The 144,179-nt window shown below is 33.6% G+C and overlaps 7 protein-coding genes and 2 pseudogenes across 10 annotated transcripts; all 9 read right to left on the bottom strand.

Annotated features, from left to right (window-relative positions):
• Positions 1-11,138: 11,138 nt before the first annotated feature.
• On the bottom strand, positions 11,139-14,185 carry LOC133702890 (cysteine-rich receptor-like protein kinase 44). Its single transcript, XM_062127219.1, has 7 exons — positions 13,286-14,185; positions 13,061-13,183; positions 12,794-12,915; positions 12,460-12,670; positions 12,067-12,304; positions 11,824-11,971; positions 11,139-11,738 (listed from the first exon to the last, which is right to left on the bottom strand). The coding sequence occupies exons 1-7, from the start codon at positions 14,085-14,087 to the stop codon at positions 11,400-11,402; spliced, it is 1,983 nt and encodes a 660-aa protein (XP_061983203.1). The 5' UTR covers positions 14,088-14,185; the 3' UTR covers positions 11,139-11,399.
• Positions 14,186-19,758: 5,573 nt separating this feature from the next.
• LOC133703630 (cysteine-rich receptor-like protein kinase 44) lies at positions 19,759-23,412 on the bottom strand. The gene is made up of 7 exons (XM_062128247.1): positions 22,584-23,412; positions 21,649-21,777; positions 21,305-21,426; positions 21,008-21,218; positions 20,636-20,873; positions 20,320-20,467; positions 19,759-20,216 (listed from the first exon to the last, which is right to left on the bottom strand). Exons 1-7 carry the CDS (start codon positions 23,410-23,412, stop codon positions 19,866-19,868), a joined length of 2,028 nt encoding a protein of 675 aa, XP_061984231.1. The 3' UTR covers positions 19,759-19,865.
• A 27,939-nt stretch (positions 23,413-51,351) lies between these two features.
• LOC133703629 (cysteine-rich receptor-like protein kinase 8) lies at positions 51,352-57,925 on the bottom strand (annotated as a pseudogene).
• A 10,497-nt stretch (positions 57,926-68,422) lies between these two features.
• On the bottom strand, positions 68,423-71,525 carry LOC133703012 (cysteine-rich receptor-like protein kinase 14). The gene is made up of 7 exons (XM_062127393.1): positions 70,581-71,525; positions 70,356-70,478; positions 70,089-70,210; positions 69,755-69,965; positions 69,363-69,600; positions 69,119-69,266; positions 68,423-69,033 (listed from the first exon to the last, which is right to left on the bottom strand). Exons 1-7 carry the CDS (start codon positions 71,431-71,433, stop codon positions 68,692-68,694), a joined length of 2,037 nt encoding a protein of 678 aa, XP_061983377.1. The 5' UTR covers positions 71,434-71,525; the 3' UTR covers positions 68,423-68,691.
• A 4,258-nt stretch (positions 71,526-75,783) lies between these two features.
• LOC133703011 (cysteine-rich receptor-like protein kinase 10) lies at positions 75,784-79,445 on the bottom strand. Its single transcript, XM_062127392.1, has 7 exons — positions 78,574-79,445; positions 77,691-77,819; positions 77,343-77,464; positions 77,046-77,256; positions 76,674-76,911; positions 76,358-76,505; positions 75,784-76,254 (listed from the first exon to the last, which is right to left on the bottom strand). Exons 1-7 carry the CDS (start codon positions 79,421-79,423, stop codon positions 75,904-75,906), a joined length of 2,049 nt encoding a protein of 682 aa, XP_061983376.1. The 5' UTR covers positions 79,424-79,445; the 3' UTR covers positions 75,784-75,903.
• A 5,051-nt stretch (positions 79,446-84,496) lies between these two features.
• On the bottom strand, positions 84,497-93,557 carry LOC133703627 (cysteine-rich receptor-like protein kinase 26; annotated as a pseudogene).
• Positions 93,558-99,092: 5,535 nt separating this feature from the next.
• LOC133703014 (cysteine-rich receptor-like protein kinase 7) lies at positions 99,093-129,874 on the bottom strand. 4 transcript variants are annotated; one of them, XM_062127395.1, is made up of 7 exons: positions 123,581-124,588; positions 123,208-123,342; positions 100,625-100,746; positions 100,306-100,516; positions 99,977-100,214; positions 99,689-99,839; positions 99,093-99,614 (listed from the first exon to the last, which is right to left on the bottom strand). In XM_062127395.1, exons 1-7 carry the CDS (start codon positions 124,374-124,376, stop codon positions 99,276-99,278), a joined length of 1,992 nt encoding a protein of 663 aa, XP_061983379.1. In that variant the 5' UTR covers positions 124,377-124,588; the 3' UTR covers positions 99,093-99,275. The 4 variants fall into 4 exon arrangements, with proteins under 4 accessions (XP_061983379.1, XP_061983380.1, XP_061983381.1 ...); XM_062127397.1 differs by lacking the exons at positions 99,093-99,614; positions 99,689-99,839; positions 99,977-100,214; ... (1 more) ...; positions 100,625-100,746; positions 123,581-124,588 and adding exons at positions 121,327-121,797; positions 121,901-122,048; positions 122,217-122,454; ... (1 more) ...; positions 122,886-123,007; positions 128,804-129,874; XM_062127394.1 differs by lacking the exons at positions 99,093-99,614; positions 99,689-99,839; positions 99,977-100,214; positions 100,306-100,516; positions 100,625-100,746 and adding exons at positions 121,327-121,797; positions 121,901-122,048; positions 122,217-122,454; positions 122,589-122,799; positions 122,886-123,007 and having other exon boundaries at positions 123,581-124,580.
• Positions 104,187-111,231, bottom strand: LOC133703015 (cysteine-rich repeat secretory protein 38-like). The gene is made up of 3 exons (XM_062127399.1): positions 110,528-111,231; positions 104,706-104,978; positions 104,187-104,580 (listed from the first exon to the last, which is right to left on the bottom strand). The coding sequence occupies exons 1-3, from the start codon at positions 111,105-111,107 to the stop codon at positions 104,498-104,500; spliced, it is 936 nt and encodes a 311-aa protein (XP_061983383.1). The 5' UTR covers positions 111,108-111,231; the 3' UTR covers positions 104,187-104,497.
• Positions 129,875-137,676: 7,802 nt separating the features above from the next.
• Positions 137,677-143,579, bottom strand: LOC133703915 (cysteine-rich receptor-like protein kinase 10). The gene is made up of 7 exons (XM_062128656.1): positions 142,521-143,579; positions 139,752-139,892; positions 139,528-139,649; positions 139,201-139,411; positions 138,806-139,043; positions 138,556-138,706; positions 137,677-138,437 (listed from the first exon to the last, which is right to left on the bottom strand). The coding sequence occupies exons 1-7, from the start codon at positions 143,347-143,349 to the stop codon at positions 138,102-138,104; spliced, it is 2,028 nt and encodes a 675-aa protein (XP_061984640.1). The 5' UTR covers positions 143,350-143,579; the 3' UTR covers positions 137,677-138,101.
• Positions 143,580-144,179: the final 600 nt, after the last annotated feature.

The following is a 144,179-nucleotide window of genomic DNA, read 5'->3' as shown; positions in this document are numbered from 1 at the left end:
TTTCCTTCTCCTCCCGAAATCAGTTCTTCCCTCTCAACACAGGACAGTCTTTCCCCCAATAACAACCAACACTCTCTCTATCCTCTCCTCTCACAGCCGGTTTGTTCTCTTTCTTCTTCATTAACAGAAGTCAGCCGCCGCTGCACCTCAGCACTGCCACCGGTCTCCACCATAAGCGACCCAGACCAGCCCGAACACAGTGGCGCTCATATACCCAAATCGGTCCGCTTTCTTTCACCAGCAGCTCCACAGAACCGGCCACCAACAGCAGCCAGCACACGGCTGTGCCCGCAGCAGCTCCCTGCCGAGACCCTCAAGCACTGGCAGATCCGTCCACCGCCACGACCGCCGCCACCGAGACACAATCGACTGATCTGCCACCTAAGGAAGAGAGAAGATAGAAAAAAATCAGACCGGGAGGAAGAGAACAGAAGGAGAGCAGATCTAAAAAGGGGGAGGAAGAACCGAAGCTTTGCTTGCAGGTGACGGTGGTTGTCACCGCCGACAGGTAAAGGAAGAGGAGAAGAAGCTGCTCCAGACGCCCCTGCTGCCTGGAATTTCTTGTGGCTGCGCGTGGGTCCACGCGCCGCCAGCGACGGTGCCGCGTGGAAGGACGCGCCGCCACTGTTCCTGCGCCCAGAAAACTTCCTTGATGTTGTTCCGGCTTGCAGAAGTTGTTCCCTGTAATTTTAGATTGTTTTGGGGCTAATTTTTGTAATGTAAAAATTGTTTAATGTCTTTTTTTTTGTTTAGTTGACTTTTGTATAATTTTTAATGTTGATGTAACAAAAAAAAAGAAGGAAAAAGAAAAAGAAAAGAAAAAAAATACATTGAAGGTGTATGTGTGTTTGTATTTTTTTTTTTTATGTATGTTATTGAATCAAAAAATGAATTTAATATTTTAATTTATAGGCACAAATATCTAAAGGACAGATAAAAATCATGTTGTATTTCCCGTGAAAATGTAGAGCATGTATCTACATATATTTTGGGAACTAATAACTGATTTATCAAAGCCTTAGAGTTGGGCTAAAATTTTATTTTTAAAAAACACATCAAGTCTACGAAGCAGCTTACCTCAGGTAGGGTGTGTTAGTGGTGCTAAAACTTTCCCTAACCACAACCAGTCCCTTACCCGCGAATCTCTGACAAGATCAGTACATCAGGTTTCCTAGTAGCCCTCAATAAATTACTAGGTGGCGACTCCAACGAACCAATCAAAGCAAAATCAACTTAACGAAAAATCGCCAAGCCGACGCCGCGCGGATTTTTTGACGTGCGACAATTCCTAGAAAAATATTTTGGATATTAACCACTTGGTTTTTTTATCCAAACATTAACAGTGAATAATAATAACAAGTTATTCCCAATAATATTTTAGATATTCACCCATTTGGGATTTTTTTATCCAAATATTAACAGTGAATAATCCAAACATGTTGTAAAATTCAAAATGCAAGAAAATAATTTTTGTGTTTAAGAAATACTTGCTAAAACACAGTTTCTTTTAAACTTTGAATATTTGTTTTTTGCTTAACAAAAAAGGAACGTTCAAAACAATGTTAGGGTATTGGTCGTATGCACGAAAACAAAGCGTTATTATTTTTGTTTTGATAACGGGTATTTTAATACTAGATTTTTATTTTTACAAACAAAAAATAAAATAAAAGAACTACACGAAAAAAATAATCTCACCCTTTTTGGGGGAGGGTCCAACTCGGCCCATGTGACTGGGTTGGACCCTGCTAACCTAACCGGGTCACTTGCCCAAACCAGTGACCTGGCTGGGTAAACAAGAGGCACGCATAGGCTCCCCCCCCCCCCCCACCACGCGTTCCTACTTGGTTGCTGTTGAAGAGAATTATAATTCACTTGAACAATAACAATGCAAAAGGAATAAACATGCATGCATAGAGACGAAGAGAACAAACCTGGGCACAGAACCGATAGGATGAAGGCGATGTGAAGGCTTGCTGGTTGATCTTATGAGTGCTTTCGTCTGTTTAGCCCTCCCTTTTATTGCTTGGTTGTCGTCTGTCTCCTAAGTTTATTTCTGTGTTTTCTCTCTCTAATAGTTCTCTCCTTTCTCCCTCTATCTCTCTCAACTGGTTTTTCTCCTTTCTCCATATGTCCCCTGTTCTCTCCTTTCTTTTTAGGTAAGCCCACGAGGCTTATATAGCCTCTAGCAGCTTTATTTAGGAAACAAAACACACTAATCTAGGATACAATCTCAGGTGACTTGCAATCAAATAAAGCAAATTAGGAAAACAAAATATTCTGATTGATTCTTTGATCTCAGTAATTATTCTCCACATGTAGAATCCTAGCCATTAAATGATGGTGCGGCTCCCCTCTGCATTCTTCCACAGCTAGCATAGAGGTGTTCAAAGTCGTTGCCTTTGGACCAAAGATGAAAAACTAACGAGAATGGTTTGCAGGGTTCGTTGCGTGCAGAACATTGGTTTGTTCTACATGCGACGTTATTAATTACCTAGGTTTGGGTTACCCTTGACCCGTTTCATATAGGGGTGGGTCGCGACCCAGCTCTTATGGGGTGAGTCGCGATCCATTTAACTTTGGGGTCAGTCTTGACCCATTTTCTCATAGGTCATAACTTGGTCCTTCTCTTCCCAGCTATCGACGATTTATGTTTAACTAAAGACCCCCAAATTGCCTTTGGGGTCAACCGAGACCCACTTCTTTGAGGCTGGCAGGACCCATTTCTCCTTGGGTCTAACATTGGCCCAAATGCCTTTAGGGCTGGCCGAGACCCACTTCTTTGGGGGTGGCAGGACCTATTTCTCCTTGGGTCTACCCTCGGCCCAATTGCCTTTGGGGCCGACCGAGACCCACTCCTTTTAGGGTGGTAGGACACAGTTCTTCTTAGGTCGTCCTTTAACCCAATTGCCTTTAGGGTCGGCTAGGACCCCATTTCTTTTGAGTCCGGCCATAGCTTGGCCCCTTTTAGGGCCGGCTAGGACCCCTCTTCTCTTTGGGTCTGGCCACGGCTTGGCCCCTCTTCTTTGGGTTAGACCCAAAAATGGATAACAACATATGCCCCCTCTTTACAAAACTTGCAAAGCCCGGACTTGTCAAGTGCTTTGCATAACAAGTTTTGTAAAGATAAATTGGCTGATAACACATCAAAAATCTATGCTTTCCTAAAGATGTATCTAAAAAAAAATTTTCACTGCTTTTTCTAAACAATGGTCCCCATATCGAGTGAACTCCACGTCTTTTTAAACCAATGATCACAATATCGGGTGACTTGCCCATCTTAAAAATTCTTAGAAAATCTCCATGCTTTTCTAAAAAAGATTTCAATATCGGGTGACCTGCCCATCTAAAAAAGATTCTTAGAAAAACTCCACACTTTTCTAAAAATAATCTCAGTATTGGGTGACCTACCTATCTTAAGAATTTTTAGAAAAACTCCACTCTTTTTCTAAAACCAATGGTCACAATATCAGGTGACCTACCCATCTAAAAACATTCGTAGAAAAACTCCACGCTTTTCTAAAAATAGTCTCAATATCGGGTGACCTGCCCATCTTAAGATTTTTTAGAAAAACTCCATGTTTTTTCTAAAACCAATGGTCTTAATATCGGGTGACCTACCCATCTAAAAAAAATTCTTAGAAAAACTCCACATTTTTTTAAAAATAGTCTCAATATCGGGTGACCTGCCCATATTAAGAATTTTTAGAAAAACTCCACACTTTTCCTAAAAATTGTCTCAATATCGGGTGACCTGCCCATCTCAAAAATTCTTAGATAACTCCACGCTTTTCTACAAAATAGTCTCAATATCGAGTGACCTACCCATCTTATTTATTTATTTATTATTATTATTATTTTAGAAAAACTTCATGTTTTTTTCTAAAAAAATGGTCTCAATATCGGGTAACCTGCCCATCTTAAGATTTTTAGAAAAACCCTACGCTTTTTCTAAAAAATGGTCTCAATATCGGGTGACCTGCCCATCTTAAGATTTTTAGAAAAACTCCACACTTTTTCTAAAAAATAGTCTCAATATCGGGTGACCTGCCTGTTTTGAACATTTTAAAAAAATCATCTTGGCTTGAGGAATGAAGCAGTGCTGGTTCACAATTCATATTTTTTTCCGTAGTTTTGTTGACCTGAGATTCTGCATCTCAGCGGTTCCCAAAAACTTGGAATTATTTTGGCTTTCATCACACCTTTCCTGCCATATTAGTGTTATGACAATATAACATGCATGTTTTTGTTACCTATTTTGGAAACATAGGTCCCTCTTTTCGTTGTAGACTTCTTCGAGCTCCTGTTTCCATTTGTTTGCCCAACCTGTCCTCTTGAACTGGAACATGCTCCATGCGCTATATTTCCTATCCTTTTTATGCTTGGTGAATAGATCTCTGGTTCCTTATGGGGCCCTTTCTTGCTCCATTGAGTATTGTCTTTTATTATTATTTTAAGAGGAAAACTCAAAAGATTTGGTTTTGTTCATGAAAACTAAAACTTTCAATACAATCATCATACTTTGTTTTACGCAATTCTCATAAAGGTGTTTCAGAGGTTTTTATGATGATACCCGTTAATGTTGGGCTTTGGTTCACTTCGTATCCCTATGTGCACTTCATGCCCTCAGTGTGGTGTTCAATAAATGTCAAGTTTAGAATTGGTTTGGTTCTCTCTAATTTGGGAATTGATGAAGTCATCTTGAGCATATTATGATTCCTTAGTCATACGTAAAAAAAAGTTCTTTAAAGTAAAAAATTTCAAATGCTATGAGATCATGAGCTTTATGAAGAAAAGGTTCTTTATAGAGAGAATTCATGGCCAAACTTTATTTTATTGATTAGTAAATTACAGAATCATCAAGCATAGTATTTCTTTATAGAGTTAGGATTCACAGGTCTAACTAGATCTTCTCCATCCATTCTAGATAATTGTAAAGCTCCTCCCGAGAACGCTTTCTTTAACACGTAAAGGCCCTCATAGTTTGGCACCCATTTACTCTGATCTTCTCCTGGTAAACATAATATTTTCTTCAGTATAAGATCTCCTTCATGGAATCCTCGAGGTCAAACCTTCTTGTCATATGATTTAGTCGTCCTTCTTTGGTATAATTGATGATGACAGATTGCAGCTATCCTCTTTTCACTGATCAAATTCAGCTGTTCATATCTAACTTTTTTCCATTCTACCTCTTCTAGCTCAGATTCTATCAATACTCTTAATAAAGGGATTTCCACTTTTAAAGGCATCACCGCCTCCATTCCATATACCAAAGTGTATGGGATGGCTCCTATTGAGGTTCAGACTACGGTGCGTGAAGGGCAAATGGCAACATCTCATGCCAATCCTTTTCTAATGTCATCCAAAACTAACCAGCCCTTTGTATTTTTCTAGCCATCATGTGTCTGCTAGCATGGGTTGAGCAAATCCCTTCATGGACTTTCCGTAACGTGTTTTTTGCCTCAACTTCATCCAAAAATCTCAACAAAGTCTCGTCAGATGATTTCTTATACAAAATCTCCCCGTTAAGATAACAATCCATTGCCAACCTCCTCAAGGTCTTCTTGTCGATTTTGGATGCCCACATGGGATATGCCCTGGTTTTGGACGAAATTATTGATATCATAGTAACAAGGGTTTCCATCTATTTCTCTTTTGACTGAGGAATAATGAACTAGGTTATTTCTGATATCAATGTGTATCGATTGTACCTTGTGCCCAAATTCTATTCTAGCCAAAGAAGCTAGTGTGGCCAAAGCATCAGCAAACTAGTTTCCTTCCCTTCCTAGATGGGTGAATTCTATTTCCTCGAATTTTCCAGCCAGTTTAGACAGGTATTCTTGGTAAGGCCTTAACTTCTTTTCCTTGGTTTGCCATTCTCCTTTTACTTCGCAAATGATCAGCATTGAGTCTTCATACATATTTATCTTTCTGATATTTAGCTCTAATGTAGCCTCTAAACCGAGAATGCAAATTAACTGAAACCGGATACTGTTTCTTATCAGTAGAGATTATCACTGCACTTGCTCCGTTACCACATATATTTATAGTACCATCAAAGTATATAATCCACCAATCTGATTTCCCTTCCTCGACTGAAAGCACATCTTCATCAGGAAAGTCAAAGTTTAATGGCTCATAATATTCCATAGCATGGTCAGCCAGGCGATCAGCAATATCACCCCCTTTCACAGTTTTCCTTGTTATATATATTATCTCATTCTCAGCCAATAGAACCTGCCATCTAGTAATTCGGCTTGATATATAGGGCTTTTCACAGATGTACCTCAATGGGGTCTAATTTGAAAATTAACCACGTAGTATGATACAATATATATTGACGCAATCTCTTCGCAACCCATGCTAGTGCGCAACATAATTTCTCAATCATGCGGTTGATCGAGTCAACTTAAATTCCAGAATTTGATAGTTTGAACCCGGTGAATCGTCAATTAATATCAATCCTATATACATATAGAGTGAAGTGTATGAGTTCATTTTAATTATACTATCAATATAAGATATAAATATTTACATAAGCAGTAAAAATAAACACTTAATTCTAAGTCTTCACTTTACTTTCTTCTTGAACTTCTTTCCATTATGTTTGTCGATATGTTTTTTAAATAAACCTGTTTGATTCTTATTCTCAATAATGAAAATATTAGTTCAATTTTCATTTAATTTTTATCATTAAAATATAAAGGAATATTAATATGTGACTTAAAGGTCAACAATCATCCTCTTTTTTATGATGACAATTAATATATAAACTTAGATGTAAAAATGAGTCTCCCCTATATTTTTCAATATATTATCCTGGAGACATTAACAAAGAGAATCAATATAAACTTGTACTTTTCCCCCTTTGTATAATAGTTATATCCTCTCCCTCTTATTCATATTGCTTATATCTATATTATCTCCCCCTTTGTCATCCGCAAGTTTTCTCGTGTTAAGTATAACATATATATATATATATATATATATGATCAATGGATACCACTTAAATTCCTTCCCACCTAGAAACAATTGGTGGTTTCTTGGCATTTTGATGAGGGGTGAAAATGCCTTAAGATGGCTATTTATTTGATTCACTTAGAAACGTATGGATATTTATTAATATATTATATTATTATAATATATACTAAAAGTAAATGAAACGCTGAGTTTTTTTTAATTTTTTTTGTTTTTATCTTTTAATGAGTTTTTTTTAAAAAATTTTGTTAATGTTAAATTTTTTTTATTTAGTTATCGGACTTTCATGACACGAATTTCAAGTTTGATAGGTTAACCTGATTTGACGAGTTAACCCGGAATTGTTTTTCTTTTTAATTTATTTTTTTCGTTTAGTTTAGTTTGTTAATATTAAATTTCTTTCTATTTAATTATCAAACTTTCATAACACGTATCCCGGACTTGGCGGGTTAACTTGGTTTGACGGGTTAACCTAGTTAATTCTGGGTAAACCTGTCAATTTTTTTTCTATTTAATTATCAAACTTTCATGACGCGAATCCCAGGTTTGACGGATTAACCTGGTTTGAAGGGCTAACCCAGTTAATTCAGATTTTTTTTCTTTTTCTTCATTAATTTTTTTCTTCCTATTGGTTTTTTTTCTTTTTAATTAATCTATTTAATTATCATACTTTTATGACATGACCTTATAACTAGACCCACATCCAATACTCTTAGATTCGGTGTTGCAACCAGACTCACTTAAACTTAAGCCTTAAACTTAAGCCATGTAAGTTTAATATTATTATTAATATTATAAATATTACTCTTGGGTCAAGCGTTGCAGCTAGACCCAAGGCTTTTGAGTATATCTCTGCAGAAAGACCTAACACTCTTAGATCTTAGTCTTTTTTGATATTTTTTATGCAAGAAAAAAAAATAACCTGTGGCTTATGCCTTTGTTTTTTTTCCTTTTTCTTTTCCTTTTTAAGCCTTTTACCGTGGACTGCACGGTGCAGTTCACAATGAAAAATCTTATGTCTTTAGTTTATTTTTTTTTATCTATAGTCTCTTAATATTAAATTTTTTCTGTTTAATTATCAAGTTTTCATGACACGAACCCCATGTTTGATGGTTTAACCCAGTTGATTCGATTTTTTTTTCTTTTTCTTCATTAGTTTTTTTCTTCCTGTAGGTTTTTTTCTCTTTGCTTTCTCCTTTTTAATTAATCATTTTTTTTTTAATTTAGTTCATTAATATTAAATCTTTTTTCTATTTAGTTATCACACTTTCATGACACGAATCCCAGGTTTGACAGGTTAACCTAGTTGATTCAGATTTTTTTTCTTTTTTTTATTTTTTTCTTCTAAATTCATCTTTTAATATAGTATTCAATCCACAGTAAAAAAGACTGATGCCTTTAATTTTTTTTTCTTTTTTTTTTCTTTTTATGTCTTTCACTATGGATTGCACAGTGCAGTCTACGGTGAAAAGGCTGATGCCTTCTTTTTTTTTATTTAGTTTGTTGATATTAAATATTTTTCTATTTAGTTATCAAACTTTCATGACACGGATCTTAGGTTTGACGGGTTAACCCAGTTAATTTATATTTTTTTTCTTTTTCTTCTTATAAGTTTTTTTTCTGTTTTTTTTTCTTTTGAATTAATATTTTTTTTTATTTTATTTAGTTCATTAATATGAAATTATTTTCTATTTAGTTATTGGTTGATACCTTTTTTTTCTATTTTAGTTATCTTAGGTTTGGCTAATTAGAGAAATGTTTTTTTTCTTTTTGCTTTTTCGTTGTTTTTATGCTTATGACACTATTTTGCAGCTAAACCCACATCCAAGGCTATTAGGTCTGGTATTGCAGTCAAACTCACTTAAACTTGGGTCATGCAAGTTTAATGTTGTTATTAATATTATAAATATTACTCTTAGGTTAGGCGTTGCAGCCAAACCCAAGATTCTTGGAAATGGCTTTGTAGAAAGACCTAAAACTTTTAGATTCTAGCTTTTTTATATTTTATGCAAACAAAATTGACCTGCGGCATCGCGCGGGTCATGTAACTAGTATATATTTATATGTTGTTGTAATTTTATTTTACAGTTTAATGGATGGATTTTTAGTTTCAATTATAAATTTAAATTTTAGACCTTATTTTATTATTTTAAATATTTTGTTTGAAGTGTAACATGTATTTTCTATAAAATAAAATTTAAATTGAAGAATATTAGTTCTTGTAATCTTATTATGGTATTTAATTAGTCATTCAAGAATAGCTAGTTTAAAATCATGCACAATGCGTAAAAAATGAAGATAGTTTTACTATTTATAAACCTCTTGTTGACTGTCAGGCTTATAAATTTATCAATGACAAAGGATGTGATATTTAGTGTATTTATATTTATATTTAAAATCAAAATCAAAATGCATTTTCCTTCCCTTAACCAGCAGCAGTGAAGAGCACTCAAGCAATCAATTCGGTCATAAATATAATAAGAAAACCAAACTTCGAAAGGGACAAATAAAAATAACTATTAAATAAAAGATCAAAATTAATTAATTAAAATTTTCCAAGCCATAGCCCTACCCCGAGCTTTCGGTTTTGGTTTTCGTGGTGCATGATTTAATTTGTTTATAATAATAATATTACCGATAAAATTAATTCAAGAATTAATGTGGTAATTTTATTGGAATTTTATATTTTGTCAGTAATTCTATTAATATTATATATAATTATTTTTTAAAAAATAAAACAAACAATGCAATTAAAACAAAAAAATTAAATTAAATTAAAACAAAAAAATTGTATTCTTAATTTTTAAAAAATATTATTAAATATAATTTAAGTAAACAAAATATAAAGAATGAGACAAAAATGAATCTTTACCAAAAATAAAAGAACAAGGTGGAATATAGATACTAGTAAGATATGCCAACAACCGCTCGAGGACATTCAATTTATTCCTCAGATTGGCTTCCTCAACCCTAAGTTGGATTGTCTTAGCTTGAATTTGTTCTTATACAATTATATGGATAACTGATGATTATCTAGGTTATAAGGTCATGAAGACACTTCAACCCACTTGTATATCATTGTTCATAGTGTTAGAAATGCTGTAAACTTGATTTATATACTAATAGTAGATACAACATCCAACCATAAATTCAGATTGAGTTTTAGATGAGCTGAAAAATTATCTTCGTATCTCTTATGCAATCAAATATTATATATTTCTTGAAAAGAAACTAAATTTCATCAAATGACAAACAAATATAATTTTTTAAAATCTCAAACAAACCATAACAAGTACAAAATTATATTTTTATACCATAATTTGTTTAAGAAAAAAGCTATAAAACAAGTAAATAAACAAACAAACTACATATACTACACAAAAATACCAAAATATTAACATAAAAAAATGGGTTATAATAAAAAATAAATAGATTTACTTACTTGATGTGAGGAGTCTTCAAAAGGATAGAAATACTAACATAATGAATGCTAGAGTGACTGAATTTGTGATAATAAAAGTTAAATTTATGATAAAATGGATTACAACATATGAAACATTTTTTATTGGTTATTTTCCTTGATTATTACTTAACATTCCCTATCAAACCAATGATAATTTAATTTTCATGAGCATATATTAACATCACCTGTATTGTCATGGTAGCTTATTAAAGTGACCATTATCAATAAACAATCATTATTAATCAATAATTAGGTTGAGCTTATTGTATGCTTGCAACCTAAAAATATTACGGGAACAACCGTAAATCAAATTCAAAGTCAAAATTTCATGTTTTCTTCTCGGATATAACAATAAACAAGAAGTAAATACTCCAAATAGAAAAGTTATGCCACAAAAGGCACAATTATGGTTTTCATAACAATAAATGATAGAGTATTTGACCTATTTGAATATTTAAATAATAGAGACTTTAAGGAAGATGAATCAATAATTCAAGATTTGATGAATCATTGAAATAAAATAGTAAATAAAATAGAATGCAGACAATAAAAAAAATTAAAAACATAGTGTTTTAAAGTGATTGAATAGACGGTATAAAGTCACTTGCCAAAAAAAAAAGTTAATATTTAAAGTAAGATATAATTAACTTGCTCTAATACAATGTAGAAGTTTAGAATATAAAAAAATTTTACAATTCCATAATTTAATTATATATTTTTTATTCAACTCATGTAGAAATTATATTGTCATACAACAAAATATATAATGAAATAGAATAGAACAAATTATACAAGATGTTTCATCATCCTCTTTAAGATGACCGAAATAATCTTGTGATTGTCTTGAATTGTTCTCTCCCTTGATTTCTTCCTTTTGTTAATTAGGAAATAGTCAAGAATATTTACTGGATTATTTTCTTAATAATGACAAACCCCATTCTTTCGCTATATGATGAGGAAATTATTGAGGATCTAACTCAGTAATTGAAATCTCATTCTTCGATGGTGGGACAGTCTTAAGGTGGGATTGCGTCATCCTTGAAGTATAGCTGGTCGATGAAGAAGCTGGTCGATATGTTCTTCTGCTAATAAAAAATGCTGGTTTAGAAGGTATTTGTAAAGTAAAAGAAGAGTTGCTTAGCATCAGAACAACTGAAGCCATTGTCGGCCTGTCAGCTACATTTTCTTGAACGCAGAGTAACCCGATGTGGATGCATCTCATCATTGCAGCTGTTGAGTCGTTCCTCAAAATGGGATCTATAAGATCTAAAGCAGTCCCTTCCCTCCAACGTCTCCATGCCTACAAAATTTATCCGAAGTGAATTCACAATATTGAAGGGTAAATCTTTCAATGATGTGTTTGATTTGTAGATAGTTGTACTTACATGGCTCGTAAGGTGCTCTATGTCATCTCCATCGCGGAAACTAGGTTTTTGACCGCTCACAATCTCCAAGACTAGCACTCCAAAACTAAACACATCTGACTTGACCGAGAACTGTCTTTGCCTTGCATACTCTGGAGCAATATAGCCACTGAAATGGTACATTAACAGATCTTAGTTGCAATGGTGCGAATCATAAGCATTCAGTATTCACACCTCTTTCATTATTGCTATAATTAGACTTACAAGGTTCCAGCGATCCTCGATGCAGCATCATGAGTTTGATCAGTTTTCATTAACTTTGCCATTCCAAAATCCGAAATTTTAGCATTCATCTTTCCATCTAACAGAATGTTGCTAGGCTTGAGATCACGATGAATAATCCGGAGCTGAGAATCTTGATGCAGGTACAGAATCCCTCTAGCTATGCCTTCTATGATTTTGTAGCGCTTCTCCCAATCCAGGATGAATCGTTTGTTTGGATCTAAGCGTTCATAAAATGAGAGCTTCAGAAACTTCGGAAAACTTGTCTATAGAATTTGACACTAGTTATAATTCTCTTACAAACATGAATTGATCTTGATAAAAAAAAATGATGAGGAAAAAAAAATTATAAGATAATATGGAATTCAGGATTACCATGTATAAATTGATCGAGGCTTGAATTAGGCACAAACTCGTAGATTAGAAGCTTTTCTGTTCCTTCCAAGCAGAACCCCAGTAACCTTACAAGATTCCGGTGATCAAGTTTGGCTAGTAGCCGTACCTCATTCTTAAATTCAACTTCTCCTTGCCCAGAACTACTTGATAATCTCTTTACAGCTATAGCTTGTCCGTCTGCAAGTATACCCTGAAGCATATATCCATTGAGAAAAAGAAACAGAGAAAATTAAGTGCATCAATTTGAAATATGAATTACCGTGAAATAAGAAAAATCGATACCGTTTATTTTCTACTAGTTATAATAAAGTACCTTGTAAACAGCACCAAAACCACCTTGTCCAAGCTTATTATCATCAGAGAAGTCGTTTGTTGCAAGTTTGATGGTGGCGAATTTGAATTCCCAGCATTTTGTGCTACTAATTTCATCGAAATCTTCACAAAATGCAAGTTGTTAATGTTTTGTTTCCAAAGTTAATTTGTAGGATGTTTGGAAGAAAAACAAATTATCTAGTGGATTTGATTCGTATTAATGAACCCAAGCTGTTTATTATGTAAGAACCAATAAGCAATAACTTACTTTTGACCTCTTGCTTTGGCTTCCTAAAACAGAAAATGGTGAGAATGAGGATAACAAGTGCAAAGAAGATAGCTGTAGGGACGATGGTAACAATAACTGTCCGAGAAGCAGTATTCTCCTTCCCTGCCAAGCACAGCCATGTTTAAGATAGAAATTACAGAAGCTGAAACTGGAAACCGTGAAACAAGTGAAATAATTTCAGTATAGAAAAAGAAGTTAGCCTACCTTTCCTGATTGTGGTACTGGTTGGTGGAGGAGAACTAATAACAAATGGAGGTGATGGAGATGTTACTTGAGGAAATAAGTTGTAGTAGGGATACAAATCCCACCGAAAAACACAGTTTGGTTTCTGGGCAAAACCTCCTTGATACCCGTTGCAACAACTTTTATAGTAGTCCACGCATTTTTGTAGGCATTCTCTGCAAATACTCGGTGATACATCTGGAGTGCACTGCATAAATACATACATTTTTTGAGTGGATGATAGATCTGCTGTCTCGGCTTCTGGCTTAAGCCTGGATGAGCTCGTGGAAGCTCTTGTTACTGTCTCCCCCAAACCACTCCAAATTTGATCAAACTGTCTAAAAGATGGGTCAAGGATACCCGTATTATATCCAGCATCAGTAGGAGATAGCTCAAGTGATCCAAAAAAATAACGATTCGCATAACGTACAATACATGGAACTGGATTCCCTCCCCATGAAAGTGCTTCTTTTTGGTTTGGACATGCTGCCATGAGAGTTTGAATAGCAGAATTGACGCAGCTGGAACAAATTTCAGCTGATGCTGAAGCCATACAGCACACAAGACCATAAACTGTGTCATTGCCTAAACCTATTGTAGTATTATAGAAACCCCCATTGGCTGTGACATTGGAAGCTAGTGAACGGAGAACAAGGTCTCGGTTTTTTGCATAGGTGCTATTAGCTGTAAAGTTTCCTGTGGTATAACAGAATTGAGCATCGGTAAGAGTGATGCTTACGATAATAACATGGAAAAGAAGAGAGACGATAGTTTTAGAGCCCATTTCATCAAAGGAAATATTAACTTCTGTTCACAATTCCATTCTTCGTGAAAGAAATCCCTTAATTATGGCAATGAGGCTATTGGCCACATATTCGCATGGCCACTTTGTTAACGAATTTAAGACAAAAAAAGGGGTAGCAATTTCGATGGTGCCATCTATTGCTTTTAGACTTTACTTGTGGTCCCAATTTCTGACTGCTTAATTGCCTTTAGACTGTCTATTGACAAAACAAAGTCAATAGACTCAATCACATACAGCTGTTCTTGTTTTTTTTTTCCTTGTCCCATACTAACTTTTAGAATTATTTGTCGACTTCAAAATTGGACCTACCGGATGTCCCACACTAGCGTTGCCGTGTTAGAATTTCCTAGACTTGGATGTTGGAATAGCAAAACAATGTCATTAATTAATCACTATAAGCAACATGGTAGCGAATACCGGAATCACTAGCATAAATACGCATGCATCGTCGTAGTTAACATTATAAAATTAGTTTTTTTAACTTGTTCCATTTCTAGCGCTTTGTTGTGGGTACCGAATTGCGGTGTCGCTAATCTTCTTGCAACTCTTTTTTTATTAGTGAACATTAGTTACAATATCATAACGTACAAAGAAAACCTGAGTACAAAGTTTTCTCAAACGTAAAAAAAAATGAGAAGGACATGGATAACACTTTTCCATTGTTATTAATCTGTCATAGCAGCAGGTTAATATTAAAATCTCTCTCGAACTGATTATTTGTACAAGTCAAGTATTAAATTGTCTAAATAAAAGTTAACTTAACATGGTTAAATTAATTTAACAAATCTAAAGATATCTTGAATAACAATAAAAACATAAATAGACTTAATTAAAAAAAATCAGCATGTCATAGTTTCTTGTTTTATTTTTAGACGAAGACCAGGCAAATTATCCCTCGACCAACCAACATGGATTCAAAGGAAAAGTCACGACCCAGGTAAAGGGCACGGTCAAGATGTGTTAACCTAAGTGGTTAGTTGTCATTTTTCTTCCTCCTATCCTTATTCTCTTCCTGGCTAGCCCTCCACGAGGCCTGGGTTGGGTTGTATTAGAGTCTAAATAAGAGTTAGATAAATTAGGGACTAAATTGAAAGGAAAGGGCTTAGACTAAGGTAGGAAGCAATTTTATGTTTTTCTAGGAATAAGGCAAAAATACACCTAGGGGAGGTTAGGTGTAGTACTAATAATAATAAATATTGTAATTAATTAAAATAAAAACAATTAACTAACAATATAATTAAAGTGCTTCAAGTAACTAGTATAGGTAAAGAAATTGCAAAATCATTTTTAATGTGGTTTTATCCTAACTCTCAAAAGATTACAATGATGATTTTGTTTACAGCAAAAAAAAAAAAAAACTCTCTCGAAGAGTGGATAAAACAATTGAAGCTTGTATCTTTATAACTCATTTAATAACACTTAGAATATTTGAAACAAAATCATCCTAACTGATATCAATGTAACGGTGTTGCATGATTAGTCCTGAATTGATATTAATCCTATATCACACCCAACATTGTGGCACCCTTAAAAAAATTAAATGTGAGGGAAAGAATAGAATTTCTAGCATCTTATTCTTAAGAAAAATATTTCATTTAAAGAGTTATCACCTAATATTATGGTCATCACGAATCTTAACTAGTTAACAGAGATTTTATGGTATTGGACTGGTTACCCAAAATGAAAGATATTATCACCCTTTAAGCATCTTACCTGAGGTAAGCTGAATTGTTGATTTTGTATTGAATTGTTAAGGGTTTGTTATATTATGCTATTGATGATAATATTCCTAACTCTAGCATCAGTGAATATTCAACTACGGATACTTCCAACTTTAGCGTTGATAAATATTATGTAACAAAAAAAACATATGGTATTCTTACCACTAGTGTGAATGAATAAACTAGTAAAATAAATTTAAAACAATGCATACATGTTTTTAATTTTATTTTTTTAAAAAAAGAAAAAAAATATATCGTATATCGGAGTTGCATTTCACAGTAAAAATCTATAGATGAAATATGCAGTGAAATATCTAAAACAAAACAACCTGAAAAAAAGTGCAAGAAACCCATAAATAAATCAACGAAGATCTTCAATTTTTTCTTGAATTTTCTGATATAAAAAAAAGCTTGTTTGACCAGATCATATCAAAACAAAAGGGAATGAAATCAAAGAGATAAGACAATAAGATGTGTTTTGCCAAACACAACCTTAACCAAAAACAGATAGGGCCGACTGGGCTTGAGACCCAATTTAGCCTCAGCTTTTTTTGAGGTGGGTACAACCCAGCCTGTATGAGCTACACTAGACCCAGTTGGGCCAAGCCAGTGACCCGCTGACCATTGCTTTTTTACCCGCAGGCTTGCGTGAACTGCTCACAAGAACATAGTAATTAAGGTCATGTTTGTTTCCTGGAAAGTGCTTTCTGGGAAATCATTTTCTAAACTTTCCTATTTTTGTTTTCCATTAGAAAAGTTGGTAAATGGAAAACACTTTCCGGTAAACGAAAAATACTTTTCAGTCAAAGGAAAATTTGGCTTGGTTTCCAGGAAAATGTTTTCCCTTTTGGCTGTGTTTGTTTTTCGGAAAGTGGTTTCTGGAAAATTACTTTCCAAACTTTCCTGTGTTTGTTTGCCATTAGAAAAGTTGGTCAACGAAAAACACTTTTCAGTCAAAGAAAAATTTGGCTTGGTTTTCAGGAAAGTGTTTTCCTGAAAAATTTGGGTGGAAAACACTTTTCGGAAATTGTAAAAATTTTAGAAATGTCATTATTTGCTGATTATATCAAATTTGATCTTAAAACTTTTGATTGCTATATATATTTTGTTTTGAATGTTTATTTTTCAATCTCATCTCTTAAAATTTAATTTTTATATTAACTTTGATCATTATTTTTATAATTGCTATTTGTTTTTTCCTTATCATTTTTTTATTGAAATTTTTTATCTATCAAATTTGGTCCTCATTTTTTTTATTGTTACTTATTTTATTTGAAATAATTTATGAAATGTTGATTGTTATTATTTTAATTTCTTCATTTTTTATTTTTTTAATTTTTAAGATTTGATCTCTAATTTTTTGATTATTATTTATTTTATTTGAGATAATTTATGAAATTAATTTTTTTCAATTTCATTCTCATTCAAATTTTAATTTGTAAGATTTGTTCATCATTATTTTAATAAATTTGAGAAAAATAAAATATTAATAAGTTATTTTTCAGCTTATTTTTCATGACATAACCAAACACTGAAAAATATTTTACAATTTATTTTTCATTACACTACTAAATATCAGAAAATATTTTTTTAGAAGTCACTTTTCTAAAATTTATTTTCTAAAAAAATACTTTCCAATGATCAAACGGAGCCAAATGCGAAGGGGAGGGAAAACGCAGGGAGGGCTGGCCGGCTGATGCTATTTTCTCCTCCTCTGTTTTCCTCTTGTTCTTCCTCTAGTCTGCTTTCTCTCTGCCCTCTTTTTTTACTTTATGGGTTCCTTCCTCTTCTCTGATCTCTCTCTCTCTCTCTCTCTACTGTGTTTGCTCTGTTTTTTTTTTGTGTCACCTGTGTTTGTTCCTTTTTTCCTCTGGTTTCTTGGTTCTCTCTCTGTGTTTTCTATCCTCCTTTGTTCTATTGGTGTTTCCTCCTCCCTGATCTTCATTTTTCTTTTTCTGTGTTTGCTCCCTGGTTCTCTGTTTTTTTTTACTTGTCCGTCTTCTCCCCTGTGTTATGTCCTCCTGTTCGTTCTCTGTTTTTTGTTCCTTTTCGTTCCCCTATCCTCTGGTTTTCTCCCTGTTCTTCCCCTCTGTTTCTTGGAATTTCCTCTGTTTGCGTCTTCCCCCAGCGTTTTCTCTTCTATCCCCTCGGTTCTATCCCCCACCCCTTGTGGCTTTTCTTTAGCTTATATCAAGCCATAGAATGCCATGCGTTGGTAAGGCAAATGAAACGGACTCACAAGACCGTTACATTGATGATGGAGACGCATCGTGGGGCGCGGGGCGGCTTTTCCTCTTCCAGTTTGGTCTACTAGATGAACAGTGTCCATTGAAGCGGGCCATTTTGGTTTGGGAATAGCCATTTTCAATTTGGTAACTGACGTTTTGCAATTTTGTAATCAAGCCCCCTGCTAAATTATAATTAAGCCCTTTAATTTTATCACTATGTACACAATGGTCCTTTACTTTAATTTCTTGCCATTTTAACCCGAATCAGCCCCAAACTTTGGTATTTCTTCAATTAAGCTCCTGATTTCATTAATTAAACTAATTTCAAATTCAATTAAGTCCCCCTATTTATCAATTATTCAATTAAGCTTTTGATTTGATTAATTAAACTAATAAAAAGTTTAATTGAGTCTTCAAACTTCCAATTTATATTGTTTTAACTTAAATTTCAATTTATTCTTCATTCCTTTCATTTTGTTTTTCTTTTTTCATCATCCTTTTTTTCTATTTTTTTCATCATCACTTTTTTCATTTTTTTCCATCATCTTTTTTTATTATTATCATTTCTATTATTTTTTAAAATAAAATAAAAATAAAAAAGTTAAAAATTAGGATATGAAAATAAACAAGTAATTAACCAGTTCACTTAGTATCACCATACGATCGATCGAATCAAGTTAAATTCGAGGATTTTATAGTTTGAACCTAGTGAATCTTGAATTGATATCAATCCTATATGCATACATAATAAAGTGTATGAGTTCATTTTAATTGTGTTATCAATATAAGATATAAATATTTAAATAAGCAGTAAAAATAAACACTTAATTCTAAATCTTCACTTTGAAAATATCTTCTAAAAAACAAAAATAATATTTATCTATTGTATTATTTTTTTTTAAAATAGAAAACATTTCAAAATACTAACCTATTAATTATTATTTCAGATTATAGTTTTATAATTACTATTAAACTAATGTTTTATTTGAATTAAATATTCAAGTGATCATTTAAAAAATGATTTCAACTTGGTGCATATTACTGGCTATATATATGTATATATATAATATTGGAATCATTTATATAAGAGAAAAAATATAATGAAACCATGTTCTCTTTGTCTCTAATAACTTTATTTTTGCTATTTAAAAATGGTAACAAAATGCTATCTTTTTTTATAACAATAATACAGACTATTAAAAAAGAAAAATATTTCATCACATAGTTATGTATGAATAATATAAATGTTGTCAAAAAATTGATGTACGAAACGCACAATCGCCCACTGGGATCAACTTGTAATTCAGCAATATTATTCAAACATATGTGTGGAATCTCGATGTTCAATGTTTGTGACTGTCTCCACCCTTTCCCTTTTTTTCCACATGTTTCTAGGAGAATTGAATAAATTGGCTGGATTGATAGATGTTGGATCGGGGACAGCTGGGATCCGGGCACCAAGACTCAAGAAAGCATATTTTTTATTCTTCTTGTTTCTATCGAGATTCCAGCCATACGCCAATATGCTATCATGTTTCTATCGAGATTCCTTTACTTTAATGTTGTCAAAAATGATATGAATCGGAAAATGTACAAAAAAGAATATCATTCTCAATTAAAACATTCAAAGGTCATTAATTAAATTTTATGTTTAATTTTATTAATCTAATTAGAAAAAATAAAAGTAATTGAAACCTCAAAAAAATAAAACATTGATACGATATCAAATATTTATCCCAATCCAAACATTCAAATGATTGACTGAAACCACAAAACTGGTTTTATATTAAATCTCTGCATCTAAACCATTATCTAGGATACAACTCAGTAATTGAAACCTCATTTTTGGACAAAGGGATAGCTACAGATTCAGATAGCGAGGACTCAGTCACCCTTGAATTATGCTCCATTGAGGATGACAGATCTGATTGATATGTGCTGCTGTTCATAAAAAATGCAGGTTGAGAAGGTATTTGCAATGTGAGGGAAGAGCTGCTTAGCATGAGAACTACTGAAGCCATTGTCGGCCTTTCAGCTACATTTTCTTGAACGCAGAGTAACCCAATGTGGATGCATCTAATCATTTCTGTTGCTGAGCCACTACTCAAAACGGGATCTATCATATCTTGAGCAGTCCCTTCCCTCCAGTTTCTCCATGCCTACAAAATTTATCCAAAGTGAATTCACAATATTGAAGGGCTTGCAGATATCCCTATAAAGCCTTAAATAACGTGTTTGTTTTGTGGATTGTTCTATACTTACATGGCTCAAAAGGTGCTCTATGTCATTTCCATTGCGAAAACTATTTTTTTTACCAGTCACAATCTCCAAAACTAGCACGCCGAAACTAAATACGTCTGACTTGACCGAGAAGTGTCCTTGCATTGCATATTCTGGAGCCATATAGCCACTGTTTATCATCAACGAAAAGTTTAATATTATAAGATTCGACAATGTTAACAATGTTTAACATCATTTATATTGTTGGGACTTTTCATTTCTTCTTCTTTGATACAATGCAATAAAGGATGAGCTTACTAAATGGTAATTATGCTGTTCATCATGTTCAGATACTTACTAGGTTCCCACAATTCTACTTGTATTGCCTTGAGTTTGATCCACTACGAACAACCTCGCCATGCCAAAATCTGAAATTTTCGGATTCATCTCTTCATCTAACAAAATGTTGCTGGCTTTGAGATCACGATGAATGATTCGAAGTCGAGAATCCTCGTGAAGGTAAAGGAGCCCTCGAGCAATTCCTCCAATAATCTTGTAACGTCTTTCCCAGTTCATATGCACACGCTTGATTGGATCTACATTTCAAGGAATCGCATGGCTCAATTTACTCAAGTGAAAGAGTACGAGAAATATTCATTTGAGCTTCTTATTTCGAAGGAGACTCAATTGCTTATAATACAATTGTAAATTAGCTGGTTCCTAGCTTTACCAAATATGAAGTGATCAAGGCTCGCATTAGGCACAAACTCATAGATAAGAAGCCTTTCAATTCCTTGCAAGCAGAAACCTAGAAGCCTGACTAAATTCCGGTGCTGGAGTCTTGCCACCAATAAGACTTCATTTTTGAATTCCAAATCTCCTTGCCCAGAGTCCTTAGAAAGTCTTTTCACAGCAATCTCTTGTCCGCTAGGAAGTGCTCCCTGAAATCATATCAATCCATTACTACCTGTATCATCTTGAGCATTGCGATTTAACTATGTGTAAGTAGCAGTATATCCTTTACTACCTTGTAAACAGCACCAAATCCACCCTGTCCCAGCTTATTTTTCTCCGAAAAGTCCTCTGTTGCATCTCGAATGGTGCTGAATGCGAATTGCAATGATTCTGCACTTTCTATTTCGTCTACAGCTTCAAAAGTTGAACAAGTTAGCATGCACGGAAACGTAATAGCATTGGAAATTAAGGAAGAAACGTAAACTGTATTTAGTTAGTATAACTAAATATAAATACACACACACACATAAAAAATTTATGTGTTTTTAAAATAAAAAATAAGAGCCCCTCTCATCGTTTATTTCAATACAATTCAACAACCAAATACTATCTTCATGCAACCAAATTAATACTTACTTTCAACTCTTTCCTTTTCCCTTTGCTTTCGTGTTCTTATGAATAGGCAGATGCAGATGACGAGTATCATACCACCGACAGCTGGGACAACAGTAATGACAATGATCCGTGCTGTGTTGCTCTTCTTTCCTGCATAAACCTAAAATTTTTAAGAACTTGAGTCGAGACTTGTGAGTTCTGAATGTGGACAGTCTCAATGATTAAGGCCTTAATTATGACCCAAAGCAAAGTTGCCCCCATGACTCGCAAAAGCTTAACCATCAATTAATTTTTGGTTCTTTTAAAAGAATAGATCCAAATCCTATTATGTTCCATAATCTAAAACATAAAAAATAATAGCAGATTTTTAAGGCTAAACTACAATAACTCCTATTATAAAATTATAGAAAACATTTAAAGTTTTGAAGATTTGACAAAATTTCTTGACTATATCCAAAATATCTTTAATTACTGTTTTTAAAAAATAGTTAAATAAAAAAAATTCCAAAAGTGGATAAAAATGTACAAATAATAAATAAGAAATGACTTAAATTAATATTGCTGATGTACTAATAAAATAACCAAGTCCCATTTTTATGTTCTTTCTATAATTTGTTTAATTTTTCAATTTAAATATCTTCTCAAATGAACTTTGGATGAAGCTTCTGTAATATGGTTTTATATATGAAATTAAAAGGCTTTTTTAAAGCTTCAATTTTTTTTAATGATATGTCAAGAAGGTTATTGTAATTTACTCTACTTTTAATATTAATTAATCTTTACTTCTTTTAATATTAATTAATTAAACATGGTAAAAACACACCAAGTTTTCTTCTTTTTTTTTCCTTACCTAATTCAAATTGAATGATTTAAGGATATCATTAAACTATTAAATTACTAAATCAAAACATCAAAATAAAAGTTCGGGAGGGAGTTAATAACAATCCAAGGCCTACCTTGTGCTGGTGCAGGAAGAGATGTAGGTGATGATATTTGTGGTGGTGGAGGTGATGGTAATATCTCAAGTGTACCGTTAAAAAACTTTCCAATCTCCCACCTCAAATTGCAGCTTGGTTTTATGAGTCTAACTCCAATCTTCCCTTGTACGTTCCCATCACAACAGTTTGGAATCATCCGAAAAACATCAAGCAGGCAACTGGAGCACTGCCCCTCAGATAAGTCAGGCGTGCATTGAACAATAGCATATACTGTTTCAACTCCAGCACTTTGGTTTCCAGTTGCGAACTTCTTTAAAGAGTTCCCTGATTCAGCTTTGGCTCGAAGTCTGGCAAATAATGTTTGGAGTGCCTGATTAAATAGAGTTACATCCAAAACATTCTGTCGATTCGCCCGGTAGATAGATGGTTCTTCATTCACAACACCGAATATAGATCTGTTTGAGTATCGTATCATACAGAGTTCGTAAACTCCAAATGCCTCCATCTTGTTAGGACAAACCTCTAAGATCTTATGAGTAGAGTCATTAACGCAACTTCGACAAACATCAACGGCAACGTCTCCTCTGCATAGTGCAATTGCATTTACTCGGTCAGGAAATTCGCCAACGGATAGATTGTAAAATCCGTAGTCAATTTGAGTGTCGGATGCTAGGGAGGACAGAAGGCTGTTGAGGTTTCTTTGGTACGTGCTATTAGTTGTGTAGTTGCCGGTGTTGTTGTAGTTACAGTTATAATTATTGAAGTTCGGCTGAGCAGCCGTAAGGGAAGGTTGGTGTAGAAGGATGTAAAAGAATGAAAGTAGAAGCACTAATTTTGAAGAATCCATTGGCACCGTGCTTGCGTACATGGTGAAGTGGTATGGCCTTGTGATATTTAATTGCGTACATGGTGAAGTGGTATGGCCTTGTGATATTTTTTATTAATGAAACTGTTTTCTTATTTATTTATTAAGGACACCTACTTTGAATTGACCATAAAATATATGGCACTCGGTACCTTGACGAGGATTGGCAACGTGCAAAAAGGCTCTTTTATTGATCTCTTAACAACTAAAATGACGGGGATAACCTTTAAACTCAGCGGGGAACTCTTGAAGGGGCAGGGCTTTTCCTTGCAGATAATGGTGCCGTGTTCAATTTTTTTTTTTTTTTTGATTCGAGGAAACCCCACCCCCCAGAAAGCGTACTTTATGGGCCCAGGTGAGTGAGTAAAATCCCGGCTGTCCCAGGCTCTTACAAGAGGTGGTGCCGTGTTCAATGCCAATGCTCAAACCCGATATTTAAAAATCCATAACTATATATAAAATTATATATTTATTATTATTTTTATTAATTACTATATCCTTAATAGAATAGTAATTTCAATCCTACCACTAATTAAGAAAAACATCAATAGAATATAATCATTAAAAAGAAATTATTAACACTATATATTAAAACAAAAGAGACATTTGCTTTTTAATTCCATTATTTATGACTAATCTCTTTCTTCTATAATTTTTTTTATTATTAAAATTTATTTAATTTTAATTTTATCATCACAAATTATATTGATATTCTTTTATTTATTAAGATTTGTTATATGTTGCATGCTTTCGCATATGCGATATCTCAAAGGTTATTCTAGAGTTATATTAAATATTTTTGTTATGAAATAAAATATTTTTTATCATTTTCAATTATTTTCTTTCTTTTCTATTCAATTTAAGAACTAATAAATAAATAAAATAAACTATGAAAAAAATTAAAATTATCTTGAATTTGGAGTGAGCAATGTGTTTTCTACACGCTTTACTTCTTAATCATTTATTTTTTAATTTGATATTTTTTCTATAATTTCAAATTCATTTTATCTAATAAGCCTATAAAAAGATACGATTGCAATTGAGAAAAGAGTTAAAAATGAAAAAAAAAACTCGGATCTTTGAATATATAGTTAATATCCATTACTTAAAGAATTATGGGATACATAAGAAAGTGATGGAATTCTGAATTTGAAGAATATGTGGCCACGTTTCGTTGGAGACATTTGTGGATGATAAAGAGACCCCAAAATGATATATTATTAGGGATGTTCGAGAGAAGTTTTGGGAAGAGAATTTGAAAAGCTACCCAAAATGAAAAAATGTTGTATAGGATATGGTTGTGATTGCATCTTCTTCACAAAAGGTGCTAAAAAAATAAGGAGAAAATAGAGAAGAAACTATATGGAAATATGTGATACTGGGGCCACTCATATCTTTGTTCCAAAGAATAGAGAGAAGATAGAGTTTCCATGAATGAAGAAAGAAAAACTTTTAAAAAAATGTACAAATTGGTAGCAAGCAATTGATTGAGAAAGAACATCAACATGGAACAACTTGGACAAGTTGCCTTGAGCGCCAACAGTCTTGGCAAACCAAACGCGGAATTTATTGTTTTTTCCCATGAATAAAGAAAGACAACTTGATCTAACCCTACAATTCTGACTTATTGACCAACCCACCACACTTGTGCTAGCTGAAGCTGCCGGCAAACTTCCAATATGAGAAAAAATTGTGAAATGCCATAAGTTTCTGATTGCTAGGTGTGCTACGAATCTAAACCAAAGTCTGGAAACTATTCAAAATCCTCCTTGTTCTTAAAAGGTTTTCACATATTTAAGTCCTTCTAAAATGGCCACCCCATAACGGAAATGACAGCCTTCAGCTTACTATTTTCAATTGAAACGATGGCCGTTGATTTGTCCACAGAACATTGATATTTTATTGTGACTATAACACCAAATTGTTTCGTATAAAAAGGAGAAAAATGCATAATTTGCATCATTATTTGAAATAACCTCACATGAGCATATGACCATCTATTGATCACATTTGTTTGTTATTTAATTAAAAATTACGAAGTCAAGTTTGGCCATTTTTATTTTCTGCTCAAATAACTTCAAAATTACGAAGTCAAGTCGTGTTCTCTCTTTATGTTACTGTCTTCAGCTTTCTCCTGCATCACATACCTTCTGTTAGTGGTGGAGGAGACCCTGGTGATGCTTGTGACGTTGGCGGAGCAGGAAGTTGTGGCGTGGAAGGAGTAATTGCAAATAAACGGTAGATTTCATACCTGATATTACAACTTGGTCTTGTAATTCCATTACATAATGCTCCAATCTCCCAAATAACCCCACCGATGCAATCATCACAATGCTGCAAAGATAAATCAGGTGTGCATTGAACAAGTCCTAAAATTGTTTCAAATCCGTTGATAACATTTTGATTACTGGAAATGATCTCGTCAGTCAGTATTGCTATGACTAAAAATTTCTTGCATAGTCATTTTACTTAAAGTTATTGATATCTTAAAATACTTTCTTGGTATAGAGTTTTTAGCCCCTAAAAATGGAATTTTCATTTCTTAATATAAGTATGCATTGGAAATTATTGAGGATGTAGGATTGTTCGATACAACACCGATTAATACCTTTATGGAACGTGGTTTAAAATTATTGGATAAGAGTAACTTGCTCAAAGATCCGGGTTGTTTTAGGAGATTGGTTGATAGATTGATTTATTTGACTGTTTCAAGATTAGATATCACTTATATTATACGTGTTTTAAGTAGATTAATTTATGGACAAAAGAATAAACTTTTTAAAAACTAATTTCAAGTTAAGAGCTTATTCTGACTTAAATTGGACAGGTTGCCCACTAAAATTAAAAGATGAACTTTTCCCATCTGACAAGAATCCATAGACCCGCCCCAATTCTTTATATATATTAAAAAAATAAATTGCATCTCCATGAATGCTTCCATGAATTGTGGTGCAATAAGAGCATCTCAAAGGGTCACCTAAAAGAAATGTTTTTTTTTTTTACTTTCATTGCTTATTTTTATATCTTCAAGGGAAGAGCTATATTAGAATGTCAAAAAAGCAATTTTAAATTGAAAAATTATTTTTATATATTAGTCAAAGGAGCTAAAAGTTTATTTAATATATTTTTATATAAAAGAGAGGTTTTGATTGGAGTTATATTAGTTAGTTAATATTAATAAATATTAGAGTTGTAACATCTCCAAACTTCAAAAAAGATTAAATCTTAGTCCAATTATTTTGAAAATAATATTCTTCAATATAAAATTTATTTTATAGGAAATACATGTCACACTTTAAAAAAATATTTAAAATAATAAAATAAAGTCTAAAATTTAAATTTATAATTGAAACTAAAACCCATGCATTAAACTGTAAATTAAAATTACAACAATATAAAAAACCAAATCGAGATAGGGTTGGATGAACCCTCATCCATCTCTATACCCGTCTCCAATTAAATGAAATCATATATTTGCCTTTAGTTTGATACTGCTAAACTGAATAACAAATCCAATTCTATTATATATATATATATATATATATATATATATATAAGTTTCTAGTGAATCAAATAAAATAGCCATCTTAAGGCATTTTCACCATATCTTAATTTTTGTCATGTTATTCTTCTATTTTTTAAAATGAAGACATATGATTCCTAAGGAATAAAAAAATCATAATTATAGCACAACTTACTATACGAGGGAGTAAATTGTTTTATAAGAAAATGAGGAATAACCAATTAGATAATTAGATGAAAAGGAGAGTGTTATTAGAGAATTATATAAATTATTTATTAAAATATCATTTAATAGCTTAAACTTTTAGGTTGAGATGATTATTTGATATGGTATCACAATCTTGATTATCAAACAATCTCGAGTTCAAATCTCACAACTCTCATTCTCTCTTCTAATTAATAGCACGAGGTAGCACGAGTCTGTACTAATTTCAAGTTCAAAAGGCTTTCACTTGAGGGGTGTGTTAGAGAATAATATATGTCGCACGTCCCAAAATCCGCGCGGCATCGGCTTGGCGATTTTATCGTTGTTCGTTTTGCTTTGATTGGTTCGTCGGAGTCGCCACCTAGTAATTTATTGAGGGCTACTAGGAAACCTGATGTACTGGTCTTGTCAGAGATTCATGGGTAAGGGACTGGTTGTGGTTAGGGAAGGTATTAGCAACCCTAACGCACCCTACCTGAGGCAAGCTGCTTCGTGGACTTGATGTGTTTTTAAAAATAAAATTTTAGCCCAATTCTAAGGCTTTGATAAATCAGTTATTGGTTCCCAAAATATATGTAGATACATGTTCTACATTTTCACGGGAAATACAACATGATTTTTATCTGTCCTTTAGATATTTGTGCCTATAAATTAAAATATTAAATTCATTTTTTAATTCAATAACATACATAAAAAAAAATACAAACACACATACACCTTCACTGTATTTTTTTTTCTTTTCTTTTTCTTTTTCCTTCTTTTTTTTTTGTTACATCAACATTAAAAATTATAAAAAAGTCAACTAAACAAAAAAAAAATACATTAAACAATTTTTACATTACAAAAATTAGCCCCAAAACAATCTAAAATTACAGGGAACAACTTCTGCAAGCCGGAACAGCATCAAGGAAGTTTTCTGGGCGCAGGAACAGTGGCGGCGCGTCCTTCCACGCGCCACCGTCGCTGGCGGCGCGTGGACCCACGCGCAGCCACAAGAAATTCCAGGCAGCAGGGGCGTCTGGAGCAGCTTCTTCTCCTCTTCCTTTTCCTCGCCGGCGGCGACAACACCGTTACCTGTAAAACAATCAAAACGCAACACAGGCAGTGGATTTTAGTTTTCATTTCCTTTGTTTTTCAAATCTTCTTCGGTTTCTTCCCTTTTTTAAAATCTGTCCCGTTTCTCTGCCTCCTGCAGATCGGTCATCTTCTTCTTCTTTCGGTGGCAGATCCGTCGTGGAGGACCCAGCGTCGTGGGTGAGGAGGCGGCGTCGCTGTTATGGGAAAGAGACGCCGCTGCAAGGCTGGCGGAGTTTGCTGCTGGAGACCGGTCTGCGGGTTAGGAGATCGCCTTCTTCTCCTCTGTTTCTGGTGGCAGATCGGGTCTGTGAGAAAGGAGTTGCTGCTGGGTCGTTGATGACGGGTGGAAGAGATGACTGGTCTTGGCTGGTCGGCGGAGGAAGGATGAACGGACGCTGCTGCTGTGTGAAGGAGATGGGTCGATGGAGGCAGGTTCAGGAGCTGCGAAGAGCAGAGGGAGCCGCTGAGAGGGAGGATCTGTGGAAGGGGGAGCTGATTCGTGGCTGTTGTTGGTCTATGGCCGGTTGATGAGTGAAGATCGGGGAAAGAGAGGAGGTGAGGGGCTGTCTTTTGTGGGCAGTGGGAGGCTGGAGGGAAGGATGAAGATGACCGGGAGTGGAGCGGCCAGAAATGAAAAAAAAAAATCTGATGAGGGGGGAGCAAAGAAGAAAATCCAGGGGAGGGGGGCGGCTGCTCTCCTTGAAAAAAATGGGTTTAGGTTTAGGTTTTTTTTTTTGTATTTTTTCTGATGGTGTCAAAATTGCCCCCCCCTCTATTGTTTGAGTTGTGGACCAGTATTTATAGGTAAAATGTTGCATGGATCTCAAAATTGGTCCCTCAACTTTCTTTTTTTTATAAATTTGATTTTTCTTAATTTTTTTTGTATTTTTTGAAAACGAGCAATATCAACGTCGACTCAATGAAGAAAATCAATGATTTTAAAAATAACGCGTTAAAAGTTGAACGCGTTCCAAATGTCTTTGAAAATTTAGACGATGCTAAAAATGCTAAAACGATGCAAATGTATTAAAAACATATTTTTTTGGATTTTCAATGTTTTTCGCTATTTTTGGATTTTTCTGAAAATTTATCAAAACATGGATCAAAAATTGGGTAGCAACAGATGCCCCCTCTTTACAATGCTTACGAAGCCTCAATGTTTTGCGTAGTAAGCTTTGTAAAGAAAAACTTTATATATGCTTAACTTGCTCAATATCCACTCATCTAAAGACCTTGCTCTTTTTTCTTTTTTTCTTCTTTTTTTTTCGTTAACCTGAGATCCCATCTGGCGACCTCCTTGAACCAAAACCAAAATCCTGTGTGTGGTTGGGCTAACCTGAGATCCTATCTGGCGATCCCCTTTAACCAGAACCAACATGAGATCCCATCTGGCGACCTCATTAAATCAAAACTATCCTGAGATCCCATCTGGCGACCTCATTAAACCAAAACTAAAAAAATATGTGTAGCTCGGTCAACCTGAAATCCCATCTGGCGATTCCCTTTAACCAAAGCTACATGAGATCCCATCTGGCGACCTCATTGAAGTGGAACTAAAAACTGTGTGGTAGCTCGGTCAACCTGAAATCCCATCTGGCGATTCCCTTTAACCAAAGCTACATGAGATCCCATCTGGCGACCTCATTCAACTGGAACTTTTTTTTTTTTTTTTTTTTTAAAATGTGGTAGCTCGGTCAACCTGAAATCCCATCTGGCGATTCCCTTTAACCAAAGCTACATGAGATCCCATCTGGCGACCTCATTCAATCAAAACTAAAAAAACTGTGCAAAAAGTGGTCTCATTGTAATGGGTGACCTACCCAGGGGGAAGAATGGCCTCATTATAATGGGTGACCTACCCAGGTAAAAAAATGATGGTCTCATTGTATGGGTGACAAACCCAAGAAAAATGATGGTCTCATTGTATGGGTGACGAACCCAAGAAAAAATGATGGTCTCATTGTATGGGTGACGAACCCAAGAAAAATGATGGTCTCATTGTATGGGTGACGAACCCAAAAAAAATGATGGTCTCATTGTATGGGTGACGAACCCAAGAAAAATGATGGTCTCATTGTATGGGTGACTAACCCAAGAAAAATGATGGTCTCATTGTATGGGTGACGAACCCAAAAAAAATGATGGTCTCATTGTATGGGTGACGAACCCAAGAAAAATGATGTGATGTGACAAGTGTGAAAAATGGGACTTACCTGGCGAAGTCCTGAAAGGATGATCAAGAAGGGCCGAAAAACTTGGTGTTTCTTGATAATTCCTGATCGCAGGGTTTGAAATCTCAATGCTTCCTGATTGCAAGGTTGATCTTTTCATTTCTTTGAGATTTTCCTAACAGTAAGGTTTATCTCATCTTCTTCCCGTTCCAAGGTCACAACCATGATTCTCTGTTATTATCAGCTCAATGATTCTCCATTTTTCCTCTTTTTTTTTTTTTTTTTTTTTTTTTTTTTTTTTGGTCCCCAATCTTGCTAAACTATATTGAGGATTTTTCCTGATTCGAAATATAGGTCCCCCCTCTTCAATGTTCCATCATCACAGGGTGCCTTTGTTTGCATTCCCAAGCTTTCTTTGTTCTTTCGATGCATTGGCTCATTCATGTGCTAGCCATCCACTCAGCTGTAAGTGCAGTGCCAATCATAGGTTGTCCACGACGATTACTGCTCTCGCTGTTTATCAAGTTTGATCATGCCCCCAAGTGTGGTGTTGCTTGATTCATTATGAAGGATTTTCTCTTTTGGATTCTTCTGAGAATTATCCTCTGATTGATTGTGTGCATCATGCCGACACCCATCAAGATTGTCAATCAAGTCATGAACTTGCCTCAAGTTGAAACAATACTCTTCAAGTATATGTTATCATCAACCTTCTTGGAAATCATCCAGTCGTCCAGACATGCATCTCATAGCTTGCAGTGAAAGACTCATTGTTGTATGCTCAATGTTCTTTCTCATGGATTCCTCTCTGCTTGTCAAATCAGATAGTGGAAAGAAATGTCTCGACATCATCAATGATGTTCATGTTATCACCCATATTCATACGGTGGTGGGTGCCCTTTCCGACATTCATTCAATGCAGTTAGGTGCCCACATCGGTCGATAGCCATGCTTCAAAAGATGACTAATGAAGATGTCCTTCAGGTACATCTTTGATCCACCGTCAGTCTTGGTGGTGTGCATATGTTAAATGTTCATTCAAATGCACTCACTTGATAACATCTATCAGGAGTCATGGCCATGTTTTAGAGGGTAACCCAAGTTGACGATAATAAAATGCCCTTCAAGTGCAGCATTGCTCATCAATTGCTGCTGAAGTTCACTAAATCATTGACTGTCTTTGAACAACATTGCCCCTAGTAATGATCTGAATGCTTGTTCTGCTGATTAGCTTTCTTTAAACACCATTGTCCTCAGTGCATTGATTCATCATTTGATCATCTTTAATTGCCTCATAGCTGATCTGAATGCCTATTTGTTTTCCTTCTCAGGGTCCACTGTATTGCCCCAGGTGGTCAACTTTCAAGGAATGTCGAGAAATGTTGATGTCATTCTTGTCAAGGATTTTGCAAATTCGCCTGATGTTCTTATTTCACAATGTTTCTTGTTCTGGAATCAAATCTCATATTTCAACGGTCATATCTATTCAAGTCTAATTGTTGAAATGAAATCAGAGAGATGTCAGTTTTTGAAAGTATTTTTTTTAAAAAAAATCAAGTTTCTTCGGTCAAAGATCCAACACACACTATTCAATGCAGTCCTTTGATTGTCTTGTACTTCGAAAAAACAAAAATGACCCGTTGTAAGATTAAAATGACTTTTTTCATGGTTATTTGTGTCAGTTTTAATCTTTGATCTTGGGTATATCTTTTGATGGTCTGCGATGAGGTGACCTTCTGTGAATTTCAAGAAACAAAAGGCTCAAGTCAAAACTTGAGGATTTATCAAGAAATGGTTGCTTTTCTTTTGAGCACCAATTTTATCAACATGCATAATAATCAGTAGCTTAATTCATGAAGTCACGACTCTTATGGAAAACTCTTCAAGTTTTGAGATCGCCATTTATCGGTTCAGATTGCTTACTTGATTAAAAAGGGCTTTTAAGAGTACGTAATGCAGGCTATGGTTCATGGCTTATGAAAGAAAGGAAAATTCAGGCTCAAAAGGTGTTTGAGGGTTTCAAAGACCTAGGATCAACATCAAACTATTCATCAACTATTTTTCTATTGTTGTCTTTGTAGAGGAAATGACATATAACCTTATTAACCTTAAATATCAGAATTCTCTTAACATAGGTTATATGCAAATCCAACTTTTTCTTTGATGAATAATCAATCTAATCCTTTTAAAGACACTAAAGGCTTTATCCTAGACACACCAAAAAACATGAAACTTGATTTTTTGTGTTGACTTTTGGCATTTGTTGTGTCTTTCTTCAATTGAAACCTCTTTTGCCCCTCTTAGAATTGATAGGCATTCCCCTTCATTTCCACTTTTTTTTTGCTTTTACATAACCTTCCTCAAAGTTTTCTTGGATAACCCTCAATCTATGGCTTTTCTTGTTCTCCCTTTCTCAATCATTGGGCTTTTATTCTAAGCTTTTCTTTTATTATTGATTCTATCAGTGTCTTCATCCTTCCTAATAACATATCTCTCATTGCCCCCAGCGTGGGGTGTGATCCTAGTCGAGGTTTCTTTTTGAAAGAAAATATTTTACCAGGCTCAAAATGGGACTGCAAGGGATATAATCTTTTAGAAAGTGAAGGGATAACAAAGATGGCCTTTTCTCATTTCAAGCAAGGTCGGTTAGAACCGATAAATTTTGACCTCGTCCAGTGTAATGATTTGGACTTGTAAGAATCATGATTCACGAGTCCATAACTATTGAATCCACTACATGTCATTATGCATACTGCTAAAACTAGCTATATGATGTGTGGTTCAGTTTCAGGAGGTATGAGTTCAAAATTGTTTGGTCACCTCATGTCATTTTCAAGCATCAAGTCATTTCTGCAATCAAAACACTTTTAATGTTCATGATTAAACTTTGCATGTTGGAGTTTGATCAAACATATTATGTCAAAATACCCTTTGAAAGAAGCATCTCATGATTTCATAACAACAAAGAGACAACGAAAAGACATGTTTTGTTGAAGGGTGAGATGTGATCCTAAAACAAAATGTAAGATGGCAAAATTCCATAACAAAAATGATTGACAGTTTAACCCCTTCTTGGATCAACTTCTCTGGCAATATCTGTGTTTTGCCTAGCAATTCCGATCACTCGTCATTCTGAGGATGATCTGGTGACAAAATGATCGATGACATCATCTTTCACAAACTGAGCTCGATTCTTGAAACTCTTGTATTTGTTCAACTGAAATGGCCGAGGACCCCACCATGACATCCCATCTCTTGTCTGGATTATACCACCTAGAAAATGGTGGTTGCATGGGATTTGTCGGAGTCAGGCAAAAAGTCTGGAACCTGACAGGTGCTGGTAGGCCAACTTGAGCGGCAGAAGGATGTCAATCTTGGTAAAGACACTTGAGCAGTTGATGTTACAGCGAGACCTGGCTAAACCACATGAATAAGGTTTTCCACCTTCAGAGTCATCTCCTGATTCATCTCTTCACACTTCTGGAATCCATGGCAGATCCTTCAATCTTTCCCATCTTGACAGCTAGCTCAATTCTTTTGGCAATCCTCACAACATCATGTCAATCTTCCAATGTTGTTGTGGTTGTATGAGAATTGTTGGAAACCTTCCAGTAGCTAGGTAATCTTGGCAGCACTCGGAGACTTGCAGCATTGTCACTGTCGCGTGTGGGATCACGCGTTGTCTCAATTGGAAGAGAAATTGATGAATCTGAAGCCCTTTTATCTCCTTTTTGATTCCTCACTGACGGTGCAGCAAACAGACACCTGTAGAGGGAGCTCTGCTCTTTTGAAGTTTCAATTTTCTTCCTATTTTTCAGCCAAGGTCTGTCTCTTTTCCCTACTTTCGCGTTTTAATGCTGACACTGGTAGGAGAAACTTGTAGGTGATCTGAAACTACTTCATTCCTTCTTGGATTCTCCACTTGCAGATTCACAAACAGATTCCTACCGAGAGAGCTCTGCTATGTTGAAGTTTGATGTCTGTCCCTGTTTTCTAGCTCAGGTCTAGCTTTTCTGCCTACTAGAGTGTTTCGGTGCTGAAACTGATGAGAGATTTTTATAGCATATGCAACTAATAAATCCCCTTTTGCATTCCCAACTTGCAGAGCCACAAACGGATTTTTGTAGAGAGAGCTCTGCCACATTGAAGTTTGATGACTGCTAATATTTTCAGACCAAGTCTGACTCTTCTGCCTACTACAATGTTTTGCTGGTGCTACTGGTGGGAGAAAGTTTCAAAGCATATGAAACTACTACACCCCCTCTTGCGTTCCCTACTGGCAGATCCACAAACAAATCTCTACAGAGAGAGCTCTGCAACGTAGAAGTTCAGTGTCGAATCATGGTTTTTTTTTCGGTTTTTTTTTTTTTTTTTTTTTTTACATCTTGTGCCGCTGAACTGGAATTGAGCTAACAGTTAGGGTAACATCAAAGAAGGCTAACGCACCATGCACAGAAGGCTAGCAGTTATTTGGTGACATTGGAAGATGTGGAGGCGATGAATAATTAACAATGCAACTGAACAAGAACAGAGGTTGTCATTAGTTAATGACTAAAGGCATTGCTGCGGTTATTCATGACTGAAAAGAAGAGGTGCAACTTCCATCGGACGTGGACAACAGTGTTCCCACAAAAGACTGTGCAGACATTCCCTTTCCATTTGATGATCTACACTTGTTCAGGCAGATCTGAGTCTAGCTATTTCACCTTTGATGCTCTCAACTTCCTTTTGACACTGAGCCTCTCTCTGACCCCTTTCTTCATTGGCCATCATCGTTTTTTCAATCAGGGGTAGCAAAGCTTATTTGGGGGAACCTATTTTTCCTCCTGGTACATGCATGATAAATGTATGAACATGTATTCTATATGAAGAACTCGCCCTTCGAGGGGTGACATATAGTCGTAACTCTTGTATGATGGAACAAGAATCTTGATTCTTGCCCAAACTCTACAATGAAAATTTTCTGAGTGACGGCCATTGGGTCACCCACAAGTCTTGAGTTCAAGATGCTTCAAGAAGGGTTTGCCCTGATGCAAAGCAATCTATACGGAACACAAATCCTAAAAGCAGGTTCTAATCTTTTTAAGTGAGACAAAAGGTAGGTTTACTACTTGGTCTCTAAAAAGGGTCTCTTGTTGTCCCAGTGATTGCCCTCGTGGAGGCAATATGGGGGCTTGTAGGCAATGAGATGGCACGTGTCCAACTATTACCAGTCTAAGCACTCAACGAAGAGTTGGGGTTTACACAAACTTAAACCTTGACTAAAAGTCGTAAGGTAAGCTGCTAGTCCCCCTCCTAACCTGAAGCTTGTGTGTGCTTTAAAAAAATTAAAATATGTGATGCATGAAACAATTCTATACAATGCATGAATAACACAAAAATAAAACAAGACAAAATGCAAAAACATAAACACATCAAATACACAAAGCTTAGTCCAATAATGTTGAAAACAATACCTTCCCCAGTGGAGTCGCCATTCTGTCGCACGTCCCAAAATCCGCGCGGCATCGGCTTGGCGATTTTATCGTTGTTCGTTTTGCTTTGATTGGTTCGTCGGAGTCGCCACCTAGTAATTTATTGAGGGCTACTAGGAAACCTGATGTACTGGTCTTGTCAGAGATTCATGGGTAAGGGACTGGTTGTGGTTAGGGAAGGTATTAGCAACCCTAACGCACCCTACCTGAGGCAAGCTGCTTCGTGGACTTGATGTGTTTTTAAAAATAAAATTTTAGCCCAATTCTAAGGCTTTGATAAATCAGTTATTGGTTCCCAAAATATATGTAGATACATGTTCTACATTTTCACGGGAAATACAACATGATTTTTATCTGTCCTTTAGATATTTGTGCCTATAAATTAAAATATTAAATTCATTTTTTAATTCAATAACATACATAAAAAAAAATACAAACACACATACACCTTCACTGTATTTTTTTTTCTTTTCTTTTTCTTTTTCCTTCTTTTTTTTTTGTTACATCAACATTAAAAATTATAAAAAAGTCAACTAAACAAAAAAAAAATACATTAAACAATTTTTACATTACAAAAATTAGCCCCAAAACAATCTAAAATTACAGGGAACAACTTCTGCAAGCCGGAACAGCATCAAGGAAGTTTTCTGGGCGCAGGAACAGTGGCGGCGCGTCCTTCCACGCGCCACCGTCGCTGGCGGCGCGTGGACCCACGCGCAGCCACAAGAAATTCCAGGCAGCAGGGGCGTCTGGAGCAGCTTCTTCTCCTCTTCCTTTTCCTCGCCGGCGGCGACAACACCGTTACCTGTAAAACAATCAAAACGCAACACAGGCAGTGGATTTTAGTTTTCATTTCCTTTGTTTTTCAAATCTTCTTCGGTTTCTTCCCTTTTTTAAAATCTGTCCCGTTTCTCTGCCTCCTGCAGATCGGTCATCTTCTTCTTCTTTCGGTGGCAGATCCGTCGTGGAGGACCCAGCGTCGTGGGTGAGGAGGCGGCGTCGCTGTTATGGGAAAGAGACGCCGCTGCAAGGCTGGCGGAGTTTGCTGCTGGAGACCGGTCTGCGGGTTAGGAGATCGCCTTCTTCTCCTCTGTTTCTGGTGGCAGATCGGGTCTGTGAGAAAGGAGTTGCTGCTGGGTCGTTGATGACGGGTGGAAGAGATGACTGGTCTTGGCTGGTCGGCGGAGGAAGGATGAACGGACGCTGCTGCTGTGTGAAGGAGATGGGTCGATGGAGGCAGGTTCAGGAGCTGCGAAGAGCAGAGGGAGCCGCTGAGAGGGAGGATCTGTGGAAGGGGGAGCTGATTCGTGGCTGTTGTTGGTCTATGGCCGGTTGATGAGTGAAGATCGGGGAAAGAGAGGAGGTGAGGGGCTGTCTTTTGTGGGCAGTGGGAGGCTGGAGGGAAGGATGAAGATGACCGGGAGTGGAGCGGCCAGAAATGAAAAAAAAAAATCTGATGAGGGGGGAGCAGAGAAGAAAATCCAGGGGAGGGGGGCGGCTGCTCTCCTTGAAAAAAATGGGTTTAGGTTTAGGTTTTTTTTTTTGTATTTTTTCTGATGGTGTCAAAATTGCCCCCCCCCTCTATTGTTTGAGTTGTGGACCAGTATTTATAGGTAAAATGTTGCATGGATCTCAAAATTGGTCCCTCAACTTTCTTTTTTTTATAAATTTGATTTTTCTTAATTTTTTTTGTATTTTTTGAAAACGAGCAATATCAACGTCGACTCAATGAAGAAAATCAATGATTTTAAAAATAACGCGTTAAAAGTTGAACGCGTTCCAAATGTCTTTGAAAATTTAGACGATGCTAAAAATGCTAAAACGATGCAAATGTATTAAAAACATATTTTTTTGGATTTTCAATGTTTTTCGCTATTTTTGGATTTTTCTGAAAATTTATCAAAACATGGATCAAAAATTGGGTAGCAACAGATGCCCCCTCTTATCTTAAAATCTCACCTAACAGCTAAAGTTATTGAAATAGTTCTTTGACATGATATTAGAGCTTTATTGACCAAGCGGTCACGAATTCGAATTTCACTACCCTCATTCTATTTGATAGGAATTAAGCACAATGTAATATGAGTCCGCGTAAATTTAAAGCTCAAAGGGCTTTCACTTAAAAAGATGACTTCACGTAGCAACTTAAGATTTTAGGTTAAAATGATTCTTTGATAGAATTAGGCCTAAGAGGGGCCTGATGACAACCATTTGGAGAAGACAAGAAGCCTCACACACTAATATGAATCTCATAAAATTGTATAGACGGTTTATAGGTTGGGGCTTCGTTGAATGGTAGGGCTACACCATCTCCAAACTTTAAGAATCTTACAGTTTAGTCCACCAATTTTGAAATTACTTTATTATATTCTTCAATTTAGATTTTATTTTCTAGAAAATACATATTTTACACTCTCAATAATCATTTATTTTCCTATTAGCTCCTTCAATCCTAAGTTGTTCAATAATCATAATGCCAAGAAACCACCGATTGTTTCTTGATGGTGTCGCACGTCAAAATCCGCGCAGCGTCAACTGGCGATTTTTTCATTGTTGCGTTGTTATGCGTTTGCTTGAATTGGTTCATTGGGAGTCGCCACCTAGTAATTGATTGAGGGCTACTAGGAAACTGGATGTACTGGTCTTGTCAGAGATTCGCAGGTAAGGGACTGGTTGTGGTTAGGGAAGGTATTAGCACCCCTAACGCACCCTACCTGAGGTAAGCTGCTTCGTGATTTTGACATGTTAAAGAAGTTTTAAAATTTTATCTTTTCATTGGATATTAGAAATACAACTTACGTATAAGTTAATAATTCTTGACCGTGATCCAATCAAAACATTAAATTCTTCTTTAATCTTTGCAATTTTATCATGAATAAAAACATCCATAAAAAAAACATACAAACACACACATACACTTTCACTATATTTTTTCTTTTCTTTTCTTTTCTTTTCTTTTCTTTTCCATGTTTACAAAATACAAATTACAAAAACTCAAAACTAAACAAATATTACATTAAACAATTCTAAAATTACAAAACAGCCATTCAAAAATCCATAACAGTGCTGGGATCGTTTCTGTGAAGCCATGGACACCAGGAACAGTGGCCGCGTGTTTTTCCACGCGCCACCGCATCTGGCTGCGCGTGGGCTCACGCGCCGCCGCGAGAATAGCCGGAAAATGGGTTGGCCTGACTCTGTTTCTTCTCCCTTTCCCCTCCCTGCAAACGGTGAGGAGCTACATCATCTGCAACAACAACAAAAACGCACAAACAGTCAATTTTAGATTTTTGATTTCTTCGTTTTTCAAATCTGCTTCGGTTTTTTCTTCTTTTTGTCAAATATGCTTCTCCTACAGATCGGTCTGTTATGTGTTTCTTCTTCTTCTCCTCTGCTTCAGGTGGCAGATCGGGCGGCGCTGCTGGCTGGTGGTGAATCTATGGCCGCTGCTGGGTCGTTGACGACGGGTGGATCTGCGACCGACCGGTTGAAAGAGATGACCGGTCTTGGCTGTTCTGTGGCCGTTACTGTTGAAGAAACCGCCGAAGAAGAGGCTGCTAAGAAAGGTGGTGTTGTGGTCGGCTGAAGAGGTTTTGGCCGGCGGTGAGATAGTGTGGGTTTGTGAGGGATGGATAATCAACCGGCTGTGTGGGGAAGAAAGTTTCCAACCGGGGGGCTGCTGTTTTGGGTGTGGCGGCCGGTGTGGAAAAATCAAAGGCAAAGGGTGGGGGAGGGCGGCTATGTTTGGGTTTTTTAGGTTTAGGGTTAGGTTTTCCCCTTTTGTTTTTTTGTATTTTTCTTTCAAAATTGCCCCCCTTTAAGTGTGTTGAGGAGACCAGTATTTATAGGTAAAAATATTGCTAGGTTTTCAAACTTGGTCCCTCAACTTCCTTTTTTTTGTAAATTCGATTTTTCTTATTTTTTTGTATTTTTTGAAAACGAGCAATATCAACATCGACTCAATAAAGAAAATCAATGATTTTAAAAATAACGCGTTAAAAGTTGAACGCGTTCCAAATATCTTTGAAAATTTAAATTCTTTTGAGATGATGCAAAAAATGCTAAAAACGATGCAAATGTATTAAAAACGTATTTTTTTGAATTTTCAATGTTTTTTGCTATTTTTGGATTTTTCTGAAAATTTATCAAAACATGGGTAAAAAATTAGGTAGCAACAGATGGGAAGGAATTTAAGTGGTATCCAATGAACATCTATATATATGTTATAACACAAGAAAACTTGTTGATGAAAAAGGGGGAGATAATATAGATATAAACAATATGAATAAGGGGGAGAGAATATAACTATTATACAAATGGGGAGAAATACAAACAATAGATTGATTCTTTTTGTTAAAGTCTCCAAGATATTATATTGAAAAATATAGGGAGACTCATTTTTACATCTAAGTTTATATATTAATTGTCATCATCTAAGTTTTTGATCTTTAGGTCACATATTAATATTCTTATATATTTTGATTATAAAACTTAAATGGAAATTGGACTAATATTTTCATTGTTGAGAATAAGAATCGAACAAATTTATTCGAAGAACATATCAACAAACATAATGGAAAGAAATCTAAAAAGGAAGCAAAGGGAAGACTTAGAATTAAGTGTTCATTTTTACTGCTTATATATAAATCTTTATATCTTATATTGATAGCACAATTAAAATGACCTCATAGAATTCACTCTATATGCATATAGAATTGATATCAATTTAAGATTCACCAGGTTCAAACTATCAAATTCAAGATTTTAAGTTGACTCGGTCAACTATATGATGACACCAAGTGAACTAGTTGACCGCTTGTTCATCAAAGATGAATAGCTGGGAATCTACAGGAACCATTCGACCGCTTTAATTGTTAATGGGATTCCAATGTCTAGTTTTTTAAGAAAATTATATATAAATAGCTCTCATTCTTGCTAAAATAGAAGAGGATTTCAAATAAATATGATATAAAGATGATTTCAAGTGAAAAATAAACTAGAAATCATCAATCATATCATACTCTATGTTGTACTAATTTTAATCTTCATATTCTAACACAAAAGCATTGATTCATATGCTCACTACACATAAAGAATTTCAAGTATTCTAAGTGTTATTAAGTGAGTTATAGACATACAAGCTTCAATTGTATTTTTTATTTTTTGAGAGAGTTTTTTTTTTTATTTGCTGTAAACAAAATCATTCTTGCAATCCTTTGAGAGTTAGGATAAAACTTTTGGCATTGATGAGGTTTTGTCACCAAAAAAATATATTTAAGAGTGCATATCTTTTAAGTGAGAAAAAAATCTTGGAGAGAAAATATCTTCAATTAGTATAAAGATCTTGGTGTGAATTTATCATATGGCTATTGCACTCTTTGAACTTGAACTAGTGAAAAAATACAATACTCCAGTACAGTTTGGTACTTGAGGTTTTGATGTAGGCTTGCCGAACCACGTTAAAATTGAGTTTGCAATTTCTATCCTTATACTCTTTACTTTAAGCACTTTAATTATATTATTAGTTAATTATTTTTATTTGAATTAATTTTAATATTTGGTATTATTAGTGGTATACCTAATCCCCCAAGTGTATTGTTGCCTTATTCCTAAAAAACACAAAATTACTGTGCATCTTAGTCTAAGCCCTTTCCTTTCTATTTAATTCCTAATTATCTAACAACTCTTCAATTTAAGCTCTAATACAACCCAACCTAGGCCCGTCCAGGGCTAGCCAAGGAGAGAATAAGGACAGGGGGAAGAAAAATACAACTAACCGCTTAGATTAACAAATCTTAATTGTGCCCTTTACCCGGATCGTGATTTTTGCTTTTAATCCATGTTGGTTGGTCAAGGGATGATTTGCTTGTTCTCTGCCTAGAAATAAAAAAGAAAATATGACATACAAATAATGAGGCCGAGAGATTTTAATGTTTACTAGCTTGGATGAGATTAATAACAATGGAAAAGAGTTCTCCATGTCCTCCTTCTTCTTCTTCTTCTTCTTTTTTTACTACGTTTAAGAAAACTTTGTACTCAGGTTTTCTTTGTACGTTATGATGTTGTGACTAATGCTCACTAATAAAAAAACAAAACTTGCAAGAAGACACCTCAAGTCGATACCCACAACAAAGCGCTAGAAATGGAACAAGTTAAAACTATTTCATAATGTTAACTACGACCATGCTAGTGATTCCGATATTCGCTAACATGTTGTGTGTAGTGATTAATTAATGACATTTTTTTGCTATTCCAACATTAAAGTCTTGAAATTCTAAGACACCAACGCGAGTGTAGGTCCGATTTTGAAGTCGAAAAATAATATCTCGATCTTTCTCCATGAATATTCAGCTAGGTAAGTCTTCAAACCAAACGAGAAGTTAGTATGGGACGGAAAAAAAAAAGTTGTATGTTTAAGCGGTAGCTTTTGCGCATAAACTGAATGTTTAGTTATTATAAAATGCATTTTACTGTTGACATGAGACCCACAGAAAATTCTAATAAACCACAGGTTTGTGGAAAGCAGCTCTCAGCTGCTTTCCGCCAACCTGCAATTTTATTATTTTATGGTTAAGTCTGAACGTCAAAACACGTGGTTGTTTTCTACCCTTTGACAGTTACACTCAAAACTAAAGTGTTTTCTACCCTTTGACTCAAAACTCAGGGAAGGAAGTGTTTTCTACCCTTCGGCACAAACTGGCAATAGAAAAAGTTACACAGCATGTTTTCTACCCTTTGAAATAAAGTTTAATTTAAAGATTTTAATAAAAAATAAATTTAATCTCTAGAAATATCATAAAAAAATAAAATATTAAAAAATATTCTAATAAAAAAAATATATCTAGCCTTTTTTTTCAATACCTTTGAAAAAATAAAATAAAGGTAATATAAAAAATAAAATGAATTGAATTTTATATTTTTAAACATGTTAATTCAACCTATTTATGAATTGAATTTAAATCAAACACTAGAATTGAATTCTAAAGCTAACTAAATGCATTGAAACGAGTCCGACCCAGTTAAAAAAAATTAAATTTTTATTTTTATTTTTAACTGTGTTTTATTCAAAAAATTAGAAGGAGATCGCTTGATGACGTAGCATTTGCAGAATTTGATTGCAATCCCAATTTTGTTCCTGATGATATTTTACCTGATGTTGCGCGCTTAAGAAACCAAGAAAACTATAGTCATTGTCGGATGAATTTCGTATATGATGAAATTATAGATAATTTAATAGAACAATAAAAAAATATTTGATATAAGTATTATTTATTTCATGATGTAATAGCAGTAATTAAATATACAATATTTAAATTAAAACCATTATATATAACCTCAATTTAAAAAGCATTCTTTTAACCAAACACATTAAACTACTTTTTGTTTATCCTCTATTTGAACCATAGTTTTAACCAAATATATATAAATACCAAACCAACCTCAACTAAAAGTACCTTTTTATAAAATAATTTTTTTCAAACCATGACCACAAAAGCTAACATAATACCAAACACACTATCAAATGTAAATGTGGACTATGGAATTAGATATTCCAAAACAAAAACGAATGGAATTAGAAAATTTATTCTTTTCTTATAACAAGGAATGGGAGAAATTACATTCCTATTTCTTTCTCAAATAAGAACCAAACCTATCTTGTATTCCTACTAACAAATAACCTCATTCTTGAGAATTTGACTTATATTTTAAAAATACTAAAAAATTTATTTTGTTTTCTTTTAGTATCTGAAATTACAAACTTATATGTAAGACATATTTCACTACAAGAATTTTTATAATTACCGATGAAATTTTCCATTGGTATTTGTACTATCATTTCGTTGGCAATTAATTTACCAACGGAATCACAAATGAAAATACTCCATCGGTGAATCTTTCGTCGATAATTTTTTGTCCGTCGGTAAGTCCGTTGCTAATAAAAAAATATTATTATCGATGGATTTACTAGTGGAAAAAGCGCGCAAAAAAAATAAATTTTGTCCGTACTTCCCTCGGAAAAATACCATATGTAATTCCGTCGGTGATTATTTAAAAATATTTTTAAAAAATCTATTTTACAAAACTATAAAATAATTAAATTAATATAAATCAACACTCTGTAATACTCAGAACTAAGTTGCTTGGAAAAAAGAAGAAAATCAACTCAAACAAATTTGCAAGAAATAAATAACACAAAAAACAATTCTACTAAAAAAAATTCATATGAAAAAAATGAAGTTGTGATTGCTAAAAATTTAAAAATCCTATATATAAATCAACTAAAAATTGATTTCATATGAAAAAAAAAATCTACAACAACATTCATATAATTATTAAGAACAAAAAAATTTTAAAATAAAATAAAATAACAAATATAATGAAAAAAAACACAAAAAAGAAGAAGAAAAAAATCTTACCTGAATGTAGTTGCGAGTGGAGTCGAGAAGAAGAAAAAAAACAAATTCATAAAGTATATTAATTAAAAAAACTGAGAAGAGAAAAGAAGAAAAGAGAAAAAGACATTCATAAGCATGGAGGAGAAGAGAAGGAGTTGAGGAAAGGAGAGGAGAGAAGAGAAAGAAAGGGATGTTGATATTTTTGACATAAGGGGAGGAGGGAGAAGAAGAAGAAGAAGAAAGGAGGTTCGTCTGTTATGAAATGAGGGATTCTAGGCTTTTTATTGAGGTGTTTTACTAACAATTTTACCGATGAATAATTAAATATTAATATTTTTAATCATTTCTTCGGTGATTCCATCTGTGATATTTTATTTAAATTTTTTATTTAATAAAAACTTTTTAGAAACCATCAAATATCACTTATGACTTTTCAATCCGTTGGTGATCACAACTGTAACATTTAATTTAAATTTTCAATTTAATCAAAAAATTTTAGAAACCTGCCAAATAACACTGATGACTTTTCAATCTGTCGGTGATTTTGTCTGTAAAGAACAGTAATTAACGGTGCAATTGGGAAGTGAAAAGTTTCAGAGCTCTCTAGAAAATGCCGATGAAATTTTTCATTGGTGATTCCCTTTGTAATTGACATGACAAACAGTGTTAATAGTTTACCAATGATTTTACTGACGGATTTTACTGTTGGTAATTCTGTTGTATAAATGACACATCATCGTATTTTTGTCTTTGTTTTAAATTTTTTTCCCATAGTAATTCCCTCGGTATATACCGAGGGAATTTTTCCTTCAGTAAAATTCACTATAATTTACTGACGGAAATATTGCGCCTGTATTTCTGTTTATATTTATTAATTTTCTAGTAGTATTTCTGATATTAAATAAAAATTTATATATATATACATATTGAATTTAGAACGGTTAAGTTTTTACCTGATAAGATAAGAATCTTATTACTGAGAAGCACATTTCTGTAACCTTAGACAACCTAACAATTAGAAAACATAGCAATATCTTAGTTTATATTAGACAATTAAACAATGAAGCTTACCTTAGGTAAGATATATGAGAAGTGTTAATACCTTTCCTTTACATAATTAATTCCCTTTCGTAGACTCTGAGACTAGTTAGGGTTTTAGTTACCAAAATACTAAGTGACGACTCTTATTTTTTTTTTCCACCAATAAAGAACAAGAATTCATTGTCCTTTTTATTCCCGACCATTTCCCAATCCAGGAAAATGATCGATGCAATGCCACACACATACGACATCTACCAATGAAGTGAGAGGCGTTACAACCAAAGATGAACACCAATATTTTCACTAATCAATTATTGTGCAACTCTCCATCTCCTAGTATGAGCTTACATGATTAAGGTTTATAAATACTTTGGATCATAGGTAAACATAATAGGTTCACACATTATAATTTTTTCAGACTCAACATTTCACATTTATTTTTATATTTTTCTCATTTTTTTTATATTTATTAACTTAAGTATTATAGAGTGACCTATTAACACCAAGTGTATATTTAAGCCCATGTATCTTAGTCCAAGATTGCTGCTCATTGGAAAGTCTTTTTAAAAAGAGCTATTACTAATATCATAAAAATATCTCAATGTAATTTGAAAAAAAAAGATTCAGAAGCTAACTAAATGGTATTTAATGGAATATTCTTCAAAAAAAATATTTTATTTAAATGTATTTGTTAAAAATAATGGAATAATATTTTAATAAATAAAAAAATTGGAATAATCTTCTAAATAATAATGGAAATATATTTTTAAAAAATAAAAAGAATAGTTATCTATTTTATTATTTTAAAAAATGGAAAACATTTCAAAATACTAACCACTTAATTATTATTTCATATTACAGTTTTCTAATTACTATTAAATTAATGTTTTATTTGAATTATATTCAAGTGATCATTTATAAAATGATTTCAACTTAGAACATATTAATGGCTATTACCTCATGAAAAATAAAAAATATTTCATAATATTTTTTTTTCGCTTATATAAATGATTCCAATATTATACGTGTCAACTATGGCCGCAAAACATCAAGGTAGTTATCGTTTTGATTTGGAAGTCGCCACCTGATATTTGGTTCAAGGTTACAAGGAAACCTGAGTATTATACGATTCTGTCAGATATTCAAAGGTAAGGAACTGGTTATGACTAGAAAAGATATTAGAACCCCTAATGCACCCTATCTAAGATAAGTTGCTTTGTGATTTAATGTGGTTTAGGGGTTTTGATGGTTTTCTTGTTAGTGATTTAAGGTTTAGATCCTTATCTTATCAAGTAAAGAAAATCTAATTATTCTGATGTCATTAAAAAAAAACTAAATTTTTAATATCAAAATTACATCTTACGTATAAGTTTGTAATCTTATACACTAAAAGAAAACAAAATAGTTTTTTGGTGTTTTTGAAATATGAGTCAAGTTCTTATGACTTTAATAAACCGGTTACTAAAGCTCAAAATTCATGTTAAATACATACATATATATATATATATATATATATATATATATATGATATGAATTAATTTTGTTAAATTCAAAATTCAAGTTCTTATATATAGTTTAATTCATATCATATTTTCATACAAAACAAAATTAAACATGAATTTAACATGAATTTTGAATTTAACAAAATTAATTCATATCATATATATATATATATATATATATATATATATATATACACACACACACATTTGCAACATTAGAAAATACCAAATTTATATTTTTACAGTATAAAAATACAAACTACTGTTGCACATGTGCGGCGTCGCGGCGATCGCCCTCCCTCAAGGAAAAACATGGAATGGTATATTCCTGGAAAATACGTAGAGACAAGGAATTCTTGTCTCCTATCAGTGAAAAATATGGATTGGGAGTCGCCACCTAGTATTCTGGTTACTAGGAACCCTAACTGGTCTTTAGAGATCAGGTACGGAGACTGATTGCGTAAAGGGAAGGTATTAGCACCCCAACTACGTCCTACCTAAGGTAGGCTGCATTGTTTTAATGTCTAATAAAATCTAAGGTCGTGTTGTGGTTTCTTATTGTTCGGAATACGCATTACGTGTAATGTCATACCTCAGGTTCTATTGTCCGAAAAAAGAATTAAATATCCGGAATACGCATTACGTGTAATGTCATACCCCGGATACTAAAAGATAAACAAAATAAAATTTTTTGTTGTTTTTGAAATTTTGGCCAATGTTCTCTTGACTTTAATAAACTTGTTATTAAAGCCAAAATGCATGCTAAAACATTGTTTTTTGGTGTATGAAAAATACAATATGATTTTTTAGCTTTGAGACACTTGGTCGTATGCACAAAACATTTTTTTTTCTATTTATTTGTATTTTGGAAGTTTTGATGAAAACCGGGTATTTTAATACCGGATTCGTATTTTTTTTTAAATGACAGAAAACAAATCGAGATTAAACAAAACAACGTAAAACAATACACTCGGGAAATCACAAATATTGAAAAATATTTGTTCTTTCAAAAAAAAATTGAAATGGGCCGGACTCGACCCAGATCAGTGGGCTGGGCCTGACCCGACCCAAAACCAAATGGGTTGGTTACTGTGCACCAACACAGTAACCAGCTCCTTCACCATTTGCTGCAGAAGGTGAATTATTCACGTTCTGCATGCAAATGCAGGCAGGGGCTGAGCAAGAGGAAACAAAACGGGGCAGCAGGAGGTTACCTGGAGCGGCGGCGGCGGTGCTGTTGTCGCGGTGGAGGGACTGCGGTGGCCGGCAGAGCTGCTCCTTCTTCTTCCTCTCCCTCCTCTGTTTTTTTTTTGCTCTTTTCTGATTCTTCTTTCTTTCTTTTTCTTTCGGTTTTTCGGTCTCTCTCTTCTCTTTGTTCTCGGTCTCCTTTTTTTTTTTCTTCTTCTTCTTCTTCTTCTTCTTCCTTTTCCTCTCTTCCTCTCTCTCGGTCTCCCCTTTTCTTCTTTTTTTTTGGTCCCCTTCTTTGGGCTGCCTCTCCTGTTTTTATAGCCAAAAACAGGGGAGGGGAAGTGGCTGGGGCGGCCACTGTGCGACCGCCCCTTCCAACACGTGGAAAGTGGTTGGCAATTCGGCATCTTTTAGAGGGGAGGTGGCGTCTTTTTGAAGGATGGATAGCGGTGACAGAGGAAGGAAGAAAAAATCTTCTTCTTCCCCTGTTTCGAGTGTCCAGGGGAATAAGAAGATGGTGCCGTTTCAAAATGGCACCATTTCTAGCTTTCTTCTTTTTTTTTTTTAACAGTGTATGAAACGGCGCCGTTTTGGACAAAACGCGCCGTTTCATTTAAAAGGAAAACGCAGCAAAACGTGACAGAGTTTACATTGGTCCTCAATTTGTGATTTGTTCAATTGAGTCTTCAATTGCAATTTTGATTTAAAAATTAATGCAATTGCATCCCTGCCAAAATCCAACAGCGCCCTTGAAGTTGGCCGCCTTTCTCACTTTGATCATTGGTCTTGAATTAGTGCAATTTGACCCTTAATTGAGCAATAAACATCTAATTTCTGCAATTAGGCCCCTGACCGGTTTTAATTCCAGCCCCTTTACTTGCACGCCTTTTCCATTTTGGTCCTTGGTTTCGGATTTCTCCAATTAAGTCTCTAATTGACCATCAAACTTCAATATTTATGCAATTAAGCCCCTGATTTGACCAAATTAACTTCCAAAAATTATAATTTGACCCCAGAACTTTAATTTCTTCCAATTAAAGCTCAAATTAACTCCAAAATCAATTTTTCTTGCAATCAAAACCTCCATAAATTCAATTAAACTCTCAATAAAATTTAATTGAGTCCATAAACATCTGATTTTGGACTTTTCTTCCTCAAATTGAATTTTCTTTGTCAATAGGGCTATTATTAGTCAACAAAATATTGTCAAATTTTAATTTTTGTATTTTTAAACCTCCCCAACCAATTTTTGACCATTTTCTAAGCGTTCTGGCATCCTTTTTTCACTGTTATTTTTTTTTAGAATATTTTCTTGATTTTTTTGTATTTTATTATTTTGTATTTTGTATTTTGTATTTTTTTTTTGTATTTTTATTATTTGTTTTGTGCGGGATCAAAAATGGGTTACAACAACTACTATTAATCAAAAAATAATTAAAAAAGAAAAAAACCATAAATATTTTTTAAAAAAGAATAAAATAAAGGAGATCCCTTTTTAATATCAAAATTACATCTTACGTATAAGTTTGTAATCTCATACACTAAAAGAAAACAAAATAGTTTTTTATTGTTTTTGAAATATGAGTCAAGTTCTCATGACTTTAATAAACCAGTTACTAAAGCTCAAAATATATGTTAAATACATATATATATTTTTTTAATTTTTTTTTGTATGAAAATACGATATGAATTTTTTTATATTTTTGAGAGACTTGACTGTATTCATAAAAACCATATATATATATATATATATATATATATATATATATATATATATATATGTTGCTTCGTTGCTGGTTTGGTTCAAGCAATCTGTTGCTTAAAAGACAACAGACGTTTCTTTGTTGAAGTTCTGAAAAGAAGCCCAGAAGGTGTAAACCCCCGTAAATTATAATAATAATAATAATAAATACTAATAATAATAATTCATGGGATGCACAAGAACAAAAATACACCGAAACTAATTTCACTAAGCATTGTATGTCAAACAATTCTCCATCCTATAGAAACTTTAACTTTCTTCCATTCAAATGTAATACCAAACTGTGGTTGGAGCATTCATACTCAACTATGTCAACTCGTTATGTTCTTCATGTATTTCCAGAAGGTCTCTCTTCTTTGTTGTTTTCTGTTCGTCCTCTTTTTTTTTTCGTCTTCGTTTTGTGTCTGCTCTGTTCTGGGTTTTTGTGTTGTTTTTGGGTCTATAACTCTGTTCGTTTTTTTTGTCATCTGGTATTCTCTCCTCGTCCCTGTGTTTGCTCTCTCTGGTTTCCCCCTGGTTTTTTGTTAATTCCCCCCCCCCCACCCCGTCTTTTCTCCGTCCTCACTTCGGTGTGGCTTTTCTCTGGCCTATAGTGGAGACGCATCGTGGGGCGTTACAGTGATAATGCCATGCGTTGGTAAGACAAATGAAACGGACTCACAAGACCGTTACAGTGATAATGGAGACGCATCGTGGGGCGCGGGCGGCTTTTCCTCTTCTGGTATGGTCTGCTGATGAAAGATGAACACTGTTCATTGAAACAGCGCCGTTTTGAGATGGGAATAGCCATTTTTAATTTGGTGAATGAAGTTCGGAGATTGTGTAATCAAGTCCCCTGCGTAAAATGTAACTGGATCCCTGCATTTTAGAGCCATTTACAAAACAGTCGTTGGTTTCCAATCTGTTTCTTTAGTACCCATGCCTTTAATTGGCTCTTCAACTTTTAATTCTTTCAAAATTACCCCTGAAAAAATAAATTAAGCTCCTTATAGTATCCTTGCCTTTTCACTTTGGTCCTTGGATTTTAATTTCTTGCAATTAAGCTTCTTATATTGACTTTTGATATTATTTTTTTTGTGTGAGAATCCAAAAATAAATAACAACACAACACAAAAATAAGAAAACATGAAAATCCATATCTTTGATTTGATAAACAATTCGAGGGGCTTAATTTTTAATTGTTAAGGGGCATAATCATGAAAACATGTTCTCTTTGTCTCTAATAACTTTATTTTTTCTATTTAGAAATAGCAAGAAATTGCTATCTTTTTTTATAACAATAATACAGACTATTAAAAAAGAAAAGTATCTCATCACATAGTTATGTATGAATAATATAAATATTGTAAAAAAAAATTGATGTACGAAATGCATTCGCCCACTGGGATCAACTTGTCATTCAGCAATATTAATGATGACCAAAAATGATATGAATCGGAAAATGTACAAAAAAGAATATCATTCTCAATTAAAACATTCAAAGGTGATTAATTAAATTTTATGTTTAATTTTATTAATCTAAGTAGAAAAAAATAAAAGTAATGATATTCTAAGCTCATTAAAACATTGATACGATTTCAAATATTTATCCCGATCCAAACATTCAAACGATTGACCGAAACCACAAAACTGGTTTTATATTAAATCTCTGCATCTAAACCATTATCTAGGATACAACTCAGTAATTGAAACCTCATTTTTGGACAAAGGGATCATAGCTTCAGATTCAGATAGCGAGGACTCAGTCACCCTTGAATTATGCCCCATTGAGGATGACAGATCTGATTGATATGTGCTGCTGTTCATAAAAAATGCAGGCTGAGAAGGTATTTGCAATGTAAGGGAAGAGCTGCTTAGCATGAGAACTACTGAAGCCATTGTCGGCCTTTCAGCTACATTTTCTAGAACGCAGAGTAACCCAATGTGGATGCATCTAATCATTTCTGTTGCTGAGCCACTACTCAAAACGGGATCTATCATATCTTGAGCAGTCCCTTCCCTCCAGTTTCTCCATGCCTGCAAAATTTATCCAAAGTGAATTCACAATATTGAAGGGCTTGCAGATATCCCTACAAAATTCATAAGGTGCTCTTTGTCATTTCCGTTGCGAAAACTATTTTTTTTACCAGTCACAATCTCCAAAACTAGCACGCCGAAACTAAATACGTCTGACTTGACCGAGAAGTGTCTTTGCATTGCATATTCTGGAGCCATATAGCCACTGTTTATCATCAACGAAAAGTTTAATATTATTAGATTCGACAATGTTAACAATGTTTAACATCTTTTATATTGTCGGGACTTTTCATTTCTTCTTCTTTGATACAAAGCAATAAAGGACGAGCTTAATAAATAGTAATTATGCTGTTCATCATGTTCAGATACTTACTAGGTTCCCACAATTCTACTTGTATTGCCTTGAGTTTGATCCACTACGAACAACCTCGCCATGCCAAAATCTGAAATTTTCGGATTCATCTCTTCATCTAACAAAATGTTGCTGGCTTTGAGGTCACGATGAATGATTCGAAGTCGAGAATCCTCGTGAAGGTAAAGGAGCCCTCGAGCAATTCCTCCAATAATCTTGTAACGTTTTTCCCAGTTCAAATGCACACGCCTGGTTGGATCTACATTTCAAGGAATCGCATGGCTCAAGTTACTCAAGGGAAAGAGTACGAGATATATTCATTATATCGAAGGAGACTCAATTGCTTATAATACAATTGTAAATTAGCTGGTTCCTGGCCTTACCAAATATGAAGTGATCAAGGCTCGCATTAGGCAGAAACTGATAGATAAGAAGCCTTTCAATTCCTTGCAAGCAGAAACCTAGAAGCCTGACTAAATTCCGGTGCTGGAGTCTTGCCACCAATAAGACTTCATTTTTGAATTCCAAATCTCCTTGCCCAGAGTCCTTAGAAAGTCTTTTCACAGCAATCTCTTGTCCGCTAGGAAATGCTCCCTGAAATCATATCAATCCATTACTACCTGTATCATCTTGAGCATTGCGATTTAACTATACGTAAGTAGCAGTATATCCTTTACTACCTTGTAAACAGCACCAAATCCACCCTGTCCTCTGTTGCATCTCGAATGGCGCTGAATGCGAATTGCAATGATTCTGCACTTTCTATTTCGTCTACAGCTTCAAAAGTTGAACAAGTTAGCATGCACGGAAACGTAATAGCATTGGAAATTAAGGAAGAAACGTAAACTGTATTTAGTTAGTGTAACAGATAAAATATAAATACACACACACACACATAAAAAATTTATGTATTTTTAAAATAAAAAATAAGAGCCCCTATCATCGTTTATTTCAATACAATTCAACAACCAAATACTATCTTCATGCAACCAAATTAATACTTACTTTCAACTCTTTCCTTTTCCCTTTGCTTTCGTGTTCTTATGAATAGGCAGATGCAGATGACGAGTATCATAACATCGACAGCTGGGACAACAGTAATGACAATGATCCGTGCTGTGTTGCTCTTCTTTCCTGCATAAACCTAAAATTTTTAAGAACTTGAGTCGAGACTTGTGAGTTCTGAATGTGGACAGTCTCAATGATTGAGGCCTTAATTATGACCCAAAGCAAAGTTGCCCCCATGACTCGCAAAAGCTTAACCATCAGCTAATTTTTTGTTCTTTTAAAAGAATAGATCCAAATCCTATCATGTTCCATAATATAAACCATAAAAAATAATAAACAGATTTTTAAGGCTAAATTACAATAACTCCTATTATAAAATTATAGAAAACATTTAAAATTTTGAAGATTTGACAAAACTGCTTGACTATATCCAAAATATCCAAGTCCCATAACTCGAAGATTTTGAAGATTTTGAACATTTAAAATTACTGTTTTAAAAAAATAGTTAAATAAAAAAATTCCTAAAGTAGATAAAAATATAAAAATAAGAAATAAGTAATGACTGAAATTAATATTGCTGATGTACTAATAAAATAACCAAGTCCCATTTTTATGTTCTTTCTATAATTTGTTTAATTTTTCAATTTAAATATCTTCTCAAATGAATTTTGGATGAAGCTTCTGTAATATGGTTTTATATATGAAATTAAAAGGCTTTTTTAAAGCTTCATTTTTTTTCATGATGTCTATAATTTTATAATATGTCAAGAAGGTTATTGTAATTTACTCTACTTTTAATATTAATTAATATTTACTTCTTTTAATATTAATTAATTAAACATGGTAAAAACACACCAAGTTTTCTTTCTTTTTTCCTTACCTAATTCAAATTGAATGATTTAAGGATATCATTAAACTATTAAATTACTAAATCAAAACATCAAAATAAAAGTTCGGGAGGGAGTTAATAACAATCCAAGGCCTACCTTGTGCTGCTGCAGGAAGAATGGAGGTGATGATATTTGTGGTGGTGGAGGTGATGGTAATATCTCAAGTGTACAACGTTGGTTTTGGGCATCAGGAGACTGCTTTGTCATTGATCCAAAGCAATATTTCAGCTATAGAAAAGAAATCAGAATATGGACAATTATCTACTGTAGAGCAGAACTCGCTTGATTCATTGATCAAGAAACAGTGGCAATGTAACTTGCATATAGAAAGCATGTGGCGTCAAAAGTCTCGCCAAATTTGGTGTCGCCTGGGCGATCGCAACACGTGTTTCTTCCATCTAGTTGCTAACTTCAGGAGGGCTAAAAACCATCTCAAGAAAGTGGTTCATAATGGTTCTGTTGTTGAAGGTTTACCGGTCATAAAAGATGCGGCAGTTAACTTCTTCTCCAACTTATTCAGAAGTCCTGATAGATTCCGAATTGGTTTAGGGCCTGTTGGTTTTAAAACACTCTCGGCTTCTTCTTCAGCTAACTTGGAGCGAGATATCACTTTGGAAGAATTAAAGCAGAGTGTTTGGGATTGTGATGGGAGCAAGAGTCCGGGTCCAGATGGTTTCAATTTCAAATTCTACAGGCTTGCTTGGAATTTTATTGCAGATGATCTGTTAGACCTGGCCAAGAATTTCTTCAAAACAGGTAGGCTTCCAAAAGGAGTCAATCATGCTTATGTTCATCTAATTCCGAAGATAGCTTCCCCAGTTGGCTTCAAAGATTTCAGGCCTCTTAGTTTGATTCATGGCATTTACAAGATAATGGCAAAGGTTCTTTCTAGCCGTCTGAAAGTGGTTATGCATGACCTTATTAGTGAGAATCAAACAGCTTTCTTGGCAGGGAGGCAAATAATTGATGGGTTTTTGGTTGCCAATGAAGCAGTTCATTCCTTGAAAAGACATAGAGTGCCGAGCCTTATCTTTAAGGTGGATTTTCACAAAGCTTTCGATAGTGTGCAGTGGGATTATTTAGAGCAGGTTATGAGGCATATGGGTTTTGGTGAAAAATGGATTAATTGGATCAACACTTGCATCTCCACTGCAAAATTATCAGTGCTGATTAATGGATCTCTTTCTAAGGAATTCTTGATGGGCCGTGGGATTCGCCAAGGTGACCCCCTTTCTCCATTCCTTTTTCTAATAGCAGCAGAGGGATTATCTGTTTTGTTTCAAAAAGCAGCTTCAAATGATCTTTTCAAAGGTATCCCTTTTGGAGACAGCTTTTGCCTCAGTCACCTACAATATGCAGACGACACTTTGATCTTTATGCCTGCTAATCTTCATATGGTCAAAACAGTTAAAAGGATCCTGTTGTGGTTCGCTATTTGTTCAGGTTTGCATATTAACTTCCATAAAAGCTCTTTAATTGGCATAAATATTGGGGAAGATACTTGTGCTAGTATGGCACATTCAGTTTTTTGCAGATTTGATTTCTTGCCTTGCTCTTATCTAGGCATGCTTTTAGGATCCAATCCTAAAAGATTATCTACATGGAAGCCTATTATTGAGAATTTCAGACGAAAGTTGAGCATGTGGAGAGGTCGTATGCTTAGTATGGCAGGACGTATCTGCTTAATCAAAAGTGTCTTGAGTTCATTGCCAGTATATTATATGTCTTCTTTTCTTATGTCCAAAGGTGTCTGTAATATACTAACATCTATTCAACGAAGATTCTTGTGGTCTGGAGTGGCGAAGCAAAAGAAAATCTGCAAGGTGCAGTGGCGTATTGTTGTGAAAGCTAGAAAAGAAGGAGGCCTCGGGTTGGGTTCTTTAATGTCAAAAAATATATCCATGCTTTTCAAATGGATATGGAGGCTAAGCTTACCAGAACAAGCCTTATGGAAACAGGTAACAACCCATCTTTACTCCCCAACTTTCGAGAATGGAATCCCAAAATTGCATGGTCATATTTCCCCATTTTGGAAAGACGTTTTGTCAATCTTGAATCCAAACAGTGTCATCGGCTTATTATTGCGTGAAAACATTAAATTCAAGATTGGAGATGGATCCTCCATCCTTTTCTGGTCTGACATGTGGATAGGATCAAATGCTTTACGTAGCATTTTCCCTAAGCTTTACCAAATTTCTACTTTTCAGAATGGTTTGGTTAATGAGATGGGTCAATGGGTGAATGATCAATGGCGATGGAATCTGGTTTGGCGTAGGAAGCTCTTATCTTATGAAGAGCAACAATATCATCATTTGCTCTCAATGCTGGAGCCAACGATAATTCATCAAGGAAAAGATGACAAACTTATATGGCCATGCAATTCTGATGGCAGCTTCTCAGTTAAATCGTGTTGCACCCTAATTGACAATACCTCCTCTGCGACTGATAGAGTCTTCGAAGCCAATGTTTGGATTAAAGGGGCTCCTCCGAAAGTTCAGATGTTTCTCTGGTTGGCAGTACAAGACAAAGTTAGTACAAGAGCTTTTCTCCATCAACGGACTGTTTTGTCTGCCACACAAGCTTCATGTGTCTTTTGCAGCTCAAATTTGGAAACCTCAGAGCATCTTTTTATACATTGTAACTTTTCTAGGAGTGTTTGGATGAAAGTTTTGGATTGGTGGGGTATCCAATGTTGTTTACCAAGAACAATTAACTTGCTTCTTCTGCAGTGGCCCGAAATGGTTCATGGCAAATTCCAAAGATCAGCTTGGAGATTAATTTCAAGTAGTACTATTTGGGGTATATGGTTGCTGAGGAACAAAATTGTTTTTGAGGAGGGAACTATAAACTTGTTTGATTGTTTCTCCACCATCCTTCATCGGGTTGCTATTTGGTTGCATACTCAAGATTCAAACTTTAATTATACAGTAAATGACCTCTTAAGATCTTCTGATGGCATCAAATTATGGTGTAATAAGAAATCTTAGGTAGTCTTCTTGTTGTTTGCTGTAGTAGATCAGTTTTTTTTCTTTTTTCTTTTTTCTTTTTTATATTGCTTGTATTTCTCTTTGGCTATTCACTTTATGGCCTTCTCAATATACTCTCAATGATTATCAAAAAAAAAAAAACTGTGCAATCTCCCATCTCAAATTGCAGCTTGGTCTTATGAGTTTAGCTCCAATCTTCCCTTGTACTTTCCCATCACAACAGTTTGTAATCATCCGAGAAACATCAAGCAGGCAACTGGAGCACTGCCCCTCAGACAAGTCAGGCGTGCATTGAACAATAGCATATATTGTTTCATCTCCAGCACTTTGGTTTCCAGTTGCGAACTTCTTTAAAGAGTTCCCTGATGCAGCTTTGGCTCGAAGTATGGCAAATAATGTTTGGAGTGCCTGATTAAATAGAGTTACATCCAAAACATTCTGTCGATTCGCCCGGTAGATAGATGGTTCTTCATTCACAACACCGAATATAGATCCGTTTGAGTATCGTATCATACAGAGTGAATAAACTCCAAATGCCCCCATCTTGTTAGGACAAACCTCTAAGATCTTATGAGTAGAGTCATTAACGCAACTTCGACAAACATCAACCGCAACGTCTCCTCTGCATAGTGCAATTGCATTTACTCGGACAGGAAATTCGCCAGCGGATAGATTGTAAAATCCGTAGTCAATTTGAGTGTCGGATGCTAGGGAGGACAGAAGGCTGTTGAGGTTTCTTTGGTACGTGCTATTAGTTGTGTAGTCGCCGACGTTGTTACAGTAATAATTAATGAAGTTCGGCTGAGCAGCGGTAAGGGAAGGTTGGTGTAGAAGGATGTAAGAGAACGAAAGTAGAAGCACTAATTTTGAAGAATCCATTGGCACCGTGCTTGCGTACATGGTGAAGTGGTATGGCCTTGTGATATTTAATTGTTGGTATAATCCCATGGTTTTTATTTTTATTTTTAATTTTTTATTAATGAAAGTGTTTTCTTATTTATTTATTAAGGACACCTACGTACTTTGAATTGACCATAAAATATATGGCACTCGGCACCTTGACGAGAATTGGCAACGTGCAAAAAGGCTCTTTTAGAGATCTCTTCACAACTGAAACGATGGGGATCACCTTTACATGCAGCAGCTAAAAGGATTATTACAAATGAATTGATGCAGAAGCTTAATTGATATTCCATTACAACACTGTCTATATATAATACAATTACTATGACTGTTAAGGGAAGAGCTTAATGAACGAATATACAGTCATAAACAAGACTGCAACTATTAAGGTGTTATACATGGAAGTAGATCACTGATGAGCTGAGGTTATGGTGATTTCCTTATATGACCCCTCAAAATTGACGTTCCATCAACAACATTGATTTTGTCATGCAGCAGAGTGAAACAAGACCGAGCCAGTGGCTTGGTCAACAAATCAGCAAGCTGATCATCTGTGTGCACATGAGCAACATGCAAGTGGCCGCGATGGACAAAGTCACGAACAAAGTGAAGGTCAATAGCGATATGTTTCATTCTGGAATGCAGAACAGGATTGAGACTAAGCTGAGTGGCTCCAACATTATCACAAAGCAGGAGAGGTGGTTCACGTAACGTGAGACCTAGTTCATCAAGGAGAGATTTTATCTATGCAATATCAGAAGCTGCAGTAGCAAGGGCCCTGTACTCAGCTTCTGTAGAAGAACGAGCCACAACCTTTTGTTTCCTAGTATGCCAGCTGATAGGATTATTACCCAGGAAGATTATATACGCCGTGGTGGACTTACAATCATCAAGATTTTCACCCCAGTCAGCATCAGAGAACCCTCAAAGTACCGGGTGGGATTGGCGACGCAGCAAGAGACCAAAATGCATGGTCTGTTTGACATAGCGCAAGAGTCTTTTAACATGTTGCCAATGGGTCACCGTAGGTTTGTGCATGAACCGAGCAAGACAATTAACTGCAAAACCCAAGTCTGGACGAGTGAGCGAGAGATATTGAAGAGAGCCAATGGTGCGTCTGTATTCAGTGGCATCACAGTTGGCTGAACCATCATCAAGTATAAGCTTCATAGACACAGACATAGGGGTGTGAACTGTCTTAGCGCCAACCATATTCAACCTGATAAGGATATCATGAATATAATGGTTTTGAGAGAGGAACAAACCTTGCTGAACCGGTATAACTTCCACCTCAAGAAAATAATGAAGATCATTCAATTCCTTTAGAGAAAACGTTTCACCTAAAGAGGTGACAACATGCTGCAGAAATGTATTGTTATTGCCTATAAGAATTAAGTCATCAACGTAGACCAACACATAGAGCAGAACACCATCTCGATTATAGATGAATAAGGAGTTGTCGGACTTGGAATTAAAGAAACCCAATGCAAGAAGGCTGGAGCGTAAGGCGGTATACCAGGCTCTAAGCGCCTGCTTGAAACCATAGATAGGCTTTTGAAGAGAGCAAACATGATGAGGATGGGACTGATCAATGAAACCAGCAGGTTGATGCATAAACACTTGTTCTGTTAACTAACCATGAAGGAATGCATTGTTAATATCAAGCTGTTTGAGAGGCCAGTTATTTGACAGAGCAATGGAGAGAATGAGGTGAATGGTGGTCGGTTTAATGACTGGACTAAAGGTCTCAGTATAATCAACACCCAGTCTTTGATTAAATCCCTTAGCCACAAGACGTGCTTTAAAACGATCCATTGTACCATCCGGATTGCGTTTAATTCTAAACACCCATTTACAGCCAATTAAGTTGGAAGTTGAGGGTCGAGGGACCAGACGCCAAGTACCATGAGAGACTAAGGCAGTAAATTCATCTGACATGGCTTTACACCACCCGGGGTCTTTGAGAGCTTGAGAGATGCATGTGGATTCTAATGGCAATGCAAGGGGATGCTTGGTAGTGACCGAGAGATAGATTTTACCTGTTTTAAGATGTAAACATTGAAATGCATGTTGGGTGAGGGAATACCCAAGAAAGACAAAAGGATGGGATTTAGATTGAAACTTATTTGCACGATATGGAACAAGCCAGAGATAGCATTGACATCCAAATGTGCGCAGCTCATGATAATCAGGAATCCTTCCAAATAAAACTTCAAAAGGACTTTGACGTGAGTGTAATATAGTAAGAAGACAATTAATAAGATAAACTGTCTTGGCCAAGGCATATGTCCAATAAGTGGAAGGGGTTGAAGCATGATGTAAAAGGGCCATACCAGTGTCGACAATATATCGCTGGCGACGTTCAACAGTGCCATTTTGCTGGGAGTATGCAGTGTAGTAGTAAAATGACTAATACCACGAGCAGTAAGAATAGGTCTAAGTTTGATAAATTCACCACCGTTGTCAGAATAAAAGTTCTTAATTTTTCTAGAGAACTAATTTTCAATCATGGTTGCAAATTGAACAAATAAAGTAGACACATTCGACTTGTGATGCATAGGATAGAACCAGCAATACTTGGTAAAATGATCGAGGAAGAGTACATAATAGCGGTAGCCATCAATAGAGGGAACCAGAGATGGACCCCAAACATCAACATACAAATATTCAAGGGGAGCATGACTTGTAAGGGACGTGACACTAAAGGGCAATTTATGTGACTTATTGCACTGACATGAAACACAAGACAGTAAAGATGATGAAGAGGAAGACAGTGGTAAATTATAACTGCGAAGAAGAGAGGACAAAAGTTTGGAACTGGGATGTCTCAACCTGTGATGCCAATGATCAAGGGAAGCGTGTGTGCCAGCTAGAGTGACATCATGAGCTTGAGACGAGGGAGGACATAGTTCCACAGGATAAACATCATCTTCACACCTGCCTCGCATGAGCACCGATCCAGTGATCGGATCCTTCATAAGATAAAAGAAAGGGTGAAATTCAACAAAAACATTGTTATCATGAGTGAGCTTATGAACTGATATCAAGTTTTTGTGAATGAGGGGCACATGCAAAGTTTCTTTTAAACGAAGAGAGCGAGAAGGGGAAAAGATAGCAGTGGAACCAATATTAGCAATATACAAACCTGTACCATCACCAAGGACCACCTCATCCTGACCATTATACTCAAAATGGATAGAAAGATTAGCCAAATTAGATGTATTATTATGCAGAGTTGTGGAATCAAGAAGCCATTTGCCTTTCGATGGAGTAAAAGAGGTAGTGTAATTTACAGAAGGTGAAGACTGCAATTTAACACAGTTCTTGGCAGTGTGACCAGGATGATCACATATTTGGCAGACAACAGACGGCTTTTTGGTAGAACCTGTATTGAAACGATTTTTATTGTGTTTAAACTGAGGATTTGATGACCTCCTTTGAGAGGTGTTACTGTGACAACCAGATTTGAATAAGGTTGTCCATCCATGCGTTTGAGGTAGTGTTCATGGCCAATTAACAGATCATGCAATTCTGCAAAAGACATGGCAGTTTCTCTCGTGCGTATGAGAGCCACCATATCTCTAAATTCACAGCCAAGACTGTTAAGCACATATAATGTCAAATCATCATCTGAAACAGGTGCATCAATCAACGATAGTTCATCTGCAATCATCTTGACTGCATGAAGGAAATCAGACACCGTGCGAGATCCCCTTTGAATAAGGGTGAGATCTTCTTTCAACTGCATAATCCTGGCCCGAGATTTGCTGGCAAACAAGCGAGCGAGATGTTGCCAGGCATCACGGCTTGTAGTGGTCATAGCAATAAGGGACATAACTGCTTCAGAAACATAAGCAAAAATGGCATTCAACAACAGCTGGTCCTGCCTGTTCCAGTGTGCATGGAGTGCCACAGCAGAGGTAGAAGAGTTTGCATCAGGTGTAGGAGGGCATTGCAGAGTGCCATCCAAAGATTTCATTAGATCATATCCAATGAGAATGGTGAGAAAAGTTGCACCCCAGGAGGGATAATTTGAGGATGTGAGTTTGTAGGGTAATTGGCTGGAAGTGTTGATAGTGATAAGAGGGAGTGAAGACACAGAATTCGAGAGAGGAGTAGGGTTGCCATTAGTCGACATGGAGAACGTTTCTAATCTCGTGGGAGAAGGGAGCTCTGATACCATTAAAGGATTATTACAAATGAATTGATGCAGAAACTTAATTGATATTCCATTACAACACTGTCTATATATAATACAATTACTATGACTGTTAAGGGAAGAGCTTAATGAACAAATATACAGTCATAAACAAGACTGCAACTATTAAGGTGTTATACATGGAAGTAGATCACTGATGAGCTGAGGTTATGGTGATTTCCTTATATGACCCCTCAAAATTGACGTTCCATCAACAACATTGATTTTGTCATGCAGCAGAGTGAAACAAGACCGAGCCAGTGGCTTGGTCAGCAAATCAGCAAGCTGATCATCTGTGTGCACATGAGCTATACATGGAGTGCAACTATTAAGATGCTATACATGGAAGTAGATCACTGATGAGCTGAGGTTATAGTGATTTCCTTATAGCAGCCATCCAAAGTCAGCAACTTTTAAAGATGAAAAAATAAAAAATAAAACCCTCATAGAATAGTGAACCCTTGAGGGGGCTGGGCTTTTCCTTGCAGATAATGATGTTGTGTTCAATGCTTAATAGAATAGTCAATGCTCAGACCCGATATTTAAAAATCCATAACATAAAATTATATATTTATTAGTCTTTTTGTTAGTTACTATATCCTTAATAGAATAGTAATTTCAATCCTACCACTAATTGAGAAAAACATCAATAGAATAAAATCATTAAAAAAATTTATTAACACTATATATTAAAACAAAAGAGACATTTGCCTTTTAATTCCATTATTTATGACTAATCTCTTTCTTCTACATTTTTTTTTAATTTTCATCATTAGAATTTATTTAATTTTAATGTTATCACCGCAAATTATGTAGACATTCTTTTATTTATTAGGATTTGTTATATTTTACATGTTCTCGTGTATGCGATATTTCAAAGGTTATTCTAGAGTTATATTAAATATTATTGTTATGAAATAAAATTTTCAATTATAGTAAAAATAACTTATGACTAGTCTTTCTCTTTTTCATCATTTTCAATTATTTTCTCTCTTCTCTCTTCAATTTAAGGACTAATAAATAAATAAAATAAACTACAGAAAAAAAATTAAAACTATCTGAAATTTGGAGTGAGTGATGTGTTTTTTCCGCGCGTTACTTCTTAATCATTTATTTTTTAATTTGATCTTTTTTCTATAATTTCAAATTCATTTTATCTAATAAGCCTATAAAAAGATACGATTGCAATTGAGAAAAGAGTTAAAAAATGAAAAAAAAAAACTCGGATCTTTGAATATATAGTTATATCCATTACTTAAAGAATTATGGGATACATAAGAAAGTGATGGAATTCTGAATTTGAAGAATATGTGGCCACGTTTCGTTGGAGACATTTGTGGATGATAAAGAGACCCCAAAATGATATATTATTAGGGATGTTGGCATAGAAAGGAAAAATGGATGTTCGAGAGAAGTTTTGCGAAGATAATTTGAAAAGCTACCCAAAATGAAAAAAAAATGTTTTATAGGATATGGTTGTGATTGCATCTTCTTCACAAAAGGTGATAAAAAAATAAGGAGAAAATAGAGAAGAAACTATATGGAAATATTTGATACTGGGGTCACTCATATCTTTGTTCCAAAGAATAGAGAGAAGATAGAGTTTCAACATTTATTTTCCATGAATGAAGAAAGAAAAACTTTAAATATGTTGTTGTAATTTTATTTTACAGTTTAATGGATGGGTTTTTAGTTTCAATTATAAATTTAAATTTTAGACCTTATTTTATTATTTTAAATATATTTTTTTTGAAGTGTGACATGTATTTCCTATAAAATAAATTTTAAATTGAAGAATATATTATTAAACATTATTTTCAAAATTATTGGACTAAGATTTAAACTTTTTCTAATTTAGGAGTTATAGCACCGCAATTCATGGAAGGAATCATGGAGATGTAATTTATTTTTATAAAATTGACTATATATATATATATAAAGAATTGGGTCGGGTATGTGGATTCTTGCCAGATGGGAAAAGTTCATCTTTTGACTTGATTAAATCAAATGTAAATGTGGACGCTGGAATTAGATATTTCAAAACAAAAACGAATGGAGTAAAATCTGGTTCTAATTGACTCGTGACCTCTTTTCTTTTCTTTTTTTCTTTGTCGTCACCGACTCGTGATGACTTTATAAAAAATATAGTACTAATCAATTTAATAAGTCAGTAAACAGAAAATATGAAGACATTAAAAATATGATCACGAGTACAAAGTTCCTCTTTATGCTTTCTTCTTCTCACAATATTGACGCAGAACCCTTCTTCTTTTTTATTATATTTCTCGTGAAGACGCGAGAGATATAAGATCCACCGCAACCGCAAGCATAAATACTCCTAACTTCGGACTGCAATGCTGAAGCTGAGAAAAAAAAATATATAAATATTATCACGAAGTTTTTAGAAGAATATTGTTACAATAATATTACTACTAGTAGTTTCAATTAATTTCTCTGTTCTAAATTAAATTTTTCTTGGCACTGGACCATAACAATATATAATTTTATAACTATATGTGTGTGCCATCGTTGCTGAGAAAGTTTTAATTACCATGTACACATGTATAATTTAAATGGGGGCAATAAGAAAAAAATATAAGCATGAGTACAAAGTTACAATAAGAAAACAATATCTCTCTGAAATCAGACAAGTTAATCCTCTTCTTGTTTATGCTTTCTTCTTCTCACAGTATTGACGCAGAACACTTCTTCTTCTTCTTCTTCTTTTAATTATATTCCAGTGTATTCCTCTTGAAGACGCGAGAGATATAAGATCCTCCAAACTTCTGACTATAATGTCGAAGCTGAGAAAAAATGTTATAAATATTATCACGAAGTTTTTGGAAGAATATTATCACAATAATATTACTACTAGTAGTTTCGATTAATTTCTCTGTTCTAAATGAAATTTACTTGGCACTAGACCATTGTTATTAATCTGCCATAGCAGCAGGTCAATATTAAAATCTCTCTGGACTGATTATTTGTACAAGTCAAGTATCATAACTTGACATGATCAAATTAATTTAGCAGGCTCAAAGATATCTTGAATAACGATGTTCATTGAGCTTTTACAACTTTTTAGTATCATGCACAAATCCCTAATAATTGGTATCAGAATAGAAGTCTGCGCTAACATTATATGATATTAATCCAATAGATTCATTCATACCAATTTGAATGGGTTGTTTTTTCAATCTCTTTAACATTACACTCTACAAGATATGATAATACAAGTTATTTTGTTAGTCCGTAGAGGTCCAATGTGACTGGTTTCAATAAAAGCAACCCATGTTTATGAAATTTGATTAATTGTCACGTGTAAGACCAATATCCTACTCAAAATCTTTGTCAAATAAAATGCTTAATTATCAAATTCTTATCCAAATATAGTGTAAAAATAGTAATTTATTCATAATTATTAATTATTAATTGAAATTGTTATTATATAGCTTTGTTCATCCCTTAGTTTGCTACATTTCTACAATGCGTAAAAAATGAAGATAGTTTTACTATTTATAAACCTCTTGTTGACTGTCAGGCTTATAAATTTATCAATGACAAAGGATGGTCATTGATGTGATATTTAGTGTATTTATATTTATATTTAAAATCAAAATCAAAATGCATTTTCCTTCCCTTAACCAGCAGCAGTGAATAGCACTCAAGCAATCAATTCGGTCATAAATAGAATAAGAAAACCAAACTTCGAAAGGGACAAAAAAAATTACTATTAAATAAAAGATCAAAATTAATTAATTAAAATTTTCCAAGCCATAGCCCTGCCCCGAGCATTCGGTTTTGGTTTTCGTGGTGCATGATTTTGTTTATAATAATAATAATATTACCGATAAAATTAATTCGAGAATTACAATGGTAATTTTATTAGAATTTTATATTTTATCAGTAATTCTATCAGTATTATATATAATTATTTTTTTTAAATAAAACAAACAATGCAATTAAAAAAATAAAACAAAATTAAAATAAAATAAAAATTATATTCTTAATTTCAAAAAAAAAATTATTAAATATAATTTATCTATATATCTAGTTGACAAAATATAAAGGATGAGACAAAAACAAATCTTTACCGGAAATAAGAGAGCAAGGTGGAACATAGATACTAGTGAGATATGCCAACAATTGCTCGAGGACATTTAATTTATCCCTCGGATTGACTTCCTCAACCCGAAGTTGGGTTGTCTTAGCTTGAATTTGTTCTTGTACAATTACATGGATAACTGATGATTACTAGCTTGATCTGGGTTATAGGGTCAAGACACTTCAACCCACTTGTATATCCTTGTTCGTAGTGTTAGAAATACTGTAAACTTGATTTATATACCTACTAGTAGATTTAACATCCAACCACAAATTCAGATTGAGTTTTGGATGGGTTGAAGAATCTTCTCCGTATCTATTATGCAATCAAGCAAGGTTGTTAAAATCACGATTTTGACACGGCACGGAAAATACAAAACAAACTTGGATCGTAAAAACGGATCGTAAAATAATAAAATAGTAAGGAATTTTAAAATAGATATGGAAATGAATTAAATTAACAATTTTAATTATTTTGCCCTTACAAGAATCATTCTTTGCTCTAGTTAATTTTATGGCAGACCCTTTGTATTTCTTAGTTTTCTGTCTTGTATTGATTCTAGCTGCAACTGCCCATAATCTTCAATCCAGTGAAGAAGGATACATCTCTCTAGTATTATCCAGCAAAGGAGTTGACTTTGCTGAAGATGTACTGATAAACAAGGCAGTATCCACCATAATCCTACTTCAACTACCTGATATTAAAAAGTCTGTCAAATCCCATTAATTGACAAAGTACATTCTTAGCGTCGATATTTCTTCTTCAAATGTTCAAACTAGAATCCCGGGTTCTATCCTTGTTGCTGAGTTCATTTTCCAAAGCTAAAAAAAATCATCAGAATTAAGTCCATTTTCCTGTACGGTCAAAAGAAACCACCCTATTTGTCTCTTCTGCTCTGTAAATGTCAATAGGCGGTCGACACTTGTAATCAACATTGCATTTTTATCTTTTGCTGATAAACTCGTTCAATCGGTGGTGAAATCTAGATTTTACATGATTTCACTTGATTTTACTTGATTTTAACTCGATTTTATCCATTTTCGAGTTTTATGAATAATTTAGCATGTAAAACCTATATTGACTTGTAAAATCGTACGATTTTACAAGTTGAATCGTGATTTTAACAACCTTGCAATCAAGTATTATATGTTTCTTGAAAAAAAACTAGTCATAAAATAAATAAAAAATAATAACTAAAAAAATATTTAAATTGTGAAATGTTTTCATTAAATAACTCATCATTTGTTTTCATTATATTACACCTATATTATAAAATCAAACTTAATTTCATTAAATGACAAATAAATATAATTTTTTAAAATCTCAAACAAATCCTAACAAGTACAAAATCATACCTTTATACCATAAATTTCTTAAGAAAAGCTATAAAACAAGTAAATATACAAACAAACTACGTATACTACACAAAAATACCAAAAAATTAACATAAAAAATGGGTTACAATAAAAAATGAATAGATTTATATACTTGATGTGACGAGTCTTCAAAAGGATAGGGATACTAACATAATAAATGTTAGGGTGACTAAATTTATGATAATAAAAGCTAAATTTGTGATAAAATGGGTTACAACCTATGAAACATTTTTTATTGGTTATTTAGTACCTTGATTATTACTTAACATACCCTGTGAAACCAATGATAATTTAATTTTCATGAGCATATATTAACATCATTTTCATGAGCATATATTAACATCACCTGTATTGTCATGGTAGCCTCGCCTGCTTATTAAAGTGACCATTATCAATAAACAATCATTATTAATCAATAATTACGGGAACAACCGTAAATCAAATTCAAAGTCTTCTTCTCGGATATAACAATAAACAAGGAGTAAATACTCCAAATAGAAAAGTAATGCCACAAAAGGCACAATTATTGTTTTCATAACAATAAATGATAGAGTATTTGACCTATTTGAATATTTGAATAATAGAGACTTAAAGGAAGATGAATCAATAATTCAAGATTTGATGAATCATTGAAATAAAATAGTAAATAAAATAAAAGGTAGATAATAAAAAAATAAAAAACACAGTGTTTTAAAAGTGATTGAATAGACGATATAAAGTCACATGCCAAAAAAAAAAGTTAATATTTAAAGTAAGATATAATTAACTTGCTCTAATACAATGTAGAAGTTTAGAATATAAAAGAACTTTACAATTCCATAATTTAATTATATATATTTTATTCAACTCATGTAGCTAGAAATTATATTGCCATACAACAAAATATATAATGAAATAGAATAGAAGAAATTATACATGATGTTTCATCATCTTCCTTAAGATGAGTGAAATAACTTTGTGATTGTCTTGAATTAATTGTTCAATCCCTTGATTTCTTCCTTTTGTTAATAAGGAAACAATCAAGAATATTTACTTGATTATTTCCTTAACAATAACAAACCCCATTCTTTCGCTATATGATGAGGAAATTATCGGCCTTCATCTAACTCAGTAATTGAAATCTCATTCTTCGATGGTGGGACAGTCTTAAGGTGGGATTGCGTCATCCTTGAAGTATAGCTGATCAATGAAGAAGCTGGTTGATATGTTCTTCTGCTAATAAAAAATGCTGGTTTAGAAGGTATTTGTAAAGTAAAAGAAGAGTTGCTTAGCATCAGAAGAACTGAAGCCATTGTCGGCCTGTCAGCCACATTTTCTTGAACGCAGAGTAACCCGATGTGGATGCATCTCATCATTGCAGCTGTTGAGTCGTTCCTCAAAATGGGATCTATAAGATCTAAAGCAGTCCCTTCCCTCCAACGTCTCCATGCCTACAAAATTTATCCGAAGTCAATTCACAATATTGAAGGGTAAATCTTTCAATGATGTGTTTGATTTGTAGATAGTTGTACTTACATGGCTCGTAAGGTGCTCCATGTCATCTCCATCGCGGAAACTAGGTTTTTGACCGCTCACAATCTCCAAGACTAGCACTCCAAAACTAAACACATCTGACTTGACCGAGAACTGTCTTTGCCTTGCATACTCTGGAGCAATATAGCCACTGAAATGGTACATTAACAGATCTTAGTTGCAATGGTGCGAATCATAAGCATTCAGTATTCACACCTCTTTCATTATTGCTATAAATTAGACTTACAGGGTTCCAGCGATCCTCGATGCAGCATCATGAGTTTGATCAGTTTTCATTAACTTTGCCATTCCAAAATCCGAAATTTTAGCATTCATCTTTCCATCTAACAGAATGTTGCTAGGCTTGAGATCACGATGAATAATCCGGAGCTGAGAATCTTGATGCAGGTACAGAATCCCTCTAGCTATGCCTTCTATGATTTTGTAGCGCTTCTCCCAATCCAGGATGAATCGTTTGTTTGGATCTAAGCGTACATAAAATGAGAGCTTCAGAAACTTCGGAAAACTTGTCTATAGAATTTGACACTAGTTATAATTCTCTTACAAACATGAATTGATCTTGATAAAAAAAATGATGAGGAAAAAAAAATTATAAGATAATATGGAATTCAGTATTACCATGTATAAATTGATCGAGACTTGAATTAGGCACAAACTCGTAGATTAGAAGCTTTTCTGTTCCTTCCAAGCAGAACCCCAGTAACCTAACAAGATTCCGGTGATCAAGTTTGGCTAGTAGCCGTACCTCATTCTTAAATTCAACTTCTCCTTGCCCAGAATTACTTGATAATCTCTTTACAGCTATAGCTTGTCCGTCTGCAAGTATACCCTGAAGCATATATCCATTGAGAAAAAGAAACAGAGAAAATTAAGTGCATCAATTTGAAATATGAATTACCGTGAAATAAGAAAAATCGATACCGTTTATTTTCTACTAGTTATAATAAAGTACCTTGTAAACAGCACCAAAACCACCTTGTCCAAGCTTATTATCATCAGAGAAGTCGTTTGTTGCAAGTTTGATGGTGGCGAATTTGAATTCCCAGCATTTTGCGATACTAATTTCATCGAAATCTTCACAAAATGCAAGTTGTTAATGTTTTGTTTTCAAAGTTAATTTGTAGGATGTTTGGAAGAAAAACAAATTATCTAGTGAATTTGATTCGTATTAATGAACCCAAGCTGTTTATTATGTAAGAACCAATAAGCAATAACTTACTTTTGACCTCTTGCTTTGGCTTCGTAAAACGGAAAATGGTGAGAATGAGGATAACAAGTGCCAAGAAGATAGCTGTAGGGACGATGGTAATAATAACTGTCCGAGAAGCAGTATTCTCCTTCCCTGCCAAGCACAGCCATGTTTAAGATAGAAATTACAGAAGCTGAAACTGGAAACCGTGAAACAAGTGAAATAATTTCAGTATAGAAAAAGAAGTTAGCCTACCTTTCCTGATTGTGGTATTGGTTGGTGGAGGAGAACTAATAACAAATGGAGGAGATGGTGGAGATGGAGATGGAGATGGTGGAGATGGAGATGGAGATGGTGGAGATGGAGATGTTACTTGAGGAAATAAGTCGTAGAAGGGATACAAATCCCACCGAAAAACACAGTTTGGTTTCTGGACAATACCTCCTTGATGCCCGTAGCAACAACTTTTATAGTAATCTACGGATTGTTGTAGGCAAACACTGCAATTACTCGGTGATACATCAGGAGTGCACTGCATGAATACATAAATTTTTTGAGTGGATGGTAGGTCTGCTGTCTCAGCTGCTGGCATAAGCCTGGATGAGCCCGTGGAAGCGTTTTTTACCGTTTCTCCCAAACCACTCCAAAATTGTTCAAACTGTGTAAAAGTTGCGTCAAGGATACCCGTATTATATAAAGCGCTAGTAGGAGATGGCTCAAGTGATCCTAAAAAATAACGATTCGCATAATGTACAATACATGGAACTGGATTCCCTCCCCATGAAATTGCTTCTTTTTGGTTTGGACATGCTGCCATGAGAGTTTGAATAGCAGAATTGACGCAGCTGGAACAAATTCCAGCTGATGGGGAAGCCATACAGAGCACAAGACCATAAACTGTGTCATTGCCTAAACCTATTGTAGTATTGTAGAAACCCCCATTGTTTGTGACATTGGAAGCTAGTGAACGGAGAACAAGGTCTCGGTTTTTTGCATAGGTGCTATTAGCTGTAAAGTTTCCTGTGGTATAACAGAATTGAGCATCGGTAAGAGTGATGCTTACGATAATAACATGAAAAAGAAGAGAGACGATAGTTTTAGAACCCATTTCATCAGAGGAAATATTAACTTCTGTTCACAATTTCTTTCTTCGTGAAAGAAATCCCTTATAAGTCGCACTCAAACTCAAGGTTAGATGGTTATGGCAATGAGGCTATTGGCCACATTTTGAGGGCAAAAAAAGAGGTAGCAATTTCGATGGTGCCATCTATTGGAAAGTACTATCTTGACTTTCCGCGTAAGAATCGATCAAGAAGTTTTGAGGTTAAATCGTGGGATTTTCTTAGAGAAATTCAAGTGATTAATTGATTTATTACAAAATAAATCTAATTGATTTCTTTCTCTGTTTTCATGTATCATCCATTATAAATATGAATTTTTTTAAAAATCTATTCATATATCAATGCATTTTTTATGACTTTTGTATCTATAAAGTACGCCCCATTGCCAAACCATGTTAATTTTCTTTGTGCTTTTTTTATTTATTCATTTTCTATTGCAGTGACTCGATTACTCTTTCTATTTTTTATTTATTTATTGTAGGTAGGCCGCATTTTAGTTTTATGGCAAAGGTAATGGGTGGGAAATGATCGGTATCACAGTGTGAAATGGCGACTTTACTTGTGGTTCCCAGTTTCTGACAGCTTAATTGCCTTTAGACTGTTTAAAATTCTTCGAAGACTCCGTGGAAGACAGAGACACATTGGTCGTGACAAAAAAAAGTCAATAGACTCAGTCACATACAAAAAAAAGTCAATAGACGCGGTCACATACAAGAAAAAGTCAATAGAAAGATCAAGATATTATTTGTCGCCTTCAAAAGTGGACCTACCAGATGTCCCACACTAGCGTTGCTGTGTTAGAATTTCGAAACTTTCATGTGAATAGCAAAACAATGTCATTAATTAATCACTATAAACAACACGTTAGCGAATATCGGAATCACTAGCATAAATACCCATGCATGGTCGTAGTTAACATTATAAAATTAGTTGTAACTTTTCCATTGTTATTAATCTGTCATAGCAGTAGGTCAATATTAAAATCAAGTATCAAATTGTCTAAATAGAAGTTAACTCAACATCATCAAATTAATTTAAAAGGTCTAAAGATATCTTAAATAATAAATAAAAACACGAGTAGACTTAATAAAAAAAATCAGCATGACTTAGTTTCTTATTTTATTTTTAGATGAAGACCAAGCAAATCATCCCTCAACCAACCAACATGGGTTAAAAGCAAAAATCACAACCCAGGTAAAGGGCACAGCCAAGATGTGTTAACCTAAGCAATTAGTTGTTATTTTTCTTCCCCCTGTCCTTATTCTCTCCTTGGCCAGGGCTGGGTTGGGTTGTCTTAGAGTCTAAATTGAAGAGTTGTTAGATAATTATGGACTAAATTAAAAGGAGAGGGCTTAGACTAAAGTAAGAAGTAATTTTATGTTATTCTAGGAATAAGGCAACAATACACCTAGAGGAGATTAAGTGTAGCACTAATAATAACAAATATTATAATTAATTAAAATAAAAACAATTAACTAACAATATAATTAAAGTGCTTCAAGTAATTAGTATAGGCAAAGAAATTGCAAAATCATTTTTAATGTAATTCGGCAAGTCTACATCAACACCTCAAGTACCAAAACCGTACTTCAGTATTGTATTCTTTCATTGGTCCAAGTTCAAAGAATACAATAGTCATTTGATAAATTCACACCAAAATCTTTATATCATTTGAAGATATTTTCTCTCCAAGATTTTTCTACCACTTGAATATATGCACTTTTAAAGATTTTTCTTTGGTGACAAAACCTCATCAATGCCAAAAGTTTTATTCTAACTCTCCAAAGATTACAATGATGATTTTGTTTATAGCAAAAAAAAAAAAACTCTCTCAAAGAGTGGATAAAAAAATTAAAGCTTGTATCTTTATAACTCACTTAATAATACTTAGAATATTTGAAACAAAATCATCCTAATTGATATCAATGTAACGGTGTTGTCACGGTTAGTCCTAAATTGGTATTAATCCTATATAACACCTAACATTACGGTGCCTTTAAAAAATTAAATGTGAGGGAAAGAATAGAATTTCTAGCATCTTATTTTTAAGGAAAAGATCACGTTTAAAAAGTTGTCACCTAGTATTATGGTCACTAGAAACTCTAACTAGTTAACAGAGATTTTATGATATTGGACTGGTTACGCAAAATGAAAGAAATTATCACCCTTTAAGCATCATACCTGAGGTAGGCTGAATTGCTAATTTTGTATTGAATTGCTAATGGTTTGTTATATTATGCTACTGATGATAATATTCCTAACTCTAGCATCAGTGAATATTCAACTACATATACTTTCAACTCTAGTGTTGATAAATATTACGTAACAAAAAAAAACATATAGTATTCTTACATCTAGCATCAGTGAATAAACTAGTAAAATAAATTTAAAACAATACATATATATTTTTTTTACAAGAAGAAAAAAAATTATATCATATATCGGAGTTGCATTTCACAGTAAAAATTCATAGATCAAATATGCATTGAAATATCTAAAACAAAACAACCTGAAAAAAAGTGCAGGGTATCCATAAATAAATCAACTAAGATCTTCAATTTTTTATTGAATTTTTTGATATAAAAAAGAATTTGTTTGACAAAATATCAAAACAAAAAGAGTGAAATTAAAGAGGTAAAACATAAAAGCATGTTCGGCCCAAAACAAATTGAACCGGCGGGGCTGAGACCTAATTCAGCCTCAGCTTTTTTTGGGCTGGGGACTGCACTGGACCCAGCTGGTGACCCGGCTGGCCATTGCTTTTTTACCCGCAGGCGTGCGTGAACTGCTTACAAGAACATAGTAATTAAAATGCAAAGGGGAGGGAAAACGCAGGGAGGGCTGGCCGGCTGATGCTATTTTCTCCTCCTCTGTTTTCCTCTTGTTCTTCCTCTAGTCTTCTTTCTCTCTGCCCTCTTTTTTTGCTTTATGGGTTCCTTCCTCTTCTCTAATATCTCTCTCCCTCTCTCTCTCTACTGTGTTTGCTCTGTTTTTTTTTTGTGTCACCTGTGTTTGTTCCTTATTTTCCCCTGGTTTCTTGGTTCTCTGTCTGTGTTTTCTATCCTCCTTTGTTCTATGTGTGTTTCCTCCTCACTGGTCTTCGTTTTTCTTTTTCTCTGTGTTCGCTCCCTACCTGGTTCTCTGGTTTATTTTTACTTGTCCGTCTTCTCCCCTGTGTTATGTCCTCCAATTCGTTCTCTGTTTTTGTTCTTTTTCGTTCCTCTATCCTCTGGTTTTCTCCCTGTTCTTCCCCTCTGTTTCTTGGAATTTCCTCTGTTTGCGTCTTCCCCCAGCGTTTTCTCATCTGTCCCCTCGGTTCTATCCCCCACCCCTTGTGGCTTTTCTCTGGCTTATATAAAGCCATAGAATGCCATGCGTTGGTAAGGCAAATGAAACGGACTCACAAGACCGTTACATTGATGATGGAGACGCATCGTGGGGCGCGGGGCGGCTTTTCCTCTTCCAGTTTGGTCTGCTTAAGAAGATGAACAGAGTACAATGAAGCGGCGCCGTTTTGGGATGGGAATAGCCACAAGACCGTTGCATTGATAATATCTAGGATTGTTACACTCTTAAAAAAGAGATACAAAGGCTAATCGCTAAGGAATGTATCCAATAATTTATCAATAAAAGGGGGAAAACAAAAGGAACATTTTAATTGTACTATTAATATAAGATATAAAGATTTAAATAAACAGTAAAAATGAACACTTAATTCTAAATCTTCACTTTGAAAATATCTTCTAAAAAATAAAAATAATATTTATCTATTGTATTATTTTTTAAAAAATAGAAAACATTTCAAAATACTAACCTATTAATTATTATTTCAGATTATAGTTTTATAGTTACTATTAAACTAATGTTTTATTTGAATTAAATATTCAAGTGATCATTTAAAAAATGATTTCAACTTGGTGCATATTACTGGCTATATATATATATATATATATAATATTGGAATCATTTATATAAGAGAAAAAATATAATGAAACCATGTTCTCTTTGTCTCTAATAACTTTATTTTTGCTATTTAAAAATGGTAACAAAATGCTATCTTTTTTTATAACAATAATACAGACTATTAAAAAAGAAAAATATTTCATCACATAGTTATGTATGAATAATATAAATGTTGTCAAAAAATTGATGTACGAAACGCACAATCGCCCCCTGGGATCTACTTGTCATTCAGCAATATTATTCAAACATCTGTGTGGAATCTCGATGTTCAATGTTTGTGACTGTCTTCACCCTTTCCCTTTTTTTCACATGTTTCTAGGATAATTAAATTTTATGTTTAATTTTATTAATCTAATTAGAAAAAATAAAAGTAATTGAAACCTCAAAAAAATAAAACATTGATACGATATCAAATATTTATCCCAATCCAAACATTCAAATGATTGACTGAAACCACAAAACTGGTTTTATATTAAATCTCTGCATCTAAACCATTATCTAGGATACAACTCAGTAATTGAAACCTCATTTTTGGACAAAGGGATAGCTACAGATTCAGATAGCGAGGACTCAGTCACCCTTGAATTATGCTCCATTGAGGATGACAGATCTGATTGATATGTGCTGCTGTTCATAAAAAATGCAGGTTGAGAAGGTATTTGCAATGTGAGGGAAGAGCTGCTTAGCATGAGAACTACTGAAGCCATTGTCGGCCTTTCAGCTACATTTTCTTGAACGCAGAGTAACCCAATGTGGATGCATCTAATCATTTCTGTTGCTGAGCCACTACTCAAAACGGGATCTATCATATCTTGAGCAGTCCCTTCCCTCCAGTTTCTCCATGCCTACAAAATTTATCCAAAGTGAATTCACAATATTGAAGGGCTTGCAGATATCCCTATAAAGCCTTAAATAACGTGTTTGATTTGTGGATTGTTCTATACTTACATGGCTCAAAAGGTGCTCTATGTCATTTCCATTGCGAAAACTATTTTTTTTACCAGTCACAATCTCCAAAACTAGCACGCCGAAACTAAATACGTCTGACTTGACCGAGAAGTGTCCTTGCATTGCATATTCTGGAGCCATATAGCCACTGTTTATCATCAACGAAAAGTTTAATATTATAAGATTCGACAATGTTAACAATGTTTAACATCATTTATATTGTTGGGACTTTTCATTTCTTCTTCTTTGATACAATGCAATAAAGGATGAGCTTAATAAATGGTAATTATGCTGTTCATCATGTTCAGATACTTACTAGGTTCCCACAATTCTACTTGTATTGCCTTGAGTTTGATCCACTACGAACAACCTCGCCATGCCAAAATCTGAAATTTTCGGATTCATCTCTTCATCTAACAAAATGTTGCTGGCTTTGAGGTCACGATGAATGATTCGAAGTCGAGAATCCTCGTGAAGGTAAAGGAGCCCTCGAGCAATTCCTCCAATAATCTTGTAACGTCTTTCCCAGTTCAAATGCACACGCTTGATTGGATCTACATTTCAAGGAATCCCATGGCTCAATTTAGTCAAGGGAAAGAGTACGAGAAATATTCATTTGTGCTTCTTATTTCGAAGGAGACTCAATTGCTTATAATACAATTGTAAATTTGCTGGTTCCTAGCCTTACCAAATATGAAGTGATCAAGGCTCGCATTAGGCACAAACTCATAGATAAGAAGCCTTTCAATTCCTTGCAAGCAGAAACCCAGAAGCCTGACTAAATTCCGGTGCTGGAGTCTTGCCACCAATAAGACTTCATTTTTGAATTCCAAATCTCCTTGCCCAGAGTCCTTAGAAAGTCTTTTCACAGCAATCTCTTGTCCGCTAGGAAGTGCTCCCTGAAATCATATCAATCCATTACTCCCTGGATCATCTTGAGCATTGCGATTTAACCATATGTAAGTAGAAGTATATCCTTTACTACCTTGTAAACAGCACCAAATCCACCCTGTCCCAGCTTATTTTTCTCCGAAAAATCCTCTGTTGCATCTCGAATGGTGCTGAATGCGAATTGCAATGATTCTACACTTTCTATTTCGTCCCCACCTTCAAAAGTTGAACAAGTTAGCATGCACGGAAACATAATTGCATTGGAAATTAAGGAAGTAACGTAAATTGTATTTAGTTAGTGTCACGGGATAAAAAAAATAGATTAAAAAATAAAATAAAAAATGTATTTATTTTTTTTTTAAAATAGGAGCCCCTCTCATCGTCTATTTAAATAAAATTCAACAACCAAATACTATCTTCAAGCAACCAAATTATTACTTACTTTCAATCCTTTCCTTTTCCCTTTGCTTTCGTGTTCTTATGAATAGGCACATGCAGATGACGAGTATCCCAGCACCGACAGCTGGGACAACAGTAATGACAATGATCCGAGCTGTGTTGCTCTTCTTTCCTGCATAAACCAACGTGGCCCTAAACTGTTGAAGAACTTGAGTCGAGACTTGTGAGTTCTGAATGTGGACAGTCCCAATGATTGAGGCCTTATGACCCAAAGCTTAACAATCAGCTAATTTTTATTTCTTTTAAAAGAATATATTCAAATCCTATCATGTTCCATAATCTAAACCACAAAAACTAATAAACAGATTTTTAAGGCTAAATTACAATAACTCCTATTATAAAATTATAGAAAACATTTCAAATTTTGAATATTTGACAAAACACCTCGACTACATCCAAAATATCTTTAATTGCTGTTATAAAAAAATAGTTAAATAAAAAAAATTCCAAAAGTAGATAAAAATATAGAGATAAGAAATAAGAAATGGCTGAAATTAATATTGCTGATGTACTAATAAAATAACCAAGTCCCATTTTTTATATTCTTTCTCTAATTTGTTTAATTTTTTTAATTTAAATATCTTTTCAAATGCATTTTGGATAAAGCTTCTGTAATATGTTTTTATATATGAAAAAGGCTTTTTTCTTGATGATCTCTATAATTTTATAATATCTGTTATTGTAATTTACTCTACTGTTAATATTAATTAATTAAACAAGGTACAAGCACTCCTACTTTTCTTTTTTCTTTTTTCCCCATACCTAATTAAAATTGAATGATTTAAGGATCATTAAACTATAAAATTACTAAATCAAAACATCAAAATCAAAGTGCAGGAGGGAGTTAATAACAATCCAAGGCCTACCTTGTGCTGGTGCTGGAAGAGATGTAGGTGATGATATTTGTGATGGTGGAGGTGATGGTAATATCTCAAGTGTACCATTAAAAAACTTTCCAATCTCCCACCTCAAATTGCAGCTTGGTCTAATGAGTTTAGCTCCAATCTTCCCTTTTACGTTCCCATTACAACAGTTTGTAATCATCCGAAAAAGGTCAAGCAGGCAACTGGAGCACTGGCCCTCGGACAAGTCAGGCGTGCATTGAACAATAGCATATACTGTTTCAACTCCAGCACTTTGGTTTCCAGTTGCGAACTTCTTTAAAGAGTTCCCTGATGCAGCTTTGGCTTGAAGTCTGGTAAATAATGTTTGGAGTGCCTGATTAAATAGAGTTACCTCCAAAACATTATTTCCATTCCAATTGTAGAAAGATGGTTGTTCATCCACAACACCGAATATAGAACTGTTTGAGTATCGTATCATACAGAGTGCGTAAACTCCATATGCCCCCATCCTGTTAGGACAAACCTCTAAGATCTTATGAGTAGAGTCATTAACGCAACTTCGACAAACATCAACCGCAACGTCTCCTCTGCATAGTGCAATTGCATTTACTCGGTCAGGAAATTCGCCAACGGATAGATTGTAAAATCCGTAGTCAATTTGAGTGTCGGATGCTAGGGAGGACAGAAGGCTCTTGAGGTTTCTTTGGTACGTGCTATTAGTTGTGTAGTTGCCGACGTTGTTGTAGTTACAGTTATAATAAATGAATTTCGGCTGAGCAGCTGTAAGGGAAGGTTGGTGTAGAAGGATGTAAGAGAACGAAAGTAGAAGCACTAATTTTGAAGAATCCATTGGCACCGTGCTTGCGTACATGGTGAAGTGGGATGGCCTTCTGATATATTGTTGGTATAAGCCCATGGTTTTTATTTTTATTTTTTATTAATGAAACTTTTTTCTTATTTATTTATTACGGACACCAACTTTGAATTGACCAAAAAATATATGGCACTCGGCACCTTGACGAGGATTGGCAACGTGCAAAAAGGCTCTTTTAGAGATCTCTTAACAACTAAAATGATGGGATAACCTTTACACTCAGCAGCCATCCAAAGACAGCAACTTTTAAAGATAAAAAAATAAAACCCTCATGGAATAGTGAACCCTTGACGGGGCTGGGCTTTTCCTTGCAGACAATGGTGCCGTGTTCATTGCCCATGCTCAAACCCGATATTTAAAAATCCATAACTATATATAAAATTATATTCTTATTTTTATTTTTATTAATCACTATATCCTTAATAGAATAGTATTTTCAATCCTAACCCTAATTAAGAAAAAAACATCAATAGAATAAAATCATTAAAAAGAAATTATTAACACTATATATTAAAACAAAAGAGACATTTGCCTATTAATTCCATTATTTATGACTAATCTCTTTCTTCTACTATTCTTTTTTAATTTTCATCATTGGAATTTATTTAACTTTAATTTTATCATCGCAAATTATATTGACATTCTTTTATATATTAGAATTTGTTATATTTTGCATATATTTCTCGCGTATGCAATATCTCAAAGGTTATTCTAAAGTTATATTAAATATTATTGTTATGAAATAAAAATTTGAATTATATTAATAATAACTTATGACTAATCTTTCTCTTTTTCATTATTTTCAATTATTTTCCCTCTTGTCTCTTCAATTCAAGAAATAAAAAATAAATAAAATAAACTTTGAAAAAAATTAAAATTATTGTGAATTTGAAGTGAGTGATGTGTTTTCTCCGCTCTTTACTTAGTCATTTATCTTTTAATTTAGTTTTTTTTCTGTAATTTTAAATTCAATTCTATCTGATTAGGCTATAAAAAGATACAATTGGAATTTGGAAAAGAGTTAAAAAATGAAAAAAAAAAACTGGGATCTTTTAATATATAGTTAATATTCATTACTTAAAGAATCATGGGATACATGAGAAAGTGATGGAATTTGAAGAATATGTGGCCACGTTTCGTTGGAAACATTTGTGGATGATAAAGAGACCCCAAAATGATATATTATTAGGATGTTGGCATAGAAAGGAAAAAAGGATGTTCAAGAGAAGTTTTGGGAAGAGAATTTGAAAAGCTACCCAAAATGAAAAAATGTTGTATAGGATATGGTTGTGATTGCATCTTCTTCACAAAAGGTGCTAAAAAAATAAGGAGAAAATAGAGAAGAAACTATATGGAAATATGTGATACTGGGGCCACTCATATCTTTGTTCCAAAGAATAGAGAAGATAGAGTTTCAACATTTATTTTCCATGAATGAAGAAAGAAAAACTTTTAAAAAAATGTACAAATTGGTAGCAAGCAATTGATTGAGAAAGAACATCAACATGGAACAACTTGGACAAGTTGCCTTGAGCGCCAACAGTCTTGGCAAACCAAACGCGGAATTTCTTGTTTTTTTCCATGAATGAAGAAAGACAACTTGATCTAACCCTACAATTCTGACTTATTGACCAACCCGCCGCACTTGTGCTAGCTGAAGGTGCCGGCAAACTTCCAATATGAGAAAAAATTGTGAAATCCCACAAGTTTCTGAGTGGTATGTGTGTGGTACGAATCTAAACCAAAGTCTGGAAAGTATTCAAAATCCTCCTTGTTCTTAAAAGGTTTTCACATATTTAAGTCCTTCTAAAATGGCCACCCCATGACGGAAATGACAACCTTGAGTTTACTATTTTCAAATGAAACGATGGCCGTTGATTTGTCCCAAGAACTTTGATATTTTATTATTTTTAATTAATCCATAGATGATTTTCTCGGTAAAGCAACCTTGAAGTTTTTATTTTAAGCTAAAAGTTTTAAAAAACCCTCCAGATTTTTAGCGGTCCGTCAACAATTTTATTGATATTAGTGACACATCACTGTACAATTATCTTTATTTAAATCCAAGTAAAAGTGTTCACAAAAATTTACACATCATTATTTTTTTTATTTTTTTTAATTATTTTGGTTCCAACAATAATTTTCTCGGTATAAGAACAATTCTATCAATAAATACTATGCTAAAATACCGATGGAATATTTCCGTTGGTGAATTCATTTGTATTCATATATTTTTTTGATAGTGTTCAAAATAAAAAAAAAAAAAACATATGATATTCAAGTAATTTTTATATAAACTCTAAACAACTCTAAATCAATTTAAATTTAATAATATTCTTAGAACTAAAAAGTTTTAATATTTTTAATTTTTCCTGCGTATACGTGTCATGATCAATTATATATATATAAAAAACCAATATTAAACTAGGCTACAGGTCTATCCCACTTTCTCTTCACGGGTCTATATAATATTACTGCTCCAAACAATTTTGATTTAACGAAAGTACTTTTAAATTACATGAGTAGAAAACAATTGATTGAGATGCAACTGATTCTAGGCAAGCCGCCTTGGATATATTATTGTCTTGTCGAGTCATACCCTAAAATTTGTTCACTTTTTAAATGCATCATTCATTAAATAATTCAAGTAGACGATTCTAGCTGGGTGTATGTAATGATGGAGCAGGTAACCCAATAAGTTTTCTATACAGAGGAAAATCGTGTACTAATGAATACTTAGATTTTTAACTCAAGGTCTCAAATTATGTATAATTAAATATCACTTAAGTATTATAAAAATGTTTTATTTGCTTATCTTAAAAATAATCTGTTTTATTTATTTATTCATTTAAGAAATAGCTAATTATACTCCAATCATAAAATAATAACAATTACTTTTATTCGATTACTTGCATTAATTCAGTATTTGTGAAAGAAAATCCCAATGAAAAATGAATGAAAAGAAATTTTGGACTTAATAAAAATAGGTGTGGATATTATCAAAATTAAGTCTTTTTCAATAAAATGAACATTTATGCCAAGATATATTGCTCCTTCCATTAGCTATGGTGGGATAATGGTACGTTGATTACAATTTATTTAGTCAAATATGTTTATTATCATTCAACTCCCTGGTAAACGGAATAAACTCTGGTTCAAATGGATTTTGGACAACATTGCATAAAATACCTTTATGTGTGACTGCTGGAAGAAGACAGAGAAAACGATGAGTAAGGAGAACTAAGGATTTGAAATCTCATTAATGGAGGATTCGAGATCGCCAATTCCAGATTAACCTGATGGATATGATTCATGATTAGTTAATGACCTTGATGTTGATATTGGTTGCTCTCTAGAGGAGGGAATATCTTGTGCCGGCCTTGCTGTTTCTTGTTCCTCCATAGCGGAGTGCATACAATATGGAGGTCTTGATGGTAATGGAAGAACGAAAGAGTCACTGCTAAGCATCAGAATAATTTTTAATATATAAAATTATATTTTTATTTTTATTAATTACTATATCCTTAATACAATAGTATTTTCAATCCTACCACTAATTAAGAAAAACATCAATAGAATAAAATCATTAAAAAGAAATTATTAACACTATATATTAAAACAAAAGAGACATTTGCCTTTTAATTCCATTATTTATGACTAATCTCTTTCTTCTACAATTTTTTTTAAAATTTTCATCATTGGAATTTATTTAATTTTAATTTTATCATTGCAAATTAGAATTTTTTATATTTTACATGTTCTCGCGTATGCAATATCTCAAAGGTTATTCTAGAGTTATATTAAACATTATTGTTAAGAAATAAAATTTTCAATTATAGTAAAAATAACTTATGACTAATCTTTTTTTTTTCATCATTTTCAATTATTATCTCTCTTCTCTCTTCAACTTAAGGACTAATAAATAAATAAAATAAACTACAGAAAAAAATTAAAATTATCTTGAGTTTGGAGTGAGTGATGTGTTTTCTACACGCTTTATTTTTTAGTCATTTATTTTTTAATTTGATTTTTTTCTATAATTTCAAATTCAATTCTATCTATCTAATTAGGCTATAAAAAGATACCATTGCAATTGAGAAAAGAGTTTAAAAATGAAAAACAAAAACTCGGATCTTTTAATATATAGTTAAAGAATTATGGGATACATAAGAAAGTGATGGAATTCTGAATTTGAATAATATGTGGCCACGTTTCGTTGGAGACATTTGTGGATGATAAAGAGACCCCAAAATGATATATTATTAGGGATGCTGGCATAGAAAGGAAAAATGGATGTTCGAGAGAAGTTTTGGGAAGAGAATTTGAAAAGAATTGGACATCAACATGGAACAACTTGGACAAGTTGCCTTGAACGCCACCAGTCTTGGCAAACCAAACGCGGAATTTATTGTTTTTTTCCATGAATGAAGAAAGACAACTTGATCTAACCCTACAATTCTGACTTATTGACCAACCCACCATACTTGTGCTAGCTGAAGGTGCCGGCAAACTTCCAAAAGGAGAAAAAATTGTGAAATCCCATATGTTTCTGATTGCTAGGTGTGGTACGAATCTAAACCAAAGTCTGGAAACTATTCAAAATCCTCCTTGTTCTTGAAAGGTTTTCACATATTTAAGTCCTTCTAAAATGGCCACCCCATAACGGAAATGACAGCCTTCAGTTTACTATTTTCAATTGAAACGATGGCCGTTGATTTGTCTCCAAGAACTTTGATATTTTATTGTGACTATAACACCAAATTGTTTTGTATAAAAAGGGCGAAAAATGCATAAGTTGCATCGTTATTTGAATTAACCTCACATGAGCATTTGGCCATCTATTGATCACATTTGTTAGTTATTTAATTAAAAATTACGAAGTCAAGTCGTGTTCTCTCTTTATGTTACTGTCTTCAGCTTTCTTCTGTTACCTTCTGTTAGTGGTGGAGGAGAGTACCTTGGTGATGCTTGTTGTAACCTAAATTTTGATCTATTTGTTTTTTAATCTAATTTTAAAAGGTTAAAATTTTAAATTAAAAGATCAGGGGCTTGAATAAAATTTTAGAAACTTCAGGGACCAAATTGAAAATGGTCATGCCCTGTCCAAAATGGCACCGCTTCAAGCATAGGCAGTTCTTCTTCTTCCTCCTCTGAAACTGCAAATCCGCCTGCAAAGAAGGGAAGAAATTAAAATGCCAGCATCCTAGTCCTATCAAAACACAAAAGATCAATCCTTATCTTCATGATGATCAAAACCAGGGGAGATAAGGATTGAATATCGCGTCCGAGTCCTAGCAGAAACCGACTCCCCAAGCCGTGCTTATCAGGAGGAGAGACGTAGGCTGAGCAGAGAAGGGTGATCCCTATAAATACCAGAGAAATCAACGAGGATGAAAGAGGGGAGCAAAACGATTGAAGAGAAAACAGAGTAAAACAATTAAGCAAATAACAGAGTAAGGCAATTGAGAGAGAACAGAAGAGGAGACCGAGAGAGAGAACGGAAGAACTAGGAAAGTAACACAGGGTAAAGTAAACCAAAAACAAGAGAGAGAGGGGAGTGAGATTGAAAAGGAAAGGGAAGAGTAGGACGTTCTTCGACCAGAGCTAGGATCATCACCCTCGTCTTCGTCTCCGTTGCTGTCTTCACCCAGGTAAGCATTCTTCCTCCTGCCCTGCAATTCCATTTCCAAGTTTTGTTCAAAAACAGTGCCAAGGTAAAATTAATTACCTTCGCACTGTAGAGTGCGCGTCAACCAGTTCACATGTGCATGCTTTTTGGGCTGGTTGATGGCCTGAGCTAGTACCCGGATCGGGCTAACTAGATCCAACTCAGCCCTATGGCTAGGTTCGATCTAGCCTAAAAAAACAAAAAACAAAAAATAATAATATTAGTAGAAAAAAGTGTAGAAAAATTGTTTCATCTTCATTAAAAATTCAAAAGTTTGTGAAATTATCCATTAACACCAGAGTCAGGAATATTGTATTTTTTGAAATATTTACCAACGTTAGAGTTGGAAATATTCATAGGAATTATTTACTGACGAAAGAGTCATGAACATAAAAAGAAGAATAAAAAAGAAAAAGGAGAACAAATTCTTAGCAATTTTAGACAAAACAAGCAAAACAGTCTGCCTCAGGTAAATCGCTTAAGGAGTGATAGCATCTTTCTTTTTGCATAACCAGTCTCGTATCATAGAATTTTTGTTGACCAATTAGACTTTCTAGTAACCATAATACTAGGTAGCGACTCCTTAAACTAGATATTTTTCTCCTAAAAGAACAAGATATCTTTTCCAATCAAGATTAATTTTAATCGGTTGCTGTGATGTCCGGGTATGACAGAATAACAACTCTACTATGACCTTTTAGGACTTAAGCTTTGTCTTTTTCCAATCGACAATCTTCTGCTTCAATATCTCCTCTGCTAAGTGCAATTGCATTTGCTTGGTCAGGGCCAGTTTGACCAACAGATAGATTATAAAATCCGTAGTCAATTTGGGTATTGGAATCCAGGGAAGACAAGAGACTCTTGAGGTTTCTTTGGAAATTGCTGTTAGTCGTGTAGTTACCTCCACCATTAGCACATTCATAGTACAAGAAGCTAGGCTGAGCTATGGCTAGAGAAGCTAGGTGCAGAAGGATGTAAGAAAATGAAGACAACGATACTGGTCTTAAGGACTCCATTAGCACTATTGCTCTCTTCCCTCTAACAATTATCTAGCTTGGTGGAGGATAAAGAGAAGAATTCAGGCATGATGGGGTTTGATCTTGGGGTGTTTTTTTTCTTTAATCTTTGGAAAAAGAGAAGTCCATAATCTTTCATGTTCAAAACCAAGAAAGAAAAAAACACGCTTTGAATTTCAATGTTTGAGGATGGAGGCCTGGCTACACCCTTTTAGGTAGAAAGATGCTTTATTTAGGCAGCTTTTGTCGTGTTGACTAAAATGGTGCAAGCTGCAAGGCATGATTTCTTGCTCAACATTGCAGCCATGAGGTGTGATAGACAGAGACTAGACATGCGTTATGGTGATCGGTTAATTACACGCACTCGATATTTAATTTGTTAATGTAAATATATTTAATTTATTAATAAATATATATTATTTTTAATATTAATCAAATATTTTATTAATGAATCTAATATTTGATTAATAAATCTAAAATAAAAATAAATTTTTTGGAACAAAAATATTTTGCAAATGAAATTATAAAATTATTATAATTATAAGATTCTTATTACATCAAAACATTATTCATAAATATTCATGATCAATGATCTATTAAAACTGGACATTAATTAGAGTTGTTGAGATTGATATATATTTTGTTATTTTTTATATGAAAAGAAGCAGTTGTTCTCATAAGGTGAGGTATGAGAGATATCTATAACTAATATGTAGGTGCTTGTCGGATGACATGCACACTGAACTAACCCGCATGAGAACTTTATATGAAGAGATCATTTGTGTCTATGAAAAGACTCATGTAATAGTTGTATAAGTGATCCTTAGACTTGAGATCACTAGCTAAGTTATCTTATATAGAGAGTGTTTTGTTTTGATCATGCAACACGTTGTCTTAATCAAGAGTAACAAATGGACAGATATTGGGAATAACATGAACTTTATGAAAGTATTTAAGTAATCAAGAGAATATTCATCATCCTAGGTGAATTAAGAAAAATGTTTTACATGTTCTCAAATAGTATTGATTGTAAATTCTTGCACAAGGTGAAATGATATTTGAAAAGAGTTTAAAATCTTATTCAAAGAATCAATGACTATGATGTTGAAAAGAAACATGATTTGGCAAAGTAGACATATTATATGTTATAATGTTTAAATTGGAATATTGTTGATAAAAGGATAACAATTATATTGAGAAACTGATCACTACAAGGTTAAATCAAATCATTTATGACTTTCCTAATATTTGGGGGATCATGACATATTGCTAGACATTATATTTGATCTTCAAATATAAATCAATCAAATTATTGAATTGATAATAAATTAATTTGTTTAATTTATTTAATCCTATTTTATTTATGATTATGATTTATATTTAGGCTAGCTTATTAGGAAACCTGATGGATCACACATATAAGAACTATTGGTCAGAAATTAAAATGGAATGAATAATAAACTATGACTTGATTGTAAATAAATTTTAGAAATTAAGGACTAGAATGTAATTAATACAGGGGATTACAATTCTAGACCCAAAACCAATCAAGTAAGGACTTCATTGAATAAATTTGTAAAATTAACTTAAAATAATATATGAGATATTATTTAATAGGCAAATTGATATTTTTTCATTTATAGGATTTTTAGGTTTTTCTATAAATAAAAAGTTATGCCTCTTATTTTATAGGGTGAGTAAAGTACAGTACGTAAACACCTAAAACACAAGAAAAGAGTTAATACTTTAAGGTATATCAATCCCTCTCTTCTAAAAGAGTTTAAGAGATTTCTCACTGGTGATTCTTGTGGATTACCATTAGAGGTCGAACATTTAGACGACTTGTGGTTTGTGATAATTCAATCGTGAAGCAAATATTCCACTACTAGAATTAACAGTTTTACTAATGAAATTTTCTATCAGTATTTACATTAACAATCTGTTGGTAAACAATTTACTAACAGATTTATAGACGGAAACAATTTGTCGGCAATCCGTTCGTTGGTAATGTTATTTCTGTCTACATATCTGTTGGTAAAAAAAATACCGATAGTATTACAAATGGAAAATATGCGCCAAAAAAAATTCACCCACTTTAATACACTAATAGAATTATTCCATCAGTAAAATCCCTCCAAACCACCACGTCATTCCAGCCAGATAGAGCGTTTTTCCTGACATATTTTTTAGCCTTTTTTTTTGTGTCTCATACCAAAAATCACACAACCTACATGATATGTAGACAGAAAAATAGAAGATGGTTAATGAAAAATGCTTACCTTAATGACATGCGTAATTTTAGAGTTTGTTTACGAGTGATAAAAAAAAATACATTGTTAATAAACTGAAGAAAAGAAGAAAAATAAGAAGAAAATAAGTTAAAAGATTCACCACACATACCTTTTAATCGTGTTTATGATAAAAACCTTAAGTTCTACTACTATGAAGAGAGGATTTGAGTAAAAGGGATTTTTCATTCACAGTGAAGAGAGAAAATGAGAGAAAAAAATGAACTTGGAGTGACCTCACAGGGTTTTATACTGCGTTTTTATCGACGGACTAATAAATAATATTATTTTTAATTAATCCATCGGTGATTTTCTCGGTAAAGTAACCTTGAAATTTTTATTTCACACTACAATTTTCAAAAAACCCTCCAGATTTTTGGCGATCCGTTGGCAATTCTGTCAGTATCAGTGACACATCATTGTACGACTATCTTTGTTTGAATCCAACTATAATTCTATCGGTAAAAGCATTCACAAAAAGTTACACATCATTATGGTTTTTTTTTTAATTCCTTTGATTCCAACAGAGATTCCCTCGGTATTTACCGACATAAATAGTTCGTCAGTAAATACTGACAGAAATGGCGATGGGAACAATTATGTCGGTAAATACCATGCTAAAATACCGCCAAAATATTTATGTCGGTGATTTCATTTGTATTCATATATTTTTTTGTAGTGTTCAAAGCTGAAAAAAACATATAATCTTCAGGTAATTTTCGTATAAACCCTAAACAACTCTAAATCAGTTTAATGAGATTCTTGAAACTCTTGAAAAGTTTTTATATTTATAATTTTCACTGGGTGTATGTGTTTCAGAAACCTAACATGATCAATTATATATATATAAAAAATTCAATATTAAACTAGGCTACAGGTGTATCCCACTTTCTCTTCACGGGTCTATATAATATTACTGTTCCAAACAATTTTGATTTAACGAGAGTACTTTTAAATTACATGAGTAGAAAACAATTGATTGAGATGCAACTGATTCTAGGCAAGCCGCCTTGGATATATTATTGTCTTGTCGAGTCATACCCTGAAATTTGTTCAATTTTTAAATGCATCATTCATTAAATAATTCAGGTAGACGATTCTAGCTGGGTGTATCTAATGATGAAGTTACTACAGCAGGCATATGGAGCAGGTAACCCAACAAGTTTTCTATACAGAGGAAAATCGTGTAATAATGAATACTTAGATTTTTAACTCAAGGTCTCAAATTATGTATAATTAAATATCACTTAAGTATTATAAAAATGTTTTATTTGCTTATCTTGAAAATAATCTGTTTTATTTATTTATTTATTCATTTAAGAAATAGCTAATTATACCCCAGTCATAAAATAATAACAATTACTTTTATTCGATTACTTGCATAAATTCAGTATTTGTGGAAAAAAAATCCCAACAAAAAATGAATGAAAAGAAATTTTGGACTTAATAAAAATAGGTGTGGATATTAGCAAAATTAAGTTTTTTCCAATAAAATGAACATTTATGCCAAGATATATTGCTCCTTCCATTAGCTATGGTGGGATAATGGTACGTTGATTACAATTTATTTAGTCAAATATGTTTATTATCATTCAATTCCCTGGTAAACGGAATAAACTCTGGTTCAATCAATGGATTTTGGACAACATTGCATATAAATACCTTTATATGTGACTGCTGGAAGAAGGCAGAAAACGATGAGTAAGGAGAACTAAGGATTTGAAATCTCATTAATGGAGGATTCGAGATGGCCAATTCCAGATTGACCTGATGGATATGATTCATGATTAGTCAATGACCTTGATGTTGATATTGGTTGCTCTCTAGAGGAGGGAATATCTTGTGCCGGCCTTGCTGTTTCTTGTTCCTCCATAGCGGAGTTCATACAATATGGAGGTCTTGATGGTAATGGAAGAACGAAAGAGTCACTGCTAAGCATCAGAGTAACTGAAGCCATGGTTGGTCTATCTGCTACCTTTTCTTGGACGCATAGTAATCCTATGTGGAAACATCTTATCAATACATCTCTCCTTGAAACAACCCTTTCGAGAATAGGATCTATCAGATTTAATGTTCTTCCTTCATTCCAACTCTCCCATGCCTGCAAACATTTTGATTTTATCAATTGTGCCTATGTGTTGGGGTAATAGATTAGAAACAATGAACCATTTTTAGCAGCAATAAAAAAAAAGTTCAATTGATCTGAACCTACTCATAAAGATGTTACTTACGTTGGTGAGAAGGTATTCTTGCTCTTCCTCGCTATTGAATGAACCATTTTGACGACCAGTAATAATCTCCAAAACTAGCACACCGAAGCTAAAAACATCTGACTTCGCTGAGAAGCATCCATGCATCGCATATTCTGGAGCCATGTAGCCCCTGAAGGTAACCATAATTTAAATAATTTCAGTTGCAATGTTGAAATATTATAAGTCTTAATCATGTGTTGGTTTAGAAATAGTTACACGAAATTTTAGCAATAAACTGTAGCTAGATTCTTAAACTTACAAGGTCCCCACAATTCTACTTGTGGCATCTTGCGTTTGATCCATTTGAAATAGCTTTGCCATGCCAAAATCCGAGATTTTAGCATTCATTTGATCATCTAACAAAATGTTGCTAGCTTTTAGATCACGATGAATAACCCGAAGCTGAGAATCTTGGTGAAGGTACAGAACTCCTCGAGCAATGCCTACTATGATCTGGTAGCGTATTTCCCAATCAATGAGCGATCGCTTGCTTGGATCTACAGCCATGAAGTCATAAAGCATGGGCATCAAAAAGGAACAAGGAGCAACATAATCTACTCTTTCAAAAAAATAAATTAAGAGTTAGAATAGTAACAAAATAGTGTTTTCGGATTACCAAATAAGAATTGATCGAGACTTGAATTAGGCACAAACTCATATACTAGAAGCTTTTCTGTTCCTTCGAAGCAGAAACCAAGGAGCCTAACTAGATTCCTATGCTGAAGCCTTGCCACTAACAGGACCTCGTTCTTAAATTCAACTTCTCCTTGTGCAGAATTTCTTGCTAGTCTCTTTACAGCTATTGCTTGTCCATCTTGAAGTAGACCCTGAATCATTTTTCCATTGAAAGAGTTTTAGATAAAAACAAAGCAAATCAATCACATCATGTAATACAATCATCTTCAAGTTTTATAAAATTTAACAAATATTTGATTCACTTTTCAACCTTTCAATGTCATTAATTACCTTATAAACAGCACCAAAACCACCTTGTCCAAGCTTATTATCATCAGAGAAGTTATGTGTTGCAACTCTGATGGATGCAAATCTGAATTGCACGCATTCATGGCATCCATTTTCCTTGAAATCTTCATGAAAGAAAAACGTGAAGTAGTTAATTCCATTCTATGTTCAAATCTGTATCCCTGACAATTATTATGTATATTGAGTAAAGACTAACTTACTTTTGACCTCTTGCTTTGGCCGCCTACAATAAAGAAAGATGGAAGTGATAACTACAACTGCCATGAAGATTAATACGGAAACAATGATGATTACAACTTTCCGAGTTGTATTGCCATTCTCTGCAAACCATGGAAAGGTTTCAGATAAAATGTAAATAGAAGCTGAAATGTTAATGCTCAACTATGAGTGAAATGATTAAATTTATTGCCTTATACGATAAAGAAGAATCCGTCGTTTGCATCAGTGCATATATTTGTTCTAATGGAAAAATCACTTGCTGATGGAAAAATTATGTTGGTAATTAAAAAAAAAAAGATAAAATTTTCCTAAAACTTTCTCTGTAACTCGTTAATAACAATGGCAGCAATATTTCCATCGGTAATTTCTGTTAATAATCTCGAATTTATTTTCTATTAGTGTATGCAAGATAAAGGGCTAGTCTCCAAAAGTCTGGCGGTCGGACTTTTTTTTTTTCTTGACCACTATAATCATATATAATTGTAACTACAGGTTCTCAACAGGGTTTAGGCTGCGGGAATCTAGAATTTTCCTTCTCCTTCAATCTAAAAGAAAAGTAGTAGGACAAGTGTATATGGGATTCCATTTCCACGTTTCAGTAGAAATAGGTGATTTGAATTGAACAATTTTATTTTATTTTTTGCTTGAAAAAGGAGTTGAATTTAATTCAATACAAAGTGATCAGTAGAATTTCTTACATTGAATTCACTCATTTTCTATGAATTTTTTTCTGGTGAGAATTAGGGCTACTAGAGTTTTTGTATTCTCTTCTTAAAATTTAGGATGTTGCATGGATGACTTGGTATGAACCAAATAATTTTGTGTGTGTGTGTGTGTGTGTGTGTGTGTGTGTGTGTAAAAGGTAAAAGGGCTCTCTTAATTCATATCTTTTCAAGGTCTACCTGCAGCTGGCGGTGCTTCTGGCGATGGCGGATGTGCTAGCTGTGCTAATGTGGCGGCTGTAACTCTATAAAAAGGGTAGGTTTCAAACCTTAAATAGCAGCTTCCTCTTACAATTCTCCCTCCAATCTTTCCTTCGATCTGTCCATCACAACAGCTTCGAATCTGTTGAAAAGTCCCAGCCAGGCAATCATCACAATCCTGGGCTGATAAATCAGGCATGCATTGAACGAGTCCAAATATTCCCGCCGTTTGATTTCCTGTCGCAAACTTTAGAAGTGAAGTACCTGAAGCTGCAGCTGTACGAAGTCGACTTGTTAAGTTTCCCAGTGCCTGACTGAATAGATTCACATGCGAGGCATTTTCTGTGTTCCAAGTGTACACAATGAACTCTTCGTCTAAGACACCAAACGAGGATCTGTTGGAGTATCGTAGAATACAGAAATCATAAATTCCTATCGCCTCTTTCTGGATAGGACAAACCTGTAAGATCTTACGCACAGAGTTACTAACGCAACCTCGACACTCATTCAGCAAAATATCTCCTCTACAAAGTGCAGTTGCATGTACTTGGTCCGGGCCTATTTGACCAGCAGAGAAATTATAATATCCGTAGTCAATTTGGGTATTGGAGGCCAGAGAAGAAAGGAGGCTGTCAAGGTTCTTTTGGAAAGTGCTGTTAGCTGTGTAGTTGTTTTCGGTGTTTCTGCAAGACTGGTACAAGAAATCTGGTTGAGCAATACTCAGTGAGGCTAGAAGAATACAAGAAAATGAAAACAACACTATTAGTCTTAAGGAATCCATTGGAAAAGGATTGCTCACTCTTACCTCAAGCTATTTTTTTTTTTTTTTGGAGATGGATAGTGCATGATGGGTTTCATCTTAGGGTGTTAATTCTATTTATTTTTTGAAATCAGAAGTCTATGATTTCAATGCTTGAACATAGATAGCTACTATTTTGGGGGAGAAAAATGCTTTTGACACTTTAATTAATTGTCGATTAATTTGAACACGAATTACTATAGGTAAACTTGGTCAACATGGAGGCCAGAAAATGATTCGGGTATGTAATTAAGTATGATGTGAAGCACATTCAATTAAGCAACAACTGTTATCATAGATCATAAATCGGGGAGTCTTGAACAATTTAAGAGATTATTTGATATAAAGGGAGCAGTGGCATACAATGGGAATAACACAGATCAAAAACAAAGATCAACAAAAGGCTTACCAAATATGTTATTATGTGGGATAGTAGGCTTATCAAATATAAAGCAACACGTACGGTTGTATAGTTCAATCCTTTGTATACCAAAAAATAGACAAAGCATTTACTCGTTTCTGTGTCGTCCAGTCTCATTCCATCTTATTCTATCCAGCATACTAAAAGTATCCTTAAAAAGCGAAGTGATTGTTGCCCTAAAAATCGATGATCTGTTTATTACAGTTTTTGATTTTGATATGTTATTATAAAATATCAAATTAATATGTTTGGTAAACAAGTTAATGGATTGAGATGTAAGTCATTAACGACAAGCCGCCCCTAGAACCATATCCTTCCTCTAGTTTTTTTGAACAGATTTAGTGGAAGTCGTCTTTGGGTGCTTCATTTATTTTAAAGAACAAGAAAATTATTGAGGTTGGCTTGAATCAAGATAGCTTGATTCATGCGTCAGTGACGAGCTTATTTACTGTAAGGTAACAATCAAACAATAAATATATACCCCGAAAGCCACCTTCATATTCAGATTACCCCACCATAAAAGTGTAGTTTACATTAGTAGTCAAGACATCCAAATTATTTTTATGTTAATTTTCTAAGTAACTATTATGGATCTCTAATATCTTCATGTGATCTATTATGTCGCACCCAACATCACGGCGGCCAAAAAAATAATTTTAGATTGTGGAAAAAGAACAGATTTCTGGCATCTGGTTCTTTAAAGGGAAAAGATCTTGTTTGAGGAGTCGTCACCTAGTATAATGGTCACTAGGAATCCTAACTGGTCAACAGAGATTCTATGGCTCGGGATTGGTTACGTAAAAAGGAAGATATTATCACCCCTTAAACGTTATACCTGAGGCAGACTGCATTGCTGGTTTTGTCTTAAATTGCTAAACATTTATTCGCTTATGCTATGATGATTTGTTTATAATATTCCTGACTCTGGCGCCAGTGAATATTCGAGCTCGAATAATTCCAACTCTGGCGTTGGTAAAAATTCGTAGCTACGAAAAATTAGATCAATATTTTTTATTCCCTACTCTAGCGCCAGTGAATAAATAAATAAAAATAAATTGATTTTTACGCATGCACATATTTTTTTATTTTTCTAGCTAAATAAAATAAAATACACCGAATAAAAATAATATAAATTTAAACCGGTATTTTTATTCCCGACTCTGGCGTCAGTGAATAAACCAATAAATTTATATTATTTTTATTCATGGATACACTTTTTTTTATTTTTTCTACCTTTTTTACTTTTCTGTTTTTTTATTTTTTTATTTTTTGGGGCTGGGCCCAGCTCAACCCACATGGGCTGGGCTAGACCCAGCCCAGCCCAGCCGGTCACTGGCCCAAGCCGGTGACCAGGTTGGGCTGAGCAACACGCGTGCGCTAACGCACGCGTGTTGCTTCAGCGTGCAAGTGAATTAAAATTCACTTGCACAGAGCCAATGCTAATTAAATTAACAAAGAAGCAAAAGTTTGCTTACCTGGTGCTGGAGACCGAAGACGCTTACAGTGCTGATGGATCCTCGCCCGCTGCTTCCCTTTGTCTTCCTTCTGCGCTCACCTGCCTACATGTTCCTTTTGTTTTCTCAGCAACTTTTGAAGCTGAGAAGGTGATGAAGAGGCCGACCTGCTCTGAATTGGTTTTGATTCCGGGTCTTTCTCTGTCTGCAGGGACGAAAGTAATTGCAAAGCCAATCCTCCTCTCCGTGTTGCTCCTTTACTTTTCCTTCTCTTTTTTGCGTTTTTTTCTGTTTTATCCTCTGGTTTTTCTGCCCGTTCGTGGCCTCCTCTGTTTTTGCTCGTCTTCTCTGTATTATCTCTGTTCTTGCGTCTTGTGGTGTTCCCAGTGTTACTTCCTCTCCTCCGGTTTGTTCCCTTTTCTAGTTCTCTGTCCGATCTTCTCCGTTCAAGACGGAGACAATGGTGGTAAAAGCACGAGGTGCTGCTGGTTGATGGACCAAAATTTTCCCCTGGTTCTGTTTCTCTCCCAGTCTTTTTTCGTGTTCCCCTGGTTTTTTCGTTCTTTTCCCTGGGTTTTTTTCCTGGTTCTGTGATTCCCCCCAGTCTTTTTCTGTCTTCCTCCTCCTCGCGTTCTTTGTTTTCTCTGGCTTTATAGCCACAGAATTCCACCGTTACCAGGTAATAAATCGACTGTTATTGCAGGAGTAATGGTGGCGGTGGGCAGCTGAGGCGCCGAAGAAGATGAACAGTGTTGAGAAACGGCACCCTTTTTTGTGTTTTGATCCTTCACATTTTGACTTTTTGCAGTCCAGTCCTTGGGTAAATTGTAATTGAACCCCTGCATCTCAGTGCCATTTACACATTGGTCCTTGGGTTTTAATTTCTTTCAAATGTGACAAGAATCAGCCCTATACTTTGATAATGTTTCAATTAAGTCCCTGATTTCATTAATTTAATTAAATCCAAGTCCAATTAAGTCTCCAAACTTATCAATCCTCCAATTAAACCCTTAATTGGATTAGTTAAATTAATTTCAAGCTCAATTAAGTTTCAAAACTTATCAATTCTCCAATTAAATCCTTAATTGGATTAATTAAATTAATTTCAAGCTCAATTAAGTCTCAAAACTTATCAATTCTCCAATTAAACCCCTGATTGGATTAATTAGATTAATTCCAAAGTTTAATTAAACTCCAAAACTTCCAATCATGTTGCCTTTAACTCAAATTTTAATTCATTCTTCATTTATTTCATTTTACTTTTTTTTTATCATTATTATTTTTTTATCCTTTTCAATAAATAAAATAATAATAATAATTAAAATAAAATGGTCACAAATTGGGTTATGACATATTACATCATGAATTCCACCATTAAGATTTCCAATAATAAATAAAATCATGAAATGCCAAAGCATTTTTCATTTTTAGTCCTCAAAAATCAAAATCTTTGATGAATTTTCTTTCAATTTCATTTTTCAATATTGGATTAATTAGGTATTAAATTTTATAATTTTTTTTTATTTATTTTTTTATGAAGTTATTCTGGTCTTATGACGCAGGTCGTGAATTATAAGTTAGTTGTGTTGACTCGGGTTATTATTATTTTTTTTCTCAACTTCATCCTTTAATGTCATTGGGTTGATTGGTAATCATTTTTCAATTTTATTTCTATGGATTTATTATGGTCTCATGACCCGGACCGCGAGTTTTACGACTTATCCAGGTTGACTCAAGTGTTTTTTTTTAATTGATTTTTTATTCAAACTCATCCTTTAACATTATGTTGATTGAAAGTTAGAATTTATAAATTTTCTTATTTTTTTTTAAGGAGTTATCCTGATTTCTTGACCTGAGTTTGGTAGGTTGACCCGGGTTGACTTGAGTCATTTTTTGTCTTTTCTTTCAATTTAATTGATTAACATTGGGTGAATTGAGAATTGAGATTTATAATTTTTTTTATTTGCTTATCACGGTTTTATGACCCACGTCACAAGTTAAGCTAGTTGAGTTGGGTTTTTTAGTCATTTTTTAGTTAATTTATTTTTGCAATTTTATCCTTTGATATTGAGTTTATTAAAAATTATATTTCATAATTTATTTTTATTTGCGTTATATGAGGTTATCTTGATCTCATAACTTGAGTCACAGGTTTGGTTAGTTGACTCGGATGGTTTTTTGTGTCTTTTTTTAATTGATTTTTTTTAAATTGCATCCTTTAACATTAAGTTGATTCTGAATTAAACTTCATAATTTATTTCAATTTTTTTATATGATATTATCTCGGTCTCATGACCCAGGTTTGGTACGTTAACACAGGTTTACTCAAATCATTTTTTTTAGTTGAAGCTTATTTTCGATTTTATCCTTCAACATTAGATTGATTAAAAATTGGATTTAATAATTTTTTTTATTTGTTTTTTATAGGGTTATTAGGGTCTCATAACCTCTATATCAAATTTATCATGTTAACTAGAGTTGATTCAAATTGATTTAATATATTATTGTTTCAATTTTTTTTTTAAAGATGTTATCTTGATTTTTTTGAGTCAAACTATATTTTTATCGGTCATCTGAATTGTTTTTTATTTGCCATACAGTTTATCAAGTCAATCATCATACAATTTAATTTTTTTTTCAGCTGAAAAACACATTAACAATAGCTAAAAAGAAAATATTCTTTAAAAAAATTTAATCCGACCCGCAGCATAGCACCATCAAAAACCTAGTTTAATTCTAAATTTAAACCTAGTTTAATTCTAAATTTATTGGACACTACCTTCACATGTGATTATTAGACACCCTCTTACCTTTTAAAATATAATTTTTTTTAATATCAAACACAACCTTCTAACTAAATTTTGAAGACACAGCATCTTCATTATCTATTTCACATAAATTTATATATATATAACATTATTTTTATTTTAAAATAATAAATAGGCTCCCTATTCAATGTTCACATGGTAGCAGAGCCCATATGAATTTGCTTGTGGGCTTCTCATTTAATTAAAGAACTGATCAACTAGACAACCGGCCTCTTATCGTCAGTTCTTCTACGTATTGGAAAACACGAAGGGCTAAGCAAGTCGACATCTTCATACCAACTTTTATGCCTTCATAAAGACATGCACAGACATGGAAAGCCCATGATATGAAAACTACTAAATTTTGTTATCCAAGATAGGCCTTTTAACACCAGGAATTGAGGATCCTTCAAAGCTTATGGCTGGGTTTGAACCTTGGCCCTCTTCTAAAGATACTCCCATGCCAATTTCCCCCCCTACTATATCTCTTTTTTCTTAAAGAACTAAAATTATGATAAAAAATGTCAGATCCACAGCTTTTAGATGCATGTAAATATATAGAGGGAAGAGTAAGATATGGGATTCGATAATCTAATCTCTCTGTTAATTATTGATTGTTTTAGGACCAGATTATAGTTATTTTTAAGTTTAGACGAAGAAGAGTTTATTTTATTTTAAATATATCCGTATGGTCTCCGAAGAACAGGCTTGGCTTGAATTTGCACAGCCAATCAACCAAGATTTTTACTCTTTTGCCTAATTGGTTGTCATTCAATCTATAAAATTTAGCAAATATTGCTACCAAAAGCATCTAAGAAATATAACAAGGACCTAATTGAACAAGCAGGAAATCTAATGTGGTCCTTCTATTTGCTTCCTTTTCATCTATTTATTTCACCACAGCATTGGCTTCAAGTCCAACAAGAAACCACAGCTTCTGCTTCCATAAAAAAACAAATAATTTGAAGCAAAGTTGGAGCACCAACATGCTTAGTAACTTGCTCTTTACCTTTGGATGTTATCGAGGGTCCAGCTCAGAGATGGAAACCTCATTGTTAGACCACCGGGAAGATCTAGTTCTGGATTCATCCGACTCAATTAACCTTGAAGCATTCACCGATGACGGAAACGAGTCTTCTCTGTGCATAAAAAATGCAGGTTTTGAGGGTGCTGCGAGAGTGACAGAGTAGCTACTAAGCATCATAGAAACTTGAGCCATAGTTGGTCTGAGGGCTTCTTTTTCCTGAACACAGAGTAATCCGATGATGATGCATCTCATAATTTCATTTCTTGGACCATCATTCAAGGTAGGATCTATTATGTCTAAAGGTGTCCCATCATTCCATTTTCTCCATGACTGCAAAAATTTAGATAAAGTTCATGCACATTATTCAAACAGAATCAATAAAATTAAGCACTGTTGATACTTACATAGGTTAGAAGGTCCTCTCCTTCGTCTCCTATGCCCCTGCCACCAATCTTTCGACCACTAACAATTTCTAAAACTAAGACACCAAAGCTATATACATCTGATTTAACTGAGAAATGTCCACGGATAACATATTCTGGAGCCATATACCCGCTGCATGGAAACATCAGATTTGGATTAATTCTAGTTTAAACAATGGCTGCAGAAAATCTACTATAAATTATTTCATTTTTTTCCAATCAATTTATTATAATTTGAAAATTTGTGGCAGACTGGCAGTATATACTCACAAGGTCCCAACTACTCTACTCGTGCTATCTTGAGCTTGATCCATAACAAACATTCTTGCCATTCCAAAATCTGAGATTTTTGGATTCATGTTCTCATCTAGCAGAATGTTAGCAGCTTTGAGATCACGATGAATAATCCGTAGTCGAGAGTCTTCATGTAGGTAAAGAAGCCCCCTTGCAATGCCATCTATGATTTCGTAGAGGGTTTCCCAATCTAGAAGTACACGCTTGACTGGATCTGCAAATCAACTAGACCTAGATAAATTACCTGAACTGACCATGGAGATTACATGTTCAAACTTTATCAAGGAACCGAATGACGAATATACCAAATATCAAGTTGTTGAGGCTCGAGTTGGGGAGAAACTCATAGACAAGAATCCTTTCTTCTTTCTCATAGCAGAAACCCAGGAGTCTAACCAAATTCCGATGCTGAAGCTTGGCAACTAACATGACCTCATTCTTGAATTCTATCTCTCCTTGTCCTGATGTCCTAGACAATCTCTTTACAGCTATATCTTGTCCACTCGTCAGAGTGCCCTGGAATCATGTCAAAATCAGAAATGTTTAGAACGAATTGAATCTAGTCCAAAATTACCAAATGTCTCAAATTGAATCATATTTGACAGACAATTGATTTTCCTTTACCTTGTACACGACACCAAATCCTCCTTGTCCAAGTTTATTATCCTCAGAGAAGTTACCTGTTGCTGCTCTGACAGTGCCAAAATCAAGTTGGAGCAATTCTACATCTTCCATTTCATTTAAATCTACAACAAAGCAATCCTAACGCATAAGCAAATGAAAAGGCTGCTTCTCTGAAGAGCTTGAATGAAACATATCTTCATGTAAAAAATGGTGAATTTTAACACTAGCCGAATTTCCCATCAATTATCATAACATCAGCAATTTAAAGCTTCAGTTCGAGTGTAGGAATGGTAAGCAATAAAAAGAGGACTCTAAGAGGCTAAAAAGCTTCGCGTTATGTCCTTAACCTTTCAAATAACTTCAGAAATTACCTTTAGCTTCCTCTTCCTCTTCCTCTTCCCCCTTCTGCTTCCTCCTAGCTCTTAAGAAGATGCAGACGCAAACTATAAGAATCACAGAAACACCTATCGGAACAATGGAAATGATGATGAGGACATTTCTCTTCATGCCCTTCTTTCCTACATACCAGAAATGAAATCTGATTTACACATGTTTAGGCTGAATTTATAGATTTGTCTAATAACTAACTAGTAACAGAGTAATTTAAGCCAATATCAAAAGGTTAACTTCTAAATTGCTGGGAATAGATCCTTAATTGAATCGAATCTTTAACAGCCTAAATCCATATACTCAAATTCAAAATAGTTGAAGAAAAGTATTTCATCTAGTCATGCTTTAAGTTGTGCCCATACCTTGTGAAGTTGAAGCTGGTGGTGATGGAACTGTATTAGTCGAAGTTGAATCTGGTGGTGGTGGGATTGAATTAGTCGAAGGGTCATAGAAACGTTCTATCTCATACCTAAAATTACAGCTTGGATAAATAACTCTTCCTCCTTGTCTTGCATCACAACACTGTGGAATAAGTCCTGAAGCATTATACAGGCAATCCCTGCATTCCGAAGCAGATAAATCAGGAGTACACTGTACAAGTGCATATATTGTTTGAAAGTTTGGGGCAGCTATTTGACCCATTGCATACTTGTAACGAGAATCCCCTGCTGCTGCTTCATCTCTCAGCCTATCTAACAAGGTCATCCGTGACTGATTGAACCCGACTACATCAGAGACATTAACTCGATCATCATACACCCAAAAATAAGGTCCTCCTTCCAAGAGATTAAATATGGAGCGGTTTGTGTAGCGTACCATACAATCGTCTAACCCTCCAATTGCCTCCACAAAGTTTGGACAGAGTTTTACCAGGGAATCACTAGCATTTCTTATGCAACTGCGGCAGGCACCAGGACTGATATCCGGTCTACAAAGTGCAATTGAATAGACTGTGTCCGCGTCTTGGCCGTTGGAAAAGTTGTAAAAGCCATTGTTTATTTCAGTGTTGGTGTGGATAGAGGTGAGGAGTTGATTGAGATTTGCCTGGTAATTACTGTTAGTGGTGTAGTTGCCCTTTCCTACACATTCTTTATATAACATCACAGGCTGGTCTGCTGGCTGCTGTGCCTTAGCTAGAGCCAGAACTTTGACGAACAGAAGACAGAGAGAAAAAAGCAATCTGGAAGAAGCCATCGGTTTTTTTGCCTGCCTCTGAATCTGGTACAGTGATATGAAATGATCTTCCTAATTATCGAACATCTGGGAATTATTCAAAATAAATCTGGCTTGTGCATACAAGAATATTGGAATTCAAGAACTAAAAATAATCATGCCAATTTTACATGCTTTATTTAATTTTATAAGATTTTAATTTAATTATCCTTTTAACTTACAATTAAGGGCTTTCCGAATATAAAAAGTGGATTCAATAATATTTTCTTGAATGTGGGGTGAGAGGGCTTTGTCAAATATTTATTTTTCTTAGGTTACCTCTATAATTTCCTTAATACCTCAAAAGAAAAATTGTTTTCTCACCAAAGTTGAGAAAACTTGTTCCTTCGAACACATTGCCTGTCACAAAAAGACAACAGACTCGCTCACATGCAGTGTTGTTTGGTTTGAAGACTTGTCAAGATGAATATTCTTAGAGAAACACATAATCGTTTGTCCACTTCGTCAAAAAAATAAATTGGAATGACAAGATTGCCCACAGCAGTGTTGGAAATTCAAAACCAAAAATATTATTTTATAATCAAATAAAAACTTTGAAATTTCGACATAATAATTCTTAAAATTAGAGGTCATTTTTTCTTTTCATTTTTGTCTACCTACACAATCTTTAATAATCAAATAAATTAAATGATGTAATCGTTGACCACCTTCGTATATCCTCCAGCCACATTAAATATTAATAACTATATCTCCTTAATTAGCCGATCTTACGCCTTCACCATTTATTTTTTTAATATTTTTTATTATTAACATGGATATTCGCCTGTATTTCAATTAATTTCATATGTTTTAAAATTAATGATTATTAAAACCTTTAATAATCTTAAAATTTATAAAATTTAAACTAATATTAGAAGTAAATTTAGAACCTTACTAAATTAATTACACGTTTCAGAGTTATTTTTTCTTTTGTTTATACGTATATATAGGTTAGGAAGTGTCTGGAACCAAAGCAAACATTAAGAGACGTATGTTGATGATTTACTTTGTAGTTTTTGAAAGGTGATATCTATTTGTTCTTTTAAAGCTTATGGATTTCTCATCAATAATTCACTCAAACTCTTTTATTATTGAAGGTATTGTTTATTTTTCAAAATATTTTTTACTTGAAAATATATTAAAATAATATTATTTTTAAAAAATTATTAATATTAGCATATCAAAAATATTTAAATATATAAAAAAATTCAAATTTAACCAAACCCATTCAAAACAGAATAGCAAATGGGGGCTAAGCAAACTCTATTCAACGTTTTAAGTTATGTGCAGGGATTTCTATAAAATTGAATTAATCATTCTAAATTAAACACAAGGATCTCTATAAATATCATTTTAAATTACAGATTGACCATTTCAATGAGATCAGAAGGAATGGCAGAGATTTTATTTTCTAATAAATCTGCATATGAGTTTCCGCTTTTCCAAACATGAACAAAAAGCATTTCCTGGAGCTTCACTGGTTTGTTCTGACCAGCACATTTCTTTCTCATGATGTTGAAAGAGAGACCGGTTCAGGAGTTGATACGGCCCTAGACTAAGGTTAAGGGTTGAGCGAGTTGATCTAAAAGTTGCCAAGTTAACTCATATTATAATTTAAAAAACCCTAAAGCAATATCCTTTCAGGATTTTTTTTAATTTAAATAAACAATGTCATTTTCGTATAAAAAATAAAAACAAACCCTACCAAATCAAGTTTCAAGTCAGCAAGTCACCGAATCAATTCAATTGAGTAAGAATATGGATTGGCCCCACAGGGTTAGCTGGAGTTTGAAAACTAAAAAGAACGAACTTTTTTAAGAAACTTGAGCTAAAAGCCCTACAACCAAATAGATAATATATCACTAGAGCTTCCCAGTTCCCTCAAGCCTCATAATTAATGCAAATGCAATCCCCTTGGAGTTATTTTGTCATACAATTCTTCCCATCACAAGAGGTATAATTTCATAAAGGAAATAAACAAGAGATCCTTGATTCAAACACAATTTAACAACTCGGAAATGCTACAATACGATGCTGACAACAATCATCCTCATCAAAATAAAACTACCAGAAGTGAAAACAACGATTCTCAGAGAGAAATTAACTTCAAAATAAATAAAAACTGATTTTCCAATCAACAATAAATTTATATTTATTGTGTCCATAATAAATACAGACAACAACTATATTTATTGTCTTAATACGAGGAAGAAAGGGCTGCAAAATAAGAAAGTGAACATGATGTAGATGACTTGCTATCTGTCAAGCGGCTCATACATGCTGCAAGGACCATAGAAGTAGCAATATTGGCAAAACGTTGGCAATGGTAGTTTGAACTATGGCCGATGTTTTAGCTGCAAAAAGATCAGAAAATTGCATGTGATTAGAGCATTTTATCATAACTGAATTAAATTTGGAAGCAGTTAAAATTTCACCATATTTGTTAACAGAACATATTCTGTAATGATTACTGCAGTACCTATTTTGGCCGCGGTACTGGATCTTGGTGGCACTGCATCTGCTGTTGCTTGTGGTGGCGGTGGAAGGACTGAAAGTGGCGCTGGAGATGGTAGCGGTGTCGTGGCTACAAGTTCAAAGAAAGGGTCCTTTTCATATCGAAAGTGACAGCTAGGTGAAATCACCCTCCCTCCTTGCCTCTTATAACAGCATGTTGGAATCAATTTGATAGCTTGATTCAGGCAATCGCTGCATTTCTGCTGAGTCAAATCAGGAGTGCACTGAACAAGTGCATGTTGTGCATACTGGATCGAAAGCAAACACAAAAATAACACAAAACAAGCAAATTTACGTGGTTCCCCAAAACCGGGTACGTCCACGGAGGCAGCAGATTATATATTAATGGAGGAATGATACAAACACTCAACTCAACCCAGTACAATCCCTCAAACCCAGTGTTTCACTCTTTTCTCAGTATTTCTCTCTCTCACACACAGTTGCACTCTCTCTTCTTCCTCTGCACACACACTGCACTCTCTCTTCTTTCTTGTTTTTCTCTTGTATCTTCTTGAGAAGGGGAAGCATCATTATAATGGCTGAAGAGGAGGAGGGTGGTTGGAAAGGAGAGGGTGGTTGAGGGTTGTTGAGAAAAAATGTTGACAATTTGCTACAAATCTCCACCTTGGCAAGATTTTTCCATCCAATCCTCGTGATCAATCAATGCTGCCTCTAACGCGCCATATGGCGCTGCACCCTGAAGGTGCTCAACACCGAGAGATGTTGACCAAGTCCAAACAATGTTGGAACTTGATCCCTGAGACACATTTTGTGAGCATGTCAGCTGGATTATCTGCGGTACCAATCTTCTGTAGCAGAATATCCCCTTCATCCATAATTTCTCGAACAAAATGAAATCGAACATCGATGTGCTTGGTGCGGGAATGATGAACCTGATTCTTTGCAAGACAAATAGCACTTTGACTATCACAATGGACATCCACGTGCTCTTGAACAATTCCCAAATCTTCAATCAACCCATGTAACCAAATAGCTTCCTTGAAAGCTTCCGTTACTGCCATGTACTCTGCCTCAGTTGTTGACAAAGCTACTGTTGATTGTAACGTTGACCTCCAACTTACAGGCCCTTTAGCAAGTGTAAACACATAGCCTGTTGTGGAACGACGCTTGTCTAAGTCACCAGCATAGTCTGAGTCCACATAACCAACTAAATTTTGTCCGAGTCTATCATCCCTCTCAAACTTCAAACCAATATCAGTTGTGCCATGAATGTACCGTAGAATCCACTTAACTGCCTGCCAGTGACCCTTTCCCGGATCATGCATATATCTGCTCACCATACTGACAGCATGTGAAATATCTGGTCTCGTACAAACCATTGCATACATTAATGCACCAACTGCATTTGCATAAGGAATTTGAGCCATCTGTTTGCGCTCTTCCTCTGTGTGTGGAGACATTGAAGCACTTAGCTTAAAATGAGGAGCTAAAGGTGTGCTTACAGGCTTGGTCTTACCGTCTACCCCAAATCTCTGTAGAATTTTCTTCAAGTATTGGGTCTGTGTCAAACAGACTGTGCCTTTTCTTCTGTCTCTCTGAATCTCCATGCCAAGAATCTTCTTAGCTTCTCCAAGGTCCTTCATTTCAAACTCAGTTCTCAGTTGAGCTTTCAGTCTATCAATCTCCACCTTGCTCTTCGATGCGATCAACATATCATCCACATATAAGAGCAAATAGATGAAAGAACCATCAAGAAGTTTGCGAAAATATACACAGTGATCAAACTGACTCCGTGTGTATCCATGTTCTGCCATGAACTTATCAAATCGCTTATACCACTGGCGAGGAGATTGTTTCAATCCATACAATGACTTCTTCAATTTACAAGCCCAATTCTCTTTCCCAGTGACTTTGAAACCATCTGGTTGAGACATGTAAATTTTCTCTTCCAAATCTCCATGTAGGAAGGCAGTTTTCACATCAAGTTGGGCTAACTCCAAATCAAACTGTGCAACCAAGGCTAACAGAATACGGATTGATGAATGCTTAACAACTGGAGAGAATACCTCATTATAATCTATCCCCTCCTTCTGAGCATAGCCTTTTGCTACCAATCTTGCTTTGAATCGGATGTTGTCTTTTCCAGGATTACCTTCCTTCTTAGCATATACCCACTTGCAACCAATTGTCTTCTTTCCTTTAGGGAGTTGTACCAAATCCCAAGTCTGATTCTTGTGGAGAGATTTCATCTCTTCATCCATTGCCTCTTTCCATTTTGCACTTTCTACACTCTGTACTGCTTCTTTGTAGGTGTAGGGGATTCCATCATCAATCACCGGAAGTGCATAAGCCACCATGTTACAATACCGAGCAGGTTTCTTAATAACTCTTTTCGGTTTACTCGTTGCAATGGATTCTTGTTGTGTGGTTGCTGGAGTTGTTGCATCCTCTTCATCTGAACTTTCATCTGGATCTCCTTCAGTAGGGATTGTCTGAACAGTCTTTATAGGGATGACTGAAGTCTCCAACTCCACCTGTTGTGCATCACCAGACTGTTGTTCCTTCTCCTGTGATTTCTCTTGTTGTAACATGCCAGACTCATCAAAAGTGACATCTCTACTCAAAATCACTTTCTTTGATTCAGAACACCAGAGTCTGTAGCCTTTTACTCCTCCACTAAAGCCCAAAAATATAGCTTTCTTGGCTCTAGGATCTAGCTTGGACTCAGTAACATGATAATATGCTGAGCAACCAAATATACGCATAGAGTCATAATCATTTGCAGGAGAGCCTGACCATACCTCCAAGGGGGTTCTTCCATTTAATGCTGCTGAAGGTAACCGGTTAACAATATGACGAGCATAGTTTAATGCCTCGCCCCAGAACACTTTGCTTAGTCCCGAATGTGATAGCATACATCGGACTTTCTCCACCAATGTGCGGTTCATGCGTTCTGCTACTCCATTCTGCTGTGGTGTTTTGCGAACAGTAAAATGTCGCTTGATCCCTTCATTCTAACAAACTTCAAAGAAAGGATCTGAAGTGTACTCGCCACCATTATCTGACCGAAGAGTCTTAACTCTCCTTCCAGTTTGAGTCTCCACCATTTTCTTCCATTTCAGAAAGATATCAAGGACCTCATCCTTGTGTTTCATCATGTACACCCATACTCGTCTTGAGAAATCATCAATAAAAGTAACAAACCAACGATTACCTCCAATAGATTCATTCTTTGAAGGTCCCCATACGTCTGTGTGAACATAATCTAGGATCCCTTTTGTGTTGTGTACTGCAGTGCCAAACTTGACCCTTGTTTGTTTTCCAAGAACACAATGCTCGCAGAACCCATGCTTCCCAGTCTTGGCGCCTTTTAATAGACCTTGCTTGACTAATCCTTGCAAAGCCTTTTCACCAGCATGCCCTAAACGCATGTGCCAAAGTCTGGAATTATCTGTTTCATCATCTTCTATGCTTTTGGAGACAGCTGCTGTACCAGTAACTGTAGATCCATCCAGGAAATATAAGTTTCCTTTCCTCGTGCCTCTTAAGACAACTAATGCACCACGGATTGCTCTCAGGACTCCACCATGCATGATAATCTTATAACCACTAGATTCTAGGACTCCAAGTGAGAAGAGATTTTTCTTCAAATCAGGTACATACCGTACATCTGTTAGTGTCTTGACTACCCCATTATGCATCTTCAGATGGATAGTCCCAATCCCTTTGATCTCACTAACATCATCATTACCCATCAACACAACTCCTCCATCGAACTCCTCGAGTCTCGAGAATAAGTGCTTGTTAGGGCACATGTGATAGGAACATGCAGAATCAAGAATCCATTCACCAGAATGGTTTTCTGGTGATGAGACCATGAATGCAGAGTCTCGTTCATCCTCATCTCGTGCAACGTTCACAGTTGGTTCATCTTTCTCCTTGTTGCCCTTAATTGGACAATCTTTCTTCCAGTGCCCCTTTTTGTGACAAAAGGCACACTCATCTTTTGCAAGATATCGTCTGTTTGATGATTCTCCTCTGGATTTTGAGCGAGATCTCCCTCGCCCTCGAAATCTTCTGGGGTTTGTTCTGCCTCTAACTGTCAATGCTTCTGACGTTGACTCCTTGTGAACAATCTGGTCCTTCTTCCGATACTCATTGTTCACCAAAGCATTGGATACATCAATGAATTTAATCTTTTCTTTACCATACAGTAAAGTGGTGACAAGATGTTCATATGTGTCAGGCAGTGAATTTAATAACAGTAGAGCTTTATCTTCATCATCAATTTCCACATCTAAATTCTTCAAATCAGCTATCATTTTATTGAAATCATTCAGATGCTCATTCATAGAAGTACCTTTCTTATGCTGAAACCGGAAGATCCTTTTCTTCAAGTAGAGACGATTCTCTATACTCTTCTTCATAAACTTGTCCTCCAATGCTTGCCATAATTCCTTTGCAGAGTTTTGTTCTGAAAAAGGCGTACTTCTGATCCTTTACAAGACAAAGTCGGATGGAACTGCAAGCCAACCGATTTATCCTTTCCCAGCTTTTATCATCTAGATCCTCTGGTTTATCTTCTAGAGTGAAATCTAAATTCATTTGGACAAGCATATCCATGACTTCACATTTCCACATGCCAAAATTACCTTTCCCATCAAACTTCTCCACCTCAAATTTGGTATTCGATACCGGGATGTATTGTGGAGGTATACTAGCATTCCCCACTGATTTTTCTTCTGAAATATCAGCCATTATGACGTCTTTGGATTACAAATGGAATCCCGAACTTGTTAAAACACACACTTTTATGCTCAAAAGTGCCAAAACAGTAACTTCGGTATGCTGTTTAACAAAACAGACACCACGGTTGCGTCCGGAATGGTTGAAAATGCTAGGAACTAACTTGACTCGGCCAAAAACGGGTCAAAAAATCACTGAGTTGGCCAAAAAACCAATCTGACCGAGTTGACTCAGGAAAGGAATATTCTGTCTCTGATAAAGAATATTCTGTCACAGGAATATTCTCTTACTGTTAACGGAATATTCTTATTCTGTCAAGAGAATATTCTGTCACTGTTGGATGACGTGGCCGATGACGTGCGATGTTGACCCTCTGTTGATGACGTGGATGCTGACTCAGCGCCTACGTGTCGGATGACGTGGCTGTCTTCTCAGGCGAGAATTCCGGCACTGACTGGTTTTTCCGGCAGTTTTCCGGCGAAACTTCGGCGAGCTCTACAGGGCTCGTTTCAACTCCGATTTCAACGATCTTTATATCGCCGGACTCGTGTCGACGAGAGGAATCTCCGCAGCTGGTCAAAAGCAAGATCCGAGAACTTTGAAAATTCTGCAACTTTGAACAGAGAGCTGAAAAACGTGTTTTTTCAGTGTTTAAGCTTCCCTAATGCTCTGATACCAATTTGTTGTGCATACTGGATCGAAAGCAAACACAAAAATAACACAAAACAAGCAAATTTACGTGGTTCCCCAAAACCGGGTACGTCCACGGAGGCAGCAGATTGTATATTAATGGAGGAATGATACAAACACTCAACTCAACCCAGTACAATCCCACAAAACCCAGTGTTTCACTCTTCACTCGATGTTTCTCTCAAATCTACACTTGCACTCTCTCTCAAAGTTGCACTGTCTTCTTCTCTCTTCACTTCACTACACACACTGCACTCTCTTGCACTCTCTTTATAGGTGAATGGAGAAGCATTGGCAGCAACCCATGTGCAGAACCAACTACTACAATGACAAAAGTCATGGTGGTTGGAGAAAGGTTGACAAAAATATTGACAATTTGCTACAGTGCATACATTTTTTGTTGAGAGTTTTCCGTGGTCGCATTTCCTGTTGCAAATTTTCTTCGTGAATCACCTAATGCTGCTAAATTAGTAAGGTTGCCTAACAAAACATTTAGCTTCTCATAGAACTCTTTTTCGTCGGTCACGTTATTCAAGTTGTACATCCAAAAGTAAGGCACAAATTCCTTTCTGCCTACTATGGAACGGTTTGAATACCTTAACATACAATCATCATACCATATATAGGCCTCCTTTTGGTTTGGACAGAGTCGTGTAAGCTCTTGGCTAGAATTAGTGATGCAACTTCGGCAGGTTTCGGGCTTTTTATCTCCTCTACAGAGTGAAATTGCGGTAACTTTGTCATTGTTTTGGCCATACGAGCCGTTGTAAAACCCATAGTCGATTTTGGTATTGGAAGAGAAGGAGGAAAGAAGGATATCGAGGTTTGATTTGTAGTCACTACTGTTAGTGAAGTTACCAGTTTCTGAACAAATGTGATAAAGTGGATCTGCTTGCGCAATAGAGAGGACAAGGAGGTTAATGAAAATGGGACAAAAAAAGAAAAGCAATTTTGATGCTGCCATAGCCATTGCAGAACCTCACTTTCTCTTTGTGATTTTTATTGAGTGGCAGCAGGATTCCTTATAGTTTCATTCATGGCACAGGTACTGGGTGGGAAATCTCCGAGTGAAATGGTGACTTTCTGTTTGTCTATTCTCTACCTGCCTAATTTCTACGGAATAAATGCTTTGGTCCCCCATTTTTAATTTGAAAATCCTGCAAAGACTCGCGGAAGACTTGAACTCTTTGGCTATCACTAAAGGCAACAGACTCGGTCACATGGAACTCCTTGTTTGGTTTGAAGACTTACCAACCTCAAAAACACAGAATTGCTTGTCGACTTCCTCGCTAAAAACTTGGAACTACAGCGTTGAAATTTCAAAACATATAAGATAATAGGGCCAGGTCAATGGTGGAGTCTTCCTTAGTATTTGAGTCCAATGTGGTACATATAATTCAGTTCAGTCCTTTATCTCAAATTTATTCACATTTGGATCGTCTGCTCTCTCTCTCTCTCTCTCTCTCTCTCTCTCAATACATATTCTTGAAAAAGTTAAAAAGTACTTTCCTTCTGTTCACTGAAAATTTTACCGGAATAGAAGCTCCCCATGTTAGATGTTGAAAAATTAAACCAAAATTTTGAGATTTTTACTTCATAATTCCTAAACTCGAAGGTTTTAGATGTGATAGTTTAACTCGGATCGATGTGATATATTATTATTTTTATATATAAAAAAATATTATTTAATATTTTACTGTATCAATATTTTAAAAAAATATCATCTAATATATATTATATTTTAAATTCATTATTAATTTTTTAAATATTATTATTATAAAACATGTTAGTAATGCAATATAGCGGGGTAAATAATTTAGCGAAAGTTAAGAGAGAGAGAGATCATATTGAGCTAGCGTGACAAGGATTTTTTTTTTTGGTTATAATGGACTTGAAAATTTTATATTTATATTTTCTAATATATTTTTTTGGTTGATAACAAGAAAAGACAAGTGGAAAAGAACCTCTATGAGATAATGTGTTTTCGGTGTAGCATCAAAGTGCTAAGCAACCTGAAACCTTTATAAATAACAAGTCTAAAGAAGTTGTTATAAGTATTTTTTATATAATTTAATTATTATTTAAAATTAAAATAAATTTATTATTACATTGAATTTTCTTATAGGAAAATTATAAAAAGAAGATGATTTCAAGATATAGAACTAATCGGGAAAATCATCCTTCATCACAATCCTACACAGTGAAGTCAATACCTTAGTTCATCAATTCAGGCATTGAAATAGTAAATAAAGGAAAGAGATAGCCATATTTTATCACTACAACATAAGATGACTTCTATTAAAAAATTTCTTAGTAACATGGAATACCAAGCTTGGATATCAATTATGAACCAAGGTATGTCGGCACCTATGGCTTCATCTATGCCATTACATAATCATGACAATTTTTTTTTGTGTTTATTTATACACATAATCATGCTCCTTTATTTATAAGTAATTCTATTGAAAATTTGACAAAGTTTCCTTTATAAGTAGACATATTATGTTATCGGTTGTCTCATCCATTTCGCAATCATTATCACGACATAATCTATTTGTTTTACACTTTATTCCATATCATTTCAACCATAAATCAATCCCAAACTTATGTATACATATTTCACTTTTCAATAATTTCATTATGTCCATTTCACAAGAACTTAAATATAAATAGATATTAAGAAAGAAAATATATTCAATCTCATATACCTATTAATTTGAATGACATAGAAAGAGAACGAAAAATCTAAACACATATCTTAAGTTTTTTTTTTTATGATGCACATGCTATGCTACCTTACTAAGTTTCTAATTAAATTCTTTTACTACCTATATATGCATTTTATTTTATTTGAATTGAAATTGATATCTAGTATAAAACATGAGTATTTGATTTATACACACCATGAGAATTTATGAGAAGATATATATTTCGACTTGTATAATATTATTTTACTTAAGAATTTCATTACATAAATCTGAACATAGATAGAACAATGTCATTAAAAAAGAAGAGATAATAAAAAAAGCTTTTAGTTTAGTTTACAAAATTAATTACATGTACAACAAAAGTTTTGAATCCTAAAGTTTGCCTACAACCTAACTTCTTGGCCCGCCAATACACAAAAGTCCTACAACAAAGATTTATTAAGCATAAGTTTTCAAACACAATTTTTTTTTCCAAGTATGTACGACGATGATGAGGGTAATCATCCTTCTTATCCAATTATATAGAAGATTTCACGAACAATAGTTACATTTTCATAATAATACCACATTGAGGTATTATTATAGAAGTGTAACTATTAATACAATTGATTTATAGTTTTCGTTACAAAAAAGACTTAAAAAATAAAAAACTCATTTTATCAAATTAAGAACAATTACATGACAAATTCAAAGTTTAATTAGTTAAAACAGGCATAAAAAAAAACCTACAAAACACATCCCATAATAAAAAACATGCCACATATTGTAAGGGGATATAATAAATAAATAAATAATACAGCTTTAACTTGAAAACCAACCAACTAGAAAATATTTGTTGACTTGGGCCCGTTTGTTTGTTGGAAAGTAGTTTCATTTTGGAAAATGGTTTTCTTGGAAAATGAATTCCTAGAAAGTGAATTATTTTTCGATGTTTGGTAGCGTCATGAAAAATTAGTTGAAAAACACTTTCTAGTGTTTGATTATGTTATGGAAAATGAGCTGAAAATAGTTTATTAATGTTTTATTTTTTTTCAAGTTTATTAAAATAATGAGGAACGAATCTTACAAATTAAAAAGTTGAATGAGAATGAAATTGAAAAAAATCTAATTTCATAAATTATCTCAAATAAAATAAATAATAATCAAAATAATGGAGATCAAATCTAACAAATAAAAAAATTAAAAGATGATGAAATTAAAATAATTATAATTATAATTTCATAAATTATTTCAAATAAAATAAGATACAATAAAAAGAATGGGGACCAAATTTGATAGATAAAAAATTTCACTTAAAAAAATGATAAGAGAAAAGCAAATAATAATCATAAAAATAAGGATCAAAGTTAATATAAAAATCAAATTTTAAGGGATAAATTAAAAAAAAAAAGATTTTAATAAAGCATATATCAATCAAAAGTTTAAGGATCAAATTAGATATAATCAGCAAATAATATGATATTTTTAAATTTTTCACAACTTCTGAAAAATATTTTTTGACCAAAATAAAAGAAAAATATTTTTCTAAAAATCAAGTCAAAAAGTTTTTGATTGGAAAATATTTTTCGTTAATCAACTTTTTAAATAACAAATAAAATGAAATAAATTTAAAAAGTTATGTTCAGAAACCACTTCTGAAACAAACAAACACAGGTCTGCCGAGAAACAAGATAGCCACACCCAAAGTGATGTTGACTTGAAAATTTCGTAATGTTTGGGAACGCGGCTGTGGCTGATTCTCAAAAAATTTGAATTTTTTTTATTATTAAAATTTAATATAGTTTATATATTCTGGGTCGTTTTGATGTGCTGATATTAAAAATGATTTTTAAAAAATAAAAAAATATCATTGATAAATATTTTAACATGAAAAGTTATTTAAAAAACACCAACAATCACACTACTAAACACGCTCTTGGCATGGAATCTCTCACAAGTAAAGTTCCGTTATTTTCAGGTATACTTTTCTTTGAAAAGAGCGTGGCAAACGCTGGGAGCGTGTTTGGCAGTGTGGTTGCGGGTGCTTTTCAAATAGCTTTTCGTGCCGAAATGCATGCCAATGATGTTTTTTTATTTTTTAAAAATTATTTTTGACATCAGCACATCAAAACGATCCAAAAAGTACAAACTGCACTCAATTTTAACAAAAAAAAAATTTCAAATTTTGACGAAACGCAGGTACAAATACAGTACCAAACGTTCCCTAGTGCTTTGGCTGTAGGTGGGAAAGACTGGTTCAATACGAACAACTGAAGTGTCAGAACAGTAAATATGGGACCGGATCGTAGGACTCCTTTTTGGTTTGTCGTATGTCATTGACTTGGTTGTAAAGTTGACTGACTTCTTGCAAGCTTGCTTTTTTTTTTCTTTTTTTTTGGAATAACGGGTAAATACAAAAACCATAACTTTTATTAACGGACAGACTCTGTAAAGAATTTCATGGTTACCGAAATCTCTTTTGAATTGCAGCTGCTTGACTGTTCATAAGCTACTGGATTTGATTGTTGATTGGAAAGGACTAAATTAGATTTAATAAATCTAATAATCTATTCGGTTAGAATCAATTGATAAAAAAATAAAAGAAAAATAAATAACAAATTGATTATAAATTTTGTTAACGTGCAAAACACTCTCTCCTCTATTCCACATCAGTTCTAGACTGGGTGGACTTGGATTTCAACTTCCAATCAATGTTAATGTTTTCCCCGTAACTATACTAATGTTGTTTTTTGAGCTCGATAAACTCTAGGATGGTGTTATTTTCATTCCATGATCTATTTTTGTTATTTAAATTAAATAAAATAATCTCAATTTGTTTTTTTATATATATAGTTGATGATATTAAATGCCGATATTATATTTGTATCTAAAAGTGAGGAGTCTTCTTTTATATAATCAGAATAGTTAAATTTGACATTTTTTTTTATTGTTATTTATGACTATATTTAATTTCTTTGAGATTCTTTTACTCGTATGTAAATCATAATACTTTTTTCCTTGTTAGAGATTTTTTCTTCTGTTTTAAAATATTATCGACCAATAAAATAATTACTTTAAACAATATAATAGAATAATCAAAATCCTACAAACTTCATTTTTTATGCACTTTTTTTTTCTATTTTAATTTATCTTGAATTTTAATGAAAACAAAACAACTTTTCAATAAAACTTGCTCGTGTTGAAATAAGATACCCATAATTATTTTACTATATTTTAAAAGGCATGGAAAAAAATAATATACATGTATTATGGATATAAATTTATTGCATTGTGAACCATATTATAAACATATAATATTTACACTGTGGACGACATTGTAGCACCCTGAGAGATGATGTTTTTTCTGTGTTTAGTTAAAAATTACTACTAAGTTTGGTTAAATAACCAGATCCAATACTGTCAGGTCTGGCTGGGCAGCCGGACTCAAGAGCATTGGGTTTGGCCAAACCCAAAGCGAGACCCAAAAGCATTGGGTCTACCTGGGTAGCCAGACCCACGGAGATTGGGTCAATAAAAAATAAATAAAATCAATTAATATTTTTTATTTAATTCAAATTAATATATTCACATATTGTAACTGTAATTTTTAACCAGCTCAATATTAAAAAATAAAATAAAAAAGATAATTTTGGAGAAAATCATAAAACAAAAAAAAATCATGTGGAGAAACACTGTAGTAATCGACAATGTTTTAAAGAAAAAAAATTACAAAACAAAATTCTTTATCAACTCAATATTAAAAAAATAAAATTGACAAATAAAATTTTGAAAAATTAAAAAATTAAATAGAAAAACCATGTGGGAAAATATTGTAGCAATTCACAGTATTTTAAAGAAAAAAAATTACAAAATAAAATTTCTGTACTTTAAACAATAAAATAATTACTTTAAACAATATAATAGAATAATCAAAATCCTACAAACTTCATTTTTTATGCACTTCTTTTTATTTTTTTGGTCTTTTTTAATTTATCTTGAATTTTAATGAATACAAAACAACTTTTCAATAAAACTTGCTCGTGTCGAAATAAGATACCCATAATTATGATACTATATTTTAAAAGGTATGGAAAAAAATATTAAACATGTATTGTGGATATAGATTTATTACACTGTGGATCACACTATAAACATAAAGTTTTTACACTTTGGACGACACTATAACACCCTGAAAGATATTGTCTTTTCTGTATTTAGTTAAAAATCACTGTTGGGTTTGGCTAAATCATTAGATCCAATGCTGCTAGGTCTGGCTGGGCAGCCAAACCCAAAAGCATTGGGTCTGCCTGGGCAACCGGACCCACGAAGATTAGGTCAATAAAAAATAAATAAAATCAATTAATATTTTTTTTAATTCAAATTAATATATTTTGATGCTTTTGTATTATTTTGATATAGTGATGTAAAAAATCAATTTTAAAAAATAAAAAAAATTACAAATAATATTTTAAAAAATAACAATTATGTGATAATATAATAAATAGCATATGGGCCTGCGCTCCACAATGGGTTAATAACAATTATTTTTTCAAATATAAAAATACATGAGTTGAGTTAAAAGCACGAAATGTATTTGTATCATTACCTTCTTCAAATAAATTATTTTCTACAGTAGCACCATGAATAACACATAGTAGAGTAGCGCCCAATACACCGGCAACAAATTTCTTTCCCTTTAATTTTTTTCCTTTTCTCTTATTGTTTTTTTTTATACTATATAGAAAAAATAAATAGATATGACTTTTTTATGTTGTACAAAAATTGAGTGATGATAATTTTTTTTCATACTAGGCTGGGTTGAATTTTCTTATTAAAGCATATTTGTTTTTTAGTTTAAAAAATGGTATTAAAAAATTGAATTTTATTTTTATTTTTTTCTTTACATTAAATTAATATTTTTTGATTTTTTTGTATTATTTTGATGTGATGATATAAAAAATAAATTTTAAAAAAGGAAAGTACTATAGAAAAAAAAGAGAGGAAAGTAATGCACTGTGAGTGAAAAAAAAGTAAAAAAAAAAGGTGCAAAAAAAAAGTAATATAATTTGGATTATTATTGTAATCCACAGTGCAATGTGTGTGAGTGAACAGTGATTTCCCCACACCCTTTAGCTTTATGTATGAGATGGCATGCCCGCGCGCTGCCGCAGGCTTATAAAACAAATGTACTTGATAGCGTTATAATTGTTAACCAACGCTAGATAGGTAATAGAAACTAAAGGTATGATGAAGCCAATATTTCAAGACGGGAAAAAAAAGTTGTGTTAGTGATCAAAAACTTAGAGACTAAACAAAATGATTTGTAACAATCCACGGTATTTTATGAGGAAAGATATAGTGATTTTGCCACATAATTTAGCTGGGAATAAGGCAACAATACACCTAGAGGAGATTAAGTGTAGCACTAATAATAACAAATATTATAATTAATTAAAATAAAAACAATTAACTAACAATATAATTAAAGTGCTTCAAGTAACTAGTATAGGCAAAGAAATAGGAAAATCATTTTTAATGTGATTCGGCAAGCCTACATCAACACCTCAAGTACCAAAACCGTACTTGAGTATTGTATTCTTTCATTGGTCCAAGTTCAAAGAATACAATAGTTGTTTGATGAATTCACACCAAGATCTTTATATCATTTGAAGATATTCTCTCCAAAAATTTTCTACCACTTGAATATATGCACTTTTAAAGATTTTTCCTTGATGACAAAACCTCATCAATGCCAAAAGTTTTATTCTAACTCTCCAAAGATTACAATGATGATTTTGTTTATAGCAAAAAAAAAAACAAAAAAAAAAACTCTCTTAGAGAGTGGATAAAACAATTGAAGCTTATATCTTTATAACTCACTTAATAATACTTAAAATATTTGAAACAAAATCATCCTAATTGATATCAATGTAACGGTGTTGTCACGGTTAGTCCTAAATTGGTATTAATCCTATATAATACGTAACATTATGGTGCCTTTAAAAAATTAAATGTTAGGGAAAGAATAGAATTTCTGGCATCTTATTTTCAAGAAAAAGATCACGTTTAAAGATTTGTCACCTAGTATTATGGTCATCAGGAACCCTAACTACTTAATAGAGATTTTATGATATTGGATGGTTACGTAAAATGAAAGAAATTATCACCCTTTAAGCATCATACCTGAGGTAGGCTGAATTGCTAATTTTGTATTGAATTGCTAAGGGTTTGTTATATTATGCTACTGATGATAATATTCCTAACTCTAGCATCAGTGAATATTCAACTACAGATACTTTCAACTCTAGTGTTGATAAATATTACGTAACAAAAAAAACATATAGTATTCTTACATCTAGCATCAGTGAATAAACTAGTAAAATAAATTTAAAACAATACATACATATTTTTTATTTTAATTTTTTTTACAAGAAAAAAAATTATATCATATATCGGAGTTGCATTTCACCGTAAAAATTCATAGATCAAATATGCATTATATCTAAAACAAAACAACCCGAAAAAAAGTGCAGGGTATCAATAAATAAATCAACTAAGATCTTCAATTTTTTCTGGAATTTTTTGATATAAAAAAGAGTTTGTTTGACAAAATATCAAAAAATAAAAAGAGTGAAATTAAAGAGGTGAAACATAAAAGTATGTTTGGCCCAAAACAAATTGAACCGGCGGGGCTGAGACCTAATTCAGCCTCAGCTTTTTTTGGGCTGGGGGCTGCACTGGACCCAGCTGGTGACCCGGCTGGCCATTGCTTTTTTACCCGCAGGCGTGCGTGAACTGCTTACAAGAACATAGTAATTAAAATGCAAAGGGCAGGGAAAACGCAGGGAGGGCTGGCCGGCTGATGCTATTTTCTCCTCCTCTGTTTTCCTCTTGTTCTTCCTCTAGTCTTCTTTCTCTCTGCCCTCTTTTTTTGTTTTATGGGTTCCTTCCTCTTCTCTCATCTCTCTCTCTCTCTCTCTCTACTGTGTTTGCTCTGTTTTTTTTGTGTCACCTGTGTTTGTTCCTTATTTTCCCCTGGTTTCTTGGTTCTCTGTCTGTGTTTTCTATCCTCCTTTGTTCTATGTGTGTTTCCTCCTCACTGGTCTTCGTTTTTCTTTTTCTCTGTGTTCGCTCCCTACCTGGTTCTCTGGTTTATTTTTACTTGTCCGTCTTCTCCCCTGTGTTATGTCCTCCAATTCGTTCTCTGTTTTTGTTCTTTTTCGTTCCTCTATCCTCTGGTTTTCTCCCTGTTCTACCCCTCTGTTTCTTGGAATTTCCTCTGTTTGCGTCTTCCCCCAGCGTTTTCTCATCTGTCCCCTCGGTTCTATCCCCCGCCCCTTGTGGCTTTTCTCTGGCTTATATAAAGCCATAGAATGCCATGCGTTGGTAAGGCAAATGAAACGGACTCACAAGCCGTTACATTGATGATGGAGACGCATCGTGGGGCGCGGGGCGGCTTTTCCTCTTCCAGTTTGGTCTGCTTAAGAAGATGAACAGAGTCCAATGAAGCGGCGCCGTTTTGGGATGGGAATAGCCACAAGACCGTTGCATTGATAATATCTAGGATTGTTACACTCTTAAAAAAGAGATACAAAGGCTAATCGCTAAGGAATGTATCCAATAATTTATCAATAAAAGGGGGAAAACAAAAGGAACATTTTAATTGTACTATTAATATAAGATATAAAGATTTAAATAAACAGTAAAAATGAACACTTAATTCTAAATCTTCACTTTGAAAATATCTTCTAAAAAATAAAAATAATATTTATCTATTGTATTATTTTTTAAAAAATAGAAAACATTTCAAAATACTAACCTATTAATTATTATTTCAGATTATAGTTTTATAATTACTATTAAATTAATGTTTTATTTGAATTAAATATTCAAGTGATCATTTATAAAATGATTTCAACTCATATAGTGCATATTACTGGCTATATATATATATATATATATATATATATATATATATCAATTTCAATACATATTATCTCATGAAAAATAAAAAGGTTTCGTTATATTTTTTTCTCTTATATAAATGATTCCAATATTATACGTCAAATAAGAAAATATGAAAATCCATATCCTTTGATTTGATAAACAATTCGAGGGGCTTAATTAATTTTTAATTGTTAAGGGGCATAATCATGAAAACATGTTCTCTTTGTCTCTAATAACTTTATTTTTTCTATTTAGAAATGGTAACAAAATGCTATCTTTTTTTATAACAATAATACAGACTATTAAAAAAGAAAAATATTTCATCGCATAGTTATGTATGAATAATATAAATGTTGTCAAAAAATTGATGGACGAAACGCACAATCGCCCACTGGGATCAACTTGTCATTCAGCAATATTATTCAAACATCTGTGTGGAATCTCGATGTTCAATGTTTGTGACTGTCTCCACCCTTTCCCTTTTTTTCACATGTTTCTAGGATAATTAAATTTTATGTTTAATTTTATTAATCTAATTAGAAAAAATAAAAGTAATTGAAACCTCAAAAAAATAAAACATTGATACGATATCAAATATTTATCCCAATCCAAACATTCAAATGATTGACTGAAACCACAAAACTGGTTTTATATTAAATCTCTGCATCTAAACCATTATCTAGGATACAACTCAGTAATTGAAACCTCATTTTTGGACAAAGGGATAGCTACAGATTCAGATAGCGAGGACTCAGTCACCCTTGAACTATGCCCCATTGAGGATGACAGATCTGATTGATATGTGCTGCTGTTCATAAAAAATGCAGGTTGAGAAGGTATTTGCAATGTGAGGGAAGAGCTGCTTAGCATGAGAACTACTGAAGCCATTGTCGGCCTGTCAGCTACATTTTCTTGAACGCAGAGTAACCCAATGTGGATGCATCTCATCATTTCTGTTGCTGAGCCACTACTCAAAACGGGATCTATCATATCTTGAGCAGTCCCTTCCCTCCAGTTTCTCCATGCCTACAAAATTTATCCAAAGTGAATTCACAATATTGAAGGGCTTGCAGATATCCCTATAAAGCCTTAAATAACGTGTTTGATTTGTGGATTGTCCTGTACTTACATGGCTCAAAAGGTGCTCTATGTCATTTCCATTGCGAAAACTATTTTTTTTACCAGTCACAATCTCCAAAACTAGCACGCCGAAACTAAATACGTCTGACTTGACCGAGAAGTGTCCTTGCATTGCATATTCTGGAGCCATATAGCCACTGTTTATCATCAACGAAAAGTTTAATATTATAAGATTCGACAATGTTAACAATGTTTAACATCATTTATATTGTTGGGACTTTTCATTTCTTCTTCTTTGATACAATGCAATAAAGGATGAGCTTAATAAATGGTAATTATGCTGTTCATCATGTTCAGATACTTACTAGGTTCCCACAATTCTACTTGTATTGCCTTGAGTTTGATCCACTACGAACAACCTCGCCATGCCAAAATCTGAAATTTTCGGATTCATCTCTTCATCTAACAAAATGTTGCTGGCTTTGAGGTCACGATGAATGATTCGAAGTCGAGAATCCTCGTGAAGGTAAAGGAGCCCTCGAGCAATTCCTCCAATAATCTTGTAACGTCTTTCCCAGTTCAAATGCACACGCTTGATTGGATCTACATTTCAAGGAATCGCATGGCTCAATTTACTCAAGTGAAAGAGCACGAGAAATATTCATTTGAGCTTCTTATTTCGAAGGAGACTCAATTGCTTATAATACAATTGTAAATTAGCTGGTTCCTAGCCTTACCAAATATGAAGTGATCAAGGCTCGCATTAGGCATAAACTCATAGATAAGAAGCCTTTCAATTCCTTGCAAGCAGAAACCTAGAAGCCTGACTAAATTCCGGTGCTGGAGTCTTGCCACCAATAAGACTTCATTTTTGAATTCCAAATCTCCTTGCCCAGAGTCCTTAGAAAGTCTTTTCACAGCAATCTCTTGTCCGCTAGGAAGTGCTCCCTGAAATCATATCAATCCATTACTACCTGTATCATCTTGAGCATTGCGATTTAACTATATGTAAGTAGCAGTATATCCTTTACTACCTTGTAAACAGCACCAAATCCACCCTGTCCCAGCTTATTTTTCTCCGAAAAGTCCTCTGTTGCATCTCGAATGGTGCTGAATGCGAATTGCAATGATTCTGCACTTTCTATTTCGTCCCCAGCTTCAAAAGTTGAACAAGTTAGCATGCACGGAAACATAATTGCATTGGAAATTAAGGGAGTAACGTAAATCTACAAAGCTTCGCGTTATAAGCAATTCTACAGTTTGAGTGTAGGAATGGTAAGCAGTAAAAAGAGGACTCTAAGAGGCTAAAAAGCTTCGCGTTATGTCCTTAACCTTTCAAATAACTTCAGAAATTACCTTTAGCTTCCTCTTCCCCCTTCTGCTTCCTCCTGGCTCTTAAGAAGATGCAGACGCAAACTATAAGAATCACAGAAACAGCTATCGGAACAATGGAAATGATGATGATGGCATTTCTCTTCATGCCCTTCTTTCCTAAAAACCAGAAATGAAATCTGATTTACACATGTTTAGGCTGAATTGATAGATTTGTCTAATAACTAACAAGTAGTAACAGAGGAAGTTAAGTCAATATCAAAAGGTTAACTTCTAAATTGCTGGGAATAGATCCTTAATTGAATCGAATCTTTAACAGCCTAAACCCACATACTCAAATTCAAAATAGTTGAAGAAAAGTATTTCATCTAGTCATGCTTTAAGTTGTTGCCCATACCTTGTGAAGTTGAAGCTGGTGGTGGTGGGATTGAATTAGTCGAAGGGTGATAGAAAGGGTCTATCTCATACCTAAAATTACAGCTTGGATAAAAAACTCTTCCACCTTGTCTTGCATCACAACACTGTGGAATAAGTCCTGAAGCATTATACAGGCAATCCCTGCATTCCGAAGCAGATAAATCAGGAGTACACTGTACAAGTGCATATATTGTTTGAAAGTTTGGGGCAGCTATTTGATCCATTGCATACTTGTAACGAGAATCCCCTGCTGCTGCTTCATCTCTCAGCCTATCTAACAAGGTCATCCGTGACTGATTGAACCCGACTACATCAGAGACATGAACTCGATCATCATACACCCAAAAATAAGGTCCTTTCTCCATGCGATTAAATATGGAGCGGTTTGTGTAGCGTACCATACAATCATCTAACCCTCCAATTGCCTCCAAATATTTTGGACAGAGTCTTACCAGGGAATCACCAGCATTTCTTATGCAACTGCGGCAGGCATCAGGACTGATATCCGGTCTACAAAGTGCAATTGAATAGACTGTGTCCGCGTCTTGGCCGTTGGAAAAGTTGTAAAAGCCATTGTTTATTTCAGTGTTGGTGTAGATAGAGGTGAGGAGTTGATTGAGATTTGCCTGGTAATTACTGTTAGTGGTGTAGTTGCCCTTTCCTACACATTCTTTATATAACATCACAGGCTGGTCTGCTGGCTGCTGTACCTTCGCTAGAGCCAGAACTTTGACGAACAGAAGACAGAGAGAAAAAAGCAATCTGGAAGAAGCCATCGGTTTTTTTGCCTGCCTCTGAATCTGGTACAGTGATATGAAATGATCTTCCTAATTATCGAACATCTGGGAATTATTCAAAATAAATCTGGCTTGTGCATACAAGAATATTGGAATTCTTCGAACTAAAATGTCTCAATAAGTTAGTCTTAAAGATATGGTGGTATCCTCACCGAATTTGACAGACTTCGAAATAAAAAAAAACGAATATTAACATAGAAGCTCAAGACAAAATTGATTTAAATTAAATAGTAAAACCAATATTATTCAAGAACTAAAAATAACCATGCCAATCTTACATGCTTTATTTAATTTATAAGATTTTAATTTAATTATCCTCTTAACTTACAATTAAGGGCTTTTCGGATATAAAAAGTGGATTCAATAATATTTTCTTGAATGTGAGGTGAGAGGGCTTTGTCAAATATTTATTTTTCTTAGGTTACCTCAATAATTTCCTTAATACCTCAAATGAGTTATTGTATTCTACCCTTGAGAAAAGAAAAATTGTTTTCTCACCAAACTTGTTTCCTTAATACACATTGCCTATCACAAAAAGACAACAGACTCGCTCACATGCAACGGTTTTTAATTTCATAAACATCCAAGTATTGGAAGGGAAATGATTACTATCTCCGTGTGAAATTTTCTGTTGGTCTCTTTTTTGACTGCTTAATTTCTATGGAAAAAAATGGATTGGTCCCCCATCTTTTCAGAAAAATCTGGAAATTTCAAATACTCTGCAAAGACTCGTGGAAGACATGTGACATTGCCTTACACAACAAAGACTATAGACTCGTTCACATGGAACTAGTTGTTTGGTTTGAAGACTTGTGAATATGAATATTCTTGGAGAAACACAGAATTGTTGGTATATCCATTTTTTGGACAAGAAACAGAGTGTTGGAAATTCAAAATCAAAATTATTTTATCGGAACATAAGCTCACCATATTAGTAGATCATGAAAATTTAAACCAAAATTTTGAAATTTTGACTTGATAATTTTTAAAATTATAGGTCATTTCTTCTTTTACTTCTACCTAAACAATATTTAGTAATCAAATAAATTAAATGATATAATCTTTGGCCACCCTAGTATATCCTCTAGCAACATTAAATATTAATTAATTAGCCCATCCTGTGCCTTTAATGTTTCACATATTTTTCAAAGCTAACTTGTAGCAACATTAAATATTAATTAATAATCACAAAAAGAATGCTATAAGTGAAATGATGACTTTTGATGCTGCCATTGGCTGATACAAAAGTCATTTGGTTTGAAGACTCTGTCGCTAGGAACTCCTTGTTTGGTTTGAAGACTTGGCGACCTGAATTAATATTCATGGAGAAACACAAAATTGCCTGTCCACTTCCTCAGAAAAATTGGAACTACGTACAAGATGACCCACAGCAGAGTTGAAAATTCAAAACATGGAATAAATGGAGTCTCTGGTCAATGGCGAAGTCTCCCCTGGTATTTTAAGTCCAATTTTGTACATATAATTCAGTTCAGTCCCTTTTTCTCAAATTTATTCACAATTGGATCCTCGCTTCTCTTTCTCTCTCTCGAATGCATATTCTCGAAAAGGCTCATCAACCCAGGAGTCTAAAGTTAGCCATGTTTAAATCTTTTCAAATCTGAATCTGTAACTAACAAGCACCTCTCAAGCCATCTGATATACATCACTTGAAAACGTAATGGAGCAATAAGATTAATACTTCTCTTCTTATAAATTCTTCATGGAGCAATATACTTTCCCTATTTTTCACATAGAATTTTATAGGAATATATAGAATATTAGATCATGAAAAAATAAACCAAGATTTTGAAGCTTCTACTTGGTAATTATTGAAATTAAAGGACGTTTTCCTTTCTTCCATTTTATTTGTTTACCTACAAAATCATTAGTAATCAAATAAATTAATTATATGATGTAATCTTTGACCATCCTAGTATATTCTATAGTCACACCAAGTATTAAGAACCATATTACTCTACATGTCTCCTTAATTAGCCCATCCTATGCCTTTGATGTTTCACATATTAATTTGTCGAAGCTACGTTGTAGAATAGTTTTGCATTCTTTTATGTCGAACCATATTACTCTCAATTTTTGTCTTTTGTTTGCAAGGTCACATATACAGGTTGTATCCTGAGATTTAACACAAAGCTTGCTTTACCTCGTTCCTATGATAAAAGTTCTTTGTAATATATATACTTGTGAGTGCTTCCATAATTTCTATTTTTCTTTAAGCTTGTCATAATGAAATCTATTCACAGGTTACCATATATACTTTACATTTCGAGCCATGCTAACACTCCTAAAACTTGTTTGCATTTGTCACAAAGCATGCATGGTAGAAATTACACATTCTTTATTTTCCGAATAACAGAGGCATAAATTCCCAGAACTGTATCAAGACAAAATTCTTTGATGAAAGCTCAAGAAAAGTGTGACAATTCATTGAAGTTTAATTAAGTTAATTCAAATTTCTCTTATTTATTTAAAAATATTATCATCATTTGAATTTATTTTTTTTCATTAACGGAAAAAAATTTGGTCCAGCCAACAATAGCCATATTATTTTATAATCAAGATTGCAGTGTTGGAAATTCAAAACCAAAATTATTTTATAATCAAATAAAAACTTTGAAATTTCGACATAATAATTGTTAAAAATAGAGGTCATTTTCTTCTTCTCATTTTTGTCTACCCACACAATCTTTAATAATCAAATAAATTAAATTATGTAATCGTTGACCACTCTCGTATATCCTCGATCCAGCCGCATTGAATATTAATAACCAGATCTCCTTAATTAGCCCATCCTATGCCTTCAAGGCTTCACTCAATTCTTGTCTTTTGTCTATACATATAAAGGTTAGTAAGTGTCTAGAACCAAAGCTAACATTAAGAGACGTATGTTGATTTACTTTGTAGTTTTTGAAAGGTAATATCTATTTGTTATTTTAAAGCTTATGAATTTCTCCTCAATAATTAACTCCAACTCTTTTGTGATTGAGGTGTTTGAAATTATAGAAGTAATTGTTTTTTAAAATATTTTTTATTTAAAAATATATTAAAATATTTTTTTTAAAAAAATATTAATATTAATATATCAAAACGATTTAAAATTATTAAAAAAATTAAAATAAAAACAATTCAAATTTTAGCCAACGGCTAAGCAAACTCTATGCAAACGTTTTAAGTTATGTGCATGGATTTCTATAAAATTGAATTAATCAGTCTAAATTAAATACAGGATCTCTATAAATATCATTTTAAATTACAGATTGACCATTACAATGAGATCAGAAGGAATGGCAGAGATTTTATTTTCTAATAAATCTGCATATGAGTTTCCGCTTTTCCTAACATGAACAAAAAGCATTTCCTGGAGCTTCACTGGTTTGTTCTGACCAACACATTTCTTTCTCATGATGATGAAAGACAGACCGGTTCAGGAGTTGATACAGCCCTAGACTAAGGTTAAGCGTTGAGCGAGTTGATCTAAAAGTTGTCAAGTTAACCCATATTACAATTTAAAAAACCCTAAAACAATATCCTTTCAAGATTTTTTTTTATTTAAATAAACAATGTCATTTTGGTATAAAAAATAAAAACAAACCCTACCAAATCAAATTTCAAGTCAGCAAGTCGCCGAGTAAATTCAATCGAGTAAGACTATGGATTGGCCCCGCAGGGTTAGCTGGAGTTTGAAAACTAAAAGAACGAACTTTTTTAAGAAACTTGAGCTAAAAGCCCTACAACCAAATAGATAATATATCACTAGAGCTTCCCAGTTCCCTCAAGCCTCATAATTAATGCAAATGCAATCCCCTTGGAGTTATTTTGTCACACAATTCTTCCCATCACAAGAGGTATAATTTCATAAAGGAAATAAACAAGAGATCCTTGATTCAAACACAATTTAACAACTCGGAAATGCTACAATACGATGCTGACAACAATCATCCTCATCAAAATAAAACTACCAGAAGTGAAAACAACGATTCTCAGAGAGAAATTAACTTCAAAATAAATAAAAACTGATTGTCCAATCAACAATAAATTTATATTTATTGTGTCCATAATAAATACAGACAACAACTATATTTATTGTTTTAATCCGAGGAAGAAAGGGCTGCAAAATAAGAAAGTGAACATGATGTAGATGACTTGCTATCTGTCAAGCGGCTCATACATGCTGTAAGGACCTTAGAAGTAGCAATATTGGCAAAACGTTGGCAATGGTAGTTCGAACTATGGCCGATGTTTTAGCTGCAAAAAGATCAGAAAATTGCATGTGATTAGAGCATTTTATCATAACTGAATTAAATTTGGAAGCAGTTAAAATTTTACCATATTTGTTAACAGAACATATTCTGTAATGATTACTGCAGTACCTATTTTGGCCGCGGTACTGGCTCTTGGTGGCACTGCATCTGCTGTTGCTTGTGGTGGCGGTGGAAGGACTGAAAGTGGCGCTGGAGATGGTGACGGTGTCGTGGCTACAAGTTCATAGAAAGGGTCCTTTTCATATCGAAAGTGACAGCTAGGTGAAATCACCCTCCCTCCTTGCCTCTTATAACAGCATGTTGGAATCAATTTGATAGCTTGATTCAGGCAATCGCTGCATTGCTTCTGAGTCAAATCAGGAGTGCACTGAACAAGTGCATACATTTTTTGTTGAGAGTTTTCCGTGGTCGCATTTCCTGTTGCAAATTTTCTTCGTGAATCACCTAATGCTGCTAAATTAGTAAGATTGCCTAACAAAACATTTAGCTTCTCATAGAACTCTTTTTCGTCGGTCACGTTATTCAAGTTGTACATCCAAAAATGAGGCCCGAATTCCATACTGCCTACTATGAAACGGTTTGAATACCTTAACATACAATCATCATACCATATATAGGCCTCCTTTTGGTTTGGACAGAGTTGTGTAAGCACTTGTCTAGAATTAGTGATGCAACTTCGGCAGGTTTCGGGCTTTTTATCTCCTCTACAGAGTGAAATTGCGGTAACTTTGTCATTGTTTTGGCCATACGAGTCGTTGTAAAACCCATAGTCGATTTTGGTATTGGAAGAGAAGGAGGAAAGAAGGATATTGAGGTTTGATTTGTAGTCACTACTGTTAGTGAAGTTACCAGTTTCTGAACAAATGTGCTTAAGTTCTGGATCTGCTTGTGCAATAGAGAGGACAAGGAGGTTAATGAAAATGGGACAAAAAAAGAAAAGCAATTTTGATGCTGCCATAGCCATTGCCATTGCAGAACCTCACTTTCTCTTTGTGATTTTTATTGAGTGGCAGTAGGATTCCTTATAGTTTCAAGCATGGCACAGGTATTGGGTGGGAAATCTCCGAGTGAAATGGTGACTTTTCTGTTGGTCTACTCTCTACCTGCCTAATTTCTACGGAATAAATGGTCTGGTGTCCCATTTTTTGGAAATCTTGCAAAGACTCGTGGAAGTCTTGAACTATTTTGCTATCACTAAAGGCAACAGACTCGGTCACATGGAACTCCTTGTTTGGTTTGAAGACTTACCAACCTCAAAAACACAGAATTGCTTGTCGAATTACGGTAAAAACTTGGAACTACAATGTTGAGAATTCAAAGCATATAAGATAACAGGGTCAGGTCAATGGTGGAGTCTCCCAGCTTAGTATTTGAGTCCAATTTTGTACATATATATATTCTTGAAAAAGTTAAAAAATACTTTCCTTCACTTCACAAAAAATTTTACCGGAATAGAAGCTCCCCATATTAGATCTTGAAAAATTAAACTAAAATTTTAAGGTCTTAGATGTGATAGTTTAACTCGGATCAATGTAATATGTCATTATTTTTATATTTTTTAAAAAATATTATTCAATATTTCATCATATCCATATTTTTAAAAATTATTATCTAATATACATCATATTTTAAGTTCATGATTAATGTTTTTATTATTATTATTATAAAACACGATTAATATGTAATGTAGTGTGGCTAAATGATTTAGCAAAAGTTAAAACAAAGAGAGATCATATCGAGCTAGCATGACAATGATTATTATTTATTTTTTTGGTTATAATGGACTTGAAATTTTTATATTTATATTTTCTAATATATTTTTTTAGTTGATAACAAGAAAAAGGTAAGTGGAAAAGAACCTTTATGAGAAGTTGTGTTTTTGATGTAGCATCATAGTGCTAAATAACCTGAAACCTTCATAGATAACAAGTCTAAAAAAGTTGATGTAAGTATTTTTTATGTACTTTAATTATTATTTAAAATTAAAATGAATTTATTATTACGTTGAATTTTCTTGTATGAAAATTATAAAAAGAAGATGATTTCAAGATATAGAACTGATCGGGAAAATCATCCTTCATTTGATGAAGTAGTTTGGTGTGTGGCTATAAGAGGAGTTACAAATGGTAGAATATATGGTGTACGTGCTATGCCGAAATCCATGGTTAGTATAAATGCTTCATCACAATCTTACACGATGGAGTCAACACCTCATATTTCATCAATTCAGGCATTGAAAGAGCAAATAAAGAAAAGAGATAGTCATATTTTATCACTATAACAGAAGATGACTTCTGTCAAAAAATTTCACAGTAACATGGGATACCAAACTTGAACATCAAATATGGACCAAGGTATGTCGGCATCGATGAATTCATCTATGCCGTCACATATGACTCCACAAATGACGACACCAATGGATAAGTTGCTGATTGAATATATCCATTGTTGATTTATCTAGTCAGCAATGAAATTTCAGCAACAAATAAGTTGTTGCTAAAAATCAGCAATCGATAATCCATTGCTGAGAAATTAGTATATATTATTTGCATATGACATTATTGCTTGCTAATTCTATTGCTGATTTTTATCAGCTTTTTTTTAGTAGTGAGAGTGTAACACCTCTATCCTTCCCTTTAGAGGATGTTAAAACGTGGAAATTCTACAATAATTACACATTGCAACCAAATATGAGTTTTGTATCTTCTTATCATGGCAATTGTTTTGTGTTTATTTATATACATAATCATGCTCCTTTATTTATAAGTAGTTTTATTGAAAATTTGACAAAATTTCCTTTATAAGTGGACATATTACGTTATCGGCTATCTCATCCATTTCACAATCATTATCACGACCTTATTCATTCGTCTTACACTTTATTCCATATCATTTCAACTATAAATCAATCCCAAACTTGTGTATACATATTTCACTTTTCGATGATTTCATCATGTCCATTTCACAAGAACTTAAATATAAATAGATGTTAAGAAAGAAAATATATTTAATTTCATATACCTATTAACTTGAATTACATAGAAAGAGAACGAAAAATCTAAACACATATCTTAAGCTTCTTCTTTTTTTATCATGCACATGTTATGCTACCTTACTAAGTCTCTAATTAAATTATTTTACTACCTATACATGTATTTTATTTTATTTGAATTGAAATTGATATCTAGTATAAAACATGAGTATTTGATTTATACACACTATGAGAATTTATGCGAAGATATATATATCGACTTGCATTATAATATTTTACTTAAGAATTTCATTACATAAATCCGAACATAGATAGAACAATGTCATTAAGGAAAAAGAGATAATAAAAAGAGCTTTTAGTTTAGTTTACAAAATTAATTATATGTACAACAAAAGTTTTAAATCCTGAAGTTTGCCTACAACCTAACTTCTTGGCCCGCCGATACACAAAGATCCTGCAATAAAGATTTATTAAACATAAGTTTTCAAACACAATTTTTTTTCATAGTATGTACGATGACGATGAGGGTAATCATCCTTCTTATCCAATCATATAGAAGATTTCACGAATAATAGTTACACTTTCATAATAATACCACATTGAGGTATTATTATAGAAGTGTAACTATTAATACATTTGATTTATAGTTTTCGTTACAAAAAAGATTCAAAAAAATCAAAAACTCGTTTTATCAAATTAAGAACAATTACATGACAAATTCAAAGTTTAATTAGTTAAAGCAGGCATAAAAAAAAAACCTACAAAACACATCCCATAATAAAAACATGTCGTATATTGTAAGGGGATATAATAAATAAAAAAATAAATAAATAATACAGCTTTAACTTGAAAATCAGCCAACTGGAAAATATTTGTTGACTTGGGTCCGTTTGTTTGTTGGAAAGTAGTTTTATTTTGAAAAATAGTTTCCTTGGAAAATGAATTCCTAGAAAGTGAATTATTTTTCGATGTTTGGTAGCGTCATGAAAAATAAGTTGGAAAACACTTTCTAATGTTTAATTATGTTATGGAAAATGAGCTGAAAAATAGCTTATTAATGTTTTATTTTTTTTCAAGTTTATTAAAATAATGAGGAACGAATCTTACAAGTTAAAAAGTTGAATGAGAATGAAATTGAAAAAAATTTAATTTCATAAATTATCTCAAATAAAATAAATAATAATCAAAATAATGGAGATCAAATCTAACAAATAAAAAAATTAAAAGATGATGAAATTAAAATAATAATAATTACAATTTCATAAATTATTTCAAATAAAATAAGTAACAATCAAAAGAATAGAAACCAAATTTGATAGATAAAAAATTTCACTTAAAAAAAATAATAAGAGAAAAGCAAATAGCAATCATAAAAATAAGAACTAAAGTTAATATAAAAATAAAATTAAATCAAATTTTAAAGGATAAATTAAACAAAATATTTAAACAAAATATATATCGATCAAAAGTTTGAGGACCAAATTTAATATAATCAGCAAATAATATAATATTTCTAAATTTTTCACAACTTCTGAAAAGTGGTTTTTTTCCAAAATAAAAGAAAAATATTTTTCTAAAAATCAAATTAAATTTTATTTTAACTAAAAAATATTTTTCATTAATCAACTTTTCAAAAAACAAACAAAAATAAAACAAATTTAAAAAATAAATTTAAAAAAACAACTTCTCAAACAAACAAACACCCTCCCGAGAAACAAGATAGCCACACCCAAAGTGCTGTTGCCTTGAAAATGAAGGTATGGAATCTCTCACATGTAAAGTTCCGTTATTTTCAGGTATACTTTTCTTTGAAAAGAGCGTGGCAAACGCTGGAATTAATATTGCTTTGGCTGTAGGTGGGAAAGACTGGTTCAATACGAACAACTGAAGTGTCAGAACAGTAAATATGGGACCGGATCGTAGGACTCCTTTTTGGTTTGTCGTATGTCATTGACTTGGTTGTAAAGTTGACTGACTTCTTCCAAGCTTGCTTTTTTTTTTTCTTTTTTTTTGGAATAACGGGTAAATACAAAAACCATAACTTTTATTAACGGACAGACTCTGCAAAGGATTTCATGGTTACCGAAATCTCTTTTGAATTGTGCAGCTGCTTGACTGTTCATAAGCTACTGGATTTGATTGTTGATTGGAAAGGACTAAAATTAGAGTTTGGTTCCTTAGATTTATTAGATTATTAGATTTTTTTTAAGCACGTCATTAAAAAAAAAATATAGGGACATAGAACTTTATTTTTTTTCAGCATTTTGTTGTTAATATAGGAAGGACACGAAATTCATTCATATTATCTTATAAAAAGCTGAGAAAGTAATATAAGATTTTCTGCTAATTTATTTTACAAGCACTGTTAGAGATTGAATCTGGGCAATTTATCTACCATGTTTTTAATTAAAAGAAGAATTCATCTTGGTTTCTTGCAGGGGAAAAAAAATTGAGAGAAAAATTAATTCTTCTAACAGTAAATATAATTAAAAGAAGAATTTTTTTAAGCGCATAGTAACATCAGGTAAAATATAATCAGAAATAAAATTAAAATTGCGATCAAATTCTGTAAATATTACGTAATCAATAAAATACAATTAAAATTAAAAATTAAAATTAAATTTTTTTTTTCTATATCAGACCGAGTTTAATATATTTAATTTTAAATCAAATCCAATTCAGTCAAAAATCATACATTACTGTTTATGTGTTTATGTGAAGAGTGGAGTGACACTCCATGTTGACGTTAATAATAAAGTAATTCTACTGTATAGGTGTTTAATGAAAAGTGAAACTCTCTACTGCATGTGTCTGCAGGTTCGTGAAAAGCAGCTGTCGGTGTTTAATGAAAAGTGAAACTCTCCACTGCATGTGTTTGCATGTTCGTGGAAAGCAGCTGACTCTCCACTACATGTGTCTGCAGGTTCGTGAAAAGCAGCTGTTGGTGTTTAATGAAAAGTGAAACTCTCCACTGCATGTATCAGAAAAGTAATACACTGTGAGTGGAAAAAAAAGTGAAACAAGTGCAATGATTGTAGATGAATAATGATTTCCTCGTACCTTTTAACTTTATGTATAATTCTCCTCAATTCAAAAAAATAATAAATATTCTATTTTGTTTTTATATTTTAATTTTTTTTTAAAAAAATTAAATTTTGAAAAGTAAAAAAAAAATATTTTAAAAAATAAATCACTGTATTAGTGTGTGTAATTGTGGAAAATAAAAACGGGGAAAAAGTGATGTTGGTAGAGAGAAGTTTGGACTAATTCCTTTCCAATGTGACCGTAGATTTGAGGGAGTCATTATTATTCTTTTGTCAATACCAAAATATCAGTTCACATGTAAGGTTTTATCGTGGCAATTACTAACAACTTGCTGTCGATGGACTTTTTCAAAGCGAGATGACCTCTTCTTGACTCATTAACTTGGATCAAAATCATCTTTTCCTTCTAGTTAGGTTAACAGACTCTTGAAAGTAACATTACGGGAAGAAAATGAATGCAATCACCATGGAAAGTTGACTTCTTCACTGGAATGTGATACAATTCGGCCTGATTTTTATCCCTTTCAGCCTAACACTAAATCCTGCTATCCTTACACTAAATCCTCATTTGTTGTTCTTTTATTTTATGATTACTAAAGCACATGTACTAAAGTTTTTTGTGTTTATATATAGTTCATAAGCTTCTAAAAAGATGAACTGTATTTTTATTTTTCAATAAACACTAACAGATCTCATATGCCCGAGACATGCATAAACTAGAAGGTTTATCTCTTTTTATAGAATTTCTAATTTCTATTGTTTTTCCACTGTAATGATTGTGAGAGAACTGAATTAAAATTTATTAACAAATTCTCTTATGAAAGTAGTCTCAAGAGCATGCTTATAATTAATCATTTTATCTCCATGTTAATATTTGCTGTTTTGTTACTGTGATAAATTATCTTTTTGAGTTTTTTGAGCATGTAACCTCCCGTTAATACATAATCGTCACTCTTAATTACCAGCTGATTCATATTGTTGCTTGTTTTTTAGATGGATATTCAGAAAGATTGGACACCAGATGAAGATTTATTTTCTTGATGCTGCTGCTGCTGGATTTATTTTGTTGGAATGTTTTGCTTAACCACTAGCTTGGAATGTTGCTGGTTGCTTGGTTTTCTTTGGCTGGTGAATTATCATGCAAATGTTTTGTTGTTGGATGTGGTCTATTGCTGACTTTTTGCTTGGTTTGCTCGAATTGGAATATGAAACTAAAAGCAATGCTACAATTTATTTTTGTTTAGAAAAACAAAAGGCTCAACCAAAAAAAGAAGCAAATTTGATAATGTCTAATTGGATTTTGTGAGATTTATTTACCAATGGAAAAAAACCAAGAAATATAGATAAAAAAACCTAAAATTTGATTAAAAAACCTATAAAAAACCTAAAAAAGAAGTTGGTTTTATTTAAAAAAACCTAAAAATTGATTAAAAAACCTATAAAAAAAACTAGATAAAAAATTGTTAAAGCCCAACTAACTAAATATAGGCCCATTTAAAAACCAAAAACAAGTCCATTTCATAGGTTTCTAGTTTTACTGATTTTTCATGACAAAATACCGGTCCAGCTATATCAAACTTATTCATGGTTCAATCTAGGTCATATTAATCAAGAAATATCATATCCCAGGTGGCTGAATTTTTTTGCTATGATTTATAATTTAACAAAACACTAAAAAAGAAGAATATTTTTTTAATAACAACCACCTCACAAATCATTATTTATTTTAATAATATTTTTTAAAATATAATTATTTTCATCCTACAACATTTAGTTTATTGAAAATTGAGATTTATAATTTATTTTAATTTTTTTATGAAGTTATCCCAACTTCATAATTCCTTATAATGAATTTAGCAAGTTAAACTTATTAATTTAATTTTTTTTTAATTAATTTTTTCTAGTTATCAACTATATAACTAACTATAGAAGCTAATTATAAGACATTAGCTATGATAGCTCTGGAAAATACTTATCAAATCAAATTATGACCCTATTAAATTGTGCCAATCAAATCTTTTATATGCTTAACAAAAGAAATGCATTTATCACTTTATTTGGAAGAAAAATATACAAAGACAAATCGAGATACATCACATCGACATTAAAAACCATGTAGCAAATTTATTCACCAAAATGACTAGTCAGCACAAAATCTGAAGAGATCAGAAGAAGACTAAACATGATTGCTAGATCAATGTTTAATTAGAGTATTCATTGAGAGGGAGAGTTGAAGTGATTACTGACATGATTTCTCTAGAAATATCTCTCGATCCAGGATTATTTTTTCTCCTACTTTCTAGATCTTTTTCTACACATGATTTATACATCTACCAACTACTACATGTATTTTAAGAATTTAAAATTGTAGATTTTTCGATAAATTGGTGTGAGAAACCAATATAAACAAGTATAAAAGAGAGGTCATTTCCTATTTTGTAAGTGCATGTTTTGTATTACAGTGTATCATACTTTTTAACAAATATTTTTCAATTAAAATATAATAAAATGATATTTTTTTATTTTATTTTTATCATAAATATATCAAAATTATCATAAACACATTTTAAAAGAAAATATCAACTTGATATTTTTCAAAAAATTAAAGCATGATGTGTCATCATGAAAGGGAGTAAGTGTAGTGAGTTGTTAGAATTGACGAGTGTTTCGTATTATATTATTAATATAATGTATTTGTGTCACTTCCAACACATACTTCACTTAAATAAGATATTATCATATTGATGCGAATTATATAATACCATAAGTAACAAATCTCTTATGGATTCATCTATTTGAATGTTAATGTCTCTGGTTCTACAATACCATATTTGTTCATCAAAATATACATAGTTTGTTCCTAAAATACTGTGTAGTTGTATGGGATCAAACGTGTCACAAACATGAAACCTAGTGAAGATCAAAGATCAAAACTCATCTATCAATGCACGAGACCAAATATGTGGTGCTAATCTGAATAACATCAGAAACTTTGAACTGTAGTGTTTGAAGTAAAAAAAAATCCTTTAATACACTTTTTTTTAATGTCACAGACACTCTTGGATGCTATCTATGAGTAAGGAACCACTTCTAAGTGTTAAACCACTAGAGAGAGCCCGCCAACTCGAGGTCCAGTAGAGATTGCACACTTGTGTGTGAGTTGGGGTGCACAATGATTCCTAGGAGATTACTATCCTAATACTATTCTAACATTTAACTTCGGAGTTGAGGCTTATTTCCCATATACATCAAGCACTAGCTAGTTTTAAGCAAACTCACTAATCATCATTGGAACTCCATGATATGAAACTCCCAAATTCGAAGTGTTTTATACTAAAAAGCTAACCATTTTCCATTGCTTATTTGGGAGAAAATGCACATTCTCTCCCTATCGAGGATATACTTCAGTAATTGAACCTTCATCGCCAGAATATGGCACAGAATTGCCCTTAGATTTATCTGCAAAAAATTCCTTGCTTGGAATTGACCCTTGATCTGTTCTACTATGGAGAAAAAATGCAGGCTCTTGAGGTAATGGTAAGCTAATCGAGTAACTATTGAGCATGAGAACAACTGTTGCCATTGTGGGCCTGGAAGCTGGATCTTCCTGAACACATAACAATCCAATGTGGATGCATCTAATTACCTCATTTCTTGAATACGTATCCGTCAGAGTTGGATCCATCACTTCCAAAGGTGTGCCATCTCTCCAATGTTTCCATACCTGAAAAAAATTGAGGGGTCAAGAGTTTCGATAACCTTATGCTTTTTTTTCTTTTTTTTTTTCAGGTTATCATCCCTGGTCTGGAATTAGTGGTGTTGTGGAAGAAAACTTCACTCACATAGCTCGCAAGGTCTGCAGCACCGCCAGTTTGATAGAAAGAACTGTTCTTCTTTCCAGATATAATTTCAAGAATTAAGACACCAAAGCTATAAGCATCAGACTTCACGGAGAACTGCCCATGCATTGCATATTCTGGAGACATATAACCACTACAAAACCGAAACAGATCGACATGTTTAGAAAAGAAAAGGAAAAAAGAAATGAAACTAGTATGTCAACAATTCTATAGGAATTGGATCTTTACTTACTATGTTCCAACAATTCTGTTGGTACATCCTTGAGTTTGATCAACTCCGAAAATCCTAGCCATGCCGAAATCTGAAACTTTTGCGTTCATATCTCCATCAAGCAAAATATTACTAGCTTTAAGGTCACGATGTATAACTCTTAGCCTAGAGTCCTCGTGTAGATAAAGAATTCCTCGAGCAATTCCTCCTATTATTTTGTATCGTTTAGACCAATCCAGTAGCCCTTGCTTCTCTGGGTCTACAAATTCATGAAAATAAAAAATTTCAGTCAGAGCATAGAGGATTATGTTCAAATGCAAGTACTCCTGGTTTAGAAGAACTAATGAACGAACAAGCATTTATGCATTCCTTGTATCAAAGTGCAATTGATGAGCGTTTAATTAGAAAGTCCATACCAAATACAAAGTAGTCGAGGCTTTTGTTTGGCACAAATTCATAGACAAGAATTTTTTCTTCTCCTTCCAAGCAAAATCCTAGCAACCTCACTAAATTCCTGTGTTGAAGCTTAGCTACCAAGATAACCTCATTCTTAAATTCCGCTGCACCTTGTCCTGAGCCTTTCGATAGCCTCTTCACAGCTATTGCTTGTCCATTAGGAAGTGTTCCCTGAGAATGCACTTGAAAAGAATGTTAAACAAGCACTACCGCGAAATTTCTTAAATTCTAATGCAAGATCTTTTGGGTTCTTCAAACTTTAAATGAATTACAAATCGCTTGCTTACCTTGTAAACCTCACCAAATCCACCTTCACCTAACTTGTTATCAGCGGAGAAATGGTTTGTGGCATCTTGTATAGAACTCAAATCGAATTGTAATGACTCCACGTTTGTAATCTCATTTCCATCTGCACAACCAAGCAGATATCAATTGAGTATTCTGAAACTGTGCAAAACAGAGAAAGACATTGCATTTAGAAGGGGGAAAAATGATTCTCAAAGTTTTTTACCATCATTTATTTCCTGTGCAGAATATTTATTGCTCTTCGCCCTTCTACTCAAGAAACAGAAACCCAGGCAGAAAAGCACAAGAGAAACAGTAACTGGGATCAAAATGGCTATAATTAAAACTGTTGAGACACCGCCTTTTCCTGCATAAAGAAAAATATATCGTTCAAAAACGCACAGTAATTTCACGCTGCTTTTAACCTTGATATACAAATACAAGCATATTCAAAAAGCGACGAAGTCAGGATCAACGACATAATATGTGAAGAAATATTTTTTTAAGGAACAAACGAGAATAAATTATTTCTAAAAATCAACAACATTTTTCTGGTGAAAAAGCTATTTGCCTACCGCACTACGATAACCTAAAGTGAGAAGCAACTTTAAAAAAAGCAACTAAACCTTTTGTAACCCTTTGACATCCATCATCAATATCTTTCCTTGTTAATTATCTCACCTTTTTTCCCTTTTAAATCTGACATAAAATGTCTAGCTAATGAGTTTATAAAAGATAATTTGAAAGGGCATTGCATTTTGCTCCTTCAGAGAACCATAACTATTGATTCAGGTATGCGAAGTAATACCATTCCTTGAATGAGCTATGAAAGTGGTTGAGAAGTACTTCGAGAAAGATAACAAAGATGAAGGGAGCACATGAAACCAAGCAGGAGCAGAATTTGAATGTACCAGAAGCTATGAAACCGTTCCTTGTTGATTTTGAAGAGTTTATGCTAGAAGAGTTGCTACTAATGAGAGATATCCAACATTTGATTGAATTGATCCCCAGAGCCAACTTACCCAATCTAATACATTATAGGATGAGTCTAAGAAATAAAGTAATGGTTGGTGGAATCCTACGTAAATAAATAATATTCTTAGATTTCTCAATACCACAGTGACCAATCACATAATTTATAATAATCTACTATATATTTTTTAAAAGGCTTTATATTTTTTTTTTTTTAGTTAGATTATTTCAATCACATAATTTGAATTATAGATTTAATAAAATATCTTATGTTAACTCAATCCTAATTAGTGTTTTTATATATTTACCATAAATATTTTATTATATCTTTTTTTTTTATTTTTAGTATTGAACATTATTTTTTCAAAAAAGAGTCTAGCCCCGCAGTGAAGCGGAGAGACAGAACCTACTATATAATAAAAAAAATCTAATCAAATAAAAATAACTTAAATTAAATTCTATATAAATTATAAAATAAATCAAAATTTCTAAATAATTGAACTTTAAAATTTTGTCTTAAGATTTTAAGAATCAGATTCAACTAAATTTTAACTTAATTTTTCAAAGATAAATAATTTGGAATTTATATAAATTTAATTTAATTAATAATTAAATCTAAATATTAGATTAAACATCAAAATACATCCTACAAAAAATAAAATAGGTATGCATACAAAATAATATAAGATATTAAACTAGCATGCAAGCTAAAAAAATATTAAACGATATAAACAAATTAAATCGTACTTAGAGCTTGTTTGGCAGTGTGGTTGCGGATGCTTTTCAAATAACTTTTCGTGCAAAAATGCATGCCAATGATTATTTTTCATTTTTTTAAAATCATTTTTAATATCAACATATCAAAACAATCCAAAACGTATAAATCATATTAAATTTTAACAAAAAAATATTTTAATTTTTTAAAAACACAGATTGAACCGTGTTCCCAAACATGCTCTTACTTCTTAAACCCATGTTAAACAATGAAACAAAAGAAAAATATTAATCACAAGAGTTGTACCGTTTGCCCTTTTTAAACAAAAAAATATTTTAATTTTTTAAGAATGTAGGTTGAACCGCGTTTCCAAACATGTTCGTTCTTCTTGAACCCATGTTAAACAATAAAACAAAAGAAAAATATTAATCGCAAGAGTTGTACCGTTTGCCCTTTAAGATAAGTTTTCCTCTCTTATTGGTGCAAAACGATAGATGCATATTCCTAAGATTAAAAAATATTAATACTTAGTTTTGATGCAATTCAACATTAAGCATAAACTAACTTAAAAAAACTAATTTACTTTCGTTGTGTCAAAACTGGAATAACAGAAAAGATGAGAAAGTAAGGGAAAATAACTCATAAAGAATACTTTTTTATTTTATTTTAATAAACCAATAAAACATCTATAACAGGTATTAATTGGAATTTTGTCAACTTCATCAAGAGTTTTTTTATATTAATTTTTCATTCCTCTACTATTAATTTTAAATATTTTAATATTATATGTTATAGTACTCATGTTTTGAATAAATTCTTAACCTCAAAATCTTGAATGCATCCCACTTTTAATTATAATTAATTAGATTTCAAGTATCACCAACAACCTTGTCTGACTTTATCAATAGAAACAATTTATGCATAGGATTAGAAATTTTAACTTTTATAAATTGAAAGAAAATAATATTTTTTTAATTGATTATAAAATTAATTTTATTTTTTTCAATTAATTAAATTTTTAATATATGTGACATACAATAATCTTCTAGCGGTTAAAAAATACCCCACGTTTTATGGAAAATTTTTATGGTATTTAAATTATTATTACTAAATAGAAGTTTTCAAATAAATTTTCTCTACCTTATTATCTATCTCTCTTCTCTCTCTCTCTCTCTCTCTCTCCCCAAGCAATTAATATGTAGTGGTTCGTATATGGGCACCATAAAAGTTTATACTGTTACGATAATGACTTTGAAGCTCATATAACGACAACGACAAGACAATTGAAGAGGGCATTATCGACTTTACCTTTTCTTGTCTCTGGACCTGAAGTTGGAGGAGGAGATAGAGCCACAGGAGGAGGTGGCGGTGCAGCCTCAGCTGCTGCCGTTGCATTATAAAATTCATAAAGTTCATACCGAAAATTACAACTTGCAAATAAGACTCTTCCTCCTTGCTTTCTATTACAGCAATTGCCTAATTTTGAAATAGCTCCCTCAAGACAACGTTTACAATCTAGAGTGGATAGATCTGGTGTACACTGCACAAGAGTGTATAATTTCTGGATCCCAGTATAGTTCACTTGTTGAACTGCAAACTTCTTAGCACCTGAAGGAGCAGATGAAGCCCGAGCAGCTATACCATTTATGGTGGTTTCTACTAGCTGGTTAAAACGATCAGGTTGGACTGTAACATTGTTTGGACTCATCATGAATATGGTGATGTCTTGGTCCACAGTAGAGAAGATGTTTCTATTTGAGTAACGCAATTCACACTCATCAAACCATATCATAGCTACTTTCTCAATTGGGCACCTTTCGAGGACGTCTTTGGCAGCAAAATTGACACAATTTCGACAAACACTGTTGCTAACATCACCACGGCAAAGAAACATGCCATAGACTGCATCAGGATCCTGTCCTGCAGAGACGTTGTAGAATCCATTGATGTTGTTGCGGGTTGCGTTTGATGAAAGTGAAGATAGGAGGAGATTTAAATTAGCCTGGTAAGTGCTGTTCCTTGTGAAGGTGGTTGTGTTTGGGCAATAATAAGATAGGAAAGTGGGATCCTGTGCTTGAGTGATAATAGCAAGGCTCAGCAAGGAGAGTAGGACTGTGGAGAATTTGAGAGAGTCCATGGTTTTGGTGATCAAGTTCTCTTGCTTGCAGATCGCATATGGGAAATATCAAAGTTATATTTTATCAGATAAGAGGTTAAGTGGACATGGAGTGGGAAAAGCTTTAGCCAAAATGCAGTCTGAAGTCAAAGAAAACAGTAATGGCGCATTGATTGTATTGTAGAAGACGTTGAAGGGTCAAATTTCTCGAAAATTGTTGGAGAAATTGGCAATAGATACTTAGATGGCAACAGAAGTGCTAAAGGCCACACGTCTTTCCTCATACCGCGTCATGGATAATACTGGTCAACAGGGAGGTCATCATCATGGTCTCCATTGCCGTGTTGTTCCGGTTTCCTTGAAATTTCTATAACCTGTTTTTTTCTTCTACGAGAGAGAATTGACACTTGCAACCATAGTTTTCAGGTCGGCCCGAAGTGTGATTCAGACAACGACCCAAGTTATATGTTTCATTTTTCAAAAAATAAATAAATTTCTAATAAAATCCTGAGTCGCCGGTTTTTTTTTAATAGAGTTTAATATCTATACTTACAATTATCGGTCAATGATGGTTCATTTTGTGATGTTGGATCACATTATTCAAACCGGTAATTAACTAATAAGAGTACCATTATGGATATATTAATATATATTTTAAATTAAAATAAACTAATAATAGTTTTTTCTAATATGATTAAAACTCAATTAAACCATCTAGATGGTGGCAAGAAATTTACAATGTTGATTTTTCTAATTTGAATTTTAAATTGCTTTGGCGTGGGATAAGGGTATCTATGATCATCACGTTGTCTGCATGTTTTTCACGTTGGGAAGTTGTTTGTCTTTTTTAT

This window comes from Populus nigra, chromosome 9 (assembly GCF_951802175.1).
Source record: "Populus nigra chromosome 9, ddPopNigr1.1, whole genome shotgun sequence".
NCBI lineage: Eukaryota > Viridiplantae > Streptophyta > Magnoliopsida > Malpighiales > Salicaceae > Populus > Populus nigra.
Note: the sequence above shows the minus strand (reverse complement) of the source record. Positions and strands in the feature narration are given on the sequence as shown.

Excerpts from the sequence above, each read along its gene's own strand:
- LOC133702890 (XM_062127219.1), bottom strand. The coding sequence starts at position 14,087 with ATGGGCTCTAAAACTATCGTCTCTCTTCTTTTCCATGTTATTATCGTA. Across the intron at positions 11,972-12,066 it reads TCGAGGATCGCTGGAACCTT|TGGCTATATTGCTCCAGAGT; the intron begins GTAAGTCTAATT and ends GTACCATTTCAG. Across the intron at positions 11,739-11,823 it reads TAGAGCACCTTACGAGCCAT|GCATGGAGACGTTGGAGGGA; the intron begins GTAAGTACAACT and ends TAAATTTTGTAG.
- LOC133703630 (XM_062128247.1), bottom strand. The coding sequence starts at position 23,412 with ATGGATTCTTCAAAATTAGTGCTTCTACTTTCATTCTTTTACATCCTT. Across the intron at positions 21,427-21,648 it reads GGAAAAGGAAAGAGTTGAAA|CTGTAGACGAAATAGAAAGT; the intron begins GTAAGTATTAAT and ends CAACTTTTGAAG. Across the intron at positions 20,468-20,635 it reads AGTAGAATTGTGGGAACCTA|TGGCTATATGGCTCCAGAAT; the intron begins GTAAGTATCTGA and ends GATGATAAACAG.
- LOC133703012 (XM_062127393.1), bottom strand. The coding sequence starts at position 71,433 with ATGGGTTCTAAAACTATCGTCTCTCTTCTTTTTCATGTTATTATCGTA. Across the intron at positions 69,966-70,088 it reads GTTTTGGTGCTGTTTACAAG|GGTATACTTGCAGACGGACA; the intron begins GTACTTTATTAT and ends TATATGCTTCAG. Across the intron at positions 69,267-69,362 it reads TCGAGGATCGCTGGAACCCT|TGGCTATATTGCTCCAGAGT; the intron begins GTAAGTCTAATT and ends GTACCATTTCAG.
- LOC133703011 (XM_062127392.1), bottom strand. The coding sequence starts at position 79,423 with ATGTACGCAAGCACGGTGCCAATGGATTCTTCAAAATTAGTGCTTCTA. Across the intron at positions 77,257-77,342 it reads GATTTGGTGCTGTTTACAAG|GGAGCACTTCCTAGCGGACA; the intron begins GTAGTAAAGGAT and ends ATATGATTTCAG. Across the intron at positions 76,506-76,673 it reads AGTAGAATTGTGGGAACCTA|TGGCTATATGGCTCCAGAAT; the intron begins GTAAGTATCTGA and ends GATGATAAACAG.
- LOC133703015 (XM_062127399.1), bottom strand. The coding sequence starts at position 111,107 with ATGGCTATGGCAGCATCAAAATTGCTTTTCTTTTTTTGTCCCATTTTC. Across the intron at positions 104,979-110,527 it reads AAACTCTCAACAAAAAATGT|ATGCACTTGTTCAGTGCACT; the intron begins ATGCACTGTAGC and ends AGTATGCACAAC. Across the intron at positions 104,581-104,705 it reads CAGTACCGCGGCCAAAATAG|CTAAAACATCGGCCATAGTT; the intron begins GTACTGCAGTAA and ends ATCTTTTTGCAG.
- LOC133703014 (XM_062127397.1), bottom strand. The coding sequence starts at position 129,647 with ATGGCAATGGCTATGGCAGCATCAAAATTGCTTTTCTTTTTTTGTCCC. Across the intron at positions 123,008-123,207 it reads GGGGGAAGAGGAAGCTAAAG|CTGGGGACGAAATAGAAAGT; the intron begins GTAATTTCTGAA and ends CAACTTTTGAAG. Across the intron at positions 121,798-121,900 it reads TAGAGCACCTTTTGAGCCAT|GCATGGAGAAACTGGAGGGA; the intron begins GTAAGTACAGGA and ends TAAATTTTGTAG.
- LOC133703915 (XM_062128656.1), bottom strand. The coding sequence starts at position 143,349 with ATGGACTCTCTCAAATTCTCCACAGTCCTACTCTCCTTGCTGAGCCTT. Across the intron at positions 139,412-139,527 it reads GATTTGGTGAGGTTTACAAG|GGAACACTTCCTAATGGACA; the intron begins GTAAGCAAGCGA and ends GTGCATTCTCAG. Across the intron at positions 138,438-138,555 it reads CTGCAGACCTTGCGAGCTAT|GTATGGAAACATTGGAGAGA; the intron begins GTGAGTGAAGTT and ends AATTTTTTTCAG.